General features: G+C 33.1%; 3 protein-coding genes and 2 long non-coding RNA genes across 9 annotated transcripts; 3 read left to right on the top strand and 2 right to left on the bottom strand.

Annotated features, from left to right (window-relative positions):
- Nucleotides 1–9,739: 9,739 nt before the first annotated feature.
- Nucleotides 9,740–22,929, bottom strand: LOC128235163 (nephrin-like). 2 transcript variants are annotated; one of them, XM_052949906.1, is made up of 9 exons: nt 22,678–22,929; nt 19,118–19,441; nt 18,390–18,698; nt 18,021–18,134; nt 17,485–17,521; nt 17,305–17,345; nt 15,934–16,128; nt 12,531–12,619; nt 9,740–11,878 (listed from the first exon to the last, which is right to left on the bottom strand). In XM_052949906.1, exons 1-9 carry the CDS (start codon nt 22,838–22,840, stop codon nt 11,705–11,707), a joined length of 1,446 nt encoding a protein of 481 aa, XP_052805866.1. In that variant the 5' UTR covers nt 22,841–22,929; the 3' UTR covers nt 9,740–11,704. The 2 variants fall into 2 exon arrangements, with proteins under 2 accessions (XP_052805866.1, XP_052805867.1); XM_052949907.1 differs by having other exon boundaries at nt 15,934–16,119.
- Nucleotides 22,930–29,055: 6,126 nt separating this feature from the next.
- On the bottom strand, nt 29,056–73,414 carry LOC128233905 (hemicentin-1-like). Of its 4 annotated transcripts, none has more exons than XM_052947778.1 (15): nt 73,280–73,414; nt 69,023–69,418; nt 54,718–55,053; nt 50,834–51,124; nt 48,619–48,912; nt 46,491–46,781; nt 41,996–42,274; nt 38,435–38,758; nt 37,707–38,015; nt 37,338–37,451; nt 36,802–36,838; nt 36,622–36,662; nt 35,251–35,445; nt 31,847–31,935; nt 29,056–31,194 (listed from the first exon to the last, which is right to left on the bottom strand). In XM_052947778.1, the coding sequence occupies exons 1-15, from the start codon at nt 73,344–73,346 to the stop codon at nt 31,021–31,023; spliced, it is 3,237 nt and encodes a 1,078-aa protein (XP_052803738.1). In that variant the 5' UTR covers nt 73,347–73,414; the 3' UTR covers nt 29,056–31,020. The 4 variants fall into 4 exon arrangements, with proteins under 4 accessions (XP_052803738.1, XP_052803739.1, XP_052803740.1 ...); XM_052947779.1 differs by having other exon boundaries at nt 35,251–35,436; XM_052947780.1 differs by having other exon boundaries at nt 69,035–69,418.
- A 9,586-nt stretch (nt 73,415–83,000) lies between these two features.
- Nucleotides 83,001–87,853, top strand: LOC128235923 (junctional adhesion molecule B-like). Its single transcript, XM_052950710.1, has 4 exons — nt 83,001–83,160; nt 84,262–84,552; nt 86,391–86,669; nt 87,501–87,853. Exons 2-4 carry the CDS (start codon nt 84,273–84,275, stop codon nt 87,851–87,853), a joined length of 912 nt encoding a protein of 303 aa, XP_052806670.1. The 5' UTR covers nt 83,001–83,160; nt 84,262–84,272.
- Nucleotides 87,854–88,413: 560 nt separating this feature from the next.
- On the top strand, nt 88,414–97,821 carry LOC128234196 (uncharacterized). The gene is made up of 4 exons (XR_008260903.1): nt 88,414–88,539; nt 89,104–89,217; nt 93,886–93,907; nt 97,764–97,821. It is a non-coding gene; the product is annotated as an uncharacterized LOC128234196 (long non-coding RNA).
- A 542-nt stretch (nt 97,822–98,363) lies between these two features.
- LOC128233426 (uncharacterized) lies at nt 98,364–101,882 on the top strand. The gene is made up of 4 exons (XR_008260683.1): nt 98,364–98,453; nt 98,802–98,817; nt 99,280–99,350; nt 99,725–101,882. It is a non-coding gene; the product is annotated as an uncharacterized LOC128233426 (long non-coding RNA).
- Nucleotides 101,883–104,647: the final 2,765 nt, after the last annotated feature.

Below are 104,647 nucleotides of genomic sequence, written 5' to 3'. Positions count from 1 at the left end.
TTCAAGTTGCGTTTGAATGTCAACAAATGGTCAGGATATTTCTCACGCAATACACTCACCACTCAAGTGCACCCATTAGTATGTGTTGATGGCTCATTACATGCGAAAGCGGTAACATTTAGAATACTGCATTATAAAGATCAAACTGCTTGTCACTATATATTTATGAGCTCGCTGAACAGTATTAATTATAATATATTATAGGATAATATATGTCCAAACAGGGATATATGCATTATGTTTTTAATATTCTACAACAGCCTACTTAAAAAGAAAAGCTACTAAGTCTCAAATCTAAACATCAATTCGGAGTTTCATATTTCAGCAACTCGTGTATATTTCACTTCCTAAATTACATGGTTAAATCTTCTGTAGCAATTTTAAGATGCATGTCTTTAGTTTGACAGCATGGACTATCTCAAAACATTCTTTTAGAAGGAACCCTAACTTAACACCCTAACATACAAGAAACATTTGGCTACTGTCAACATTCACCTCATCTATATTGAGTTTTGTGTTTGCTTAATTGTTTTGAGAATCCTGATTTAATTCAAAATCTGTCGTCTCAAACTATTTTCTAAGTCGTTGAGCCGACCTCTTCAGTCTTAAAGTGTTTTCAGTACACAAACTTCCTTGCCCATTTATGAGCAATCCAACCAATTCAGGCCTTAACCAGTCATTGCCTAATTATGGTTGAGGAAAATTTCACATGATTGAATGAACCAGGAAGAAATTTATTTCCCTACAGCCATATTTAGGTTATGTATCTGGCATAAGACTGCTAAAGTCTTGGATATAAAGCCACGAAAGCTAGACCGATGATTTTATTTTCTTCTGGAACCTCTTATGTTTCGAAACCCCTTAATAAACTATAAAATGTCCTATAAGCCACTCCTTTCCTTGTCGATGTTATAGCTATTGTTTTTGAAGGCACCTCTGAACCATAAAATGGGAACAAGAAAAAGTTGCATTTTATTGCTTATATCAGACGCGTGCATGACGGTAGGCAAATTGTACATGTTTTGGGCGGGTCAGACTTCCGTTTACCAATAATGCATATCAATTTGGAAACACCTGAGATACATGTTCAATTTGAGATTGGCACTTGCATATATGGATATATTTGGTTATGCATTCCAAAAAGCTCTACACTTGATAGGAAAGTATGTTTTATTACTGTGCAATACAGTAAGTGCAAACTGATTTTGGCATTGAGACTATTATTGCTAATGACAATTTCACAAAATATCGCTGAAGCAAAGAATTTATCGACTAAGATTTAAATATATTTATCCCCATTTCAGGCTGTCATGAATTAGAAAAAAACTTGAAATGAACATTGGACACCATTTTGTTTATTTGGAAGCAGAGCAAATAAGTCTGTATAAATCATGTAAAGGTGAGTGTATTTGAGATGCATGAATTTTGGTTTTTATTGAATAATTCATTTTTGAACACTTTTCACTAGCAACTGTTTTATCGATCTTCGCGTTCCAATAATCTGACAGCAAGGAACAACTACAATATCGCATCAGGAGCAATCAGTATTCGTAGCATTCGCCGGAAAGAATTACCAAGCATGGTACTATAAAGTAGTGGTTCGATATTGAAGTGGTATGAAGTCTCCGATCTGTTTTCCATACACGCATTTGACACAAGTAAATATTAGCATTTTAACTTTATATCCACAGCCTTTTCGTTAAGAAATGTACATTATAGTTCAATGGATTGATCATTTGAATTTGATATCATTATTTAAAACGGTTAAATATCGATCTTCTACGTTTGGTTGACATAATTAGATGTTAAAAATTGTTTCCTTGATCATCAGAAAATGCTAAACTTGTTGATGTAATGCCTATTGGGCGCTGCCAGTTTGAATATTCTAAACGATCCGCAATGTGACCCAAAGTACACAAAAAAGAAAACAGTACTAAGACTGTTCTGTATTGAAGGATTAAATTAATAAGAAAAGAAAATTTAAATTAAAAGAACTATTCTTTGGCCAGTTGCGCACATTAATAGCATGTACCGAAGTAACATATACATCTCTTATGTATTTATGTCTCGTTAAAACATTTAACTCACTTAAAAAGTCGTTTAAAAGTTTGATATCATGCGATGTCGCGTATGAAGCACTTGGAGGGTTCTATTTCCATGATAGTAAAACGCGGAGGCACATGTGGAGTATTATCATTTGGCAGTGTTTTGAATGATTTAATCGAATCTCCAAAGATATTCTGGAACTAAATGATTTTCATTTTGATTTTCCAGTATCCCATCCGATTTATCTCATTAGTTTAGAGAGCAAAACTTTTATTTGGCGCCTGTTATGATTCTTGCAGCTTTTGGATATTTTCAAGTTCTTGTTTTTCTTGCTGAATGCAGTTACCTAAACTAAAAGCGTGTCACCGTATTCCAGAATTGGCGGTATGAACCAAACAATAACTGTTTTCGATGCCAAAGAACACATCTGATTTTAATCACCGTTGATGATAATTGCCGCCTCACCTGGATCATCAACAATAATTAACAGGCTGGTACATGTGAGCGAGAAGCTGAATTTAAGCGTTGATATCAGAATTTATTTTTATATATCAATAGGAAATAGCAAGGGACCAAGAAATGAACCTTAAGGTACACCTGTATATATTAAGATGCACTTATATTATTCCACTCTTATTGCACATCCGAAGGAACAACTATTTCCTTATAACCCGACAGATATGACTCGAACCAGGATATTAGATTACCAAATACATCAACCGATTTAAGTTTATCAATCAGGCCAGTCTGAAATACTCTATCTAAGGCCTTACTTATGTCACAGAAGTCTGCCATTATATTCTTTCCACGATCAACCGCTTCAGAGAACATCGTCAGTAGATAAGTAATTTGATTAATGGTCGAGCTTCCGTGAGTAAATCCTGACTGAAGAGGTTCAAAATATTATTGTGATTAATATAGTGTGTTTGAATATTACTCTTACCAAGACGACAGGAGGACACCGTTATATAACGACTGGTCAAATAATTGTTGGGAAAGTCCTTATGTTTATACCATCCGAACCACATTTTTTGCATATTGGTCAACCCTTTAGAACAGACGATACTTCTAAAGGTCATATAACAAAGGGGCTGATGCCTGATAAAGTTGAGGATTGCGGGCCAGTCGGAACGGGTGCGGAGAAATTGTTAATTAATGTATGATCTCGAAAAGCATTGTTAAGGAGATCCGCTTTCGATTTTGTATCATCTATGATATAAGTGCTGGAACTTATCGTGAGTATCGCTGGAGCGGAAGTGGACTTGATAAAGCTCTTAAAACAGGACCATCTTTTGTAATAATTATTTTGAGTTTTTAATTTATCGGCTAGGGCTAGAGTGTATTTGTGTTTTGCTGATTTAATAAGATATGTTTTCTCATTCTGGAGCGTTCTGAACTTGTTCCTACGTTGTGATGAATTGAATCCGCGTGCTTTGCGATAAGTTCGTTTACGTCGGCGAATTTGGAGTCGAATATTGTTTTCAAAACCAGGGCGAATTTGGAGTCGAATATTGTTTTCAAAACCAGGGCGGTTCGTTATCTCGAAAGAAAACTCGTCCGTTCGGTAAACAACCTTTCTAGATGACTTTTATTATTGATATGACATTAAAAGAGTAAATGTCTATATCATCGCAGAAAGATTCCCAATCTTAGTTGGCAACTATATAGGAAAGTTGGTTGAACTCACCCTTGTCGATAAGCCAAATATGACGATAAAATGAGGAATGTTTTTTTGGGGGCAATGGTATCTGACATCTTGGGCAATAAATGGATCCGCAGCTAGAATAAAATCAGTTTTTCTTTAGAAGCAACGATAAGATCAATAATGGACTCGGATGAATCAATAAAAATAGTAGGAGTATCAATTAATTATGACAGGGAAAACTGCTCACATATAGTTTTGCAGCAGACGCGGTTAAAACGCCTGTCACAATTATATTCTGAATACAATAGCCAGATGAATAGAGTCAAGAAAAAATAAATGCTGGGCTGTTGTCGTATTTTGGTGTCTATATAATGCACCAAATAATACATGTTTGTTAGCTATGACTAGTTCGACCCATATACACTCCACACCAAGGATCTCCAGGTCGAGCCATCATTGATGGAAATACTTGTTCTTAACATATAAAGATTATCGACTCTTTCTTTCAATTGACAATTTGATGTCTTCAGTAACTTAAATTGGGTCAATGCATATGAAGAATAATTATGGTAGTTCAATGGTTTGTGGCTTTTCATATGGCCGAAACTGAATTTTTATGAAAAAACCCACATATTCTAATACTGTCTCAATCTTTAAGTGTTTGTAGACTCGAAACAAACTTCGGGTTGTGTTGCATTAAGCCCGAAAATGTACTTAAACATGATTTAAATTCTGTTTTGTAAACAATGATACTTAAATATGATCAAGAACCATAGTTATTGTTAATACGGATAAAGAGTAATTGTGTTCTAAATTAAATATTACAGCAACAAAGAGTTGAATTGAAGAGTTGAAAGAGGTGCTCTTTTGCAGAGAACTTAACAAATTTTGACACCGTATTGCAAACATTCATCCAGATTTATCTACATACAGCGTATAGAAAAGATATATGCGGCCTAAAGTGGTATTATCTATTTTATTGTCATATGCACAAAAAAGTCCATTAAGGCATTTGTTTATATAATATTATCTAATTATTGGAATCAATAAATTTGCTTTCGTATTTATAAATGGTTTTAATTAGGCATGAACAAATATAAAAAGTGCTTAATAAGCTCAGCTACCTGTAGTGATATATTCCCTGTATGGAGTTTCATTCTGTTAGTGGATCTCGGCTTATATCTTCACTACACTAGTTACACTGGAACATTCCAAAGAAAAGGAAGAAATGATAAAAGCCATGTTCTACAGATCTTTTGAGGATTTCAAGGTAGCGGATCGAATCAATCTAGAAGCATTTTATCTTTCTGCTTTTCTTTTTCATTATGTTTCGTTTTATAGAGATGTTTGTATTGTAATTTCATTAAACGGTAATTAAATACATTTTAACACATACATATGAGCTTCTTTAAAGTGTTTATTACTTGCAGTCCTGGCTGAAATATGTGCTAGGAAATGTCAAACAAAATTTTGTTCATGAATATTTCTAGAACTTGATAGTTTTGCTTTAAATGTCAATGTCGAAATTTCAACGCGGTCAAATCAGAATGTTACAATTGTAATACCATAGTGTTCAGAAATGGGTACTTATCCAGGTACTATTTTGGAAAATAATTTATTGAAATGAAACTTGAAATGAGCATAGGTTACAAAACGAGGAAGTGCTTTACCAAAGAATAATATTCCAACCCTGCGTTTTTAATTATATTCCTTAATCTGATTGTTTTTTAACACCTGAGTTTGTCCGGGCCATATCTTTAATATTTGTGAATTTCAATTGCTATTTTTTATTTAATTTCTTGAAAACTACTAATTTAATTCTAAAACCTACCCATACATTTCCATGTTATGAATTATTCCAACTGTGTTTACTAATGCTACACCAATTTTCCTTCCTCTTTAGTAAATTATAGTACTATTTCTGCCTTTCCATATGAATGGGTGTTTTGGGAGCACGTTTTATCTTTGAAATATAAGTATTTAACAGAATATGAGTAATTAAAGCATTACATACATATGCTTCTAAATACAGTAATTTATTTGTTGAGGTTAACATGATTATTTGATAACAAGGCCATCATAATATTTGCGATCCGGGCTATTATCGATTAACGCTTGGAACATGAAGACAAGCTAAAGCTTCAAGGTTGGTAGTAATCTGATTTAGAATCGTATCCATTTCTTTGGATTCCTTACCAGACAAGCATCAAATGCATATAAAGTTTTACACAGTTTGTAGAACTTCATTTTGAAATCTGTTTTGACCAAAGTATTTCTTCATGATTATAAAACAAATACTGGTTGCTATAGGTCTTTTGAACACTTCATATTAGTGATTTGCCTAACATCGAAACATGATTATTTTGTTCAAATTACAATGCGCATATGTCAGGTATAAAGCCAATAATTGGATTTCTTGTTTGAAGATAACGCAATGTTATATATTTCCTTAGTTAAAGCTGTCGGGTCAGACTATCGGAAGACAATGTTATCATAACTTGTTGTCAATACAGTTTATGGATCTCGACCAAGCTTATCAGGCGATATATGCCCACCATTGGCTCACAAAAAATGGAACGAGTGTGTTATTTAAAGTTTTGGATAGTTTTAACAACATAAAGAAGTTGAGTTCTATTGAAAATATCAGGATCCGATGCCTCGAGTTTGTACCAAAATTTGCTTCCATACAAAATATTTTGAATGGTGATTGTTTACGACAGTTAGTGAACTAAGACTCTCCCCATGTTGTACATAAACTTTATACGCATCCATATTTAGAGTTAACTAATATCCCTAAGTAAGTGGAAGAATCGACATTATTAAGCAGTTGTCCGGCAAATATTTATTTCAAATCTGTAAAGGACTGCGTAGAATTGAACGATATCAAGCTTATGCTAAAAAACAGAGGTCTTCAAAGCAATATGTGTAATGTCGTCTGCGAGGGTAATATTCCATACAGCAGTTGTATCAACGTTTGCGCCATAGCCCGAACTTTCTTATCGATTAAGTTATTGGTTAATATAAGTTAATAATAAAAAGCTGATCGTCGCACCCTCGTACGTAAACAGTAAACGCAGACCCATATATATACATCGGAGGTTAGCATAATATGATCTATCATTGTTCGTTTAGTTACGTAGCTAAAGTCGTGTATATTGCTAGATGGGCAAAGGTAAACACGTTTCAGTCCGTAAATATACACCACAAATGTACCAATTACTCTATTACTGATTCGCGCATGCACATACGAATAATTAGCAAGCAATCTCTTACGAAACATAAAAGCTATGCAAGTTCTTCCGCACGATATTACATTAGTTTCACATGATGTTTTATTATGTTCCATAGACAGGTTACTCAAACCAGCATGAATACTGTCTTAAGTTTGTCTCCTGGTTTAAGCTTGTGCTTAGATATTATAGTCAACATTGTGCCTCATCAAGCATGGGTGAGAGCAAAAGGCTGACGACATTATACCGCGAACGGTCAATGAACTACTATTGAGCTGTGTAGGGGCCATACACAGTAGAGACATATAATACCAATACAAATATATGTCGGCGTATTCATTTAAGTCTTCGTGCCTCTCGTGGTGACTATCGTGGTAGTAATTGTGACGAATCAAGCACATTTCGTTCAAATTTAGACTGTCTTTCTGTCTCCCTGTCGGATTGTCTTCCAACGTCTTAACACCATGCCAGGTGGCAAAAAACAACACATTTGCTATGTATTCTGAACTATCCGAAAGCAATTCAACCCTTATAGATAAGGGTTTGCTACCATTGCTAACGTTCTAATGTTGATGTTTTCTTAAAGCCTTTTTGAATTCATTAAATCAACAACATCCCTGTATGTTTCTGACGAGTCGATACTGCCATGACAGTAGTCTCTTTTACGGCGCTTACGCTGGCCTTTGAATATTTATGTGAAAAAAAACTACCGAAACAAGCTCAGTAACAAAATGTTAAAACATAAACCCGGTTTAATGGCACTGTGTTTGAACCCCGAACTATCATTTTCATCGTTGTTTATCAGAGAAAGAAATCGCTGCGCTTGGAATGCATTAGCATTTGGTGTATCATGTTCAATGGTCGATGTCACTTTACACCAAGTTTTAGTTGTCTCTGTTTTACGTTTCAATGTTCAAAGAATCATGTTTTGGCTGGTTTGTATCAGAGAGGCTTCATTAACTGCGTTTCGTCTCGATCTACATTAGAGATTAATTTCTCGCGTAAAACGTGTACCGTGTTAGCACCATTTACTTCTGACGAGATATATGGTTCATGCGTCTATGAGCTTACAACAGAAAGGTGTCTGAGATTTTCTTAATAAGACATATTTATATGAAAATCATTGACTAAATCAATCGTATTTTGCTGTTCGGTAACATTATTAACCTTATATATTGCTATTTTGGCTTATCAATTTTGATTTTACATCAATAACATTAACATAAATAAATCGGCATGATTCTTGAATACTTACAGATTTTTTTTGCATTCACCTATTTGCTGGTGTACATTTTGCGTAGGAAGACGTGCGCTATTCCATTAGTTAAACTTATGAGAAAGTCATGCAGGGAAATCACTTTAGTAAGTATGTTTTTTTTAAAGTGTACATCAAATTGGCATATAACATTGATGGCTTCAAAGTAATTTTAAGGTTAAAGTACGAAAAATACCTCTAAATTAGATGTTTTCGGTATGTTCCTGCATTCCCTTATTCTTTTGAAATGTATCTATGTTTAGTTTGTGTCAAATATTTGTGGCAGAATCGTGAAATGTATGTTTCTTCATTCATATTTATTTTTATGGTTAATCTTAGGTTTTATCTTTTAACGGGCTAAGTGTTAATACTAGTACAAGGTGAATATAATAGGCGTATGGCAAAATGTGCTTAAAGTATAACATTCAAAAGTACAACATCATGAATATATATATTTTACAATGTGCTTCATGTAAGCATACATTACTAACTTCTTCAATGTTAAGGTCATTTCAAGGTAAAACTTATCTTTTCACTAATTCGTGTTTCGGTTGTAGAATGGTAACGGATTATTTCCTCCATATTCTTTTTAGCCATAGTAATATTCTCCACTATTTGTTAGAATCTTTTACACAAATGAGAAGATCATATCACAGTCGAATAATTGAAACTGGGCGATATGAAAAAAATCGCATTGACAGAGATCTAAGATACTGTGAACTATGTGACACTGTGGACATAGAAGATGAGTATCACTTCTTGTGCATTTGTAATAAATATAACGTTATACGCAAGCGATATTTACCTAAATATTATATTTTAAGACTTAACATGATAAAAAGTTGATAAACACAAGAATGAGACACTAATTCTGAAAATAGTAACTTTCATAAATTGTGCGCGTAAAATACGAACTAATTTGTTAACTCCATGATGTGTTGTTGTTGTTTCGTTGATATTGTTTTTTTGTACCATGTATGTTTCATACAAATAAGACTTAAACTATGCTATATGCTTATAAATTGAATATTTGTTATCATTGATACAAGTATAATATTTCCTTTGAGATTATGATTTGATGCATATTCTTCTTAGTAATAGTATATATTTGATAAATTTGTAATACATTCTAAATTTAGTACCAAATGGTATATTAACTATTGTTTATATGTATGGTCATGTTGATGGATGATGAACTGTTTGTTTAAATCCATTTTGTTTTATTATATTCTATTCGTTTTAGGTTAGTTTCTTTAAAGCGAAAACTATGAAAGAAACTAGGTGTGATCCTAATTCTTATTATTTGAAACCATAGACTTTAATCATTTATCAGTATCTAAAAACATAGAAAAAATGAATAAAAGCGTTTTCACACACAGGTGCTGATAGCCTAACGACTAAACCCTCTTTTGATGAAGACGGGACTTCACCCTTGAATTCCTTTGTTTTGTTTCTTTTCACAACACATTGAATTTAAGTCTTTGATTTCTTTAATATCTCACGATTAAAAAGACAACGACAACACATTTTTTTCACATGTATTCATTCTATAATTTTATCTGAACATCAACAAAAAACCCATCGGAGAAGCAGTCCACAAAGTCAATAAAGCCTAAATGAATGAATGCTGAAATAAATCGTTTTACGAAATAAGCAAACTGGACAACGGGTCCTTACTCATTTGTATCACTTTAAAACTTTACTCAAGTACAATGCTAAAAATTGCTAAACGCATGCATTTTTTTTACAACATTTGAGTTTGGCTTGTGGTCGGTCTCCATGCAAGGTACTTTCAAAATTGTCAATAATATCAAATGCGTTGAAAACAATCATATACTCCATTGTTTTAACAAAACATGCTTGTGACTGGTTAATTATTATTTTTAAATAGGATTGCGATTCTATTTCTCTTGTTAATAATGTTCTTGGTGATATAAGTTAATTGTACTTCAACGAGTCTGACAATGTTCAAATAAAATACTTAAACTAGCTCTCAATCTTATAGGGTTAAAAACAAACAAACGATCCGAGCAACCGACCTAGTGATATTTGCAATTCTATATTCGCCATATGTAGACAAAGCATTATGACACTAAAACACAATAATGAATGTCATTGTTTTCGAAATATTAATCATTTATTTTCTGAAACATAAAACAGTTTTTAGGACAGGGCAGCATACTCTTAACGTTCTTAAATAATCCTCTCACGCAAAATAGCATTCCTATCAAATTCAGGTTTCATACATGTTAGCAATTGATCGCTTTATCATTTGATAGTTTTGTGATCGCTCTAAACTTATTCATAGGGATGCCGTGAAAATCGTAAAACTGCATGTTGCAACTATATATATATCTATACTTTCCACGTCAAAGCTATTTTTCTTATCAAATTAGCAGTATTTGAATACTAGATTCTATGATTTTTTGTTCATACATTTAATTCTTTTGATATAATATGTTAAACTGTATTTCATAGGTACATGTTCATGTAGTTATCAAAGATAAACGCTTCAGAAATGTCTGATAAAACTACTTCGATGGAAACAAGGAAAGAATGAAATACACTATAAGATACAACAAAAACAACAACAATAGCATTTAGGAACTTTGTTAACATTCGTTTGATTTATATGTATTTTACTCTTTATTAAAAACAAATATATTTTAACGAGAAGCGAAGCCACAAGTGACATACGCTTTTATCTTCAATGCTTTATATTAAGAAAACATATCATTTAATTGGCTGTTTCTTGAAAATTGCAGACGAAAAATTCATTAAGTCATCTTTTACGTCAATTAAATACTCATTCAAAACGACATACAGAAGGGTTCGTTAATTTTGATTAATCAACAAGAAAGTTAATATCTATACAGCAAACTATATTTAAGAAATGTAATGTTAAAAACAGGATATCTGACCAAAACTCATAAAGGAAACGACAGCAATGTTCATGTTAAAAAATAATTAAAAGCATACATTTAATGCTAAAGTAATATAAGGTACTATTTTGCTATATAAATGCGCCAAACATAATACACCTTTACATGTGTATAAAATTACATTAGCACTAAAATTTAAACAGAAAACAACGTATTCTTTTATAAATCTAGCACGTACAAAATATCACCCATGGCTGAATGGATGACATGACATATTAAACAAAAACATTTTTCATGCTAAAAGAACCAATATGTTTCAAATGACGATTGAATTAAACATATTAAGAAAACCAAATAGGTATGTTGAAATGGTTCAGTCGAAGCTTTAAAAAGCTGTCAACGTCAGGGTATTGACATACTCTTGTCATGAAATTGAAACTTAAATGTACATAATTTGGAACGCATAAACAATGTCTTACATTTTGTACGGACAAAATATTTTGTTGTTTTGGGTCTAGGTTTTAATTTCATACAGAGCCACCTTCTTAAGCTCAAATTAGTAATGAAAAAGATTTAGGTGTAAAAATAAGTTGGCAAATCAGGTTTTGTAATTTAAAATGTTCAGGGTATATTAATTGTTCTCTTTCTAGTCTGACTTTCCTTCTTCGCTCTTCGGTAAGGGATCCACCTTTTTCGTAAGATCAACTTCTGCGTATTCGGTTTTGTCATCGAGACCATGAACGACGAGACGTTTCCTACCTTTTGGAGTGTTCGCCAAATGTACATCTGCGTATATCAACCCGCCTTTGTTCTCATTTTTCTGAAACATAGCATAAGCTTAAATGTTATAAAAATGAACATATGTGTGCGTGCGGTTAGGAACAGCAGAATGAGCTTATTAATATGATGCCGTTTTGAAAGCGTTAGTTTTTGTTATTTGTTGAATAACAAAATAAAATAACCAGTGAAAGAACAAAAACATATTATTCATTTTCCCTAGGGATCATAACATGGAACGATGTGTAGCTTTTACGCTTAACAACTACTAACGTAACATAAAACATAACATCTTTCTTATTCCTTATAATGAAAGGCAACATGTTTGATTTTTTGAAAACAGACTTAAAATCTTTTAAGTTTGTTTATTTCTTACGGTCAAGGTTTATGTTGACTCCATAATTGCCCTCGTAATAAGTACTTCTTGCCTGAGATTGATATGTCATATAATTCTCTCCGAGGATCACAATTGTACATAGATAAAAGATCCATACAACCATTACTGGTTTCCAACTCAGTCACATGAACAAACTTGACTGACAAGCTATGTCAGGAGCTTGTGGAAAGTGTTTACTAGGCTTTTAAGTTCACGCAGCGCTAATAGGGATTTCGTTATTTAAAATATATTTTGTTGAATAAAGTCATTGCATAATTTTATTGTTATCAGGTCCAGAATGGGTACGATTACAACTTACCTTCGTATCGGGAAAGTCGTGATTCTCATTCGTGTCATCCTCAAAACTCTTGTTATCGTACTGCTTCTTGTGACCGGTTTTTGTTATTCCTATAAGGTTACTCAAAATATCATAAAACTATTAAATGGGCGTATAGTCATAGATAAATTAAGGGTAATGTACGCTCTTATATGTGATGCTGAATGTAAAGTTCAAACTTATTTTCTTTCATTTAACAACAAGAACGATTCACTGTCTGTTTTTGTTGTTGAAAATCTTCATTATGAGCATCTCTATACCATTAAACCAACTATGGTAGATGCATTTAGCGGGGATAAAAACACACGATATTCGTTACTACTATTGAACTAAAGGTAAACAATAAAATAGCAACGACAATATTTGAACTCGGGGAGAAAGCAGTGAACTATTTTGCACTGGATCAAACATTTAAAAAATACACAATGTTGCATCAGTTGTATATGCAATAACAAACAAATAAATTTAACACATTTTTTAGGATAATGTCTTGTTTCGTAAGAAGCTTATAATACACGTTTTGTGAAAAAGACTTTAGAAGAAACGTAAACAACACATAAATGGAAGTCCCTGAAAAAGCAGGGCAAGGTCAACCCACTATTGATACACAAAAAATCGCTGACAATATTGATTACAGATGCATAGTTAGGACATTCTTTTCAGTACTTACATTAATAGCTATGGAAAGGATGACAAAAAGAGCAAGTCTACGAAAGTACATTGAAAATTGTTATTTAATGCATTCTTTTTTAATGGTTACAAATACAATCAATGCATTCTCCAAAGAATGTTCTCCGGGCAAATTTTCCACCCAAAAGTACACAGTATACACAGAACTGTAATATCATGTCTTTGTTTACAAACATTTTAACGACAAACAGCGCGCCACCATATTTCATAAGTGGTGTTTATGAAAGTGTTCATGGATTTTATGTCTAAGGAAAATACTTCCGGAGACTAGTGTTCATCATACCGGTATTTCGAAAGGTGCTTGTTTGAGAGGATATTTCCTTATTTTTTTCTTGATCTAATTTGTAATTATTTAAATATAAATCGTTTTAAAAATGCGATATATATTCCTTTTCCTCATTTATCGGGGCAACACTTTATCCAAAGTCAAATATAGGTCGAATGTAGCCTAGCCTACAATAAATTCAATTATAGAGTTTTTCTAATTGGTTTATCTTTTAATCTCCATTTCAGTTTGGTACATCGCGTTATCAATCATCAAAAATGCAATTCCAAGGGAAAGATTGCACTCGGGTTGTATTAATCTCTGCTCTAAACATTGAAATTGTGTAACAGGGTTACGGGTGAATGCGCATTGAGCAGGTACGAATTATATTAAATTCGTAAAATTGATAAAGGCTCATTTTCATTCATGTGCGGACACTTGTAAAACAAATTACGTGTTTAATAAAAACCCTAGTACTATGCTTTATTGATATGGTCTGCATCTTATAGGTAACACTTTCTATTTGGAGGTAGACGTAAGGTATGTGTACTCTTCAGATAAGGACATCACAGTTTAGAATTCAAATGCGTAATAGTCTTACCAAGATGGTCGCGAAACTAAGTCATGGCGATTTCGAGTAAACACTCAAACTAATCGTTAGTGCAAAATTGTTTTATTGGCAAGGTTCTCCTAAATAGACAGTGTTTCGACTGATTGAAATCCTCAATTAAGAGCAATCATTCAATTTGATTATTTATCCACTATTTCTGCACTCAAATATATAATATCAACTGGCGTTTAACCCAAGGTTTTGTGGACTCCATTCCAATCAGAGGTACTTTTTCATGGCGTTTATAAAGGACACCAGTACTAATTTCAACCAATTAAACTGACTTGAAAGTGGAATGATTATACCAGCGTTCATTTTTTTCACAAACCAATCAGACTTTATGTCATAAATAAGTAAAAACATATTTGGCCGTCTATTTTCGTTGAAAAAAATCTTCTTGTTTTTATTTTTATTATTGCGTAATTCAAAATTTCTAATATTTAAAACAATAATCGATTACACTTACTCGTAAAACATGTTAACTCGTTTTGGTGATGATTGGTGTAGCTTTGTCAATGAATTTGTTACAAATACCTACAGACCTATAATCTAAAATGCCTTTTTACAAAATTACAACGTTTGGGGATTATTTATGTATTATTGCCAGAGTACAACAATTCAATTTTGAATATGTTTGTGAACTCAACTGCCATAACTCTGGGCCCAGTGTGACTGGCCACTTGTTTAACCAGCCGGATATATTTTGCCCATACACATGGTGACCAAGTTCCATGATTATTGGTGAACACTATACTATACAGTATTGTCGACTGTAACTCTGGTTTGAGTTCGATTTGTTATATAGTTAATAGTTATTGGGCCCATCCGATATATCTTCTTTGTAAAGATGGTGACAAATGGAAGTAATAATTTGCCACAGTTAGAGAGCGGACGCTGCCAATTCTGTAATGTTTTGTCAATTTTAAGGCCTCTTATTTCGACTGATCGGGCCTTTCCGGTTAATTAACCTATCCGATATAATAATTTTGTTTGCATGTAAGGTGACAGAGTTGTGTGATGCTTAAAGTCATTTACCAAATTTTCTAGCAAACACTGTCAATTTCGTTATTGTTTGTTTAATACAATGTACACAACTATAGGTCGAATGTAATTTACTGGATTACAATCGAACCTGTCTGTGATATTTTGCTCATAGACATAAAGGCCAAGCTTGGTGATAATTGATCTATATTTGCCATATTAAGAGCAAACTCTCGCAATTTCGGTTTGTTAAATCAGTGTCAATGTAAGGGTTATTCGTCTTTTACCACTTGTTGTCAAATTTGTTGGATATATTTTGCCTTAAACATGTTGAGCAATTTTGGTGACGATCGGTCTAAATTTACCAAAGTAATAGAGCAGACGCTGACATCTACGAATATATTTGTCAATTCAATGGCTACAACCTTTAGTCAGGTGTTCTTTGTTGGCATGCAATCGAACCTGTTTATAATATTTTAGTTTAAACTTATTTATCTTACGACGATAGTGAAACAATTTTTTACAACATTATATTAACACCCTCGTTGGCACGATGTTACGCGAGAGTGTGGCCTTGTGTTATGGTGGAAACCGGAGTACCCGAAGGAAACCCACTTGGCCGGCTTGTTGGCCACATGATTTGTTGTGGAAACCACCCGCCACCTGCCGCCAGCCGCCCGCCGCAAGCATTAAGTGGTCCCGTACATGTCCCGTAATAAATAGCGTGCGTATGGAAATGTTATTCATAAACTAATACATGTTGTTTACAAAAGCTTAGTTTTACATGTACTAGTAAACGTTCGAATATCGCTTATTGGTTATACAATAATAATGTTTACCTTTTCCTTTGTCTTTCTTAACCTCTGCATAAATATCTGAGTTCAATGACTGCAATGTTGTTGTTTTTTGGGGTTGAGCATAAAGTTCCTCAACAGCCTTTGCCATGTTTTTATCGCTTCGGCTTTCATTGCCTTTCCGTTGAGGCATATCTCCAGCAGGTACATACATCTCATTTTCCACAACGTCTGAAAGATCTAAGTAAAATAGTAACAATATTTAGTTTATCAGATTCATAGATTACAAATGGTCGACATATGTTTCATATGTGTCAAATTGAGTCATTTTATTCATGTATGAACACACACTACCCAATTTCTACACAAAACTTATTCAAACACAACTGGAAAGAGTATGTTCAAATTAACCCTAAAACTATCCAGCTTTTAGAAGTGTTATGAACGTTTCCCATCAAAAGCATGATTCCACTGTGAAAAGTAAAGGGTTATTCAGGGGATCCCTTTGCGCAAGCATCAACAAATAAATCGGCGTTACGAAATACGCAAATCATGAAACGTTAGTACCGTGTCCGAGTGGCGTATCAGTCGAATACGTCTGAAAGTTGTAGATTTTAAATAAACCTTTTTCCTGGTTATTGCCTTTTCAACAGTTTGTTTTTATTTAAAACGCGATCTAGGCTCAAACAAAAGTACAGAATATAAACTATATGATATAACAAGTATTGTGGGAAAGAGACAAATAATCAAGACTAGGCCTTGGCAGACGCTTTGCCATTTTGACTTACATTTGTTCTATGTATTCCCTTTGGAGATTGGTTATTCAAGTGTGACATTGACTTTTGAATATGAACATGAATGTAATATATAATACACACTCACTCGCTGCTCTTTAGTTATGTGAAGTTTGATTAGAATGCAATGTCGAGTTCAGGTCGATGCATCATTATAATGGACTGATTGAAGGGCGGTTTACAAATGGACAGTCAACATATGTTGAAAATGATAAACAAATAAGATATACGTATGAGCTTTAATAAGGAAATTCTTGCAAAGTTCATCACCTTTTTTCAGAGAGCTCAAATGTTCTCAACATATGAATACGCTTATATCCTTTATAATTCAATTCGGTGGACCAATAATTGTCAACTGCATTTTTAAATTGTAGTAGAGAATGCACAGAATAATCAAAGCATAAAATGTCGACACCGTCTGTAATTATGTTTGATATATTACTCTTTCTCTCAATTTTTTAACACACACTGTTTCAAATTATTGTTTCATTTCTTAGAATTTGTCAAATATATATCAATGGGAGTACTATTTCCAAATTGATCTGTACTGTAATATTTCTAAACTTCGGCTTTCTACAACAGTAGTAACTGTAACACTGGGGTTAATTGTTTTAAATCTTACCATCATCGTCCTGTTGTGGACTGGAAAGTTGGCTCATTTCTCTTAAAGATAAAGACATACATGTAAAAATAAAACAAAAATAAAGTGTACAGTTTTGCAACGGATGTAAAGTATTTTTTGTTGCATACAAAACCAGTAAATATGGTCAATCACTATCACACATCCAAATATGATACTTACCGGTCATCTCTTATTTTTTCTCTGTTTTTGGCGTAGCCTGCAACGTATAGAAATGTATCATTTCACCGACAGAACAATTAAGAAGAAGATGGTTTATGAAGGGCAATTGAAATATAACAAGCTTGTGTAATATCATTTTCGTACTAGAAAGGTTTGAATTCTTTTGACTAGCTATTGGGTGAGTTTAGAATTAAGTGTTCTTATTGTAATTCGATTCAATTATATTTTTCCATAAATCATTTTCTTCTCATACTAAAATAAACGGCAACAATCACTGACTGTTATAGAAACGCCATTTTCAACGCACATTACACAGGTTTTAAGCAGCCTGTCAGAGTCATAGCGAGATATGGCATAAACTTATGATTTTTCCTCTCTGTCATAGTTCGTTAGTTTTGTGCATATTTGTTAATCCTTTGATTGCACTGAAATTTTGTGCGCCTTGAATGAAAAAAAAATAAGTTGGATATATTATTGTTAAAAAAAACAGTAAAGTATTTATTTTAACCGATTTGGTAAAACAGTTAACTCATTACCTGATGTTCTGAACTTGTTCACAATGAAGATCACTCCAATAAGAACTAAAACTGCAACAACTCCACCACCGACGACTCCGCCAATTAATGCAACCGGTAGACTTTTCTGTTCGCCTAAAAGATATTGTAAAATCTTTTAAGTGCAACATCTGAGATTTATCAGATCATTTCCATGCGGTAACATATTAATTTATTGAAGTGTGCCATAACACGTTTGTATTAGATTAAATTGTTTTCGCAACTTAGAAAGAATGAACAGCATATATAATAGCGATAGAAAATAAGTTGTACATAGCGATTTCATTATTATTCAGTGTATACCTCTTGCTGTCAATGAAGGAGTTAAGACTTATATATGTAAGAACCTACCAGTAATATGTTTCATTGTTATGAACGTGTCGTTAATTGCTTGAGAATATCCGCTTTCGTTGGAGGCGTTAATTGAAGCGATGTATTCCGTTTCTGTTTCTAAATTTCTTAACGTGTAATTCATCTCTGCTTCATTTTTGTGTTTTATAGATTTTGTGATCCTCTTTGACGAATCTCTCTTTTTTCCATAAGTGATGTAAAATGTTTGAGGCGACCCGTTGTCAAACCCAGGAACCCAGGTCAAAACAACACTTGTTTCCCTTATTTCCTCTTGGATTACATGGAAATCAGTAGGCAAATTTGGCTTTCCTGCAAGTACAACGATTCCAAGGAACAATAATACCGTATATATATATTATATATCTTATATTTAACTTGTCTCTTGCCTGTATTACGAGACCGTTCTGCACTCTTTACGAGTTTATGTATTTGTCATAAGCCGTAATCGACTATTTATGCAACACGTTTTGGAACAATTTTATCAAGCCATGTTTTACATTAACGATAAAATGATGGATCGAGTGACAATTCTTCGTCGAATTAGTATATAATTCGGATTCCTTTTTTAAATTAATACTTAATAACGTATGCCACGCTTTAGTACTAAAGCTCGTTGTCAAGTAATGCTGAAGGTTTTATCTTTAAAATCGAAAAGGAAAGGAATTAATTGCTAAAAATCCTTAGTAAATACAAAGCTTTACATTCCGAATATAGGATCAGTAAAGTACCTATAGGTTTAAGGTGCAACCACTCGATTAATCGTGTTCCAATGTTGTTAGACACAGAAAATTGGTATATTCCATAATCCTCTGTTGTGACGTTGCGTATTGTTAAAGAGCTGGAAAGGCTCTCAGTCTTAATATCAAATCTATGTATGTTATCTTCCAAGGGTTTACAAAAACCCTCACTTTCATTGTTGCACATTTTCCATACAAAATCTGAAGGTTCTGGTACTGGGTAAGCAACTATTGTAAACGACAGTGTCACATTTGCATGTTGACGGGCGATGTAATTAAGTTTCACATCAACTCCTGGTGGTTGCCTTGCTGAGCCTATAAGAAACAATATACTGAGACGTTCATCAACAGTTGTTAACGCATATGTGTTCGATAATTAAGTCAAGTTAATTCTACTATAGTTCGGTTTTGGCTTCATGCGGCATGAATTCCAAATGATGACACTAAAGCGGAGTACGACCGCCGTCGATTACGACTGATGTCGTCAACAAAAAGAAAATTGAATGTAAGCATACGTGCATTTCATTATTTAGGGTATCATGTGACTATCACTACTAGTTTAAAAGGTAATAATATTTAAAACTTTCAGGTTGTTCGGCGTCTTGTTAGTTGAAGCAGAAGAAACAAGAATAAATAGCGACAAAATATACCTTGACAATGTGTGAATTATGTTTATCAGGTCATCCTTAAAATACTGTTATCAGTAATGGACTTTTAACACGTGATAATTAGACCTTTTCAGATATTTGCCAAAGACGTGTTTGACGAGTACACCGTGATACGTGCGCGTTTTTCGTTTTGGGTCTATGAAATCAGCAATTACAATAATTTAGAAATCGTTATACAGTGCGGCACAACCGATACTAAAACCAAGATCTTTCTAAAAAAAATAACGAAACAACACAGCTTTTCACAAGGGTTTTTAATGTTTTGTAATTGTGTTCGTCTACATCAACTTGCTAAAGAATTTATCCATAATTGGAGTTTTGTCTTTTGTCAACGCGAATTGTTTTCACAATCTTAAATTACGGAATACATGTCAGTAGTTTATTACTGCAGGAATATATTTGCGGTTGGTTTATGTGGTCTTAGATAAGGCTAATTGAGGAAACCAATACATAGAGTTGGCAACCACCTACGAAGTTTTAAAAAGACGAGCACAAACACGTCCCGACGGATAGCGGATTTCATTCATCTAGTTTCACTAACACAGTACACTTCCACCTTTACAATATTAATATTTAATTGTGTCTTTTCATACAAAGTGCTGGTTTCAAAATGTTTGCGTTTTGCTGTAAAACTTTCGGACAGATGTACCGTACACAATCTAAATATCATCGGATTAGCTTATCGCCGCCACTCGGATTCTGACACACCTTTTAAGACGAACATATACAAAAACACGCACAAGAATGAGAGCAACATTTTTATATCATATACACTAATTGCATGGTTATAAACGCGAAATACATACAATGTCGCGAAACAACGCGCACATTTTCAACGATATTTATTGATCAAACCACGCCAAAGTTACACAAGCAGTATTTAAAAAATATGTACTGGCGTAATATCATTCACCTTGGCTCTTATAAATTAACACTAACAACACTAACAGCACCATGTACTGCATTGGCGATTATAAATCGCATCAGCAATTAGTTACTACACCAAAATTAATCCGTGATAGTAGTAATAATAACAGTATGGACACGGCGAATATATAAGAGAATACTGTGAAGGGGATGGAAGAAGTTTATCTGACAAGGAGGAATAATTGATAGGCGAGTCGAGCCAAATAAACTTTCTCCATCGACGCCACAAACCTAGAATACTATGTTTCTGTTACATTGTTTGTTAAAACACTCTTATTCAAAATCAATACATACACATGTTTAACAAACATAAATACTGACTGATAAACCTTAATTAAACTACTTACTTAATAATTCATTTATGGAAAATATAAATTACTGATAACAAGCTTATAACCGTGTATTTAATAGCAAAAAGCGCAAAAATATTAAATGATTGGTGAATGCTAAAAGATTTACTGTGGTCTACTATAGTTTTATAAAGTAGAAATACCGTGTTTTATGCTCATTTCTTTCAAATTCAACTCGGTATCCTTTATGAGAACCATTGTTTCCGACATTTATTCATCCTTTTTGGAATGTTAAAACAATATTATTAATTGTGGTAAATCTTATTTGGGAGTAAGAGTGCATCTTTAAAACACGATACAATATCTTAAAATTATCAAGTACCTTTCTAAAGCATAGTTGTCATTTTTTTTACTACGTTTTATTAAAAATAATTACATTTGGATACGTCAATATAAATGAAAAGACATGAAAGCTTTTGATCAACCACCAAGCATTTACTGAATGTGTTAAAATTATTCCGCAAGTCGTATACTACACAGGTTATGGTTCAAGATCACGAGTATTTACAAACACTCGAAACATGTTTAATGGATTTAATTCATGTTAATGACAAAAAATATGGTGTTGAAATTTATGAAATGCACCGGTAAAGAGAGAGTTCATTTCTGTAATTAGTGAGATTTTCGCGGGTGGCGTAAATGCACATGAGGTTTTTATGTCATGAAACTTTCTGGGCTAGTGAGTGTTGAAATCGGTTGTCTGCGGCCTATTGATACGATTCTAAAGTACTGTTGTTGTTTTTTGTACTTATTTTCCTCTGACATTTAAAAGGAGAATGTAGACCGTTTTTTCCGATCGCATGACAAACTGACTGTGATAAACATCACGTGGTCAACTATCCTTATAAACATAACTTTACACGTCACCTTGTTATTGGACGGATCTGTGAGCAAGCGACAGGATATTAGATTAACTATGTTTTCTGTTATCAAACCATGACGTTTCACGTATATGGAAAACATCAATATTGAGGATTGAACAATTATGATGAATGTCCTATAAGCATTGCCATTATGTAAACACATGTATGATTTAAACTTTAAGTAATAAGATGAAACCGCCAAGATTAGGCACAGCAACTTAAAAATACATATTTGCTTTCTCTTTGTGTGGACGAGGGATTTTATTTTACATCATCATCGGGTTATAATATATTCCATGAAATAATGAAGACGTATAAGGAATCTCGTAAATACCATATATGTAAACTTCCCCCTCCCAAAAGAAAAAAAAGTTAAAACGAATTATTCTTCTTTAAAATTGAATGAAACTTTATTTAGAAGCACAAAGCTAGAAATTGATATTTAACATTGGTAGGTTTATATGGCTATCTGTATAAGAATTATTCTCTCTGTATGATCATGAGCGGTATACTTATAGATTATGTAACAATATCTTGTATAATGTAAATGATGTCTCCATTATGAAATAAAAATGGTTATCATATATTTTGATATATATTTAGAGTAATTACACGACGTCCGTAATGGATGGCATCGTAGAGAGTAAGCGTTATATTACGGCACTTGGATACCGTTTTTTCATATGCCTAAACGGCATATATATATGGTAGGCATTTTAAAGTTCAACGATTAACCTACTTACATTTAACAAACAAACGGACCGAAGCGTTATCCGCCGTCCCATACTGGTTGTATCCTGAGCAATTATAGACTCCCGTGTCAGAACATTCAGCCTTCATAACATGTGTAAGTTGATTTACTTCAGGTCTTTCTAGTATTGTTTTACCGTCCTTTGCAATGAACATATGCGGGGCGGGGTTACCTTCTACCAAACATAGCAAATTGTTTGTTGAATTTTCCTCAATTTCTACAGGCGTGCTCAAATTGTTGTTAAGCAGTAACTGAACTTTCTCTGCTCCATCTGAAACACAACATTCAATGTTGAATAATATGTTGACTTCAGATTTTGTAATAATAGCAATTGTATTACCAATATTCACGCAATTGCACAAACGTTTTTATGACATAATAATAATAGTACTTTACAGCAAAAGGGCACATTCTTTATGAACAGAGTTGTGCAGTTGCATACATTATATCATAATTGTTCTTTTTTCAATTACATTTGGCGGGGGATGGGGAAGGAACAGGGATTTTTTTCTCACAGAATTATTTTAGACTTGAGCAATGACATCAATGCACCACAACAAACAACAGATTTTGTTTGTTCTTCGCAAAAGGATGTTTAGCAATCCCGATTTTGGGTGCATTCCAGTATAATAATAATATTATTAATAATAATCTTAATAATAATAATTAAAGCACTTACCGAAGGTTATACATCTAGACATATGAGAACACATATTCTAATTTTTTAATATGGCATCCATAGTCCAACTTTATTGGGAAGCAAAAGACTAGAAATTGATATATATAACATTGGTAGGTTTATATGGCTAAAAATCATTATTCTTATTCTCAGGTCATACGTCAATGTTCAAACTGGAAATATACAATTACATATAAAACTATTAAACATTCTGTTAATTAATGCACTCATACTTAAACTTTCACTGACAGACACTCAAAGGACATGCCTATAGATTAAACATATACATATGTTAAAGACAACGTAAAATAACTTATCATTTACACAATTAATGAAGCTTATAATATCATTTGAACCTTTGAAGGGGTTTCAAGGTACGTATATGTAAAGAAAAGTGTTTCCATATATTTTTGCTATAATTTGTGAATGATGTTTCCAGGTATTTAGTACGAAGTGTTATCTGTTAGACAAGATGTTGGTTTGATACTGATCTTAACGTGTATGTTTTATTGTCAAAGAAAGTTACAATATTTGCCACCGTATTGCAAACATTCATCCAGATTTATCTACATACAGCGTATAGAAAAGATATATGCGGCCTAAAGTGGTATTATCTATTTTATTGTCATATGCACAAAAAAGTCCATTAAGGCATTTGTTTATATAATATTATCTAATTATTGGAATCAATAAATTTGCTTTCGTATTTATAAATGGTTTTAATTAGGCATGAACAAATATAAAAAGTGCTTAATAAGCTCAGCTACCTGTAGTGATATATTCCCTGTATGGAGTTTCATTCTGTTAGTGGATCTCGGCTTATATCTTCACTACACTAGTTACACTGGAACATTCCAAAGAAAAGGAAGAAATGATAAAAGCCATGTTCTACAGATCTTTTGAGGATTTCAAGGTAGCGGATCGAATCAATCTAGAAGCATTTTATCTTTCTGCTTTTCTTTTTCATTATGTTTCGTTTTATAGAGATGTTTGTATTGTAATTTCATTAAACGGTAATTAAATACATTTTAACACATACATATGAGCTTCTTTAAAGTGTTTATTACTTGCAGTCCTGGCTGAAATATGTGCTAGGAAATGTCAAACAAAATTTTGTTCATGAATATTTCTAGAACTTGATAGTTTTGCTTTAAATGTCAATGTCGAAATTTCAACGCGGTCAAATCAGAATGTTACAATTGTAATACCATAGTGTTCAGAAATGGGTACTTATCCAGGTACTATTTTGGAAAATAATTTATTGAAATGAAACTTGAAATGAGCATAGGTTACAAAACGAGGAAGTGCTTTACCAAAGAATAATATTCCAACCCTGCGTTTTTAATTATATTCCTTAATCTGATTGTTTTTTAACACCTGAGTTTGTCCGGGCCATATCTTTAATATTTGTGAATTTCAATTGCTATTTTTTATTTAATTTCTTGAAAACTACTAATTTAATTCTAAAACCTACCCATACATTTCCATGTTATGAATTATTCCAACTGTGTTTACTAATGCTACACCAATTTTCCTTCCTCTTTAGTAAATTATAGTACTATTTCTGCCTTTCCATATGAATGGGTGTTTTGGGAGCACGTTTTATCTTTGAAATATAAGTATTTAACAGAATATGAGTAATTAAAGCATTACATACATATGCTTCTAAATACAGTAATTTATTTGTTGAGGTTAACATGATTATTTGATAACAAGGCCATCATAATATTTGCGATCCGGGCTATTATCGATTAACGCTTGGAACATGAAGACAAGCTAAAGCTTCAAGGTTGGTAGTAATCTGATTTAGAATCGTATCCATTTCTTTGGATTCCTTACCAGACAAGCATCAAATGCATATAAAGTTTTACACAGTTTGTAGAACTTCATTTTGAAATCTGTTTTGACCAAAGTATTTCTTCATGATTATAAAACAAATACTGGTTGCTATAGGTCTTTTGAACACTTCATATTAGTGATTTGCCTAACATCGAAACATGATTATTTTGTTCAAATTACAATGCGCATATGTCAGGTATAAAGCCAATAATTGGATTTCTTGTTTGAAGATAACGCAATGTTATATATTTCCTTAGTTAAAGCTGTCGGGTCAGACTATCGGAAGACAATGTTATCATAACTTGTTGTCAATACAGTTTATGGATCTCGACCAAGCTTATCAGGCGATATATGCCCACCATTGGCTCACAAAAAATGGAACGAGTGTGTTATTTAAAGTTTTGGATAGTTTTAACAACATAAAGAAGTTGAGTTCTATTGAAAATATCAGGATCCGATGCCTCGAGTTTGTACCAAAATTTGCTTCCATACAAAATATTTTGAATGGTGATTGTTTACGACAGTTAGTGAACTAAGACTCTCCCCATGTTGTACATAAACTTTATACGCATCCATATTTAGAGTTAACTAATATCCCTAAGTAAGTGGAAGAATCGACATTATTAAGCAGTTGTCCGGCAAATATTTATTTCAAATCTGTAAAGGACTGCGTAGAATTGAACGATATCAAGCTTATGCTAAAAAACAGAGGTCTTCAAAGCAATATGTGTAATGTCGTCTGCGAGGGTAATATTCCATACAGCAGTTGTATCAACGTTTGCGCCATAGCCCGAACTTTCTTATCGATTAAGTTATTGGTTAATATAAGTTAATAATAAAAAGCTGATCGTCGCACCCTCGTACGTAAACAGTAAACGCAGACCCATATATATACATCGGAGGTTAGCATAATATGATCTATCATTGTTCGTTTAGTTACGTAGCTAAAGTCGTGTATATTGCTAGATGGGCAAAGGTAAACACGTTTCAGTCCGTAAATATACACCACAAATGTACCAATTACTCTATTACTGATTCGCGCATGCACATACGAATAATTAGCAAGCAATCTCTTACGAAACATAAAAGCTATGCAAGTTCTTCCGCACGATATTACATTAGTTTCACATGATGTTTTATTATGTTCCATAGACAGGTTACTCAAACCAGCATGAATACTGTCTTAAGTTTGTCTCCTGGTTTAAGCTTGTGCTTAGATATTATAGTCAACATTGTGCCTCATCAAGCATGGGTGAGAGCAAAAGGCTGACGACATTATACCGCGAACGGTCAATGAACTACTATTGAGCTGTGTAGGGGCCATACACAGTAGAGACATATAATACCAATACAAATATATGTCGGCGTATTCATTTAAGTCTTCGTGCCTCTCGTGGTGACTATCGTGGTAGTAATTGTGACGAATCAAGCACATTTCGTTCAAATTTAGACTGTCTTTCTGTCTCCCTGTCGGATTGTCTTCCAACGTCTTAACACCATGCCAGGTGGCAAAAAACAACACATTTGCTATGTATTCTGAACTATCCGAAAGCAATTCAACCCTTATAGATAAGGGTTTGCTACCATTGCTAACGTTCTAATGTTGATGTTTTCTTAAAGCCTTTTTGAATTCATTAAATCAACAACATCCCTGTATGTTTCTGACGAGTCGATACTGCCATGACAGTAGTCTCTTTTACGGCGCTTACGCTGGCCTTTGAATATTTATGTGAAAAAAAACTACCGAAACAAGCTCAGTAACAAAATGTTAAAACATAAACCCGGTTTAATGGCACTGTGTTTGAACCCCGAACTATCATTTTCATCGTTGTTTATCAGAGAAAGAAATCGCTGCGCTTGGAATGCATTAGCATTTGGTGTATCATGTTCAATGGTCGATGTCACTTTACACCAAGTTTTAGTTGTCTCTGTTTTACGTTTCAATGTTCAAAGAATCATGTTTTGGCTGGTTTGTATCAGAGAGGCTTCATTAACTGCGTTTCGTCTCGATCTACATTAGAGATTAATTTCTCGCGTAAAACGTGTACCGTGTTAGCACCATTTACTTCTGACGAGATATATGGTTCATGCGTCTATGAGCTTACAACAGAAAGGTGTCTGAGATTTTCTTAATAAGACATATTTATATGAAAATCATTGACTAAATCAATCGTATTTTGCTGTTCGGTAACATTATTAACCTTATATATTGCTATTTTGGCTTATCAATTTTGATTTTACATCAATAACATTAACATAAATAAATCGGCATGATTCTTGAATACTTACAGATTTTTTTTGCATTCACCTATTTGCTGGTGTACATTTTGCGTAGGAAGACGTGCGCTATTCCATTAGTTAAACTTATGAGAAAGTCATGCAGGGAAATCACTTTAGTAAGTATGTTTTTTTTAAAGTGTACATCAAATTGGCATATAACATTGATGGCTTCAAAGTAATTTTACGGTTAAAGTACGAAAAATACCTCTAAATTAGATGTTTTCGGTATGTTCCTGCATTCCCTTATTCTTTTGAAATGTATCTATGTTTAGTTTGTGTCAAATATTTGTGGCAGAATCGTGAAATGTATGTTTCTTCATTCATATTTATTTTTATGGTTAATCTTAGGTTTTATCTTTTAACGGGCTAAGTGTTAATACTAGTACAAGGTGAATATAATAGGCGTATGGCAAAATGTGCTTAAAGTATAACATTCAAAAGTACAACATCATGAATATATATATTTTACAATGTGCTTCATGTAAGCATACATTACTAACTTCTTCAATGTTAAGGTCATTTCAAGGTAAAACTTATCTTTTCACTAATTCGTGTTTCGGTTGTAGAATGGTAACGGATTATTTCCTCCATATTCTTTTTAGCCATAGTAATATTCTCCACTATTTGTTAGAATCTTTTACACAAATGAGAAGATCATATCACAGTCGAATAATTGAAACTGGGCGATATGAAAAAAATCGCATTGACAGAGATCTAAGATACTGTGAACTATGTGACACTGTGGACATAGAAGATGAGTATCACTTCTTGTGCATTTGTAATAAATATAACGTTATACGCAAGCGATATTTACCTAAATATTATATTTTAAGACTTAACATGATAAAAAGTTGATAAACACAAGAATGAGACACTAATTCTGAAAATAGTAACTTTCATAAATTGTGCGCGTAAAATACGAACTAATTTGTTAACTCCATGATGTGTTGTTGTTGTTTCGTTGATATTGTTTTTTTGTACCATGTATGTTTCATACAAATAAGACTTAAACTATGCTATATGCTTATAAATTGAATATTTGTTATCATTGATACAAGTATAATATTTCCTTTGAGATTATGATTTGATGCATATTCTTCTTAGTAATAGTATATATTTGATAAATTTGTAATACATTCTAAATTTAGTACCAAATGGTATATTAACTATTGTTTATATGTATGGTCATGTTGATGGATGATGAACTGTTTGTTTAAATCCATTTTGTTTTATTATATTCTATTCGTTTTAGGTTAGTTTCTTTAAAGCGAAAACTATGAAAGAAACTAGGTGTGATCCTAATTCTTATTATTTGAAACCATAGACTTTAATCATTTATCAGTATCTAAAAACATAGAAAAAATGAATAAAAGCGTTTTCACACACAGGTGCTGATAGCCTAACGACTAAACCCTCTTTTGATGAAGACGGGACTTCACCCTTGAATTCCTTTGTTTTGTTTCTTTTCACAACACATTGAATTTAAGTCTTTGATTTCTTTAATATCTCACGATTAAAAAGACAACGACAACACATTTTTTTCACATGTATTCATTCTATAATTTTATCTGAACATCAACAAAAAACCCATCGGAGAAGCAGTCCACAAAGTCAATAAAGCCTAAATGAATGAATGCTGAAATAAATCGTTTTACGAAATAAGCAAACTGGACAACGGGTCCTTACTCATTTGTATCACTTTAAAACTTTACTCAAGTACAATGCTAAAAATTGCTAAACGCATGCATTTTTTTTACAACATTTGAGTTTGGCTTGTGGTCGGTCTCCATGCAAGGTACTTTCAAAATTGTCAATAATATCAAATGCGTTGAAAACAATCATATACTCCATTGTTTTAACAAAACATGCTTGTGACTGGTTAATTATTATTTTTAAATAGGATTGCGATTCTATTTCTCTTGTTAATAATGTTCTTGGTGATATAAGTTAATTGTACTTCAACGAGTCTGACAATGTTCAAATAAAATACTTAAACTAGCTCTCAATCTTATAGGGTTAAAAACAAACAAACGATCCGAGCAACCGACCTAGTGATATTTGCAATTCTATATTCGCCATATGTAGACAAAGCATTATGACACTAAAACACAATAATGAATGTCATTGTTTTCGAAATATTAATCATTTATTTTCTGAAACATAAAACAGTTTTTAGGACAGGGCAGCATACTCTTAACGTTCTTAAATAATCCTCTCACGCAAAATAGCATTCCTATCAAATTCAGGTTTCATACATGTTAGCAATTGATCGCTTTATCATTTGATAGTTTTGTGATCGCTCTAAACTTATTCATAGGGATGCCGTGAAAATCGTAAAACTGCATGTTGCAACTATATATATATCTATACTTTCCACGTCAAAGCTATTTTTCTTATCAAATTAGCAGTATTTGAATACTAGATTCTATGATTTTTTGTTCATACATTTAATTCTTTTGATATAATATGTTAAACTGTATTTCATAGGTACATGTTCATGTAGTTATCAAAGATAAACGCTTCAGAAATGTCTGATAAAACTACTTCGATGGAAACAAGGAAAGAATGAAATACACTATAAGATACAACAAAAACAACAACAATAGCATTTAGGAACTTTGTTAACATTCGTTTGATTTATATGTATTTTACTCTTTATTAAAAACAAATATATTTTAACGAGAAGCGAAGCCACAAGTGACATACGCTTTTATCTTCAATGCTTTATATTAAGAAAACATATCATTTAATTGGCTGTTTCTTGAAAATTGCAGACGAAAAATTCATTAAGTCATCTTTTACGTCAATTAAATACTCATTCAAAACGACATACAGAAGGGTTCGTTAATTTTGATTAATCAACAAGAAAGTTAATATCTATACAGCAAACTATATTTAAGAAATGTAATGTTAAAAACAGGATATCTGACCAAAACTCATAAAGGAAACGACAGCAATGTTCATGTTAAAAAATAATTAAAAGCATACATTTAATGCTAAAGTAATATAAGGTACTATTTTGCTATATAAATGCGCCAAACATAATACACCTTTACATGTGTATAAAATTACATTAGCACTAAAATTTAAACAGAAAACAACGTATTCTTTTATAAATCTAGCACGTACAAAATATCACCCATGGCTGAATGGATGACATGACATATTAAACAAAAACATTTTTCATGCTAAAAGAACCAATATGTTTCAAATGACGATTGAATTAAACATATTAAGAAAACCAAATAGGTATGTTGAAATGGTTCAGTCGAAGCTTTAAAAAGCTGTCAACGTCAGGGTATTGACATACTCTTGTCATGAAATTGAAACTTAAATGTACATAATTTGGAACGCATAAACAATGTCTTACATTTTGTACGGACAAAATATTTTGTTGTTTTGGGTCTAGGTTTTAATTTCATACAGAGCCACCTTCTTAAGCTCAAATTAGTAATGAAAAAGATTTAGGTGTAAAAATAAGTTGGCAAATCAGGTTTTGTAATTTAAAATGTTCAGGGTATATTAATTGTTCTCTTTCTAGTCTGACTTTCCTTCTTCGCTCTTCGGTAAGGGATCCACCTTTTTCGTAAGATCAACTTCTGCGTATTCGGTTTTGTCATCGAGACCATGAACGACGAGACGTTTCCTACCTTTTGGAGTGTTCGCCAAATGTACATCTGCGTATATCAACCCGCCTTTGTTCTCATTTTTCTGAAACATAGCATAAGCTTAAATGTTATAAAAATGAACATATGTGTGCGTGCGGTTAGGAACAGCAGAATGAGCTTATTAATATGATGCCGTTTTGAAAGCGTTAGTTTTTGTTATTTGTTGAATAACAAAATAAAATAACCAGTGAAAGAACAAAAACATATTATTCATTTTCCCTAGGGATCATAACATGGAACGATGTGTAGCTTTTACGCTTAACAACTACTAACGTAACATAAAACATAACATCTTTCTTATTCCTTATAATGAAAGGCAACATGTTTGATTTTTTGAAAACAGACTTAAAATCTTTTAAGTTTGTTTATTTCTTACGGTCAAGGTTTATGTTGACTCCATAATTGCCCTCGTAATAAGTACTTCTTGCCTGAGATTGATATGTCATATAATTCTCTCCGAGGATCACAATTGTACATAGATAAAAGATCCATACAACCATTACTGGTTTCCAACTCAGTCACATGAACAAACTTGACTGACAAGCTATGTCAGGAGCTTGTGGAAAGTGTTTACTAGGCTTTTAAGTTCACGCAGCGCTAATAGGGATTTCGTTATTTAAAATATATTTTGTTGAATAAAGTCATTGCATAATTTTATTGTTATCAGGTCCAGAATGGGTACGATTACAACTTACCTTCGTATCGGGAAAGTCGTGATTCTCATTCGTGTCATCCTCAAAACTCTTGTTATCGTACTGCTTCTTGTGACCGGTTTTTGTTATTCCTATAAGGTTACTCAAAATATCATAAAACTATTAAATGGGCGTATAGTCATAGATAAATTAAGGGTAATGTACGCTCTTATATGTGATGCTGAATGTAAAGTTCAAACTTATTTTCTTTCATTTAACAACAAGAACGATTCACTGTCTGTTTTTGTTGTTGAAAATCTTCATTATGAGCATCTCTATACCATTAAACCAACTATGGTAGATGCATTTAGCGGGGATAAAAACACACGATATTCGTTACTACTATTGAACTAAAGGTAAACAATAAAATAGCAACGACAATATTTGAACTCGGGGAGAAAGCAGTGAACTATTTTGCACTGGATCAAACATTTAAAAATTACACAATGTTGCATCAGTTGTATATGCAATAACAAACAAATAAATTTAACACATTTTTTAGGATAATGTCTTGTTTCGTAAGAAGCTTATAATACACGTTTTGTGAAAAAAGACTTTAGAAGAAACGTAAACAACACATAAATGGAAGTCCCTGAAAAAGCAGGGCAAGGTCAACCCACTATTGATACACAAAAAATCGCTGACAATATTGATTACAGATGCATAGTTAGGACATTCTTTTCAGTACTTACATTAATAGCTATGGAAAGGATGACAAAAAGAGCAAGTCTACGAAAGTACATTGAAAATTGTTATTTAATGCATTCTTTTTTAATGGTTACAAATACAATCAATGCATTCTCCAAAGAATGTTCTCCGGGCAAATTTTCCACCCAAAAGTACACAGTATACACAGAACTGTAATATCATGTCTTTGTTTACAAACATTTTAACGACAAACAGCGCGCCACCATATTTCATAAGTGGTGTTTATGAAAGTGTTCATGGATTTTATGTCTAAGGAAAATACTTCCGGAGACTAGTGTTCATCATACCGGTATTTCGAAAGGTGCTTGTTTGAGAGGATATTTCCTTATTTTTTTCTTGATCTAATTTGTAATTATTTAAATATAAATCGTTTTAAAAATGCGATATATATTCCTTTTCCTCATTTATCGGGGCAACACTTTATCCAAAGTCAAATATAGGTCGAATGTAGCCTAGCCTACAATAAATTCAATTATAGAGTTTTTCTAATTGGTTTATCTTTTAATCTCCATTTCAGTTTGGTACATCGCGTTATCAATCATCAAAAATGCAATTCCAAGGGAAAGATTGCACTCGGGTTGTATTAATCTCTGCTCTAAACATTGAAATTGTGTAACAGGGTTACGGGTGAATGCGCATTGAGCAGGTACGAATTATATTAAATTCGTAAAACTGATAAAGGCTCATTTTCATTCATGTGCGGACACTTGTAAAACAAATTACGTGTTTAATAAAAACCCTAGTACTATGCTTTATTGATATGGTCTGCATCTTATAGGTAACACTTTCTATTTGGAGGTAGACGTAAGGTATGTGTACTCTTCAGATAAGGACATCACAGTTTAGAATTCAAATGCGTAATAGTCTTACCAAGATGGTCGCGAAACTAAGTCATGGCGATTTCGAGTAAACACTCAAACTAATCGTTAGTGCAAAATTGTTTTATTGGCAAGGTTCTCCTAAATAGACAGTGTTTCGACTGATTGAAATCCTCAATTAAGAGCAATCATTCAATTTGATTATTTATCCACTATTTCTGCACTCAAATATATAATATCAACTGGCGTTTAACCCAAGGTTTTGTGGACTCCATTCCAATCAGAGGTACTTTTTCATGGCGTTTATAAAGGACACCAGTACTAATTTCAACCAATTAAACTGACTTGAAAGTGGAATGATTATACCAGCGTTCATTTTTTTCACAAACCAATCAGACTTTATGTCATAAATAAGTAAAAACATATTTGGCCGTCTATTTTCGTTGAAAAAAATCTTCTTGTTTTTATTTTTATTATTGCGTAATTCAAAATTTCTAATATTTAAAACAATAATCGATTACACTTACTCGTAAAACATGTTAACTCGTTTTGGTGATGATTGGTGTAGCTTTGTCAATGAATTTGTTACAAATACCTACAGACCTATAATCTAAAATGCCTTTTTACAAAATTACAACGTTTGGGGATTATTTATGTATTATTGCCAGAGTACAACAATTCAATTTTGAATATGTTTGTGAACTCAACTGCCATAACTCTGGGCCCAGTGTGACTGGCCACTTGTTTAACCAGCCGGATATATTTTGCCCATACACATGGTGACCAAGTTCCATGATTATTGGTGAACACTATACTATACAGTATTGTCGACTGTAACTCTGGTTTGAGTTCGATTTGTTATATAGTTAATAGTTATTGGGCCCATCCGATATATCTTCTTTGTAAAGATGGTGACAAATGGAAGTAATAATTTGCCACAGTTAGAGAGCGGACGCTGCCAATTCTGTAATGTTTTGTCAATTTTAAGGCCTCTTATTTCGACTGATCGGGCCTTTCCGGTTAATTAACCTATCCGATATAATAATTTTGTTTGCATGTAAGGTGACAGAGTTGTGTGATGCTTAAAGTCATTTACCAAATTTTCTAGCAAACACTGTCAATTTCGTTATTGTTTGTTTAATACAATGTACACAACTATAGGTCGAATGTAATTTACTGGATTACAATCGAACCTGTCTGTGATATTTTGCTCATAGACATAAAGGCCAAGCTTGGTGATAATTGATCTATATTTGCCATATTAAGAGCAAACTCTCGCAATTTCGGTTTGTTAAATCAGTGTCAATGTAAGGGTTATTCGTCTTTTACCACTTGTTGTCAAATTTGTTGGATATATTTTGCCTTAAACATGTTGAGCAATTTTGGTGACGATCGGTCTAAATTTACCAAAGTAATAGAGCAGACGCTGACATCTACGAATATATTTGTCAATTCAATGGCTACAACCTTTAGTCAGGTGTTCTTTGTTGGCATGCAATCGAACCTGTTTATAATATTTTAGTTTAAACTTATTTATCTTACGACGATAGTGAAACAATTTTTTACAACATTATATTAACACCCTCGTTGGCACGATGTTACGCGAGAGTGTGGCCTTGTGTTATGGTGGAAACCGGAGTACCCGAAGGAAACCCACTTGGCCGGCTTGTTGGCCACATGATTTGTTGTGGAAACCACCCGCCACCTGCCGCCAGCCGCCCGCCGCAAGCATTAAGTGGTCCCGTACATGTCCCGTAATAAATAGCGTGCGTATGGAAATGTTATTCATAAACTAATACATGTTGTTTACAAAAGCTTAGTTTTACATGTACTAGTAAACGTTCGAATATCGCTTATTGGTTATACAATAATAATGTTTACCTTTTCCTTTGTCTTTCTTAACCTCTGCATAAATATCTGAGTTCAATGACTGCAATGTTGTTGTTTTTTGGGGTTGAGCATAAAGTTCCTCAACAGCCTTTGCCATGTTTTTATCGCTTCGGCTTTCATTGCCTTTCCGTTGAGGCATATCTCCAGCAGGTACATACATCTCATTTTCCACAACGTCTGAAAGATCTAAGTAAAATAGTAACAATATTTAGTTTATCAGATTCATAGATTACAAATGGTCGACATATGTTTCATATGTGTCAAATTGAGTCATTTTATTCATGTATGAACACACACTACCCAATTTCTACACAAAACTTATTCAAACACAACTGGAAAGAGTATGTTCAAATTAACCCTAAAACTATCCAGCTTTTAGAAGTGTTATGAACGTTTCCCATCAAAAGCATGATTCCACTGTGAAAAGTAAAGGGTTATTCAGGGGATCCCTTTGCGCAAGCATCAACAAATAAATCGGCGTTACGAAATACGCAAATCATGAAACGTTAGTACCGTGTCCGAGTGGCGTATCAGTCGAATACGTCTGAAAGTTGTAGATTTTAAATAAACCTTTTTCCTGGTTATTGCCTTTTCAACAGTTTGTTTTTATTTAAAACGCGATCTAGGCTCAAACAAAAGTACAGAATATAAACTATATGATATAACAAGTATTGTGGGAAAGAGACAAATAATCAAGACTAGGCCTTGGCAGACGCTTTGCCATTTTGACTTACATTTGTTCTATGTATTCCCTTTGGAGATTGGTTATTCAAGTGTGACATTGACTTTTGAATATGAACATGAATGTAATATATAATACACACTCACTCGCTGCTCTTTAGTTATGTGAAGTTTGATTAGAATGCAATGTCGAGTTCAGGTCGATGCATCATTATAATGGACTGATTGAAGGGCGGTTTACAAATGGACAGTCAACATATGTTGAAAATGATAAACAAATAAGATATACGTATGAGCTTTAATAAGGAAATTCTTGCAAAGTTCATCACCTTTTTTCAGAGAGCTCAAATGTTCTCAACATATGAATACGCTTATATCCTTTATAATTCAATTCGGTGGACCAATAATTGTCAACTGCATTTTTAAATTGTAGTAGAGAATGCACAGAATAATCAAAGCATAAAATGTCGACACCGTCTGTAATTATGTTTGATATATTACTCTTTCTCTCAATTTTTTAACACACACTGTTTCAAATTATTGTTTCATTTCTTAGAATTTGTCAAATATATATCAATGGGAGTACTATTTCCAAATTGATCTGTACTGTAATATTTCTAAACTTCGGCTTTCTACAACAGTAGTAACTGTAACACTGGGGTTAATTGTTTTAAATCTTACCATCATCGTCCTGTTGTGGACTGGAAAGTTGGCTCATTTCTCTTAAAGATAAAGACATACATGTAAAAATAAAACAAAAATAAAGTGTACAGTTTTGCAACGGATGTAAAGTATTTTTTGTTGCATACAAAACCAGTAAATATGGTCAATCACTATCACACATCCAAATATGATACTTACCGGTCATCTCTTATTTTTTCTCTGTTTTTGGCGTAGCCTGCAACGTATAGAAATGTATCATTTCACCGACAGAACAATTAAGAAGAAGATGGTTTATGAAGGGCAATTGAAATATAACAAGCGTGTGTAATATCATTTTCGTACTAGAAAGGTTTGAATTCTTTTGACTAGCTATTGGGTGAGTTTAGAATTAAGTGTTCTTATTGTAATTCGATTCAATTATATTTTTCCATAAATCATTTTCCTCTCATACTAAAATAAACGGCAACAATCACTGACTGTTATAGAAACGCCATTTTCAACGCACATTACACAGGTTTTAAGCAGCCTGTCAGAGTCATAGCGAGATATGGCATAAACTTATGATTTTTCCTCTCTGTCATAGTTCGTTAGTTTTGTGCATATTTGTTAATCCTTTGATTGCACTGAAATTTTGTGCGCCTTGAATGAAAAAAAAATAAGTTGGATATATTATTGTTAAAAAAAACAGTAAAGTATTTATTTTAACCGATTTGGTAAAACAGTTAACTCATTACCTGATGTTCTGAACTTGTTCACAATGAAGATCACTCCAATAAGAACTAAAACTGCAACAACTCCACCACCGACGACTCCGCCAATTAATGCAACCGGTAGACTTTTCTGTTCGCCTAAAAGATATTGTAAAATCTTTTAAGTGCAACATCTGAGATTTATCAGATCATTTCCATGCGGTAACATATTAATTTATTGAAGTGTGCCATAACACGTTTGTATTAGATTAAATTGTTTTCGCAACTTAGAAAGAATGAACAGCATATATAATAGCGATAGAAAATAAGTTGTACATAGCGATTTCATTATTATTCAGTGTATACCTCTTGCTGTCAATGAAGGAGTTAAGACTTATATATGTAAGAACCTACCAGTAATATGTTTCATTGTTATGAACGTGTCGTTAATTGCTTGAGAATATCCGCTTTCGTTGGAGGCGTTAATTGAAGCGATGTATTCCGTTTCTGTTTCTAAATTTCTTAACGTGTAATTCATCTCTGCTTCATTTTTGTGTTTTATAGATTTTGTGATCCTCTTTGACGAATCTCTCTTTTTTCCATAAGTGATGTAAAATGTTTGAGGCGACCCGTTGTCAAACCCAGGAACCCAGGTCAAAACAACACTTGTTTCCCTTATTTCCTCTTGGATTACATGGAAATCAGTAGGCAAATTTGGCTTTCCTGCAAGTACAACGATTCCAAGGAACAATAATACCGTATATATATATTATATATCTTATATTTAACTTGTCTCTTGCCTGTATTACGAGACCATTCTGCACTCTTTACGAGTTTATGTATTTGTCATAAGCCGTAATCGACTATTTATGCAACACGTTTTGGAACAATTTTATCAAGCCATGTTTTACATTAACGATAAAATGATGGATCGAGTGACAATTCTTCGTCGAATTAGTATATAATTCGGATTCCTTTTTTAAATTAATACTTAATAACGTATGCCACGCTTTAGTACTAAAGCTCGTTGTCAAGTAATGCTGAAGGTTTTATCTTTAAAATCGAAAAGGAAAGGAATTAATTGCTAAAAATCCTTAGTAAATACAAAGCTTTACATTCCGAATATAGGATCAGTAAAGTACCTATAGGTTTAAGGTGCAACCACTCGATTAATCGTGTTCCAATGTTGTTAGACACAGAAAATTGGTATATTCCATAATCCTCTGTTGTGACGTTGCGTATTGTTAAAGAGCTGGAAAGGCTCTCAGTCTTAATATCAAATCTATGTATGTTATCTTCCAAGGGTTTACAAAAACCCTCACTTTCATTGTTGCACATTTTCCATACAAAATCTGAAGGTTCTGGTACTGGGTAAGCAACTATTGTAAACGACAGTGTCACATTTGCATGTTGACGGGCGATGTAATTAAGTTTCACATCAACTCCTGGTGGTTGCCTTGCTGAGCCTATAAGAAACAATATACTGAGACGTTCATCAACAGTTGTTAACGCATATGTGTTCGATAATTAAGTCAAGTTAATTCTACTATAGTTCGGTTTTGGCTTCATGCGGCATGAATTCCAAATGATGACACTAAAGCGGAGTACGACCGCCGTCGATTACGACTGATGTCGTCAACAAAAAGAAAATTGAATGTAAGCATACGTGCATTTCATTATTTAGGGTATCATGTGACTATCACTACTAGTTTAAAAGGTAATAATATTTAAAACTTTCAGGTTGTTCGGCGTCTTGTTAGTTGAAGCAGAAGAAACAAGAATAAATAGCGACAAAATATACCTTGACAATGTGTGAATTATGTTTATCAGGTCATCCTTAAAATACTGTTATCAGTAATGGACTTTTAACACGTGATAATTAGACCTTTTCAGATATTTGCCAAAGACGTGTTTGACGAGTACACCGTGATACGTGCGCGTTTTTCGTTTTGGGTCTATGAAATCAGCAATTACAATAATTTAGAAATCGTTATACAGTGCGGCACAACCGATACTAAAACCAAGATCTTTCTAAAAAAAATAACGAAACAACACAGCTTTTCACAAGGGTTTTTAATGTTTTGTAATTGTGTTCGTCTACATCAACTTGCTAAAGAATTTATCCATAATTGGAGTTTTGTCTTTTGTCAACGCGAATTGTTTTCACAATCTTAAATTACGGAATACATGTCAGTAGTTTATTACTGCAGGAATATATTTGCGGTTGGTTTATGTGGTCTTAGATAAGGCTAATTGAGGAAACCAATACATAGAGTTGGCAACCACCTACGAAGTTTTAAAAAGACGAGCACAAACACGTCCCGACGGATAGCGGATTTCATTCATCTAGTTTCACTAACACAGTACACTTCCACCTTTACAATATTAATATTTAATTGTGTCTTTTCATACAAAGTGCTGGTTTCAAAATGTTTGCGTTTTGCTGTAAAACTTTCGGACAGATGTACCGTACACAATCTAAATATCATCGGATTAGCTTATCGCCGCCACTCGGATTCTGACACACCTTTTAAGACGAACATATACAAAAACACGCACAAGAATGAGAGCAACATTTTTATATCATATACACTAATTGCATGGTTATAAACGCGAAATACATACAATGTCGCGAAACAACGCGCACATTTTCAACGATATTTATTGATCAAACCACGCCAAAGTTACACAAGCAGTATTTAAAAAATATGTACTGGCGTAATATCATTCACCTTGGCTCTTATAAATTAACACTAACAACACTAACAGCACCATGTACTGCATTGGCGATTATAAATCGCATCAGCAATTAGTTACTACACCAAAATTAATCCGTGATAGTAGTAATAATAACAGTATGGACACGGCGAATATATAAGAGAATACTGTGAAGGGGATGGAAGAAGTTTATCTGACAAGGAGGAATAATTGATAGGGCGAGTCGAGCCAAATAAACTTTCTCCATCGACGCCACAAACCTAGAATACTATGTTTCTGTTACATTGTTTGTTAAAACACTCTTATTCAAAATCAATACATACACATGTTTAACAAACATAAATACTGACTGATAAACCTTAATTAAACTACTTACTTAATAATTCATTAATGGAAAATATAAATTACTGATAACAAGCTTATAACCGTGTATTTAATAGCAAAAAGCGCAAAAATATTAAATGATTGGTGAATGCTAAAAGATTTACTGTGGTCTACTATAGTTTTATAAAGTAGAAATACCGTGTTTTATGCTCATTTCTTTCAAATTCAACTCGGTATCCTTTATGAGAACCATTGTTTCCGACATTTATTCATCCTTTTTGGAATGTTAAAACAATATTATTAATTGTGGTAAATCTTATTTGGGAGTAAGAGTGCATCTTTAAAACACGATACAATATCTTAAAATTATCAAGTACCTTTCTAAAGCATAGTTGTCATTTTTTTTACTACGTTTTATTAAAAATAATTACATTTGGATACGTCAATATAAATGAAAAGACATGAAAGCTTTTGATCAACCACCAAGCATTTACTGAATGTGTTAAAATTATTCCGCAAGTCGTATACTACACAGGTTATGGTTCAAGATCACGAGTATTTACAAACACTCGAAACATGTTTAATGGATTTAATTCATGTTAATGACAAAAAATATGGTGTTGAAATTTATGAAATGCACCGGTAAAGAGAGAGTTCATTTCTGTAATTAGTGAGATTTTCGCGGGTGGCGTAAATGCACATGAGGTTTTTATGTCATGAAACTTTCTGGGCTAGTGAGTGTTGAAATCGGTTGTCTGCGGCCTATTGATACGATTCTAAAGTACTGTTGTTGTTTTTTGTACTTATTTTCCTCTGACATTTAAAAGGAGAATGTAGACCGTTTTTTCCGATCGCATGACAAACTGACTGTGATAAACATCACGTGGTCAACTATCCTTATAAACATAACTTTACACGTCACCTTGTTATTGGACGGATCTGTGAGCAAGCGACAGGATATTAGATTAACTATGTTTTCTGTTATCAAACCATGACGTTTCACGTATATGGAAAACATCAATATTGAGGATTGAACAATTATGATGAATGTCCTATAAGCATTGCCATTATGTAAACACATGTATGATTTAAACTTTAAGTAATAAGATGAAACCGCCAAGATTAGGCACAGCAACTTAAAAATACATATTTGCTTTCTCTTTGTGTGGACGAGGGATTTTATTTTACATCATCATCGGGTTATAATATATTCCATGAAATAATGAAGGCGTATAAGGAATCTCGTAAATACCATATATGTAAACTTCCCCCTCCCAAAAGAAAAAAAAGTTAAAACGAATTATTCTTCTTTAAAATTGAATGAAACTTTATTTAGAAGCACAAAGCTAGAAATTGATATTTAACATTGGTAGGTTTATATGGCTATCTGTATAAGAATTATTCTCTCTGTATGATCATGAGCGGTATACTTATAGATTATGTAACAATATCTTGTATAATGTAAATGATGTCTCCATTATGAAATAAAAATGGTTATCATATATTTTGATATATATTTAGAGTAATTACACGACGTCCGTAATGGATGGCATCGTAGAGAGTAAGCGTTATATTACGGCACTTGGATACCGTTTTTTCATATGCCTAAACGGCATATATATATGGTAGGCATTTTAAAGTTCAACGATTAACCTACTTACATTTAACAAACAAACGGACCGAAGCGTTATCCGCCGTCCCATACTGGTTGTATCCTGAGCAATTATAGACTCCCGTGTCAGAACATTCAGCCTTCATAACATGTGTAAGTTGATTTACTTCAGGTCTTTCTAGTATTGTTTTACCGTCCTTTGCAATGAACATATGCGGGGCGGGGTTACCTTCTACCAAACATAGCAAATTGTTTGTTGAATTTTCCTCAATTTCTACAGGCGTGCTCAAATTGTTGTTAAGCAGTAACTGAACTTTCTCTGCTCCATCTGAAACACAACATTCAATGTTGAATAATATGTTGACTTCAGATTTTGTAATAATAGCAATTGTATTACCAATATTCACGCAATTGCACAAACGTTTTTATGACATAATAATAATAGTACTTTACAGCAAAAGGGCACATTCTTTATGAACAGAGTTGTGCAGTTGCATACATTATATCATAATTGTTCTTTTTTCAATTACATTTGGCGGGGGATGGGGAAGGAACAGGGATTTTTTTCTCACAGAATTATTTTAGACTTGAGCAATGACATCAATGCACCACAACAAACAACAGATTTTGTTTGTTCTTCGCAAAAGGATGTTTAGCAATCCCGATTTTGGGTGCATTCCAGTATAATAATAATATTATTAATAATAATCTTAATAATAATAATTAAAGCACTTACCGAAGGTTATACATCTAGACATATGAGAACACATATTCTAATTTTTTAATATGGCATCCATAGTCCAACTTTATTGGGAAGCAAAAGACTAGAAATTGATATATATAACATTGGTAGGTTTATATGGCTAAAAATCATTATTCTTATTCTCAGGTCATACGTCAATGTTCAAACTGGAAATATACAATTACATATAAAACTATTAAACATTCTGTTAATTAATGCACTCATACTTAAACTTTCACTGACAGACACTCAAAGGACATGCCTATAGATTAAACATATACATATGTTAAAGACAACGTAAAATAACTTATCATTTACACAATTAATGAAGCTTATAATATCATTTGAACCTTTGAAGGGGTTTCAAGGTACGTATATGTAAAGAAAAGTGTTTCCATATATTTTTGCTATAATTTGTGAATGATGTTTCCAGGTATTTAGTACGAAGTGTTATCTGTTAGACAAGATGTTGGTTTGATACTGATCTTAACGTGTATGTTTTATTGTCAAAGAAAGTTACAATATTTGCCAAATATTATATTATATCTAACTAATACTAACACATTGCTAGGGACATTATGTGTTGTAAGTTTCGAGTGTTTCCCTCTATAATTATTATTTTAACGACATGTATTTAGATATTAGATTATTGTTCGAATAGTATACTTTCATAATTTTGTGAAATAAGGACAAAAAAATACAATCATATATACACAACTGTAATCGATATAGAGTGATAGCTAGGCGTACACTGCAATTATTCTGGTTAGCAAGATTGACTCAGAGACATGGAATATAAAGAGAATTTATCGCAATTACAAAATGCAACAAAACCAAAAGTTACTTTTAATAAATAATCTATGAATTGTTCTCAAGCCGACACCGAACATCTCTCATTCTATAACCTTTAACCGTCAGTCCTTTGCTAGTGCGTCAGCAAAGTCGTACCGTATTTCTACTTCCATCCTCTACCCTCGTCATTTTCAAGGCTGTCCCTGTCGTCGCGGTGTCAATCAAAAATCAGTGGGCGACAACAATTGTTGATAACGCTATTAGTCTGTATCATGTAGTAAGTTTGTGTCAGCATTTTCCCTAGTTCATTACAAAACTAAATAAGTTCTCCAGATTCAATACGATCTGATGACGCCATTTAATATACTCTGAACGTTGTAACTAGTATTGAATGGTACTTGTTTATTTTCGCATAAAACGTTCAAATGACGTCAACATTGCACATAACGTCAGGAATACTTCTACTGACGTTCTGATGTTTGTTCATTTAAGGAATGAATTGCGGGGTGGATGTCAATATCGGGGTATGAACGCAATTGGGTTGGTCAATGTGTGTGGAGTCCGAAGGACTCCACGCGTACTTTGACCAACCCAATTGCGTTCATAACCCCGATTATGACATCAACCCCACAATTCATTCCTTATATTTACCCCAATAGTTCATTATTTCAATCAAGAATTGTTAAAAGAATACTTCATTTCATTTAAGAAAACCTTTCAGTAATCCGTTCTTACCCATTCTGTAAATAGAACGATCCGACTATAACCGGAAACACTTTAAAACGTAAAATTGAAACACTTCTGGCACCAATATATTTAAAATATAATAAACTAACACTTTCTAAAATGTTGATCTATATTTTACGGGAGCTGCTGACACAATACAACCAATAACAAGATCAATAGCTCTCATCTATATTGTTATGCAATGAATTACGATCCGAACATATCCGAAGATGTTGCGTTCATCGATTGATGAACGCAATTGCCGAAAGGCAGTTCATTTAAGGGATGGAAGTTGAGGTGTAAATATTATCAGTTTAGCAAAATGTTAAGAGGCAATTACAGTTTCATTACACATATGTAAACTGCACAGTATACTGGGCCATATGCGCGTTACCTGGTATAAAAATGAGTTGATTGGAGAAAAGGACAAAACAAACTCATTCGGCATTTAAATGAAATGATTGAATATCAATTTCGGATTAAAATGGTATACATATATATTATAATCCGAAATTGATTTTCAATCATTTCATTTAAATGCCGAATGTGTTTGTTTTGTCCTTTTCTCCAATCAACTCATTTATATATATATATTTATAGTGCCATAGCGGCATTACGGAATTTGCTTATCACGTGACTTTCTGAATAACTAACATTTTATGTTGCTTTGTATACAAATAGTTTTCCCGTTTGTGCATCTAAAAATACTTCTTTAACTATTATTTACCGCAGACTCTATGATAACGCAATTGCAGAGAAATACAGTTGCAGTACAAACAGTTTGTTGGTTTTAGTTGTGCGTACCCATGCCGGTAAAGTCAAGAAAAATAAGCATTTGTAATCATCAGCTAATCACAAGACTATAAGGAGTTTCAGGAAAGTTTTTTGACATTTTCACATGTTAAGCATACATTGATAAAATCACGTGATTATGTCAATCAGCCAATTACGCAACAACACAGCTGTGAACGTTTATATCAAAATTGTAGTCTTCAAAAATGATATTTCAGCAAATATCAACATTTTCTTAAGGGATTGAGCTTGAAGAATCTCAGTTTTAACACTCCTTATGATTCCCCACACTTTATTTTGTCATTCACAAAAAGATGCATTTGACAAAAACACGAGCGAGTACCAATATGTGATTGTTCACTGAACAACATTGATATTATTTTGTTTCATTCGAAAATATTGCATCAATATCTGGACAAAACATCATGACTACGTGCAAGTTCTAAATCAATAGGAGTGGGTCTTTTATATAAACATGAAATATACACTTGTACATTTAAATCTGTTGATGCTTCTGTTATGTAATTAACATCCGTTATGTCTCGGAATATGCAGACTGTCCATTGAGAGTTAGAAAACATATTTAAAACAGACGAACAAGGCGTATCAATTATAACAGAGCTGTATAAGACCCTTTTGTCCACTTGTCGACAGTGCAAAAGTGGGTGGGGGAAGAACTAAAGTTCTTGATTTATTTTGTTATGGGAAACGACCTTCTCTCTCGAGTAAAATCATACATTCCCCGTGACATGTTTTGGGGAAGTAAGGAGTTGCAAAATTTAACGAAAGAACATGTTATGAAACTTTGGATAAAAAACTTCACATTTCTTCGGAAAAGTCTGCCGACAAAATATCTTTGATTTCGTTTCAAAATGCCATATACTACCTAATCAACAATGTCTTGTGGATTCTTGTTGATACATTTACAAATAAGAAATATATTAAAAAAACAGAAGGAAAAATAGTGGATTGAATTCATTTCTTTGTCACAAAAATGCAAGCATCTGTCCTTAAATATCTGCAATCACCACAAAGCCTCAAGACATTGTTGATTTGGTAGTACGGACAATTGACACAAAAAGGATTTAATTTCGTTTTAAGATATTTGTGAAAAAAAGTTAATACTTTTTGATTGAAAACCTCATAAAATCTTTTGCTGTAATAATAGCCTCAAAACTCACTAAAATATTTTATTGTTTTTAATTTATTTATTTTTGGTCCTTGAAACGGCTTTTGCCCGTAAGATCTTTTAAAGCTCATTTGCATGTTCAAAATTATGAGGTTATGTCTATGGAAAGTAAGCTGCACAACTGAATTAAAATCACATTTACAACACCGGGATGTCAATTCTATGAAACAGGTAAGAAATTGGTAAGTAGGCTATTTTGGGAAAATGTAGCAAAATGTAGCATGATCAAACATGTGTTATTTGCTGATTACATCAGTAAGTATCAGGTAATATTATAGGAGGTAAGTGAGAATGTATACTAACACATGACGTCTAGATGAAACGTTGCAGTGTCGTTTTTTACCATCGTTTCTAATGTCAACGGTTCCTCGAGAACACCTGACACTTTGCACGTGTAATTGGCCTCGTCACTGCGCTGAACGTTTGGAATAGTCAAATTTTGTGTTATCTGATTGGTCCAGTGTGCGGTAGTTCCGGATCTTGTCCACTCGAAGGACATAGAGGAAGAATTACCCGGCTCATATAAACATCGATATTCAAACTTCTTCCCTCGAACAACGCTGTTGTCTTGTAAAGTAATCACTTTCGGGCCATCTATAAAATACACAAAACAATACATAAAAAACAATTAAATTCGGTATACTTCTGATTTTACATTAAACCTTTCACCATATGAACTTCCATTCCTTGTATGATTATTCGATCACGGACACAGTTTTAAATGGTGTTTTTACATGTCAATATTATCTTAAGAAGTCAAAATATCAATTATTTAAGACACTACTTTTAAGAATTAAGAATACAAATATATGTTTATCTTTGTGTTCTATAAAGATACCATGCAACTGTTCTACCAGGATATGGAAACCTGTCATAATACAAGGATAATCATTTGATCCTAAGGTAAAATATCGCAAACACATTATGTTTTTGTGTTCAAACGCCTTCGGAAAACATCAACGATATTGTATGAAATAAATCATTTATCTACTTTTAAATCATTTTACATTACAAAGCATCACCTTTTACTTTGGCTAATGCATTTGCTTATGTTCAAATATACAAGGATAGGCACAGGCAACTGTAGCTGTGTGTCCCCGTTCAAAGGCAATTGTGCTCTCGGAAATGCCAGGGCTGTCATTTTTAAATGGGGTTAGACAAGCAAGATCTGGTATTATGAATGAAGCTTTTGTTCTTGAAATTCAACAAAGAACTTAATCAGGCTGACAATTGTTTAATGAACGTGCTTAAACGAAAACTAGTTTTGTATATGCCAAGTCCCAATAATACCCAAGTCCCAAGGTACCTAAGCCTTTTCATACATCCACAATAGGGTGTTTCATGTTTTAATCAATAATATTTTATATTTTTACATTATAATTTACGTTTGCTTGCCATAGTGTGTACATATGTGCTCCAGAAGTGTCACTTAAAACACAGCATCTTTACAGAATGGTTCAAACTTTCCTTTTCACCAATTTTGAATTCATTGCTGTAACAATGGAGTTGCATATTTTAACAGCAACGTCTTTATAATCTATTTTTTAACGAAATATGAACTTGTTTTCATACATCCCCCCCGCCAAAAAAAAGCAACAATGATCCATTCATAACGGCATTCAGAAATACATATAAGAGTTGTAGCAATTATAAAAAGTCGAAGTATAATATTCATTTAAAACTATGGTTGCGTAATATACTGACAACATATAATTTTTTTATGCATTTAAGAGATGCATAAAGCATCGCTGCAATAATATGAAATTTCTTGACTCAATAGTGACTTGAAAAACACAATGAAATTGTATGTATTCGTTTGTTGCTGAGAGTTATTTTTTATTTCAGCAGTAGCTTAATGCATCTTTTAAATGCAATATGTTGACAATATAACAGCTTGCTATGCAGACGAATTTAATTAATGAAAATGTTTAAAATTGAAATTTAGTTATAGAGTTTTGTATATTTAGCCGGTTATAGCGCATCAATCGCTGAACAATACGTGCGAAATCTTCGATTGTTTAATTATTTTACTAATTTCCCTTACTTTCCGATTGTTCATTGTCCTATGTTTGGAAACCAGATTGTGTGCATGTTCCGCTTCTTGTGGTACAGGCATATGTATATGTTAATATTAAGTGCAATTAATCAACCATTACCTATTAAAACATTTAACACATTAATACTATTTTACTAGGTTACCGTTGTTGAACAACTCTTATTGTAATAAATAAAAAAAATAGTTCATATCCGAATGCTTAAAGAGCAAGTGTATTTTTCAATATCAGCAGGATGAGCAAAACTAGATTGTATTGATAGTATCATTAAAAGCTTGCTCTTCAAAGAAAGAAAACAACATCCAGGGAATTAAAAATTGTAGTATTTCTTTTGTCGTACTAATAAAACATGTATGCAAACAAAGAAAAGTACTTACACAGGACATTGACTGTAATAGTAGTCATATTCAACCCATTTTTGAAACTGCCGAACGATGGTTCCAATCTGTTTTGAGCGGTGCACGTGTAGACCCCGTCGTCTGGTCCATGTTTGAAATCGTTAACTTGCAATACACTGTTAGAACCAGACCCACGTGGGTACGTCCAGCTGTAGTTGCTCGCTGGATTGCTCTCAGTGCTGCAGTTGAACACCTTGCTATTTCCTTCGATGATTTTCACCGTGCCTTGTACTGCTTTACCATCTACACGTATGGTTGGCACAGACGGCGTGTCTGAATATAAACATTGAACTCAACCGCAATACATGTATTTGAAACTGCTATACGGTTAAACGAGTACTGATTCCATTGAATTATTGACGTTGACTAGCAAAGTTCTTCCTTTCTTTAGTACTACACATTCACTCAATCCTATGCACAAGTGTATATGTGTAGATAAAGCGTGTAGTAACCTGATAAGGTCACTAATCAACGTATGTACACAAAAATAAATATATTTTTTCATGAATAAATTATTCACATACATTCATGTTTTGCCCAAAAAAAACTCATAATTGATCTCCTTTGTTACTTGGTCTTATAAATTGCTTCGTTTCTTATGTGTCCTTTAACCAACGCTGGTGAATAAAGTCCCTGCGTTTTGAGCACACATGGGGAACAGTGTTCCTGCCACATGAGATTGTTTGGCTTCTTTGTGTTATTCATTTACTAATGCAATTGTATGATGCGCAATTGCAGCCACACCATTTATTAATAGCTCAAAGAAATTTTACTTTATCAATGAATATAATCAATGATACTATTCTAGGTGAATATCACAAATAAGAAAACAATACTTTTTCGGAATGAGTCGTCCTAATAGTTGTCACTCTCGAGGACGCCATAACAAATGACCTTCCACGTCCAGAATATATGTTTAACTCATTAAAATGTTAAAATCGCTGACAAAGCTTGTGGACATAATTATATATTGAGATTTAGCAGATGAAAACACTCTGGTACTGTCAGAATTTACAAATTGTGCCCGTCTGATTCAGAATATACCAATTAAATTTTGATTTCAAATTGCCATTTCTTATACTATTATAGGCTACATTTATTTTGAAATGTTACAACAACAAAATAACTTTGTTTTGAAATAGAAATGCTGAATCAGTGAAAGGTTGTTAAATAAAAATATGCTATTGTTAATTAATATGCAAATAATAGTGATTTTCAGACTTCTTTGATTAAGAATGTAAGTGCTGGCAATTTGATGCCGGCTATGAAAATAGGTTTATTATGTCACCAAAAAGTGGTATTGACGTTTGAATTTCGAATACGGGTTCACATGCTGTCTTCGGATCTTAAAATATTGTTTCAAGTAAGTTTATATTCCCGAAATGCATTGACAAGATTTAGCGCGGACAAGTTAAATTCTACCGTATCACAAAACAACGAAATTTCATTAATGACTTTCAGTGTTCTTGATCTACCGACATGGGTCTTGCAAGCGGTAACTTGGCTTCTGATAGTGAGTACTTGTTATAACAAAATTCCCAAGTACATGGTAAAATTACAGATCTAGGTGGTGAATGCGACAACCCGCTTTTCATCGGTCACAGTTGTTCTTGATATTGTAAACTACACCTGTGTAAGGCCAATTGACCGCGCGGCGTTTGTTTGCTTACAGTTTAAAGATATTCAAAATAAGCCAATAAAACAAATTTCTAGTGATCATTTGTCGTATTGAAGGCATCGTAAAAAAGAAGATCTAGTATACACAAAAAAGCTTTTTAGTCATGAACTACTACTGAAAAAGACAAATCACGTTTGAATTTAATCGAAAAAATAAGGTTCTTTAATAATAATACTTGGTCTCTATAAATAAACATGTTTACGCAACTTTGTAAATTAAGCCGTTTGTTTTCTCGTTGTCTGTTTATCTCAGTTGAGAAAAGCAACAACAGCAATTAATTCAAAAACACATAGAACTATGCTGCCAACACGAAAAAGTTGTCACTATTCTAGAAAATTAAATAAAGACAACTTACGAACGACCGATTAACAGACCCACACTCGATCTTACTCGTCGTAATAAGGGGGAAACAAACTTCTTTAATCCTGGCCTGTTATATACGCTTACCATAGACATGATTTCAACATATCAGCTGTCATATTAAATCAACCTCGTTATTTGGCATCACCTACTTACACAATATATCGATGTTAAATTTGGACGAGTTTCGACCAGTAACCGGGCTTTCACTCCCAGTTGCTGACATATTGTTACTGACTTCTACAGTGTACGATCCTGCCTGTATTCTCTTTATGCCGGTTAATTGCAGCTCCGTGTTATTTACACCTGGTCCAGATAGTACATATCTTGACGGCGATGGTTCACTGTCAGCTGTGCAGAATATTGAGAACGTGCTGCCAACAATAACCCTCATTAAAGACGAAACGTTGATGTTGTTTGATGTGCACACAGGTGTATCTGGTCCGTCTGTAAATAATGTGAGGAATAAGGAATACAACACTGGCATATCAATTCAGATATTTAAAACCTAAAAAAGACTACGAAAGTCATAAATATACTATTTCCGTATCACCAATCACCTTCAAAAAATTAGGCCTATACGTTTGTTGGGTTGATGTAGTCATTTATAAGTGCGTATGGATTCATAATTGCACATTTAAATATCACAGTTTTGTTATAGCTTGTAAGACGTTGCTTCTTACGGACTGCTGCACTACATGGACGACAAACAGTGATAATCTGACACTTTTGTTCCAGAAATCGGTACTGCCAATCAAGTTTTGAACTGATGTTTTTTATTAAGCAAAAACATATCTCTTAGTAAAATCAATTTAGTATACGGTTTTAGAATATTGAGTAGTGTACTGATCTATTATGAAATCAAAACAGTCTCATAATAGGACAAGTTCTCGACTGGTCTGCGACCTTTAGAAACAGACACCACGATTGATCGCAAGGTATGTTTTGTTTGATCACCCATGACTTCATACGTATGTCAAAATCTAGTCGCAAAATTAGTCATGACTGGCCACCTGATTGTTCATTACTGGTTACGACTGGTCGTAACAATATACAATCGTCTATAAATACAGCTCTTGCCAGTCAGTGTCATCAGTTATTTAACTACTATGCGTGCGACTATTGATATTTATTCGTTTGACAGTTGGACAACAACGTTAGTCTTGTAAAACGATTGCACGCCTGTTGAGTACCTAACTTAGACGAACAAAGACCATTTTGGTTTTGAACATGATTAAACATAATTGAAAACCTCTCAACGGTTGTGACTATCTATGACTATCGAAGATCACACACAGTGGGATTTGATATTATTTCAATATCTAAAGGTCATTAAGCTGGAACATGTTTTCTCCCACCTCAGATAAGTAGATCCAATAATTTAACCATGCTAGAAATTCTTATCTTGCCCACGGGCGAAGATAAAATGCCCGTATGGAACTCCTTTTTAATTGTCGCCACATTGTAATTACCTCCCTTGTTGACGACAGTCGTCTGTAGCATCATAGAAACCTTGTCTTGTGGCCATATTTAGAATGCTAATTAACTATTTCTCGCTTCAAATGTCACCATAAAAAAGTTTTTACGCATATTTTAAGAAATAATGCTCCACTCTCCTCCGAACTATTTAAATGCCTATTTGACTAGTAACATAACCTGAATCACTGCGAGCAAATCCATGACAACCACGAATTATTACATATGCATACGTATTTATTTTCACTACGCACAAAAAAGTTCCAGCAAAAAACAAATTTTTACTTAATTTTGTTGAACTGAGGTTGGAGAAAAAGCATCTAGTACCATAGCTGCTCGTGTAAGATAGGTTCATCCCAACCCTCGCGCAGGGTGTTTTGCGGAAACTCGGTAAACCTCGTTTCCGCAAAACACCCTGCGCTCGAGTCGGGATGAACCTATCTTACACTCTCAGCCATGGAAGATACTTCTAATCTAAAAATCAATAAGGAGGGTTTCTCAAAAATTATAATTGTTTTACCGACTTGAGTCAAAATCAATAGTATCAGGTAAATAAAAAGTAAAAATATTTCGACTTTCAAATTATGATTTTTTTTATATTTTCTTTTAAAGACTATTAAATAGGCAATAAACAATTAAGTTCACTATTTTTAGAGTAAATTGCTTAAGTAAATTTCTTGATCAAAGACTATTTCTTTTCAACGTCTTGACCAACTTAAACATGATAATTTCCAAGAAACTGTGCTCAGTGTGTAACTTATAGGTAGGTATCTTTTATGTTAAACTTAAGTGTGTCCTTGGCAGTCTTTACCAGTTGGCACAAAAGTGAAGAAGAGTCATCTACGAGTATTTGTCAATTCCAACTTATGATGTAATTATTAACAATTTGATAGGAAATCAACGGCCAGACAGACGAACAGCACTGTGCATTAGCATATGCCTTTGAGTGTTCTTCATTTATAAGAATCATTTTTTTAGTTTGTTAATCGTACGAGTAGTTTCAGCAACTTAATTGAAATTATTTGACTTATAGCATTTCAATTACAAGCTTTGAACTATCACCATCGTTATCCAGAATGTTACACAATAGGCTACTTAAAAATAAAAACAGAACGCGGACAAATATGGTCTTATTTTTATTCTAGGTAAACCGTGTGCCTCTAAACGGAATTTAAAATGTTGACTATTTGTCTTTTTTCCAGTAGTTTTCTTTTGTTTTTGTTTTTAGGACTGATAAAACGTATATGAAATTACCTACGCACTGAATTATTCAAGATTGTTAACTTTAATCGCTTTTGTTAAAAATTGAATATTATTTTTCCGCGTTTCATTGATGTATGAAGTGTCGGAAAAATTACACGTTATTTGCATAAATACCGAAGGTCTTTATGTATAAATAAGGTTATTTTTCCGACTTTTAATACATCAATGAAACGCAGAAAAAGATATTCAATGCTTATAATTACAACTACCAAAATAAAAATAAAAATGTGCTATTAACCGCAATTCATAACTCGATAACTCCAAGTAGTATGTAGACTTCCCATGCGTATGAAAACAATGTCGTCTTGGAGACACGTGGAGCAAAATTTAGTAACAACGAGTTATGGCTGACGACTCTTAATTTTTCCATTTCAAAATTGATTAACAGCACTTTTCTGGTAAGATATTTACGTTAAGGCGACTTGTTTAAAATCTGAAATGTATCTTCCATTATTCCTTGCCTAAGACAATATTTTTACCAGTATTGATTTGTTTTAATTTGTTTATATTTATGAATGTTTGGCATGTCATTACTTTCATTAAGCTGTTGACCTTGATATAAACTTTCAATATCATTTTTATTTGTAACTTCATGCAAATCATCAAAGGAATATTCATCAGTTCTTCAATTTCTGGAGAAATCTCAGAGACAGCTGCGCTTTTCTCACACAATTACGACTCAAATAACTCCAAACTACCAAAAAGATCTTTAAACAAGTCGAAATCTGACAGATCTTCCGCCATATTTACTTTGTGCTGCAGACGAACTTTCAGCTTCCTGTTTACCGCAATCAATTTGTCATGAATAATAAAAAATAAAACAAGATTAATATTTTTAAAAGGGATATTGTTCAGTTGTTGCTTTATTTTAACCCCAAACACTGTTTTAAGAAGCAAAATACACATATTTGATGCGGTAACTAATGTAGACACCTTCCTACTATGACGTGACGTCATATGCTGTAAAATTAAAGTAGTCCGGTTATGAATATTAATAGGCTGATTTGCAAACACGAATGCTTCATGGAGAAATGAGTCAATGTCACATGGGTTGTGTTATCCAATAGGATTCAAGGATTTACTCGCACCTGCTTCAAGTTGTAATTATTAGTTTCTAAATATAAGAAGAAAGTAAAAATCTGAAAATAACAATATTCGAACATCATAATAATAACTCATGATTTAACAATGTCATTTAAGATCAATTCTGACACAATTTACTTATAATCGATGAACCGTCTAATTCCTTTCAATCAAAAATTGACCCTAACATAAAGCTTTAGCGTATTTTTTCAACTTACATAAAACATTGATCTCTATTATTCTGGAAGTTAACCACTGTCCCGCATTTTTTGCACGACAGTAGACGCCCATGTCCTGGTCTTCTCTCCGTACCGGTAGAGTGAGGGTTTCGTGTGCCACGACAAGATCCCCCGTCGCTGTTGATGATGTTGTTTGTATGCCCGAGGTAATTATTGTGTCGTCACCGGTAGCAGAAGTTTTCTTGTGTTTATACCATTCAATTTTGGCTAAAGGCTTTCCAGATGATGTGTTACACTGGAATATGCCGTCTTTATTTGCTATGACGGACATGCGATGTATACCAGAAGGGGAAATAGTTACCGATGTTATGCCAACTGGAATAGAACAAGATTACAATATACAAGAATCTTTATTTAAAGTCGGGTATATGTTAACAAGAAACATTAGCTAAATGAGCTACTTTCCGACATGAATAACAGACACACATAACATATCAAATACAAAATAACAATGAGTTTCTGACCTGGAAATAAAAGTTTATATGTTAAATGAACACATATTGTAGCAAGTATTTACAAAAGCCGTTCGTTATCATAAGTATGCATAGAAATACAAATAGGAAAATTTGGATTAGAGCATCGAAAACAGTGATAACATAAACAAGTTTTCCCGGCTATACAGCAAGTCCACACGCGCACGGTTCTACTAGTTCATATACAACAGTAGAATGGTTAGTTGTTTCAAAAGTATAACATAAAGGGTAATCATATACATTGAAATAGCAAAATTTTAATAGCAATATATACAAGGGAATAACAGCTTTATACATCGATGTGTAGTTCGTAAAATAACTTATAAGTAGCTTGATAGGAAAACTATTTGGAAAGTATTGCTTAGTGGAGGTATGATATGTATCATGTTATTTTGATATTACATCTATCACTGTAAAAGAATGTTAATTGAAAAAGTAAAGTCGTAACACTTAAACAAAATACTTGCCGAAAGAAAAACACAAGTAGTTGTATGTGTTCTACAGATGTTATGTAAGTTTAAAACAATCACACATATATATCAGCCCATGTACTTTAATTTAATAAGTTGTTATTTGAATAAAAAAGTCCGCTAAAATCATTTCTGGTGTTTGAATGCCATATCTTGTCCAGTAGATGTAGGCCATCCCACTGAAAACACAACTCATTTTCCGTTAAGACAAAGGATAAAACATATTCAGTGAAACATCTTATTATTCTCAATTTCTTCTATTTTTAAACGCAAAAAGGTATTATTTGCACATTGAACATTTACAAGAGGGATCTGTCCACGTGCGGATCAGCCTTCTATATTCCAGGTAGTTTTGGGAGCACCTTATTCCCTTTGGAAGGCTGTTCCATACTTGACTAGCCTCAAAGCGGAAAGATTTTTCCCCATATTTAGTTGTTCTTACTGATGGAACGTCTACACAGTTTTCGTATCTCAGATTAATATTACATGTCTTAAACGTTACAAGGTTTTGAACATATTTTGGTGAGATACCATACAGGCGTTTATAAGTTTCAATGGCAATGTGACATACCCTGCTCAAATGTAATGTTGGCAACTCTATGAACACTAACAAGAGGGACCTATCTAGGTGCGGATCAGCCTTCTAAATTCCAGGTAGTTTGGGGAGCAACTTATTCCCTTTGTGAGGCTGTTCCATACATGACTGTATGTAATGTTGGCAATTGAACTCTATGACGAAGACATTCGTATGTTGAGGTGTAATCATTGAAAACAATTTTTAAAGCTCTGTATTGAATCTTTTCCAATTTTTCTATGTTGGTCTTGCTACAAAAATGCCAAATGACAGGACAGAAGCTGAAATTGGATCTGAAGTCGTCGAAAACTGCAGTATGTTGATGATAACAGACTCATTGGCGAAACCTTCTTAAAAAAACTGTAAGCAATCATGGAGTCAGTGTCGTCGAAATATCCATGATTAAATCAGGGCCAAACACTGTATTTGTCAGATATGATAAATATTGAGAAAATCACTTTATAAGTCAGACATGATGAAAATTGAGTCAATCACTCTATATGTCAGAGATGATGGATATTGAGACAATCACTGTATATATAAGAGATAATGGATATTGAGACAATCACTGTATTTGTCAGAGATGATGGCTATTGAGACAATCACTCTATATGTCAGAGATGACGGCTATTGAGACAATCACTGTATATGTCAGAGATGATGGCTATTGAGACAATCACTGTATCTGTCAGATATGATCGCTATTGAGACAATCACTCTATATGTCAGATATGATAGATATTGAGACAATCACTTTATATGTCAGAGATGATGGATATTGAGGCAATCACTGTATATGTCAGAGATGATGGATATTGAGACAATCACTGTATATGTCAGAGATGATGGATATTGAGACAATCACTGTATATGTCAGAGATGATGGATATTGAGACAATCACTGTATATGTCAGAGATGATGGATATTGAAACAATCACTGTATATGTCAGAGATGATTGATATTGAAACAATCACAGTATATGTCAGAGATGATGGATATTGAAACAAACACTGTATATGTCAGAGATGATGAATATTGAGACAATCACTGTATATGTCAAAGATGATAAATATTGAGAAAATCACTGTATATGTCAGTGATGATGGATATTAAGGCAATCACTGTATATGTCAGAGATGATTGATATTGAGGCAATAACTGTATATGTCAGAGATGATTAATATTGAGGCAATCAATGTATATGTCAGAGATGATGGATATTAAGACAATCACTGAATATGTCAGAGATGATGGATATTGAGGCAATAACTGTATATGTCAGACATGATGGATATTGAAACAATCATTGTATATTTCAGAGATGATGGATATTGAAACAATCACTGTATATTTCAGAGATGATGGATATTGAGATATTCACTGTATATGTCAGAGATTATTGATATTGAAACAGTCACTGTATATGTCAGACATGATGGATATTGAAACAATCACTGTATATTTCATAGATGATTAATATTGAGACAATCACTGTATATGTCAGAGATGATGGATATTGAGACAATCACTGTATATGTCAGAGATGATGGATATTGAGACAATCACTTTATATATCAGAGATGATGGATATTTAAGCAATTACTGTAAATGTCTGAGATGATTGATATTAAGGCAATCACTGTATATGTCAGAGATGATGGATATTTAGGCAATCACTGTATATGTCAGAGATGATGGATATTGAGGCAATCACTGTATATGTCAGAGATGATGATTATTGAGGCAATTACTGTAAATGTCAAAGATGATGGATATTGAGACAATCTCTGTATATTTCAGAGTCAATGGATATTGAGACGATCACTGTATATGTCAACGATGATGGATATTGAGACAATCACTGTATATGTCAGGGATGATTGATATTGAAACAATCACTGCATATGTCAGAGATGATGGATATTGAGGCAATCACTGTATATGTCAGAGATGATGGATATTGAGACAATCACTGTATATGTCAGAGATGATGGATATTGAGACAATCACTGTATATGTCAGAGATGATGGATATTGAGACAATCACTGTATATGTCAGACATGATGGATATTGAAACAATCACTGTATATGTCAGAGATGATTGATATTGAAACAATCACTGTATATGTCAGAGATGATGGATATTGAAACAAACACTGTATATGTCAGAGATGATGAATATTGAGACAATCACTGTATATGTCAAAGATGATAAATATTGAGACAATCACTGTATATGTCAGTGATGATGGATATTAAGGCAATCACTGTATATGTCAGAGATGAATGATATTGAGGCAATAAATGTATATGTCAGAGATGATGGATATTAAGACAATCACTGAATATGTCAGAGATGATGGATATTGAGACCATTACTGTATATGTCAGAGTTGATGGATATTAAGGCAATCACTGTATATGTCAGATATGATCGATATTGAGACCATTACGGTATATGTCAGAGTTGATGGATATAAAGGCAATCACTGTATATGTCAGATATGATGGATATTGAGACCATCACTGTATATGTCAGAGATGATGGATATTGAGACCATCACTGTATATGTCAGAGATGATGGATATTAAGGCAATCACTGTATATGTCAGAGTCGATGGATATTGAGACCATTACTGTATATGTCAGACTAATGAATCATGAGGCAATCCATGTATATGTCAGAGATGATTAATATTGAGGCAATCACTGTATATGTCATTTATAGTAGATATTGAGACAATCACTGTATTTGTCAGAAATAATGAATATTAAGACAATAACTGTATATTTCATAGATAACGAAAACTAAATCAAACACTGTATATGTCAGAGATGATGAATATTGCGACTATCATTGTACATTTCAGAGAAAATGGATACAGAGACAATCACTTTATATGTCTGATATGATGGATATTGAGACAATAACTGTATATGTCAGAGATGATGGATATTGGACAAACACTGTATATGTCAGACATGATGGATATTGAAACAATCACTGTATATTTCAGAGATGATGGATATTGAAACAATCACTGTATATTTCAGAGATGATGGATATTGAGATATTCACTGTATATGTCAGAGATTATTGATATTGAAACAGTCACTGTATATGTCAGAGATGATGGATATTGAAACAATCACTGTATATTTCATAGATAATTAATATTGAGACAATCACTGTATATGTCAGAGATGATGGATATTGAGACAATCACTTTATATGTCAGAGATGATGGATATTTAAGCAATTACTGTAAATGTCTGAGATGATTGATATTAAGGCAATCACTGTATATGTCAGAGATGATGGATATTTAGGCAATCACTGTATATGTCAGAGATGATGGATATTGAGGCAATCACTGTATATGTCAGAGATGATGGTTATTGAGGCAATTACTGTAAATGTCAAAGATGATGGATATTGAGACAATCTCTGTATATTTCAGAGTCAATGGATATTGAGACGATCACTGTATATATCAGCGATGATGGATATTGAGACAATCACTGTATATGTCAAGGATGATTGATATTGAAACAATCACTGTATATGTCAGAGATGATGGATATTGAAACAAACACTGTATATGTCAGAGATGATGAATATTGAGACAATCACTGTATATGTCAAAGATGATAAATATTGAGACAATCACTGTATATGTCAGTGATGATGGATATTAAGGCAATCACTGTATATGTCAGAGATGATTGATATTGAGGCAATAACTGTATATGTCAGAGATGATTAATATTGAGGCAATCAATGTATATGTCAGAGATGATGGATATTAAGACAATCACTGAATATGTCAGAGATGATGGATATTGAGACCATTACTGTATATGTCAGAGTTGATGGATATTAAGGCAATCACTGTATATGTCAGATATGATGGATATTGAGACCATTACTGTATATGTCAGAGTTGATTTATATAAAGGCAATCACTGTATATGTCAGATATGATGGATATTGAGACCATCACTGTATATGTCAGAGATGATGGATATTGAGACCATCACTGTAAATGTCAGAGTTGATGGATATTATGGCAATCACTGTATATGTCAGATATGATGGATATTGAGACCATCACTGTATATGTCAGAGATGATGGATATTGAGACCATCACTGTATATGTCAGAGATGATGGATATTAAGGCAATCACTGTATATGTCAGAGTCGTTGGATATTGAGACCATTACTGTATATGTCAGACTAATGAATCATGAGGCAATCCATGTATATGTCAGAGATGATTAATATTGAGGCAATTACTGTATATGTCATTTATAATAGATACTGAGACAATCACTGTATTTGTCAGAAATAATGAATATTAAGACAATAACTGTATATTTCATAGATAACGAAAACTAAATCAAACACTGTATATGTCAGAGATGATGAATATTGCGACTATCATTGTACATTTCAGAGAAAATGGATACAGAGACAATCACTTTATATGTCTGATATGATGGATATTGAGACAATAACTGTATATGTCAGAGATGATGGATATTGGACAAACACTGTATATGTCAGAGATGATGGATATTGAAACAATCACTGTATATTTCAGAGATGATGGATATTGAAACAATCACTGTATATTTCAGAGATGATGGATATTGAGATATTCACTGTATATGTCAGAGATTATTGATATTGAAACAGTCACTGTATATGTCAGAGATGATGGATATTGAAACAATCACTGTATATTTCATAGATGATTAATATTGAGACAATCACTGTATATGTCAGAGATGATGGATATTGAGACAATCACTTTATATGTCAGAGATGATGGATATTTAAGCAATTACTGTAAATGTCTGAGATGATTGATATTAAGGCAATCACTGTATATGTCAGAGATGATGGATATTTAGGTAATCACTGTATATGTCAGAGATGATGGATATTGAGGCAATCACTGTATATGTCAGAGATGATGGTTATTGAGGCAATAACTGTAAATGTCAAAGATGATGGATATTGAGACAATCTCTGTATATTTCAGAGTCAATGGATATTGAGACGATCACTGTATATGTCAGCGATGATGGATATTGAGACAATCACTGTATATGTCAGGGATGAAGGATATTGAGACAATTATTGTATATGTCAGAAATAATGGATATTGAGACAATCACTGTATATGTCAGAGATGATGGATATTGAGACCATCACTGTATATGTCAGAGATGATGGATATGTAGACATTCACTTAATTTGTCAGAAATGATGAATATTGAGACGAGCAATGTATATGTCTCTGATATGATGGATATTGAGACAATCGCTGTATATTTCGGCGATGATGAATATTGAGACAAGCATTGTTCATGTCAGAGATGATGGATATTGCGACAAAATGTATATGTCAGCGATAATAAACTCTAAGAAAACCATTGTAAATGCACAGATAATAAATATTGAGACAGTAATTATATCTGTCAATCAAATGGCAATTGAGACAATCGCTGTAGATGTAAGATATTATGAATATCGAGACAATAACTTTAATGTCAGAGATAATGAATAATAAGACAATCACTGTTTATGTTGGAATCGATGGATATTTAGACAATCCCTGTATATATAAAAGATAAAGGATATAGATACAATCCCTTTACATGCCAAAAATAATGAATATTAATACAATCACTGTATTTGTCAGAGATGCTGAATATTGAGACAAGCAATGGTAATGTCAAAGATGATGGATATTGAGACAAACACTGTTTAGATCAGAGGTGATAAACATTTAGACAATCACTGTATATGTCAGAGATCATGAATATTGAGACAATCGCTGTTTAGATCAGAGATGATGAATATTGCGACAATCACTGTATATGACGGAGATGATGGATATTAAGACAATCATTTTATATGTCGGAGAAGATGACTATTGAGACAATAACTGATAATATCAAAGTTGAAGAAAATTGAGACAATCACTTTGCATGTCAAAGATGAAGAACATTGAGAAAATAACTGTAAATGTCGGAGATGATGGGTATTGAGACAATCACTGTATATGTCAAAAATGACGGATATTGAAACAATCCCGGTATATGTCAGAGATGGTGAATATTGAGACAATCACTGTTTATGTCAGAGATGATGGAAATTGAGACCATCACTGTATATGTCAGAGATGATGGATATTGAGACCATCACTGTATATGTCAGAGATGATGGATATTGAGACAATCACTTTATATGTCAAAGATTATGGATATTGAGACCATCACTGTATATGTCAGGGATGATGGATATTGAGACAATCACTTTATATGTCAAAAATGATGGATATTGAGACCATCACTGTATATGTCAGAGATGATGGATATTGAGACAATCACTGTATATGTCAGATATGGAAATTGAGACAATCACTGTAAATGTCAGAGATGATGGATATTGAGACAATCACTGTATATGTCAGAGATGATGGATATTTAGGCAATCACTGTATATGTCAGAGATGATGGATATTTAGGCAATCACTGTGTATGTCAGAGATGATGGATATTTAGGCAATCACTCTATATGTCAGAGATGATTGCTATTGAGCCCATCACAGTATATGTTAGAGATGATGGATATTGAGACAATCACTGTATATGTCAGAGATGATGGATATTTAGGCAATCATTGTATATGACAGAGATGATGGATATTTAGGCAATCACTGTATATGTCAGAGATGATGGACATTGAGACAATCACTTTATATGTCAAAGATGATGGCTATTGAGACCATCACTGTATATGTCAGAGATGATGGCTATTGAGACCATCACTTTATATGTCAGAGATGATGGATATTGAGACCGTCACTTTATATTTCAGAGATGATGGATATTTAGGCAATCACTCTATATGTCAGAGATGATGGCTATTGAGACAATCTCTGTATATGTCAGAGATGATGGATATTGAGACAATAACTTTATATGTCAAAGATGATGGATATTGAGACAATCACTGTATATATCAGAGATGATGGATATTGAGACCATCACTGTATATATCAAAGATGATGGATATTATGACAATCACTGTATATGTCAGAGATGATGGATATTGAGACAATCACTTTATATGTCAGAGATGATGGATATTGAGACAATCACTGTATATGTCAGAGATGATGGATATTGAGACCATCACTGTATATGTCAAAGATGATGGATATTGAGACAATCACTGTATATGTCAGAGATGATGGATATTGAGACAATCACTGTATTTGTCAGAGATGATGAATATTGAGACAATCACTGTTTATGTCAGAGATGATAGAAATTTAGACAATCACTGTTTATGTCAGAGATGATGGATATTGAGCCAATCACTGTATATGTCAGAGATGATGGATATTGAGACAATCACTGTATATGTCAGAGATGATGGATATTGAGACAATCACTGTATATATCAGAGATGATGGATTTTGAGTCAACCACTGTATGTGTCAGAGATGATGGAGGTTGAGACAATCTCTGTATATGTCAGAGATGGTGAATATTGAGACAATCACTGTATATGTCAGAGATGATGGATATTGAGACCATCACTGTATATGTCAGAGATGATGGATATTGAGACCATCACTGTATATGTCAGAGATGATGGATATTGAGACAATCACTTTATATGTCAGAGATGATGGATATTGAGACCATCACTGTATATGTCAGAGATGATGGATATTGAGACAATCACTTGATATGTCAAAAATGATGGATATTGAGACCATCACAGTATATGTCAGAGATGATGGCTATTGAGACAATCACTGTATATGTCAGAGATGATGGATTTAGAGAAAATCACTGTATATGTTAGAGATGATGGATATTGAGACAATCACTGTATATGTCAGAGATGATGGATATTGAGACAATCACTGTATATGACAGAGATGATGGATATTAAGGCAATCACTGTATATGTCAGAGATGATAAATATTGAGACAATCACTGTTTTATGTCAGGGATGATGGAAATTGAGACAATCACTGTTTATGTCAGAGATGATGGATATTGAGACAATCACTGTATATGTCAGAAATGATGGATATTGAGACAATCACTGTATATGTCAGAGATGATGGATATTTAGGCAATCACTGTATATATCAGAGATGATGGATTTTGAGTCAACCACTGTATGTGTCAGAGATGATGGAGGTTGAGACAATCTCTGTATATGTCAGAGATGATGGATTTTGAGTCAACCACTGTATATGTCAGAGATGATGGATATTGAGGCAATTACTGTATATTTCAGTGATGATGGATATTGAGACAATCACTGTATATGTCAGAGATGATGGATATTTAGGCAATCACTGTATATGTCAGAGATGATGGATTTTGAGTCAACCACTGTATATGTCAGAGATGATGGATATTGAGACCATCACAGTATATGTCAGAGATGATGGCTATTGAGACAATCACTGTATATGTCAGAGATGATGGATATTGAGGCAATCACTGTATATGTCAGAGATGATGGATATTTAGGCAATCACTGTATATGTCAGAGATGATGGATATTGAGAGCATCACTGTTTATGTCAGAGATGATGGATATTGAGGCAATCACTGTATAATTCAGAGATGATGGACATTAAGACAATCACTGAATATGTCAGAGATGATGGATATTGATACAATCACGGTATATGTTAAAGATGATTGCTATTGAGCCCATCACAGTATATGTCAGAGATGATGGACATTGAGACAATCACTGTATATGTCAGAGATGATTGATATTGAGCCCATCACAGTATATGCCAGAGATGATGGATATTGAGGCAATCACTGTATATGTCAGAGATGATGGCTATTGAGACAATCACTGTAAATGTCAGAGATGATGGATATTGAGACCATCACTGTATATGTCAGAGATGATGGATATTGAGACAATCACTTTATATGTCAAAGATTATGGATATTGAGACCATCACTGTATATGTCAGGGATGATGGATATTGAGACAATCACTTTATAAGTCAAAAATGATGGATATTGAGACCATCACTGTATATGTCAGAGATGATGGATATTGAGACAATCACTGTATATGTCAGAGATGATGGAAATTGAGACAATCACTGTAAATGTCAGAGATGATGGATATTGAGACAATCACTGTATATGTCAGAGATGATGGATATTTAGGCAATCACTGTATATGTCAGAGATGATGGATATTTAGGCAATCACTGTTTATGTCAGAGATGATGGATATTTAGGCAATCACTCTATATGTCAGAGATGATTGCTATTGAGCCCATCACAGTATATGTTAGAGATGATGGATATTGAGACAATCACTGTATATGTCAGAGATGATGGATATTTAGGCAATCATTGTATATGACAGAGATGATGGATATTTAGGCAATCACTGTATATGTCAGAGATGATGGATATTGAGACAATCACTTTATATGTCAAAAATGATGGATATTGAGACCATCACTGTATATGTCAGAGATGATGGATATTGAGACAATCACTGTATATGTCAGAGATGATGGATATTTAGGCAATCACTGTATATGTCAGAGATGATGGATATTTAGGCAATCACTGTTTATGTCAGAGATGATGGATATTTAGGCAATCACTGTATATGTCAGAGATGATGGATATTGAGGCAATCACTGTATATGTCAGAGATGATGGATATTTAGGCAATCACTCTATATGTCAGAGATGATTGCTATTGAGCCCATCACAGTATATGTTAGAGATGATGGATATTGAGACAATCACTGTATATGTCAGAGATGATGGATATTTAGGCAATCATTGTATATGACAGAGATGATGGATATTTAGGCAATCACTGTATATGTCAGAGATGATGGATATTGAGACAATCACTTTATATGTCAAAGATGATGGATATTGAGACAATCACTGTATATGTCAGATATGATGGCTATTGAGACCATTACTTTATATGTCAGAGATGATGGATATTGAGACCGTCACTTTATATTTCAGAGATGATGGATATTTAGGCAATCACTCTATATGTCAGAGATGATGGCTATTGAGACAATCTCTGTATATGTCAGAGATGATGGATATTGAGACAATCACTGTATATGTCAAAGATGATGGATATTGAGACAATCACTGTATATATCAGAGATGATGGATATTGAGACCATCACTGTATATATCAAAGATGATGGATATTGAGACAATCACTGTATATGTCAGAGATGATGGATATTGAGGCAATCACTGTATATGTCAGAGATGATGGCTATTGAGACAATCACTGTATATGTCAGAGATGATGGATATTTAGGCAATCACTGTATATGTCAGAGATGATGGATTTTGAGTCAACCACTGTATATGTCAGAGATGATGGATATTGAGACCATCACAGTATATGTCAGAGATGATGGCTATTGAGACAATCACTGTATATGTCAGATATGATGGATATTGAGGCAATCACTGTATATGTCAGAGATGATGGATATTTAGGCAATCACTGTATATGTCAGAGATGATGGATATTGAGAGCATCACTGTTTATGTCAGAGATGATGGATATTTAGGCAATCATTGTATATGACAGAGATGATGGATATTTAGGCAATCACTGTATATGTCAGAGATGATGGATATTGAGACAATCACTTTATATGTCAAAAATGATGGATATTGAGACCATCACTGTATATGTCAGAGATGATGGATATTGAGACAATCACTGTATATGTCAGAGATGATGGACATTTAGGCAATCACTGTATATGTCAGAGATGATGGATATTTAGGCAATCACTGTATATGTCAGAGATGATGGATATTTAGGCAATCACTGTATATGTCAGAGATGATGGATATTTAGGCAATCACTGTTTATGTCAGAGATGATGGATATTTAGGCAATCACTCTATATGTCAGAGATGATTGCTATTGAGCCCATCACAGTATATGTTAGAGATGATGGATATTGAGACAATCACTGTATATGTCAGAGATGATGGATATTTAGGCAATCATTGTATATGACAGAGATGATGGATATTTAGGCAATCACTGTATATGTCAGAGATGATGGATATTGAGACAATCACTTTATATGTCAAAGATGATGGCTATTGAGACCATCACTGTATATGTCAGATATGATGGCTATTGAGACCATTACTTTATATGTCAGAGATGATGGATATTGAGACCGTCACTTTATATTTCAGAGATGATGGATATTTAGGCAATCACTCTATATGTCAGAGATGATGGCTATTGAGACAATCTCTGTATATGTCAGAGATGATGGATATTGAGACAATCACTGTATATGTCAAAGATGATGGATATTGAGACAATCACTGTATATATCAGAGATGATGGATATTGAGACCATCACTGTATATATCAAAGATGATGGATATTGAGACAATCACTGTATATGTCAGAGATGATGGATATTGAGGCAATCACTGTATATGTCAGAGATGATGGCTATTGAGACAATCACTGTATATGTCAGAGATGATGGATATTTAGGCAATCACTGTATATGTCAGAGATGATGGATTTTGAGTCAACCACTGTATATGTCAGAGATGATGGATATTGAGACCATCACAGTATATGTCAGAGATGATGGCTATTGAGACAATCACTGTATATGTCAGATATGATGGATATTGAGGCAATCACTGTATATGTCAGAGATGATGGATATTTAGGCAATCACTGTATATGTCAGAGATGATGGATATTGAGACAATCACTGTTTATGTCAGAGATGATGGATATTGAGGCAATCACTGTATAATTCAGAGATGATGGACATTAAGACAATCACTGAATATGTCAGAGATGATGGATATTGATACAATCACTGTATATGTTAAAGATGATTGCTAGTGAGCCCATCACAGTATATGTCAGAGATGATGGACATTGAGACAATCACTGTATATGTCAGAGATGATTGATATTGAGCCCATCACAGTATATGCCAGAGATGATGGATATTGAGGCAATCATTGTATATGTCAGAGATGATGGCTATTGAGACAATCACTGTAAATGTCAGAGATTGTCTAAATTGGGACCATCACTGTATCTGTCAGAGGTCATGAATATTGAGACAATGAATGTTTATGTCAAACTAATGGATAATGTGAAAATTACTGTTTATGTCAGAGACGATGAATAGTGAGACAAATAATGTATATGTCAAACAAATGAATGTTAAGCCAATCAATGTATATATTAGGGATGATGAATATCGAGGCAAACACTGTAAATGTCAGATATGATGGATATTGAGACAAACTCTGTTAATGTCAGATATGATGGATATTGAGACAATCATTCTATATGTCAGAGATGATGGATATTTGTCAGAGATGATGAAAATTGAAACAAACACTGTATATGTCAAAGATGATGAATATTGTGTGCGTTTGCGTATGTGTGTGTGTGGGAGGGTGGGGGTCGTGTGTGCCTGTGCGTGTGCGTGTGTGTGTGCGTGTGTGCGTGCGTGTGCGGGTGGGCGCGTAAAACACTGTACCACTTGAAACGTGTTAATTTAAATTTTGAGAATCAATTCAGAAATTTTTAATAATGTCGCATAAAGTTAAACGATTTGTTTAAGAGTGAGCTCGAATATTAATAGAAATAATAATACCGAATAGTAATTCATACATTTAGTCTCACCTGTCACCGTAATAGTGAGAGCGCTAGTGGTCTTAGCAGATGCATTATCGTCATTTCCGTATATAAAATTACACATCCACATATCGTCATTCATGTCCATCTGCACACTAATGAGAGTACAGGTGTACTTTGTCTTGCTAACACAGACGCATTTCATGTTGTCAGGAGCCGGAAAGTCATAGACGCATTCTTTGTTTGAATTCATTTGCATTGCTACTGAATATTTTGTCGGGTAGTCACTACTGCCGCTAGGTTTCTTGTACCATTGAACCGAACTTATATCATCTTTTAATGAGTTACAAGTCAGCTCCAAGTTTTCACCCAGATGCACCGATGCTCCTTCAGTTCCCGTGCCATTACCAGAGATGGTAAACGCACAGGTACCTGAAAATTAAATAAGACTATGCTACTTATATATAAATGGAATTGAATCAAAATTATAATAAAAAGAAACATGTTGCATATATCAGTTAACATGGGCTGCAATGAAGAAATATATTAAACAAATCCTGGTAGGGAAAAGTAAAGTTTTATATCGTTGAAGTTTTAATCGATTCTTTCATCCAACAACAGCAGGAGCAGCAGCATCCTTATCATCATCATCAGCAGAAGTAACTTAGACATGTAAAAGAAAAGAAAATAGCCATTTCTTTTAAGAATGAAATAATACTTGCATTATAGGTTACCCACTAACTTAACCATTATATCTGTTACTAGTGCCAACAAATGTCATTGTATTGTTTTTTTGGTCTTGAACAGATCATCTGCATATTTTTATAGTATCTATGTGTTTTTTGTTTTGTTTTATGTAAACGCGATGCATCTAAGATGTGTTTATGCTTACGTATATTCTCAAATGCTAATGTGGTGCCATTTACATTAACGCAAACCAACATTAAACTGGCATATTTAAATGTTGCAAGTGCACATTTCCTTTAGAACAATGTGCATATTTATTTAAATATGATGTAAACACACACTTTATACCTTTAATAAAAATGATGATATTTGAATACAAACGAAATTGTTCAATTTTGCATATAAATTTCAACTAAATTTCTGAAGACTCCTTACAAAAAATGTGACACATTTTCTTTATTAACATATATTCTTTCTTATTTCTTTGAAATATACTAGAAGTAATAAAAAATATTTTTAACGAACATGCACCAATTTTGTTCCGTTTGATAAATTGTAATTAAGCTTTGTTTTAAAAATGTTATTATACCGTAATCTTAAAAATGCTTTGATGTCATTTGTAACGAAACATATACATATACAATCTGCATGTAAAATAGGTCAGGGAAAAACAGTTTTAGTCAACCCTTGCATATTTATTTCATGACTATTGAATGTCTATAATGTTATGCTAATAATTGATCTAAAAGTTCTCATCTTGCTAAATTCTGGCTCGGAAATGTCCAGCGTACGTTCAATAGATCAATTAATGTCCTCCACGTCTCCAAATTATGTAAGCATGGTAACACAAAGATAGACTCAGTATATACGTAGCTCTAAAGTGAGAATCTGATTCGGGATATTAAAAGTTTAATATTTAAAGATTAAGTTATTTATCCCAGTTTACTAATAATTGTAAATTAATAACAACCTATAGTAAATCGTTTGTTAAATAAAACAAAATCATTATGTACACAAAAAAACCCAGAAGTACATGCATCTGTTTTTTATAAAACAATTCCGAAAATATTTAAAATCTTTACGGAAAAAAAATCTAAAGATAACGAGGACGTTATCAGTAAACAGCGTCGTTACACGATAAGACAGTTCCACACAGTGATTCGGAAATATGAATCGGTTTAAAAGTGAAACGGAAATATTCAACTTTTAAATTAACTTAATTGTGTAAGTTTTTATCGATATAATACCGTATTGTCTACACATTAGGTCAATATCTATGAAAAAATACCAATTCAGTTATTTGAACCTTTATATGCTTACCTTTCAATTGGAATTAGATAGAATCTTAAAGTTGGAGTGGCATATGCCTTCCCAACACAGGGATCGCAAAGCGATATTACTCAAAATTAACCTTATGTATTATTGTCAACAAAACTATACGTGATGATCAGTAAAATTACATAATTTGGAAAACAAGTCAGCACTTTTGGTCCTTAATTAACGCCATCGAGCAATCAAACAAAATGCAACTAAATGCAATTTATCCAGTCCTGCAAGTCCTCCAAATACAAATGTTACCAATAACAGCAAACCAAAAAGTGTCCAGATACTTAGTTAGTCAACAAGTCCAAAATGATAGAAACATTAAAACAAAATCATATAATAAATTGGCTCCTGCTGTATTTAGAAATATATATCAAAAACTTGCTTAGACATGTATAAAAAAACTTAAACGTTTTTTTTATAATTACAAACAACAACCATAATTATTTGGTAACGAACATTATGTTACATATATTACAATATATGATAACTGTAAAAAACATCGAGATCCAGGTACAAAATAAACATGCTAATCAAATGGTGCCAATTACGCAAACGGAAATATTTTTGTGCAGTATTTGGCAATGTGATTCGAACTATTGCAACAGATTTAAAGAGTGTCTTTTTTAGAAGAGAATTTGGTCCGCACACAAAAATCAAAATTAAATTAAAAAGTGATATCTATTGATAGTCGAATAAACTTGTACAATGCACAAATCATGCTTTTTCATTTCCTAGTCTATATTCTCTAAAGTTTGAACGAGATAAATGAAAAAAATACCCGTAAACCGTGTTAAATTATATATTCAAAAACTCGTTTGAAATATGTTTTATATAGTCATATAAATGTGTTTTTATTTGTTATTCCTTTTGTTTCATGTATTTGATATTGATAGTTATTCTGCATACATTAATTAAAGGATGTATGTTTATATACCGATACAAGCATAACTTTTATTGTATAAAGTATGTCTTTATGCATTCTCTCTATCACGTTCTGTTTTGTATCATGTAAATTATGTTTTGTGGATTAAATGAGATGTTTAATGTTAGATTTAATATAAATTATATATTGACTATGCAAATATATATATATATTCGTTTCTTGTCGTATTATTTATGACTTCATTTTCCTAAATCGTTACCATTTATTGACCGTTTGACCTTTAACTACCAGAATATGACGCTTGTGGGTAATTTTGGACGATTCACACATAGTCAAAAAGTTAATTTCTATTTGTATTTGCGCCTTTTACAATTAAATGTCCTAGGCACCAAAAAAAACATGTGTTTATACGCATGGTTAATAGGTGTCATTTTATTTGAGTCACGATATTAAGGCATTATACATTTAAGAATCATCTTTAATGATTACAGTATCTGAACAATCTAAAAACACATAGATATTCGAAATTTAAAATCGATTGTTTTGTGTTTAAATTGCTATTTCCAGAAGTAAATATATAAAAGAAACGTTTAAACATTGTTTTCCCTAGTTGAAATTGGTTTGTTTCATGTACTTTGTTAGGAAATGTCTTTCTGTGAAAAGTACACCTTTTTATACTATATTTGTTTTTTGTTAACAAACTCTATTTGATAATTGCAAATTAGAGTGAGATCTATATAGTTTCCAATGACTTGGCTATATGTGTGTATTGTATATTTGAAGGTCTAGTTCATAAATGGACTTTTATGTAGATGAATGAGCATGCTTTTCTATAAATCTCCACATTTTGAATTAAGTATTGTTGTTGGGGTCTAAAGGACATCAGGCGGGTTTCCTTTTCATTTATTTAGCGCTAAGAGGTTCATCACCTTTAAAATAATATTACGATTTGATATCTAATGTAAATAACATATACAATTTCAAACAGTTAAACAAAGAAATTAACATATGAACACCTTACACTGCGCAAATCTAATTTGTCTAGTATAGCGGTTGTTGTCACGGTACCTATAAAACTATAACATGATCCGTAAAAATAGATTTCCGTTAATATGTTTTTGGGGTGGGGTCATGCGTTGTCATTTTTTCTTAAAACGGAATGCATTTTAATAACTAGTCGTGAAAAGCATATTTGTCGATAGTGAAGAGTAACATACATCTAATACTTTTTAATGGAGGAAAGCTATAAAAGTATTGTCTTATGTTCAGTACAAGGTTCAATGACGGACAGTGTACATTCAATTATTATAACTTATAGATAAGAAACTGTAAAAAATAAATACTTGGAAATAACAATACTTATCAGTTTATGTAATTGAATTACAGCTTTAACTTACTAGACATCATTTGTGCAATAATCCAGACAGACACTAAATACAGAAATAATCCGAATGACATATCCATTCTTCACGAAACCACGTCGTGAAATGAATTGTGCTTGTTTACTACTGTAAACTTATGTTATACCGTACACAGCTGCACTTAAACCCAGAAAGATGTGTATTGTGCATTTTAAAATTGATATAACTCACTTATTGTGGCGCTTTAACCAAACGGCGTATTGTAATAACAATAGTGTTATGTTTGAAGTATAAATTAATTACTAAGATGAGGAAATAAAAAGTAACTAGTAGTAAAATTTCTCCTTCAAGGGTGCAAGGGATGTTAAAACAATTTGGATAATTTTAAATTAACTGAAAGTATTTCCCCTACGTTATAGACAATTAAACGTTAGATTTAATAGGTCTAAATTCTAAAAACGGTTTTCATTTTTTCAGAAACTGCCTGGTATCAGTATTATGTCATCAATACCATTTCGTCCAAAATATTATTGACAATCAAATTTAAAAATCGGAAAAGCAATTTTCAGGAAGCGCAGCTTTAGGGTGTTTCGATCTTATGCTCTGTAAAAGGTAAAACACAAGCAAGTGCGTCATTAAAAGTATGTATGAAAGCCAAGCTACATTGGATACTGCAAGACACCGGACGTGAAAGTCTGCAAGGAGGAAGCTATTATAAGTTTTTCCGGTACATAGTTACACGGACGTATGAAATACGGCAAAACGGTGTGACGTAGGTAGTTGCAGAAATGGCCCAAAATGGTTTATTCAGTATCTTTAATGGAGGAGGTTTCTCCCAAAAAGCGATGTACATGTGGGACCAGGTTATCACTAGCATAAAATGTAATATATTTGACATACTGTCACTATTCTTTTCGAAAGAATCTGCCAGCTGCGAACTAAACCGTACGCAAAGGCAGAAACATTAATGTTTACAACCCCGAACTGGCAAGTGCTTAAATTCCAAAATCAGGAACTAAATAAAAGGCTAAGTGGGTGTTTATATGAACAATTTAGGTTGTCATCATTAATCAAAGTGTCTGAAAACTACTCCTTTACTTAAACATGCAACGCTGACCTAATTAAAGTTTAGTGTAATTTATTGAATGTTTGCAATTAGAATGCCAGAAAAAGGGCCTTTCTTTGCCTTTTTTTAAAATAATGTACCTGCATGATTGGACACACATTTAACTCCAATCCCATAAAACATTTGGAACCAAGCTAAAAAAATCTTCAATAAATGCCAACGGTGCACTCAAGTAGTACAGGTGTTCAGTAGTTTTAAACTTGGGAGCCAGGGCAATACAAACCCTTTTCTCGGACTCTTAAACTTTGTCCCGTAAGCGCAGTGGTTAGCGCGCTCGCTTTTACCAAGGTTCGATTCCCGGCTTGGGCTCATGTGAGTTTTGTTTGTGGTCACCAAGCCGGACAAGTGAGTTCCCTCAGGGTACTCTGGTTTGACCCACAACACAAGACCACACTCTCGCTTAGCATCGAGCCAACGAAAGGGATTAATATAATGTTGTAATAACTTACGCTTTATACAATTTTGATTTATTTAAATTAAGCTATAGTCATAAATAAACATGTATTTACATTAAATTATTAATTCTGCTTTCAATGCCATTAAATATTCCATCCCATTGCTTTAGTAAACTAAATTGAAGTAAAAGTATGTATAACCTTAAGGTTCAGCTTATCATTCTGTTTTGTATACTAAGATAAAACTAGTTTAAATATAACAAGAATATCAGACTTGACGTATCCAGCAAAGGTTCCACGTTATCTTTGTTGACTCAAAGCATGAATATGATTTGTGGTTGGTTCAAAATGAACCCCTATTGTTTGCGACAGGGTCTTTTGCTACCTTTTGTACACTTACATTGGCCTTTTATTTATGTAAATAGAGCTCATAGGCATCATTTTGCACATTTATGTTGGTGCCACATGCGTCATTTTCAAGCTGAAGTTGTGTATTTGCAACACGCATATACAAAGAAATATATTGAAGACATCAATTTTATGAAAAGCAGCAAAATATCGGAAATAACAACAAGAGGTCTGTTCTTTAGTGGTACACTGTGAGTTGCAGCATCAATTTCTGGAATGACTGTAACAATGCATTTCAGTTTCCAACCCACTTCATAGATAATTATTCGTTAATTATCGATCTCTTATTTGTTTCTAACTCAAACTTCGTAATCCATAGTTGGTTTGGCGAGCCTTTCCTCGAGCAAAACATTCGTTTTCATTACTATGTCGTTGGAATATATCGATATCATAAAACGGTAAAGAAGTTCACTCGTCGTAGAATATTGAATACAATACATTGGACTTGGATTTGCGGCTTGCGTGATAAAGTTGTCGCTCTGATCCGGAGTTCAAAATCAAAATATTTTGATTCAATTTCTTCGAAACTCAAATCTAATGAAGTGAGTTCTAGGGATCGGTTAAAAACTCATAAATCATTTATCACTCCGGTAAAATCACAAGGCATTCCCGCACTACTAAACCCACTACATGTTCAGTGCGTTGCAGACGACCACGGCAAGGCTGATATCCTCAATGATGTTTTTTTTCCTTCAGATCTGCGTTGACGCTTCTAGTATTACTTCAATTTGATTCAATTACTGATGATGCTTAACTTGATTCCATTGTTATCATAAATTCCGAAGTTAAAGATGCTATAAGTAGTCCATCGGTTGGTATAGCCCCAGTCCTGATGGCACTGATAACCGTATTCTACTTGAAGGCTCTGCAAAATTTAGCCAACCTTTTTGTAATGTTTTCCAGGCTTCGTTAACTTCTTGTGTTGTCCTCATTATAATAATATGCAAATGCTTGCGCTGTTTTTAAAAGAGGGATCCTTCCAAACCATCAAATTATCGTATTATCCCTCTCGTAAATATAATCTTTGAAAGAATTATAGTTAAACAAATACTTTACTCAGTGATGCATGTTTCTTTACCCGATTTCAATCCGGCATTCTACTAGTTCTATGTGATTCTTACCAGCTTACCTACCTCTATAATTGTTTTTTGGCAAGCTCTCCACAATGGTCATAAGAGATAGGTTTTTTTGGCGCCGTAGTATATTTTATAAACTCGTAAAAGCAGGTTTGTGTGATCGCTTTCCGTCTTGGTTTTTAGACTACTTAGAAAATAGGCGTCAGTGTGTCGTAATTCCAGAAGCAGATTTAGCATTAAAACCAATCAAAGCTTTAATTACTCAGGGCTCAATTCTGGGTCCTCGTTTGTTTCTTGTTTCACATTAATGATGATATTTTAGGAAAGCGAGTTAGATTCAAATATCAAATTATTTGCTGTCTATTTGTTATAATATACTAACCCAGACTGCAGATTTAAGACTACAAACAAACTTTAAAGTTTAATCCCATAAAATTTAGATCAATGGTCATATATCGGTAAATGAACACACCCATTCTTCCGCCTGTGTATATGTTTGACACTGATATCCCGTTGGTTTAATCTCACAAACACCTGGGTATTTTTCTTTCTGATGAAGGCAATTGGCATACTAAAATTAACTTTAGTAATTTAAAAAAAAAATGGTCTAGAGTTGAAATCATAAACGTCTATGCTTTTAGCTTAATAGGAGGTCTCCGGAGGTTATTTAACTTTATTTCATTAGGCCAATCTTGGAGTATGCGGATGTCATCTGGAAAAATTGTACACAGTATGAAAAAAATATATTGACAAAACTGGAAACAAAGTGAACATATTGTGACTTGTTTGACTCGCCTCATTGCTCTGCGACTACTTCACATTTAATTTGGCTTGGAGAGTTTAGATACAAGGCGAGAAAAACACAAGCTTTCACTCATGTAGAAAATAAAAAAAGTCGCTCTATTGATTATCCTTCAAGTTTCATTCCTTAAACCTCCGTCAAGCCTAAATAAGATCACTTATAAACTCATCCAACATTTCTTATATTCGTACACACACACGTAATATGTATAAATGATTTCATTCCGTCAACAATCTTAGCATGTTTAAGTATCCCAGGGGAAGCACAAATAATTGACACTGTTTATGGCTTTAAAGCTTACTTAAAGTCGGTTAAAAAGATTCGACTGACGTAATGCTTCGCCATGTATTATACGTTGATTCTGTTCTGACTAAAGAGCAAAATAAGACTTTGTTCCATGCAGTTCACCTTTTTATTTTAAGGTCGAAAAGATTTCACTTCCAGTGATCAAGCACATCAGATCTTCTTTCTTTCTCTTACGCCCTCTTTAACTTTCTCATTCTGTTCTCGAAAATATACAACGACTCTTGTTTTCGATTTATGAAAGTCACTAAGATTACTTTAACATTGTTTATGACAAAAAATCGTTTTACCTTTATTTGCCTTGTCAGTGTATGTCGTCTGTAAATAATTTCCCTTAAAATATTTTGTAATATTCCATAAAACAAAATCAAACTTTACAGTTAACTTAAATACTAATTTGATAAATTCAACAGTATCAATATCTTGTGTCATCTGCAATGTAAGCTGTACACATGTCTGTCACAAACTACGCACTTTTGCTAAGGTTTTTAAGATGTTTTTTGTTATCTTCGTTTTGATCCTTTTCTCTAGATTGTACATGTGTATATGTTTGTCTTTATGCTACGTATGACAAGGCCGATGAATAAAATAATTTAATTAAGATATAAACCACAACAACAATAGCATCGCTCAATTCTACAAAGATTTGAAAACATATCGTGGCACTCTCTTTTTTGTAATTGTTTGCACAGATATTTGTGTAAGTCATATGTTGATGACAAGTTTTTCTGGTTCTCATTGCATGGCTCAGTGGTTTCTCAAAACAAAGATAGCCATCACTCCCGCAAGGAAAGTAAGTAGTCTATTCATGCGAACCGTAAAAACGGACTTAAGACTGACTTCAAGCCCGTATTATATGACGCAGTTAATATGACACTAATTAATTGATCATAACCGGTAATAACTTGGGTATTTCTTTCTACATATGTATAATAATGAATCGGAGATACGATTTAATCATTTTTTGTAAAGATAACGATACATACGATGAATGAATTCTGAAATTAAATTTAGATTTTAGCAAATTTAAAATATCGATACAAATATTTACATCTGAATCTACCTCAAAACAAGGAAAATTTAGATTTAAAATACGACTATATACATCGTTTAAACTTCGGGGAGGGAGCGAATAATTATTCTCTTGATGTTACACGTATCAATACATGCAGTTTGGAGTGTATACATTGAAGTTAAAATGAAAACAGGTTTTTCTGAACGTTGTGTTTTTACGTCGTGGATGGTTATATATTTTCATTCAATTTCAGGTACAATTTCTTTCCTTCTACACGTAGTTTTGGTTGTTTTAAGAATGACAATCCCAAGTGAAAAACCTCCAGTAAATAGTTTACAATGAGGCATAGTTTTAATGTTAATGTGAATGTTAGGTGTGAGTTTAAGCACCTGCTGGAACCATATTTGATTAACTTTTTTTATTGTGTTGTTGTTTTCGTATTTTCGTATCACTTATCTCAACTATTCTGTTGAAGAAATTGATCAAAATGAAGAGAAATGGCTAATGTAGCATAAGGCAATTAAGATATGTATCGTAGATCATTTATATATTATTTTGGAAAATGTAGTTTGTATAAGATTTTGGTATTGTTATAAAGTTGATACAAGTAAACTGATGTATTTACCATTTCTGCTAGGACTTTTATTGTTTAAAACCGAAAATTACTTTTCGGATGAAAGAAATCAACGTTTGAATAATACTGATCTCTAAAATTCAAAAGGGATTATGTATTGCTTCAATTGCATATATTTTATGCTGTTTTTTGAAATCTTATTGTTTATGTAGAAAATGTTATATTTGTTTATAAACAATTAACAGAACCCATAATGATACCGTCCTTGCTGTTATTTTCCCACACTGGTTCAATATATCGAAACAATGATACAAAAAAAAACTACAGGAAGAAGTCGTTATTTGCCGGTAACGTTTAAATTCAACCCGTTTTTTTCTATTTAAAATTGCATACAGAACCATATAATGGTAGTGGTAATGAAGTTGATGGTCCAGATGCCTTTGCAAAGTTGCCCATTAGTGATTGTTACCCTTAAGCATAATTGATTTATTATATTCCCAGTGTCATGCCATAACGTAATATTTAGCATTATGACTTTATTTGCTGTTTAAAACCGATAAGAAAAATAATAATAACAAAACATACCAACATTCGTAGTACACCCAATACGTTCGAGTAGTTCCATACACTGTTAACCAAAATATGCTAAAGGCACCACAGATTATGGATACGTTTCACATTTTTTAACATGCTGTACCTTACTTCAGCAAAGTGGCATACTGAGTGGTACCTACAACAATCCTAAAAGTAGTGCATGTTTTCAATAATTATATGTTGAGTTCGATTCAGGAATTTAAATCTGAAACTTTTCTAAATGTATACTACACTGTGATATCTAGTCAAATTAACGATAAAGGGGTATTTACTGAGTCAACATATAGCATAATGTTCAGAATAATGTCAAAACTTGGTGTACGAGTCGATCATTTAGGTGTTAATATGGTAAGTCTGAGGATGCAATACATTCTGGGAGGGGAATTACATGTACAGTCATTTTATTTTATTGTTTATATGTAGGTTTTCGAAAGTGTGTTTACAAAAAATATCCACGTTACATTCTTCAGTCACTTCAAAAGATAGCATTCCATGGCAATCTTAAGGATTCTGAAATAAATGTATTTCAATCTAAAAAGGTGGCGTAACTAACCATGTGAGGTCACTTATCAATTTCCAAGAAGTACAGATACTACACAGGGAAACAAGTCAAGTTCGATAATCCTCTTTAATAACGAGTTATCTGACTACTAAAAATACTCCGAAAATAAACACGTGTCAATGTGTCAATTATTGTTATGACATATTGCTTTCGAATGTTAAATGTTAAGCAATAAAATCAGAAAACAAAAAATAATTACCGAAATAATGGTCCAGCAATAACACTCTTTCTTTTTAATCCGTCATTGTACCTGTAACATATAAATCATAAAGCACAATGAATTGTAGCAATTGAATTTGTTGTATCATGATGCACTAAACATTTTACCAAAATGACTTATGACTAAAGAAAAAAAATACCGGGTAAGACGTTGACCCTATATATAATATACGGGACGCAAGCAAACAAATCGGGTTCGATCATCCAATGTGGCTCCCTTTGCACCATATATATTTGATATCGATTTATCTTCAAACCCCGTAACTTATAGATATTCCTTCGAAAATATGTAAACGATTTTTAAAAAGCTATTGAAAATTAACAATTATATTTGTGTTTCCAAATTAAATGAAAATTTATCATCGAAATTGAGCGAGTCATTCATCATCATCATCATCATCATCATCATCATCATCATCATCATCATCATCATCATCACCACCACCACCACCACCAACATCATCATCATCATCATCATCATCATCATCATCATCATCATCATCATCATCATCATCATCACCACCATCATCATCATCATCATCATCATTGTATATACGAACAATATCAGCAAAAGCTTAAAGCCTAACAGTTATTTTATATTATCTATTTGTAAACATCGTTTGGGTCGATGGTCGATATTAATGAAATAGGTCATACATTAGGACTCCATTGCATTATTTGTTAGTACATGGAATGTGCTTTTAATTATCCATATTCACTAAATAGCCCCTGGAAGGATGATGGCCAGCTAAGTGGTGATTAATTAAATGGTTCATTTCCTGGTGACTTCATGGACTGATAAGGCATTTTCTCAAAATGATTAATCAGATGGTCAATTTCGATAAAGTAAAGATAAAGCTTAAGGAAACTAGATAACACATGCTATTAACTTATCAACCGATAACAGATTCAAATCTGTATATAATTATGGTTAATTTGATTAATTCTAAATATACTTTCTGATTTCCAAACGTAATAAATCAATGCGTTTGCTTGTAGATATACAGTTTTGCGAGCTTCCAATCTAGTCTTCTGTACATTATCAGTGCCCAATACATCCTCATTTTTGTAATAAAATCAAAAGAAACATTAAAACCCCCCCACACATTTAAAGATTCTATTATAAAGGTACACCTCTCTTTTTGCTGGCATGAATAACATTCAGTGTTTTACATGATGTTTAACTAAATGTATTAACGTATTAACGTATTCATGTTAACTTATAGGCATTTAAATAGACGTTTATGACTTTTAATTAATATTTTGAGATTCAAGTAGCCTCTTTAGTTTTTGAATGCCCTTATTCTCTGAAAATATGCCAACTTAATCTTGTTTTTCGTATGAAACCTATTTCGTTCACAGATCACATTCACTTACATATGTTGATTTGTAGGAGGAAATGATATATATTTCATTAATTCTTTGGCACCATACATTATGTCATTCTTTCAGACAACGTGATTATAGTTTTTATTTATCATTCAACCCTCAATTTATAATAAGTATATAGTGGAAAGAGGCTAGGTCGTACACAGCTTTTCCGACCGGTATCAGTTACTAGGGAGGAGCTTATCAGTCAATATATTTCAAGCATAATGACTGAGTAAAATTTTCCCCTTTAGTGTTAAGTACATGATTGTATAAATTGTGTGCGATTTGTAGATTATATGTAGACTTAATTATGTTGTATTGTATGTAATAAAAACAATACGAGTATTCGACTATGTAATATTTTGTTGAAGTATCTTAATATGATTCAAAGTTCTGTATCAACTATGAGTTCAGCTAACGATTTTTAGCAGTTTTATAAACAATATATTTTTATAATTATTTAATAAAGTTCACTAAAGGACCTCAATACTTAACACTTTAAATACTAAATCAAATGATAGGTCTGAACTACCAAGACATGTGCAAATACAAGTATAACTGTTCTCAGAAACATGAGTTAGAATTTTGATACCAGCAGTACACACTAGGGATTTATTTTATTATGGCTTGCTTTAGTTCATTATCACAGAGGTGTTCATAAACACTGATGACAGTAGCCGTTGTCCGAATAATAAGTTTGGATGGCAAATATCATGGACTGATAAAGGAGATTTGAAATTAAATGGAAATGAAACATGAAACAACTGAAGTCTTAGGCGAAATGAGCATCATCAAGTAAACCAGTTTGATCTAAAGTGATAAACAATTAATCACGTGGTCAAAACTAATTCGTGTAAAATCAGTAGTTAGGAATATTTATAGGCAATTAAATCGCATAATATCAGTTTCACTTTTAATCGTTAAGAATTGCAGACCACATACTATGGTACCCAGCCTTGTGCAAATGCGTTGTAATTTAAAACATTTGGAACATGTTCTAACTATTACTTAGTTCATACGTGATGTGCGGTTTCATTCAACGGTGTTAGTTTATTATAAATGCAATTATCTTGGTTTCTAGCATCTGTTTCTTGGTTAATGCATAGTGACCGTAACACGTTTTGCATGTTTTGTTTTAGTTGGCATAACGTCGACAGTAATTTCCTCGCCGATTGTCAACCCCGTGTCTGTTATAGTAAACACAGTTGGCACATTCCAGTGTCAGACTTCACCTGGAAATCCCCAAGCCACTGTGGCTTGGTACAAAGCCAACACAAACTCTACTACCGGAAACGAAACACAAATAACCTCGGGTACAAATACGTCATCGACTTCAGACGGTGATCTTCTCGTGACGATTGGGATTCTCACTCTACAGGTACAGAAAGATGACCACGACTTAAGCGTGTATTGTCGTGCAAGAAACAGGGAACAGTGGTTTACTTCCGGAACAAAGGAAATCAATGTTCTTTGTGAGTTGATATTAAGCAATTATAATAATTGGTAACTCCTTATTTGTTTATTATTTTCGGGGACAGTCAGTAGGTATTTTGACTGAACAGATATAAGAGTCTCGATTAAAACAGTTAATGATATATGATTAATTCTGATAAAGCCTCATGTAAATGTCAATTAAGTGAAAGCAACTTGAATGCTTATCGAAGAACAGGAATATACTTATTTATCAAAGTGATTCTATTTAGCACGCTAGATTTGTTCATTTCAGGTGCGATTTGTATTGTTAGTGCTTTATATGTTATAGATGCATTTATCAGCTTATTGTCCTGATAACAACTCAAACATTGTTTCCATAATTAATTTCAGATTTTACATTAATAAATAGGATTGTTGAAATGACAATAATCAGGATTCAGACTGAAATTATACGACATATTTATGGATTTCGTCATTTCTGTAGGCTCATTTAAACGTTATATAACAAAGTGGAAGGCATTTTGTTCAAATTGGTTTGATTTAAATTAGGCAGACGTCATAGTTTAAATGTCATTCTTAAGAATGTATTGTATCTAAGCTGAATATATGTCCAAAACACGATGAAATCTTCAACTTTCCCTCCATCATCAAACTTAGACTCAAATACCGCATCTTAACTTTATCCCACTGGATAGGCTTTGGTATGGTATACTAGATAACGGGTTGGAATGAATCTTTGCACTGTAATGTATAGCTATTTTTATAGTAATGTTTAGGGTCATAGATAGTTAACATGAATTTCCGAGTTTGATAATATAAAGTATATATATATATCAATTAGTAAAGACAAATTTCGAGTGTTTGAACACAAACAAATAAATGTATCTTCAACAATTTACTTAAGCATGACATCATTATCGTTACATAGTAACATGGTTCCATATCATGGTAAAACATTATTATATTACCTAGTTAACATAAAGAAAATAATATAGATATATTTTACTTGTTTTGATAAAATTACTGTCCTAAAATATTTGCTGCGTTGACTCCTAGAGATTATTTAACATGTTGAATGACAATAACCACTTTTGGTACTTTGGGATTCTTGATTATGCATAGTTTTGTGTACTTCTTAGATGGCCCGAAAATGAGGATTTTACAAGACGTCAGTGCAGTTCGAGGGAAAAAGTTTGTATATGAATGCTTGTATGAGCCTGGAAATCCACCCTATGTGTCCTTCGAGTGGAAAAGATCCGGAACCAACGCATCCTGGACTATACAGAAAACAAAGAACATGACTATTCAAAACGTGCAGCGCAGTGACGAGGCCAATTACACGTGCAATGTGTCCAGTGTTCTCCGGCCAACGTTGACCTCAGCGACGACAGTGAAATCCGATACTGCAACCTTTCATCTACATGTCCTGTGTAAGTATGCTTTCTGACTTACCTTCTCTTTAATCGCGTAATACTAGTTAATGTTATCAGCAAATTCCAGAAATAGGATCCTGCAACATTTCATCAACAATGGTAGCCCAAAAACAGCTGTTAATATTGCTTTAAAGACATAATGAAAACATATTTCTGTGGAAGTATTCTTTCCGATCGGTATCTTTTATATTTTATGAATTTGACATCAACGATGTTGAAAGTGTGCTTTTTATCGTTGTGTACATTTCATTTACAGAAGTAACTGTATATCTGTGAACATGCGAATGAAATTGCGATATTTTAAATGTGGTTTATCTTAGAAAATATTTTTATGAGAGATATTTGAATATCGACTGATTTCAGCAGACGAAGTGGAGTCAAGCTCTTTTTATAACTGATACACACATAACTATTATTTTGTTAAACATTTTTAGAACTGTCAACAGCCAATCTTATCATTTCAAGACATAACTCATGCTATTTACAAAAACTAAAACAAAATATGTCTACATGTATATATCATGTTGTATATCAATAACACTGTCCGATTGATTTAGAATGCTAGATGGTCAAAATGTAACTTCTATACATCCAGGTAACTACATTAAATCTTATTGGGAAAATAAACAAGCATTCTGCTTCTTTAAAGCGTTACAATTACCATTAAATTGAGTTTAATTTGAAAATCATATGAGAAACATAACGATGGGACATTTTTGAGGTTGACATTTAACCTGGCATAGTCGAACCTACGTCACTGTTATTAAAAGCAATACTCAAAACCATATATTTAATATAACTTAATGTTAAATATTGATCAACAAATATAAATAGATCTTACCAACATCGGATTTATAAACTCATGGATGAAAACAGCAGCGTCAAAAAACATGAGTTGAATTAAGTCGAATTCATTTTACAAATATTCTCATGTGATATGACAGTGCAAATATTATCTCAGTATTATGGAAAAGGGTAATCCTTCCCTGGATATAATTCATCAATTAATTTCATGCGATTATTGAAGCTGACTGAATCAAGAAGAGATGTAAAACGCCAAGACAAACTATTGAATGACTATTTAATGATTTCTAAATATGAACTACAGAAATCAATACTTTGGAGCAGAAATGGGTGCACTTTACTAACGTTGCCAAGGCGATTTGGGACTTCTGTTTATAACAAGAGCTGTCACAGAAAAAATCGCGCTTGACTTTTCCCCCGCTAATAATCAGAATTCCAAAGCCGAATAACAAATAAACATTATTTTCATTTCATGAAAGATACCTTCGTTGGCAGTTAATTCACGAACAAGGTTGTTAGAAGAAAGTCTTATGTTTAGAGGTTAAGGTATCTGCTGTACACTAAATCGGCAATACTTCTAAATGTGGATATGTCGTGACCTACCAGATACTTAGTATCAGTTTAAAGATATTGCATTGTTGATTTTCTATTAATATATGTGAAAATAAATCATCGGCATTACATCATTGTTTAAGATTTTATATTGTGCGTTTCTGATTTCATTTTCAACTAAAATCAAACGAAATTAGACCTTTTTCTTTGCAATTCTACAAGGCAAAATTGTTCTTTTGGTATTTTTCAGGGGCAAAAGTTTTACATTTCTAATAGTTTCTCTTTAAACCAGGCGCTTTTAAATGACAGAAACATAAAGTGGGACCACGTGCATATTTTCATTAACCAAAATTGACAAAGTTGTTTATGTGATCCCTTCGTGTTTTAATCACGATTGCTATTCATTGAAAAGACATATGTATTACATTCAATACATTTACAGCTTAAGTCAACATATTATTGAACACTAAATGTTTTAGATGGCGCAGAGAACTTACAGTTAACACTTAACAACATTTCGAACGCATCGGTAGAAATTGAGGAACATTCAACAAACAATCTGCATTGTTCGCTAGAAAGTAACCCCGCCTCAGATATGTTCATTTTTAAGGACGGTAAGACAACCCTAGAAAGACCTGCAGTACATCAACTTATATATGGAATGGTGGCTGAATGTTCTGATACGGGAGTTTATACTTGCTCAGGATACAACCAGTATGGAATGGCGGATAACGCTTCCGTCCGTTTGTTTGTTAAATGTAAGTATTTTTATCGGTGAACTTTAAAATGCCTACCTGATAATTATTTAGATTCTTTTTAACGAAACGTATTTAAACAATTCCAACAATGGCCGTATTAACAAGACAAAGCTATCGTTAAGTATATATATATATATATATATATATAATTATGACCGAAAAAGGTATACAAATGTCGTTATATAACGCTTAAGCATTACGACGCTATTTATTAAAGACGACACGTCAAGAGCAATTACTTTATTTTATATCATAATATATGATAACGGTTTTTATTTCGTAATGGAGACGTCATTAATAACACAAATGATATTATTACGTAATCTTTAAATAAACCGCCCGTGATTATACGGAGAGCATCTTTTTAGACGGAATGAATTGAGACTTATCTATAAATAAAAATTGTGATTTTCAAGACTCAAAGGACAAAACAACAATATTGAACTATCCATAAAGGCCAATACATACATATATATTGGGATGGACGGTTTTACGATACCGTAATGACATTTTATGTATATAAATAGACAAAAACGCGTTAACTTATACTGGGCAATATATGAAAATGTCTTATAAGCACGCGTGAATAGACAATAAATGATTACAATATTAACAAACTGCACTGATAAATAGAATTTAAAGAAGGAAGATAAGTGTATCGTATTTTTTTTTTAGTTCCACTTTACTGATATTACCAAATCGCCATATAAATATTCATATACTTTAAACAACTAAAATATCCATTAGTCACGTGATGACATTAGTCACAGAACAAATTAAGTGGGATTTACATTAGCATTACCATTGATTTATGAAAGCTGATTACTGCAGGCTCAGCAAGGCAACCCCCAGGAGTTATTGTGAAGCTTAATTACACCGCCTGTGAACAAGAAAATGTGACATTGTCGTATACAATAGCTGCCTACCCAGTACCAGAACCTTCACAGTTTATTTGGAAAAAGTGCATCAACGAAAGTGAGGGTTCTTGTAACTTCTCGTTGGATGGAATGCTTAAATATAATGTAAAGTCTGAAGGCCTTTCCAGCTCTTTAACAATACGGGACGTTGAAATAGAGGATTACGGAATGTACCAATTTTCTGTGTCAAACAACATTGGATCACGATTAATCGAGTGGTTGCACCTTAAACATATAGGTACTTTACTGATCCTATATTCGTCATAAATTTTGTTGAAATACTCAGGAAATGGTATCAAATGTACTTTCGTTTTTTGATATTATTTGAAAGACAATCTCTTGCTTTACTTGGTTATTACCTTTACTACTTAAACATGGCATACGTGAATTCTTATTTTCGGAAATGTATCTAAATTGTTTATGAATCGTTTAAAAAAGAATATATGTAACTCGACCCAGCATTTTGTTTGTAAATGTAAGACAATGTAAAACTGGGCCGATAATTGTTATAGATATGGTCAATTACAGATTATGACAACCCCATAATCACGTAAATGATTCCGAACGTGCTCGTATGATAGGTAGTGAATCGTTAAAAACATACACTTACGTTTTTTTGCTCCTTGGCATCATTTCACTTGCAGGAAAACCAGATTCGCCTTCAGACTTCCATATAATCCAAGAGGAAATAAGTGAAACGAGTGCTGTGTTGACCTGGGTTCCTGGGTTTGACAACGGCTTGCCACAAAGATTTTACATCACCTATACGAAGAAGGGCGATTCCTCAGGAAAAATCACAAATTCTATAAAACACACACATGAAGCAAAGGTGAATTACACATTAATATGTTTGGAATCCGAAACACAATATATTGTTTCAATCTACGCCTCCAACGAAAAAGGTCTTTCTCCAACAATAAACGACACGTTCATAACATTGAAGCACATACCTGGTAAGTTCCTATTTTCAAATTTCTAGAAATTAATTGGATGATAATACATGGCATTGTGTGCATATTGCGCGATTTACTGCAAATGGGATTTTTTAAAACGAAACGAACCTGTCAATAATATATCATACGAGTAAAAGTGTTGTTTTTTTCAAATTAATGTAAGGATCATGAAATATTATAATATGTTAGGTTCTATTAAAAGGTAAAATATTTATTTGCAATATTGGTTAACTATGTTTTCTATGTCAATAGTGCAATTGTATTATCGAACACATTCAAAGTCGTTTATTCATCAAATGTCTGTATTCTAAAACATCTTATTACACTTATGAATTCAAGTCTTAGTACGCCCTACATTGACATTTCGAGGTATATACCGGTTAATTTTGAAATATCAAGACATATCACAATTTGCTTCCTATCGCTTTTTCATATGCTGTTTATTATTTCAAATTGCATAGACTGATTGAATAGAAGAAATACGTAGAATAACTCATTTTAATAAAATTATACTTTATTGCGTAGAAATATTCGTTACAATCTCCGATTTACAAAATATTGAAGGCGAACAGGCAGATTCTGACGTTGCATTAATTGGCGGAGTCGTCGGCGGTGGAATTGTTGCAGTTTTAGTTATCATTGGAGTGGTCCTCATTGTGAAGAAGTTCAGAACATCAGGTAAACGATACATGATAAATGCTTTACTGTTTAGGGATTGTGGCTGCATATTTTGTACTGTATGAAAAACATTCAAAATCGTCAAACAATCCGCTTTCCCAATTTTTGAATAATTTCACATTTATGTTCCTTAGGTCACCCTCTATCAAATGTCTTCACACCAGTTTGATTCCTTAAAAAAGATATCCTCCAGGGGTCGTGGCTACTTTTCACTATATGTCTATATGGAAAATCTTCTTCTCAGAATCCGCTGATCCGATTTTAAGATAATTATTCAGTAATGATTGGCCCGATTTTAAAATATTTTTACATTGATATTCCTAGGGTGACCCACTTTATATTCCTTCAACCAATATTGGTTCATAAAAAACACGGTTATATGTCCATATCGAAATCTTTTCTTCAGAAACAATTGATACGATTTCACAGAAAGGTTCCTTATGTGACCATAAATCAAATTCCTTTACTCCATTGAAATCAATAAAACTTTGAGAAATTATTCACAGTAACAGTGTGATCTTTATGTGACAAGTTTACTCAAACTTAAATATTGTGAAAGTTTGAAACATTTTGTATAAGCCCGTTTGAAAAACGGGACGTAATATAGTTTCATCTGCTGCGTACGGGCGGGAGATGTCCAGTACGTTGTCTGATCAATAACTTTAGAACCCTTTCTCCAATCAGGTGAGCGATAAAGGACCATCTTGGACCTCTTGTTTTAGTATCATAGATGTTAAGGCATAATGTCGTTACAGAGAAATGTGGAAATACTTTTCCAAGTGTTAGCTGTTTGACCTAAGTACTTAAACATATAATTCAAAACGACGTAAACAATAAAATTAGCTTAGATTTACCTCCTAGTAATTTGACTACAGACTGAAAAAGTATTTGACAGGATCTGCTAAATTGAACTATACTGAAAGTTGTGATATATAAGCATGTTCTTACTCTCTGTGTTGAAAATAGGTAGACTGTTTGAAGCATGAGTGTTGAATCAGTGTAAACATATTATTGATAATGGACATATTTTGATGGCAAGGTTGTCCACCGCCTTTCAATAAACATACCTCAACCTCATAAGGAATCCAGTCAAACTTCACAGAACTGGAGAGCAGCATATGAAGTGGTGTTACATAATATCATTCAATCTCGATGATTCCCTAGGAGCTTCTTCTTGAGGGCGTGAAAGCCTTCTCGCCTCAACACACGTAGAACAGCCGTCCATTCCGAACATACAGCTAAAACATATATACGTAATATAATTTTATACACGAGTAAATATCATTCATGAAAAAGATTTTCTGTGTCTTTTGTTTAGTTTATATACTTCCAAATACCCTTTTATTTATTCTATATATAATTCAATATTAAAGGTCACGTGTTAAGAAACTTAAATGCAAGTGGAAGCCATCCGACCACTGATGGTGGTGTGTGTGTGTGTGTGTGGGGGGGGTTATATGCGTTTCCGAACGTCGGTGTGTTGTTTTGTATCCGGTTTTGGAGCCAGTGCATTGTTTTGTCGGTTGTTACTATGCGGTCCAGAACACGATCGCATGTTCTCGCATAACGGCTGAGAAAAGCCCTGAGGTCATGAATTCTTTTTCATTTTTGATGTTCCTGGTTTGTTATCTAATTTCCTGCAAACCTAAGAAAAGTATTAAATATTATAATAAGAAAATACGTTAGACATTTTAACTATTATAGTCGATAGGCGGTATAACCTATGCCAAACCGTTTGACCATCTCCCTGGCCGTCAATCGTCTGTCGACATCAAGCTCGTCAAGGAATGACGTCACTATCGTCGCGTTGTACTTATTCTTTCTTTCCTGACCTTTGTTTTCTTCCGAGCTCTTTTCGCCCTCGGAAAAAACGGAAATGCCAATTAAAAATCAGCTCCGTGCTGAAGGAAGTTTATTTCGGCGTCTCTTTAATCATTCAATAAGTTTGTAAAGGCGTTATATCAATATATTTACAAAGCTTTATTGCGGCTCGTATTTCAAGTTGATTTGGCGACGACATAGCTAGGTGACACTGGTTGATTCCACAGCGATACAAAATGTGACGTCCCAATTATGTGAAACTTTATCATGACGTCGTCATATTATATATATGCTGTAATGCAACATCGGCTGGCGGATTTAAAAAAATGGCTTTGGAAAAGGTAGATAAACAGTTGATGTTATATTTGTAGTGAATGCTATTGTAAGCAAAATTCTAAATGAAAATAAACGTCTAGCATGTGCATTTATTGATTTTAAAAAGGCATTTGATAGTATATATAGAAATGGGTTATATAATATGGGAATTCATTGCAAGGTCTTATTGTGCGGGATATGTATAGTAAAGTGCGAGCACAAATTAGATGTTGTAACTATTTTTTTCTGATTTCTTTAAATGTTCCGTTGGTTTGAAACAAGGTGAAGTTATGTCCCCGATATTATATTTTATTATTTTTAGATGATTTAGAATTGTACCTGTTTGAAACTGTTATATCAGGCATAAGTTTAGAAGAAATGTTTTATTTCGATGTTATTTGCTAATGACATGGTTATAATGAGTAATTCGCCTGCAGATTTGCAAAATAGATTAGACTTATTGTGTTAATATTGTAAAACATGGTGACTCGAGGTCAATCCAGCTTATATTAAAGTAAAGTTGTTGTTCTTCGTAAACGCGGGCCCATACATAATGATGAAACGTGGATTTTCAATAATGTTCCACTCTAAACTGTTAATTTTAATTATTTTGGAACGGTGTTCAACTATACAGGTAGTTTTATTTTAAATCATGCTACAATAGCTGAAAAAGGCTTAAAAGCGCTTAATGTTCTTAGATGTAACATAAAAGATTTGTATTTAAACCTAGTACAATATGTCAGCTTTTTTGATGCCTTTGTTACTTCAATCCTTATGAAGTGTGGGGTTTTGGTAAAAACAAAGAGTTGGAGAGAATCAATCGCAAATTTTGCAAATCATTACTGCATGTTAAGCAGTCTACTTCAACAGTTGCTGTTTACGGGGATTTGCGTAGATTTCCACTTTATATTAATAGACATGTGAAAATTATAAAATATTGGTGTAATATTGTAAATAGCAATAACATAATGGTAAATACTTTGTTTAAGGCATTAATATCTGATACAGACAAAGGAAAAACAACTGGACTACAAATGTTAAAACTCTGTTAGAACATGCTGGATATGCAAATGTTTGGTTAAACCCATTATGTGTAGACCTAAAAAAAATCAAAATGGTCTTTAAAGAACGATTAATTGACGAATTCAAACAGATCTGGTGTGATCATGTCCAAGCTAGCCCATCTTTATCCTTGTTTAAGTTGGTAAAAAATAACTTTGATTATGCAACTTACCTTTATTGTATACCATTCAAGTACCGTATAACTTTTACCAAGCTAAGATTGTTATCGCATCCCTTAAGAATTGAATCTGGTCGTTACGGAAATAACCGTGTATCCCATAGTCAAAGATATTGTTTAATTTGTTCGGAATTGAGGACGAGTTCCCCTTTGTTTGTGTATGTAGTGCTTATATTAATTTGCGCCTGAAATATTTAAATATAAAATACTATGCAAGACCTAGTATGATAAAATTTGTTGATTTGTTACAGTCAAATAATGAGAAGGGTCAGCTAAGATTGTGTAAATATATATTTGAAGCATTTATTATACGTAAGAATATTGTCAATCAAACTGTTTAACAGTCTATTTATAATTATTAATTGTGTTGTCATTTTTCATGTTTATATTTTGTATATATTGTATATATTTAAAGTTTACCCTCTCGATACTATTTCTTACTTAACATTTCATGATTTAACAAATTACTGTGTGTAGTAATTTAATAACCATCTTGTTGTGATACAATCTTAATGATATATGTTTTTTTTCTTCTTTCTTTTTCACGTTTTATTCTAAAAATATTCACGTCGATCATATGTTTGTTTAACTCATTATATCATGTATCGGGAACCATGTATATGATAAAGTTACTTAAATAAATATTTTGAATCTTGAATCTTTAACACATGTAATTTGTAGTTTAATTTCTATTCAACAAGATGTCGTGTAAAGTTATGAACGCGTTCATCGAGAAAACGAGAGAGAGAGCAATATAGTTAGAGAGAGAGAGAGAGAGAGAGAGAAAGAGAGAGAGAGAGGGAGAGAGGGGGGAGGGAGGGAAGGAGGGAGAGATGGAGGGAGGGAGGGAGGGAGTGAGAGAGAGAGAGAAAGAGAGAGAGAGAGAGAGAGAGAGAGAGAGAGAGAGAGAGAGAGAGAGAGAGAGATTACATGAACGAGAAATAATATCATCAAAATAATATGTATATGAAACAATACATGTACATGTAGTTTAAGTTATTAATCAAAATATGCATGTATTGATTGAAACTAATATTATTGTATTTTGTTTTAACTTAATTAATAATTTATGATAACAAAATACTGATTTGAACATTTTATAAAGTGTTATCTCAGTATCATTGCCCTTTAACGTCCTTCCATTTTGAATTATATGACTTGCAGTGTATGTATTGATATGTTTGAATGATTTGTCAGATTAGACGAATTCAACCATATGGGCTATATATTGATACTGACTATTTGTGTCAAAGTTTGATATTGTCATTCACCAATTCTTTTTTAATTTTCAGCTAACCCAGCTGGACAATCCGTGTAAGTGTTTGCTATTTCGTGAAGAATTATTTTGTCTGAATCACATTTGTGGGGTATATAGCATATATTTACAGATAATTTATTTACTAACAGTTCTTCTTCAGCATGTACTGACAGTGAACTACATCCCTTACCGTTATCCTTTAACATTTTTTTCCAGTGAACTACAATATTACTGTTAGCATACAGCATGTAATGACAGTTAACTACTTTGCTAACTGTTATTCTTCAGCATGTATTGACAGTGAACTACTCCGCTTACTGTTCTTCTTCAGCATGTATTGACAGTGAACTTCTTCGCTTACTGTTCTTTTCCAGCTTGTATTGACAGTGAACTACTCCGCCTACTGTTCTTCTCCAGCTTGTATTGACAGTGAACTACTTCGCTTACTGTTCTGCTCCAGCATGTATTGACAGTGGACTACTTCGCTTACTGTTCTTCTCCAGCTTGTATTGCCAGTGAACTACTCTGCTTACTGTTCTTCACCAGCTTGTACTGACAGTGAACTACTCCGCTTACTGTTCTTCTCCAGCTTGTATTGACAGTGAATTACTTCGCTTACTGTTCTGCTTCAGCATGTATTGACAGTGAACTTTTTGCATAACTGTTCTTCTTCGCATTTATTGACAATAAACTACTTTGCTTACTGTTCCTCTTTAGCATGTATTGACAATGAATTACTTCCTTACTGTTATCCTTCAGCATGTATTGAGAGTGATCTACATTCCTTACTGTTATTTTTCAGCATGTTTTAACAGTGAACTACTTTGCTAAATGTTCTTCTTCAGCATATATAAACAAAGGATTTATTCACTAACTGTTCTTCTTCAGCATGTTTTGACAGTAAACTACTTTCCTTACTGTTATCTTTAGCATTTTTTGACAGTGAACTACGTTCCTTACCGTTATTCTTCAGCATGTACTGACAGTGAACTACTTTTCTTACCGTTATCCTTTAGCATGTACTGACAGTGAACTACTTTCCTTACCGTTATCCTTTAGCATTTACTGACATTGAACTACTTTCCTTACCGTTATCCTTTAGCATGTACTTACAGTGAACTACTTTCCTTACCGTTATCCTTTAGCATGTACTGACAGTGAACTACTTTCCTTACCGTTATCCTTTAGCATGTACTGACAGTGAACTACTTTCCTTACCGTTATCCTTTAGCATGTACTGACAGTGAACTACTTTCCTTACCGTTATCCTTTAGCATGTACTGACAGTGAACTACTTTCCTTACCTTTATCCTTTAGCATATACTGACAGTGAACTACTTTCCTTACCGTTATCCTTTAGCATTTACTGACATTGAACTACTTTCCTTACCGTTATCCTTTAGCATGTACTTACAGTGAACTACTTTCCTTACCGTTATCCTTTAGCATGTACTGACAGTGAACTACTTTCCTTACCGTTATCCTTTAGCATGTACTGACAGTGAACTACTTTCCTTACCTTTATCCTTTAGCATATACTGACAGTGAACTACTTTCCTTACCGTTATCCTTTAGCATGTTTTGAAGATGAACTACATTCCTTACTGTTATCCTTCAGCAAGTGTTGACAGTGAACTACTTTTCTTACTGTTATCATTCAGCATGTATTGCCAATGAACTACTTCGCTAACTGTTCTTCTTTAGCATGTTTTCACAGTGAACTACTTCGCTAACTGTTCTTCTCCAGCTTGTATTGACAGTGAACTACTTTGGTTACTGTTCTTCTTCGGTGTGTTTTAAAAGTGAACTATTTTGTAATCTGTTCTTCTATAGCATATATTGGCAGTGAACTACTTTGTAAACTGTTCTTCTTCGGCATGTTTTGACAGTGAACTACTTTGTAAATTGTTCTTCTTCGGCGTGAGTTGGCAGTGAACTACTTTGTAATATGTTCTTCATGCGAATGTATTGACAATGAACTACTTTCCTTACCGTTATCCTTCAGCATGTCATGACAGTGAACTACAGTCCTTACTGTTACCCTTTAGCATGTACATACAGTGAATTATTTCGTTACTTAGTGATTTACCGTACTAACTGTTCCTCTTCTACGAAATTAATGCTTATTTCAATTTAAAAATAGTATCTATCATTTATTCGATATTGAAGGGGTTTTGAATATAGGGAAATCTTATTTTGACAAAATTGGCTCCGTTATTACGTCTAAAATATACATTGCCATTGAAATAATATGGTTTAATTTACATATTATCAAATACACACGAATAGGGTTTTTTAAAGTTTCTAGTTCAAGTGTACATGTCCGTTGTTTACAGAACGCGATCCGCAAAGCTTTGTTCATCTTGGGTCCGATTTTAACAATCAAAGTTGATACTACTATTGAAAAAACACATTCGCACTACACACTTTTTAGTTTAAGTGAATACACTATGACATATGCATTGCAAGTCTTTTTTTAAAATGTTTAAAAAACAATGCCGACCTCATAGTTCTGATTTTGGTACCTTTTACATGCATATATTGAATTAAAGTAATTACGGTTTTCCATTTAAATGAACTTTTACATACTGATGGTTATACAATTAATGGTGTACCAAATCGAGCGCAATGACATTGAACGTAATCATTATCAAGTTCACAACAGAAAGATATACTTGACATAGATACACGTTTATTTTGATGTATTCAATAAACACTGACCTTAAACTGGAAAATCAATGTATCTTATCCCCCAATTAAATTACTTATAGAATAATACATGGTTGACAATGGCTTCTGGTTGATAATTGCCCCAGTGGAAGGAATAATTGCCCGAGGGCTTTAACCCGAGGGCAATTATTTTCCCCGTAGCAATTGTCAACCAAAAGCCAATCAACCAAGCACGCAAAATAACAGCCGTAATTAATTTTAAATTGCGTTATAAACGCTAATGAAAACTGTGGTCTCCAAAGACGATATCCAAGCAAATATCAACATTTGTTGAAGAGTTCCAGCTTTTGGGTTTTTGGTTTTACACGCCTTATGATTTGCCACACTTTATTTCGTTATTAAAAAAGTGCATTTTACAAACCATGAGCGAGTCACTTTAGGCAGCCCAGACGTACGAGCAAATGTCAATAACAACAAATACCGCGGTACATCGGTTTACGCCGCTCTTAGTAATTTGTACAATCTAATTTGGTTATTTAACATTTTTTTTGTAACCTTTGATTATTACAATCGAATATCTTGTGTTCCGTATTGAACAGGAACTGTAACAGTAACCACATCGTTCGTAGCGCCAGAAGCATGTATCAAATATGAGATTTTTTTTATCACTAAACGTTTGTCGTTACAACATTGGAGTATGTTGTTGTTGTTCATGTGTATATAACTATACATCACATGTCTGTTAAAAAAAACTAATTATATTCATACACTGATATACGTTTATGGCGGTTTTGATTGCTTCGAGTCGAATTTAATTCTCAAAATATGGTCACAATGGGTAGACAAAAATATGAAAATAATATATTTAAACTTTACATTCGTAATATTGTGCATAAATCAGTCATACTTATTGTATCTGTGAGAGTATTAAATTGAATGTTCAGTAGCCAATTGTATCAACTGTTATTGAATTGGACACAGGTTATCCTTTGCCTGTTTTCACGTTGAAATTATTTAAATGGTTAATACGGAAAATTGGATAAATATTAATCATTCAATAGTTAATAAAATTTAACGTGTTTCTATCACAAGTTCAAAACAGGGAACAATTTATTCAATTTAACATGGCCTCAAAACTTAATCTGAAAATCTAGGTGACCGTTTGACATAAGGATGTTCAATAAATTAATTAACATGTATGAAGACAGTCTGGGCACATAGTGGTTTTGTTTCATTTTATAGATCTGGTACAGACAGCCCTGGATGTAATGCAGCTCAACCTTACGAGGATTTATCAAAGAAACAAAATACCTCGGATTACGATGCTTTAAGTTAGTATAACAATTTAATTTGGTAATAAAGTATAATTTTAATCTTTGATTAAATCAGATAGAAGGAGTTCTGTCTTAAACAGAAAGTGTAAAAGAAACCACACCCATTGTAACTCAGCGTCAGAAGAATATACTACATATGTTATTTTTATGATCGTTAAATTATTGTATTTTATTGGTGCTCGTGTGTGGGTAGCTATGTCACCTTACCGTTAACAGAAACTTTTCTAAACATTTATAATCGAAATGATTTTTCAGGAAAAGGAGACATTGGGTAAGTTTAGAAAATAATTGTATACATTGATTGAATTTTAATTGGCAAATAGGCATTATTGAATAATACTGAACAATCAATACGTAATGAAAACACAAGTGTATCCATATCAAGTCTACAGCGCAAAGAGGAAACTATCTTTTATTACAATATGAATTCAAAACTAGAAAATCTATGTTATTATTTTCCATAATTTAATTTACGAATCATAATTGCGATTGTCTGTTTCTGTTTATAGATCCGAAACAGTCAGCTCCGGATGTAATACAGCCAAAACGTACGAGGAATTGTCAATGAAATCAGATACATCGGTTTATAATGCCCTTAGTTAGTATTACAATTTAGTTTGGTAATTTAATATCATTTCAATTTCTGATGAATGCATTCCATACAGTGTGTCCTGACTTGAAACATAATTGAACTAGTACAACAACGTTTGTAACGCAGCGCATGAAAATCTAAAAAAAAAATGTTTGACCGATATTATATCGTTGTATGTCATTGTTGTTTTTAGCTATATGTAACAATTTTGTTAATAAAACCTATTTTATTCATACAGCATTGATTTTTTTTCTTCAAATGCACATTAAAATATATAATGAATTGGCAATGAAATATATACACTTATATATACGTTTGACGGTCTTAATTGCTTACTTTTGAATTTATTTTCAGAGAAAGGAGGCAACGGGTAAGATTAAAGCATGAACATAATGCATATCAACTATCATCTAGGTAATAATGTTCATATAGCAGGTATACATAATATATGTGATGAGTATGCAACCTAATGTAAGTACTATTTTCAAGCTAAGGTGTTTGTCATTCCAAGAACCAATGAAAATCATAAAAGCAACATGCAGTTTCCTAAATATCACGCCATGCGCGTTATAAACGTAATATCGTGCATGAGTTGCATTAAGTTTCAGAATAGCATTGTACATGTTTTAGCTAAACAGTGAATACAAGCTAACAAAATTAATATTCGATCTATTTGTGAATTGTATGTGTGCCTAGTACCTTGGTAATTGGTTATGTCTTTGTAAATTCTATTTCGCATTTTTTTATATTTTGGTTAACCCTTATCATGTATATATATATATATATATATCCATGGCTTTGTGGGTACAATGCAGTTAACGTTATTTTTCAGACTCGATAATTCTCAAGAATTGGATAAGTCTAAATCACAGTCGCACATGCACTACGGAAATGTCAAGAAAGGTATAAACACTGAATACATTTATACAGTACATGGTATATTCCAGCAGATTTGAGTAATCTGTTGATGGTTGTTAAACGATCAAGATATGCTAAAACATCGATTCTATAATACGGTTTTCCATTTAAATGAACTTTTACATACTGATGCTTATCAGGATTATTATGATATTGAAACAAGTTTTCTACTGACCTAACAAAGACAAACTATTAATCACACAATTCTCTGTATCCACTTAAACGTAAAATAAACTGAATATTATCATTGTTTGGGTGCTCAAGACCTGATTTCAATATTCACCATAAGATTGTAACAATTTGTTTGAGTAGCAATTTTAAGCTTTGTTTTTTTTTTAATCCTTCCCATTTGTTTGCAGAGGATCCCGTTTACAACAATACGGTACTGTAGAACCCGGGGACCAAAATTACTTCATGTGAATAATTTAAAGTCTGATAGTTAGACATCGTGAATTGTGATGATGTATACAATTGTACAAACAAAAGTATGTTGACTTTAAGTTTTAGGATGAGTAGTATTTATAAAAAGTCACATTAGGAACAGGATATTTCTACATGATTACAAAAACGCGAAGTTTGATTTAATTTTGTACCTGAAGGCCAAAGGTCAAGGTCACAGTGACTCTGGACAAAAAACTTTGTCCAATCAACATGAAAACAACGCTTGGAAAAACGGTCCTCAAACTAAGTTAGGATGTAGTTCAGTACCTAAAGATCCTATATTGATTTTTAAATCAACATTTCATAGACCAAGGTCACTGGATTGACCACAGTCGTAGTTATCTTTCAAAGCGGGTCATATTAAAAGAATACAATGATAAAATAATTGAACGCTATAAAAGAAGCGCAAAATCATCATATTGTTTTATTTTTGTGTTTCGGCTTTTTAACGCGTTAGTAATTGCATTGTTATAATAGAGTAGTTCTGTCTGGATCCAGTCATTTATCGACGCCAGATAGACGAGTTTTCCATACAAAATGAAATAGGAGTTTGCAAAATGGACACGATAAACACTTATTTTAAAATTTTAATTTCGTGTTTCTTTTCCTGGAAAAGGTACGGAAAGAGTTTTTCAGCATTGAAATCCGTCTTTTATAAATGCTTATGCTAATAAGACCACTCTTAAAGAAGAAATTAACATTTTAGTTTTCTTTCAAATGCAGGCTTATCATGACAAATTTGAAGCCATTTCAGGTGGCTTTAAGCATGTTAAAGAAATAAGGCAAAACACTGTACTTTATTCCACTATTGTTTGCAAAGATAAAATTGGACGTTTAGGCTATGAGATAGATAGTTGATTTATTTGTGATGTCTCGAATGTGCAAAAAAGCAGCAAGCAACTGTATATTCTTTAAAGCATATTTTCTGACAATAGATACTAAGCTTATTTTCTCTTAATATTTAACCACATCATTCAATTACTGTCCTGTTGTTTGGCATATTTGTAGCAAATGCAACACAAATAATAAGAAATACAGAGCTTTACAAACCCTTTTTAATTATTATACTTCAACTTATGAAAATCATCTTCGTACTCCTCAATTTCATTATATTTGAGCAGAGTAAGATGTATCTATTAAAACTTACAAATGTTTGTACCGTATCCCGCCAGAATATGTTCTTAACCTTTTAAGACATGTAATTTTAATCTCCGATATGAAAGCCTTGTAGATGTGCCATCAATAACATAAACTTAATTTGTGAAGAACTTTTTCCACGTTGAGGCCTCTTGAGTTGTGGATAGCATCAAAAAGTAAATAAGGTGTCATCAAAATTGCTTCGAATTAAGAAGGCTGATCCGCACATGGACATGTCCCTCTTTTAAATGCTCAATGTGCAAATAATATATTATAATTGTGGGATGTTTCGGTTTTTAATAACGTGTTACGATCTGGTAAATTCAATTAATATTTTTTACAGTGGTTTATGCTGATTTTTTGTAGGCCATTAATGTTTGCCGGTAGGTAGGGATTGACCTAATCATAGGAGGAACCATGTCTTCGTACATAACTGTCTCCGATATTGTCAGCAAATTCAATAAGGTACTGCAAATGAAAGGATACATTTGGTTTTCCTCCTTTCAGCAATACTTTGCAATGGCTTTTTCTAGCAAGCTATGGTAAATAAAAACAATAACAGTTTACCAACTACACATAACACCACCATGCTCTAATTTCCATGTACATATTGCTACTTACAACGTTTCTGTTTTAAATGTATACTATACTGTGTTTTTCATCTAGCGGAACCGTGCATGTAGACTTTCCGTTGAGCCGAGAAAACTTATAAATGTTATCATTGTATACAGTGTTCTAAGATATCTTTTTTTTGTAATTGCATGACTATAAACGGCGTGTGTTACTTATTTCATAATATATGTTTTTATTTCCGGGTCACCACTTTTTACTTTGTGTTATCATTTTGTGTATGTTTAATTGTTCATGTAAAAAAATAGCTCGTTGAGCTTATGTTTGTTTGTTATCATTTTCTCGACTGAAAATAAAGATTCTTGTATATTGTATCTTGTATTATCAACTTCCCTAGTACGCAATGTCTGTAAATTACAAAACTAAGCCTTACAGTCATAAATACAACTGTTATGTTTACTAATATATCGTAATTTCTTAAATGAGAAATGCGGACTTGTTGAAATAATTTCGGTTTTAAGTGCGCTTTTATTGTATTTTTGTACATGTATAGTGTTCAACATGTACTGTTCTTATTTGTTAGGGTATTGTTATTTTAGGCGTGTCGAAATTTCAAAAATAATCGAGCAAATGCCTGACAAATTAGTTACTATACACAGTAACATGTAATTTAATTTGAGATTTATAAATGGCGGACCTTGGCCACTGCCTTATAACTGTCACGAGTGTCTTATAACAGCCCGAGATGCACGAGTGCCAATCATCACGCAATGGGTCGACTTTGCCATTTTTATCCTCTTGAATTCAGATGATTTTTCTTCTTGTGTAAGTTTGCTAATGCGTCACTGAATATAAGAAGACACCAGCGCATCACTGAAATAAATTTAAAGACAATACACGCATCAATGCAAATGAAGTGGAGACAACCAATGCACCAGTGTAAAGGATGCTTAAGCAACATACACACCATCGTAGTTAAAAGGAAAGTTACCCCTTCAAAATACTTAGGGTTCTCATATGAATCTGTTATTATATAAAACAGTGAAAGTGTTATTCTGCTGATATATTTCGATAGAATTACAAATGAAACTAAATATGCCAAGTAGCCAAATACTTTACAAATAAAATTCCTTAGTCAGTAAGCTGAAAACACACAACAAACATAACAACACTGACATACTACACATGTATCAACATATATATATATAAACTACCAAATGATTAAATAACATAATATTACTTTTACAAAGTAGTATTTATTTCGACTACAATTTTTGAATATATTAGGACTTTATACTTTCTTTGATGTATAAGATATACCATTCTTTGTTATCGTCTTTTTTCGCTAGACAGACCGGGGCAGGCCTGAAATAGAATCGTTATTTTCCCTCGCGGAAGTAAACAAAATAGGTCTAAATAATCTATGTCTGATAAAACTTAACGAAGATTGGAAAGTGTCAGCTTCCTATATTGCGTAAACAAAACTGTTCTAAGTGTTAGCCTAGTCGCCTGGTTTTTAACCTTAGATTAACTTTTTATCGAAAGAGAACCTGCCATTACATCAAGACAATCATTCCGACCAAGTTAAGACGTATATATCTACGTTGGATGCCTCTATATTGCAAAAATGTGTGCTCAATGATTTGACCTTATGACCTAGTGACCTTATGACCAAAAAACATGTTCTTAAAATATAAAACAACAACGAAATAATAAAACAACAATGTAAGTACAGCCGAACCCCTTTGACTCGAACTCCCAGGGACCAGCGAAATTATCTCGAGCCTTGCAAAATTCGGGCCAAGCGAGATGTTTTACCTTCAGTATAAAGAAATCGGTCCTTTACTTCCAGTTCGAGCCAACGATGAATTAGAGCCAAGCGAGTTCGAACCAACAGAGTTCGACTGTATATGCTTTTCTGTTGAATCATATCGATATATTCGACGGGAATTATTTATTTCTCAAGATACAACCGTTGTCATTGACCTATCAACCTTTAATTATATGACAGTGTTTTATCTCATAATTTATTTATTGCAGTGGTGATTATCTTAACAGTGGAATTCGCCTAGCAAGGCTACATTCTACTTATATAAAATGAATATTAACTTCTTGCAACAGAAGAGACCATCAACTTTTGTTTTTCAAATACATGTGAGTTTTTTGTTATCCAAAACACTTAAGCCGTTTTAACAAATCGACCTCAAAACCAAACTTCTTAAAAATAACTCCCTGTAATTTGAATAAAATATAATAATAAACCATTAATATATTTTTAGTAAATGTTTGCTCAATATAATTTATACAAACTATCTGTAAACTTAGATATATCTCCGTTTACACATACTGGACACTAATGCATTTCAAACTGGCATGTGCATCCATGACTACAATAACCTAGAATTACAGCACATTGTATAATGATTGCAAACCTTTGTCATTTGTTTTAAGATATATTTAACTTTTAGATGTAGATGGTTTCGAAATGCTTTATTCCCTCCATCCCAACACCAAATCATTCCATTTGGGTACTATGTTAAAGCTGGAAATTATCACTTTAGCTTTAACAATATTATGATCTAACATCAGTTGTATTGGGCCTGGGGCATTGCTAATACATAAAACACTGATAACTATTTAATTCAGAAACATACCATGTGGCCAATTAGAAAAGTGGTTTAGTGTTTCTTTGTTATCTTAGGTTACTCTTTGATTCATCGATTTGCTGGCACATTTTCAAAAATAGGAAATAAGACAAAAGTCCTCGATCAGAACGGTTTTGTTTCAAAAACATCTCGGTAATACATTTTATTTAATAACAATAGGTATATTGATGGGATGTGCATGGTCTATTGTTTTGAAGAACTGGGTCAGCGGGTTTAAAGAGTTAAACGCACCTGTAGATAATGACTCTAAAGTGAATTTACAGGTAATAATAATCATGTATACCATTAGGTTTTAAGTTTGAATGAACTGTCCACCTGTTTGTTGTACGCGATCAGATGTCGTTTACGTCATTTGAGCATGATTATATATCACGGACCAATATTTTGTATTATATTTCAATACACAATTGTCGCCATCGGCTGGTCAGCATATCCACTTAGTTAGGGATTTGAAAAGCTGACATGCCT

Source organism: Mya arenaria, chromosome 5 (genome assembly GCF_026914265.1).
Source record: "Mya arenaria isolate MELC-2E11 chromosome 5, ASM2691426v1".
NCBI classification, from domain to species: domain Eukaryota; kingdom Metazoa; phylum Mollusca; class Bivalvia; order Myida; family Myidae; genus Mya; species Mya arenaria.
This window is presented reverse-complemented; position numbering and strand designations above follow the sequence as displayed.

Excerpts from the sequence above, each read along its gene's own strand:
- LOC128235163 (XM_052949906.1), bottom strand. The coding sequence starts at position 22,840 with ATGTTCATTGCAAAGGACGGTAAAACAATACTAGAAAGACCTGAAGTA. Across the intron at positions 17,522-18,020 it reads GAACAAGTTCAGAACATCAG|GCTACGCCAAAAACAGAGAA; the intron begins GTAATGAGTTAA and ends TATACGTTGCAG. Across the intron at positions 11,879-12,530 it reads ACGACTTTCCCGATACGAAG|AAAAATGAGAACAAAGGCGG; the intron begins GTAAGTTGTAAT and ends GCTATGTTTCAG.
- LOC128233905 (XM_052947778.1), bottom strand. The coding sequence starts at position 73,346 with ATGGATATGTCATTCGGATTATTTCTGTATTTAGTGTCTGTCTGGATT. Across the intron at positions 51,125-54,717 it reads AATAGAGATCAATGTTTTAT|ACGGACCAGATACACCTGTG; the intron begins GTAAGTTGAAAA and ends CATTATTTACAG. Across the intron at positions 37,452-37,706 it reads AACAATGAAACATATTACTG|GCGAACAGAAAAGTCTACCG; the intron begins GTAGGTTCTTAC and ends AATATCTTTTAG.
- LOC128235923 (XM_052950710.1), top strand. The coding sequence starts at position 84,273 with ATGAGGATTTTACAAGACGTCAGTGCAGTTCGAGGGAAAAAGTTTGTA. Across the intron at positions 84,553-86,390 it reads CTTTCATCTACATGTCCTGT|ATGGCGCAGAGAACTTACAG; the intron begins GTAAGTATGCTT and ends TAAATGTTTTAG. Across the intron at positions 86,670-87,500 it reads CGTCCGTTTGTTTGTTAAAT|GCTCAGCAAGGCAACCCCCA; the intron begins GTAAGTATTTTT and ends TGATTACTGCAG.